General features: G+C 39.2%; 2 protein-coding genes across 4 annotated transcripts; one reads left to right on the top strand and one right to left on the bottom strand.

The window, feature by feature from the left end:
* Window positions 1-26,993: 26,993 nt before the first annotated feature.
* Window positions 26,994-31,716, bottom strand: LOC130181991 (putative fibroblast growth factor 1). 3 transcript variants are annotated; one of them, XM_056396491.1, is made up of 4 exons: window positions 31,456-31,716; window positions 29,746-29,962; window positions 29,080-29,183; window positions 26,994-28,486 (listed from the first exon to the last, which is right to left on the bottom strand). In XM_056396491.1, exons 2-4 carry the CDS (start codon window positions 29,912-29,914, stop codon window positions 28,301-28,303), a joined length of 459 nt encoding a protein of 152 aa, XP_056252466.1. In that variant the 5' UTR covers window positions 29,915-29,962; window positions 31,456-31,716; the 3' UTR covers window positions 26,994-28,300. The 3 variants fall into 3 exon arrangements, with proteins under 3 accessions (XP_056252466.1, XP_056252467.1, XP_056252468.1); XM_056396492.1 differs by lacking the exon at window positions 31,456-31,716 and adding an exon at window positions 31,029-31,347; XM_056396493.1 differs by lacking the exon at window positions 31,456-31,716 and adding an exon at window positions 30,638-30,912.
* A 5,663-nt stretch (window positions 31,717-37,379) lies between these two features.
* LOC130182243 (rho GTPase-activating protein 26-like) lies at window positions 37,380-127,862 on the top strand. Its single transcript, XM_056396994.1, has 24 exons — window positions 37,380-38,098; window positions 79,388-79,483; window positions 81,672-81,733; window positions 82,114-82,185; window positions 86,730-86,831; window positions 86,953-87,063; window positions 87,843-87,947; window positions 88,595-88,724; window positions 89,273-89,373; window positions 91,189-91,283; window positions 92,985-93,063; window positions 94,327-94,363; window positions 94,707-94,772; window positions 97,145-97,219; window positions 97,315-97,399; window positions 98,208-98,266; window positions 105,724-105,829; window positions 107,518-107,677; window positions 109,225-109,369; window positions 109,719-109,899; window positions 120,432-120,467; window positions 120,603-120,713; window positions 122,785-122,876; window positions 125,696-127,862. Exons 1-24 carry the CDS (start codon window positions 37,945-37,947, stop codon window positions 125,782-125,784), a joined length of 2,349 nt encoding a protein of 782 aa, XP_056252969.1. The 5' UTR covers window positions 37,380-37,944; the 3' UTR covers window positions 125,785-127,862.
* Window positions 127,863-144,179: the final 16,317 nt, after the last annotated feature.

Below are 144,179 nucleotides of genomic sequence, written 5' to 3'. Positions count from 1 at the left end.
TTTTTAGGGCACACACCTTCCAGCCACATGCGGGGGATTTCTTCAGAAGACAGGAAATGTCATTTTGTGATTTACACTGAGGTACTGATGGATAGTTAAAATAGGAACAATGGTCAGTGCTGATGGACTGCCCTTTTGTAAACCTATCCGCCATAGTGCAAAGATTTAAAGCCTCAGCCGAACGGTCTGGCACGAAGGCAGACACCTACTGTGTTTTTAATTAATGGGTGTAAATAAAAGCTGTCAAGGTCCATATTCTTTCCAAAATGCTTTCAATCCACCAATAATACATTAATAAAGTCCTAGATATTCTCATATGATAAACGATGAATATATCCTTTAAAATGTGATTCTTTTGTAAGCATCTAGGAAGCTGATTATCTTCAGCGCTGAAGTTATTTTCATGCTAGTAGCAATAATGCAAAAGCATTTGCTGCATGATCTCATTTTGGAGCAAAAGGCTTCATATTTATAGATTTTCTTGTACGTATCTGAGTTTCTATGTCTCTATATTTTTGTATGTTTTTGTTTCCTACAGGCTGTCTGTAGTGTTGTGTGTTTGGCAAGCCAAGTTTCGATAAAACAGGGGAAATTTGAAGCTATAACACACTCTTAATGTGCTGCAGACGAGTGGGTTTATACGTTGTCATTTTTGAAATACAATTGTACTGTACAGGATATATTTGGTATTTGACATTCAACACTTGCAGAAGTTAAATGGCGTTCAATGGTGTTCACCCGGTCTGGAGTTGACAATCTCACACATTCTCTCTCAGATAATTTGAAGTATAAACTAATTATTTTATTCACCCAAGCCCACATGGACTGACAAGACACTGACTGACATTATATAAGGAGGCAAAAGAAAGCGAAACACATGGTAATGTATCCCTATGTTATCGGATATCTCGCGTTAATGGTGAGCCTTTAAAATCTGAGCACACTGAGGCCGAAGTGTGTTTGTTCTCACAGTCAAACACATTTTATCAGCAGAGTGTGAAATACCCAACAAGTCATCCAAATTACATGACTGTAAATTGTCACCTGACTTTTGGGGAATCCCACTGAAATGACTGATTGAGGACACTCTCGACATATTTATGAAAACAGGGCCTACATCACCATCCTCTATTGATCCAAGCAGATAGACAACAACGTCACGCAATGAAAAATCCCGTATGCCATGAAAAACATGTTTTTACTTAGTAAGTTGAGAGCTGTTTTTTTTTTTTTATTGTTTGTTCCGCAGGAGAAATAAGGAATTATCTTTGCATATGGACTGGTTTACATTAGTTGGACTGCAGCTTTTCAAGCATGCCAAGGGGAGCAGGGCCACGGAGGTCTTGAGCACCTTGTTGCTTCAATGTGTACCCCTCATCCCCTCAGCACAAAGCCAACAGTTAGCGTCTCTGCACACAAAACATCCAAGCTATCCTCTGCTGACACCAAGCTGTTGTGCATCTACCATTCATGCATTTGTTCATTTGTTTTTGAGACCACAGTTGCCATGTCTGCTTTCCTCATTAAAACCTTTTTGCGTCCGGCATTAAGTTTGTCTCTGCAAACTGTTGTTTTGCATCTCATGTGGTAGTAAAATATATGAAACTGATCCAGAGGAAACTGTAGAAAGCGAAACTAATCTAAACAATGAAACAGAGACAGAGAGAGATTGGAGACAGACGGCAGGTAATGGCTCATTAATTATGGAGACAAATGTTCCCTTCCTTATTGAACCACAATGTTAAACGCAGATGGCCATCTTTCCCAGACGACGGTAGCAACATTGACTTTACATTGCCGTAATGTTTTTAAGACCTACTATCTTAAAGCTCACATCTATGCAGGCAGTTGGCATTTTTTTCCATTTTGTGTGTGTGTGTGTGTGTGTGTGTGTGTGTGTGTGTGTGTGTGTGTTGCACTGGTGGCGGTGATTAGAGGTGGTGGTGTAGGGGGTATGGTGTAGGAGGTGGCAACCCTACCCTCGCCTCCCTCGCTAATCCCCCAATAACAAAGGCCTGCTTCTCTGCTCTGTTGGACTCTGAGCCCTGCCGGACTATGCCTCAGCCTCCAGGCCCAAAAACCTGCTGTTTACAATTTCCCTATTCCTGCTTTAAATGTTGCTTCACTCCAAGAGAGAAAAAAGGGTGGGGTGGGAGGTTGAGGGGGTGTGGGGTTAGAGAAATGGAGAGAGAGAGAGGGGCAGAGAGGCCACAAAGGTGCTGTTTTGTCCGGCGGGAACAAGGGAGCTATTACACGAGAGATGGAGGAAGGAAGGAAGGAAGGAAGGAAGGGAGATCCAGGGATGGGGGGACGGGTGGAAGAGGAGGAGGAGGAGGAGGAGGAGGAGGAGGAGGAGGAGAAGGCCCCGTCGGGGATTAGCTGGCCAGCTGCTCCCTCAGGGACCAGACATGAGAGACACTTTTATTCTGACAGGAAGAGTGACTCCAGAGAGCAGTGAAGAAGAGACAGGAAGAATAACCGAAGAAGGACAAACATTGAAAAATAACAGAGGGACAAATTTAAAAAAAAAAAGAGAGGCAGAATAAAGGAACTATAGTAAAAGGACGGGATGAGACATCATTTAAAGAATCTGCTCTGTTAGAAGGCACGGCGAAGCACCACACCTGTACTAATTTTAAGTGACTTTTTGAATGTTTTATTTTTTTTTACAGTGACAACCTCATTGACCTTATATTCTACAGCATGGATCCTCAAATACAAGTCTTAAAGGCCCACTTCTCACAGTTCCACAGTGTCACAGGCCCGGAAAAGATGGGTTTAGCAACCAAGATTTAAGTTGAAGAAAACTCCACAACTATGAAAACAAAATGCATTTCAGTATTTATGGGAAAAAAATCGCACCTTTATTGTGAAACCATGTCTTTAAACTTGGGCGCAAAAAGTGTGACGGTCAGGCAGAGACACTGTTGTTTTTCCTCTATATTCATAGATGAAATGTGGTATTTCACCACAAATTGGGCCGCTGTTTGGTTGCGAATGAAGAAATCTAGCTTCCAAAGATGATAACACACTTAACTCTGGCTACTAGCGGCTAAAAGATGAACTGTATATGTGTTAGCTGACATTACAGGAGTGGGTCACTCCCATGTAATCTGAGTCAGATTGCTTTGAAAGTTTGCTTTGAGTGCAAATTAAATTGTATTTTAGTCCAGATATAGCCCTGACCTCTTTTTTACTCTATTCTTTTGTGAGGAAGCAAATACTGCTTTGATGTGACAGTTAAGTTACATCACATTTTAAATGGCGATATATTGGACCACGTTAATACCATGAAATAATGATTTGGTCAGCCAGGCCGTGTCTGTGCCACTCTTTACTGGATGTTGGGTGTGTTTTTGCTGTTTGCCAGTTGAAGAGAAAGAGATCTAGCTATCTTCTGTTGTTCAGGAGTTTTTCTCTGTGGGCAGACGTCTCCACAAACGTCTTGGAAAGACTTGAAACAACTTGGAAACGCTAGCTATGACGTAAATCGTTTTCATGTGGACACAGCCTTTTAAAAGTCAGGCAGCTCAGTGTGGATGTACTGTAGTCTCAGATGACTTTGCAGCTGACACTAAAATGCTGTCACCACTTGCTTGGAGACCAAATGATCAGCCAGACAAAATGATCAGCACCTAGTTACCATATGTTTGCAGGCTTTGCAGTGAGCTCATCCCCTTTGTTCTACTGTTCAGTTCTGTCTGGCAAAACCACCTGCAAGGTGGAGACTTGCAGGACTTCTAACATCTAATGCTGACATTTTAAAAGTGAGATGACTAAAGTGTGGTTAGAGTTAGCCAACTAAAACACATGGTTAAAGATGGCAAGGGATTATAGTTAATTGTTCATTGCAGACACAGACTCTGGTCACTTGCACTTCAAATCGTGAATGTGTGGAATCGTCCAACATGGCCATTATTCCTAGGGTGTTGTTTAGCCTGAATCCTTATCGGTGCATCAGTGCCACTGCTGATGATAATACCTCATCTCAAAAAATCTTAACTATCCCTTTAAAGTATGTTTGCACAGTATGTTTAGTGCAAGGCTTCACCTTTATATGGCATGAGAAATGCATCCCTGTGGACCGCAGACACAGTTAGAGTGTGGTCATGGTTTACGGCCCATAGAGGCTGTACATCTCCTTACAATGAGCCAGGATTGATATCTCCATCAGCTCGATGAGACAGCGGGCAGCTCACATGAAGCCGCCATCCGAGAGGAAATATTTTCTTTAAAAAAGCCTGCGTATAGCATTGTCAAAAACTGATCAAAATTTCAAAACCCCTGAAGAAAAACTCACAAGGCCAGAGAGAACGAGGATGCAGAGAGATTTTTTTTCTCCTTCCTTCCTTCTCCTCTGCTTTTCTGTCTTTCTTTCTCCATATGGCAGCCATTTGTCTGGAGGAGGTCTGTCAGACATAAATAATAGGTTATGAAAAAACAGAAGGAGGGAGGGGGACGCTTGCTTTCTTCCTGAGGGACAGGATCTCCAGAGGCCTGGTGTCCTTCACGGCAAAAACGGGGAGAGAGCGAGACGGAAGGAGAGAGAAAGAAAGAGATGGACTGAAGGAGAGATTGAAGGAGGGACAGCGAGGAAATATAAACTGCTAGAGAGCGAAGTGGTCAGTGTGTTGTGTGTGGAGAACTCGTGCGTATTGATGAAAATGCATGGCAGTGAGACAGCACCGCTTTTCACGGTCTATCTGAACTGTTCCATTTTTTTCTGGAGCTTTGACCTCCATGACACTTATAGTCACTGCACTAAAACAAGATGAAGTCTGATTAAGTGGCAGATCAGGTCGGCAGGAAGACAACAAGTCGACAAGAAAGTGAAATAAAGACAAAGGGGAGGAGGAGGTTGGTTTATGAAAGGGAGATGGAGTGCAAGGCCTTCTCAAGTTTTGTGCGCGCTGATTTACATCTGAAACCAATTAGTTCCAAACCACGAAGACAACACCAAGCCTAGTTTTTAAAAACATCCTCTCCCTCTGCCCATCTTTGACCCCCCCCACCCCCACCCCACCTCCCCCCTCCTATCCCATCCACTCATGTGTCAGGCTCTGCAGCTTTCTGCTCGGTCTAGACTCCTGTGTGTGCATGCATGCAAGCATGTGTGTGTGTGTGTGTGTGTGTTTGTGTGTGTGTGTGTGTGTGTGTGTGTGTGTGTGTGTGTGTGTGTGTGTGTGTGTGTGTAAGCGCGTGCACTTAAAGGCATCGTGATTAACATTCGCCCCAATTCGCTGAGGGACACACATTCTAAGCCCTTCCTTCCTGCTCCAAGTGGAATTCTCATTAGCTGATAACTACTTTTCAAGAGACTGCTGCATTCCTCTGCTGGATACCAGGGGCCTTGCAGGACTCCAGAACACACACACACACGCATGCACGCATGCACACACACATACACACATGCACGTACACACACACACATATACACACACACACACACACACACGCACACTCATGCATGCACAAGCAAAGCCACAGATACAAACAAGCACTGGCACACCGACAGGCAGAGACGCAAATGGATACACTTGTCCAGCTTGTAAATCTGATTTTGAACTTTTCATGGACGTTTTGTGCACTAACAACCCTCATAAACTCAGTCGCAACCCCAAAAGTTTCCACAAACACCGACAGGTTTAGAGAGGCAATAATAACGTCTGATACTTTCCTGCATAATTCCGCCTCCCTGAGCTATAGAGGAAGAGCGCACACTTCCCTTATTAGATTCTCAACAGAAGTTTATGCTATCTGTTAGCATTGAAACCAAATGCTCCCCCAACATCTCTCACTCACCTCCCAGGACTGTGAGGCTGCCAAGGAGGTGAGTGTGTCTGTTTTTAAGTGGGGGCAGACAGAGGAGAGACGGGGACACCTGGTGCTTAGTTTTCTCATCATCATCATCATCACACCCCATTTGGTTTCATCTGAGTTTGAAGTGTTCTAAAAGATATCGACCAAGTTCAAAGGAATCGGGGGCATGAAACCTGTTGATGGTATAAAGTAATGTGGTTATATGCTTTGACATGGAATAGAAAAACATATTAAAAGAGATTTGGGGAACCACATTCATGTAAAAAAAAAAAAAAAAAAAAGAGGAAGAAAAGTTAGTTAGCCATGTCTTGCCAAAGTGTAAATGTGCAAAAGGTGCTCGGTGAGAGATTAGTCAACAAATGACCATCTGTCTCATATACTTCTTGCTCTGCATATGCAAACTCACCTCCTTTGCCTCGCCATCTGCCTTTCTGCTTACAGTAACCTCTGCATGGGTCGTTTTGTTTTACAACATTGGATTCTCCAACAAACCCTCAGATTTCTCTTGCGCTCAAACTGCACCGCACGCTCGATGTTTCACGTCAACACATGGGGCTATTCGTTTATAATGTGGAATGCAAAGTTGCTTGGTTGTTACAGAGAGTGAATGGGGGGGGGGTATATCTGTAATAATAGAGAAACAGAGACTTATGGGAAAGAGGGTGACAGTGGAGGAGGCAAGCAGGATCTTGTTCCTTCAGACAAATCCAATTCAGAAACGGCATAAATCAACATGGAGGATCATTGTAACACACTCTTGTAATGTATTTTCGACAGGGTGTAGACTGATGTACTTTGCAGAAATACAGTGGGAGAAACTTAAATACAATACATTTGGTCAGAATGTCTTCCCGAGAAAACTGAAAGCATCAGCCGATAAAAACAACATTTCTCAATGTTCAAGTGAGACAGCCCTCCTGGGGCCAGAGTAATTATGACTCTTGTCCGTCAGCAGCAGAGGAAGGGAGTTGTGCGACGTTTTTATAGAGCCAAAAAGTCTGCATAAAGAGGAGGTCGGAGTGGATGGATGGATCAACAAAAAACAGGGTTTTAACATGGAAGACAGTGGTTTGTTTTCCGTTTCCAACAGTCAGTGCTGGTTTGTTTTAACCGCAACCTTTCCCTAACCTTATGGTTAAGGAAAGGTCCCCTAACCTTAACCGAGTAGTTATTTCAAATCAAACCAAATTGTTTTTGTGCCTCAACCTAACCAAACCTCAACCAAAGCAGTGTAAGATCCGTTAATGGTTTTATTTTTTTTTCAAATGTCAGTGTTGCCCTGGTGTGGCCTCGGATTAGAACACGTGTCCTTCAGGATGACGCAGACCAATGAGTGTTTATACTGTATGTCTGTTTGCCTGTGGACAGAGTTTGCTAGCGTGATAGCATCACAAGTGTGCAAGATACAGTCACAAAACTTTACAGGTGGGTAGTTGAGATCAAAATGAAGGCAGAGTGTGGTTTGACCCATGATTACTGATTTAACAATGTGGTACTGAGAACTCATGGACTAGTTTTGTCATCTGATTTGTTTCTCTATCATTTTGTCTCCGGTGAATTGAAGACAGGAATATGTATATTTTGCATCTAAAAAGATTATTATATTATATATTCTCTATATACAATTCACCTCTGTGACTCCTGTTGTCTACCTGTAGGACTGATGAAGGCCAGTAGCTTTGTAATAGGCCGGTGTTGCCACCCACTTAGCTCTCATTCAGTCATTTGTCTGGCTCCTTCCCCTCTCCAGGAACACTTCCCCTCAGCCTGTAAAATGATCACCGGATGGCTACTTGATTTCCCTCTCTTTTTCTCTGTCTACTCTCCTTTCCTCCCTTCCTCTCATCTCCTCTCTTATTTTCACTTTCTCAACCCCCTCTGCTGTTCTCCCGCTCACACCACCCCTTCCCACCCTGACATAACCTCTCTCAGTCCTCCCTCTCCTGTTCTCCTCCTCCATCATATTGCCTTTCTTCCATTGCTCTTTTCCTCCCTAAAATGGATGCTGTTCCCCTGGGAGTGGTCAGCGGAGAGCAGAGGAAGGAGGAGGCACTTACTGTAGAGCCTCTGGTGCCTAAACACTGATGCTCCTGTTAAAGACTGCTGTTAATTCATGGAGGTATTAGGTGATGGCAGTTAAGGATGATGAGAGAGGCGCTGGAATGATTTCCTGTCTCTTATAGAAAAAAAAAAACTGATTAACAGTTTGTTGTATTCAGCTTCCTGTGAACTCTATATCATGACACAGCAAAACTATGAAAGCTGCATGTTTAGCTTTTTCATATTTAGCTATGCCCTTTCAAAACAAAACCCATTTTTGCATTATTATTTATTTTTTTGTTTGTTTTTTTTTTTTAATCACAATGATTTTCCTGCAGCTTCTTTTTCATTAAGCTTTTGGTCTGTTCTTGGTTAAATATGGAGGAGCATCTACTGTTTATATTACACATATTTGAGTATTTATAGTTAATATACTTGATATTGTCTCTATCAGAACTCACTCATTATGTAACATTTACATCATCTCAGTATCTATTGGTGGGATACTTTTCAATGGAAAGGTCATAAAACTGACCATCCATCCATCCATCCATCCATCCATCCATACCAAGTCATCCTGTACATGGTCATGGAGGCCTTGGATGTATCCCAATGTTCCCAAATTAACCACCAAGTGATACCTGAAAAATCGCAGTGGTCTGTGACTGGCCAAATTGTAAAGAGTGCAAGAATTTTGGCAGTTCCTCTCATCGGGTAAATCTTGTATGGAAGCTGGATTGTGGTTTTTGCCAACACTCAGGTGGAGGTTTAAGGAAGGAAGTGTGCTTCCCTAATTTATGCTCTAAACTAAATTACAATTTTTCCAGTATAAAATTGAGGATTGAGAAGGAGATAAAATACTCATAATATATTAAAAGACTCATACATACAACCGCATTCATGTGCGCTCTCCTTTTTCTAATCGGTCCTTTACACTACATTGGTATCCACAGATGTCCATTCATAAATTTTAGGCTGCCCACAGACTCTCGCAGACGTGGGCGGATGACAAAATTTACATCACATGGATCCTTGCAGCTATGCTTAAAGTATCATTTGAGCTTCAGATGCATAAATCTGAAAGTGGAAAATGTTTTTCTTGCAAATTTCCCACATCCAAACACTGAGCTCTTCAAGAAAACTCTCCAGTGGGCATAAATAAATGAAAAAATATTGCAAACAAATCACTATTTTATACTCATTCACTCCACTCGTGTCATTTATCTGACGATAGAAACAGAAAAATACGTCAATGAGAAAAAATAAAGTATGAGTTTGTCAACTTTTAAACCCTGTAGATGATGAAGGAGAGAAGGAGGGAACAGAATGTGTTTTTAACCTGCAGAGATGAAAGCCTTGGTGAAAAATTTTACTGAAAAAGGAGAAAGGAGAGTTTTAGCCATTTTCCTACTCCTTAGCCCATCCAAGTTTTCTATCCAAGAAAACAGGCAGTTAATAGCTTTTTACTCAAAACACAACAGGCCTTCTGGCGGCATTATGTTTTAGGATATTCAGGCTACTGTCAGTGGAGAAATTAGTGCCTGTGTTTTCCAGTCAGAGTAACATGATCCAAGAACTGCCCTTTGATTTTGGACTTAATGTTGATTAAAGCTACAAGATGACTTTCTGCCCCAAACTTCATGCTGACCCACCTGGTCCAGCCAGCTGAGCCTGGTGCCCCTGTTGTTGCGTGATCAGACAGGCTCAGGGGCCCCCGGTCGCAGTGGCTGACTCCACTTCTTTTCAATGGGGTCTTCCGCTGTCACAGTCACAGCCATGGCCCTGAATTCCCATGCACGCACGCGCGCGCACACACACACACGCGCGCGCGCGCTCGTGGTCCCTATGCATCCACCCGCACGTGTACACACTCACAGAAATCTGGCGGTGGTAGAGGCTGGAGCTGGGGGAATGGGGTGGGGTGGGTGGGGGCGCACATGGGGATAGCCCCGACCGGAGGCACGCTTCTAGACTTGTGGATGAGGCAGAAAAGCCATTATGGATTGTTATGGTTGGCTGATCGCCCCCCTTTCAGCTGTTGAGCTGCACACAAAAGCAGCAGGCAGAAGCTAAAATAATGGATCTCTTTTCCACCCCTCCACCCCCCTTCACCCCTCCTCTCCGGAGCGTATCTGACTTTATGTGATCACAAATGGATATTGGGAGGTGAAGGTGGAGTATGTTTGCGTTTATGTATGTGCATGTGTGTATGTGTGTTTAAGTGTGTTAGCTGAGATGAGAAGATGAGCGTTCGCTGAATGAGTTCAGAAATATGACATATCCATTGACAAAAACATTGCATGGGAGCTGATGCACTGAAGGCATTAGTGTGATCCTCAGGTGTTACCAGGGAAACAAAGCTATATTTAGGAAAGCACACACATACACACGCATAAATGCATGCATGAGTGTGGACACAAACTCCCGCGCAAACATGAAAAAAAAAAAGAAAAAAAAAGAACCACATCCTATTGAATGAGATGTTGTACTGACCTGCTCGCTTAGTTTAAACTGTGATATGATCGGCAGTGAGAGAGTGCCCATGAAGACAAGCACGGACCGGATCAGCGGATCAGCGATCAGGCTGAGTTTATGCAAAAAAACAAAAAAAACAATGTGTGATTTACGTGCAAATCCTCAAAATATGTCGTGATACGTTTACGATTTCCCTTTTACAAGCAACCTGTCCTGCTATTTTGACGATGTTATCCTTGGCCGCTAACATGGCACAAAGGCAGCAGCACATCGGCTCTTGTTATGTCATCGGGCTTCAGTGACATTGAGGGGAGTTGCAGCCATCCATCCATTAGTCTATAAATAGACCTGGAGCTATTTATAGACCAGTGCAACAGTATGATGCCTGACTGCTGCTTTGATGACATGTCTCAGTCAGTATGAGAGCTGGACAATAGGATTATGTCTCAGTGATGGCCTCTCCTTACCGTGTCCAAATGGAATAGTGGTTTCTGTTACTTTTTTTTTTTTTTTTAATTTACATAAAAATGTTACAGTATATGATTTTAATGTTCGCGTATTTTAATCTCACCCTTGGAAATGAACCTTCAGGAACATCAGAAAAGCCAGAGTGATAGCAGGGTTGAATCCTGAGTTTTCAGTTACTCTGTTTTCTATGTCTATTGATTGTGCCTTCAGGTTCATAAAGTTTTATGATGCTGCTTCTATATTGCAACAGTCAGGCTGACACATGCTGGGATTTCACTTTGTGCAAATTTCTTAAATGTGTTTAAAACACTTCATCACTCATTACCATAAGATACATGAGCTTACATTTGACTTATTAATTCAAGGGAGACACTAGATGTATTAAAGTAGCCTATTAAGGGGGCCCACTGAGATTTGCATATGTGCAGGGTGCAGATTTTTGTGCTATGCCACTGACCATAGGGCTCCGTGGGGTGTTTTTTTCAAAGAGGAGTACATTTTTTATTTCATGTTGTTGGTGAAGAAAAGCCCGTCTGTGGCCACTGTCAGTGCCAAACAAAGGCAACACATGCAGAGGAAAAATTGTTGTGGTTGTTCTTCTGTCTACATGATGTATCCGGTGTGTGTCAGCCTCGCTTTGACCTTTAAATTACGTGTGTGTTGTACTTTCACAAACATTTACGTAACACAAATATCTGCTTACTCATTGAGCTTTGAACCAAAACATTCACCAACATCATTTACTTTTATCAATATAGATCAGATGTTTGCAGCCGGAAAACGCCAATCTGTAGGGGTTGTGATTCAAGTGGGCAATCGAGCGTTGACTAAGCTACCTCTTACAAAAGGAAAAACTCTATTACCCTAGTTTGCTTAATGCAGATATTCACCGACATAAAACTGGCTAGATAAGAGCTGTAAACGTTCCATCCAACATCAAATGTCTCACCTCATTTTTTTTTTCCAGGGCAGTTTCCTTATAAGAAGAGTCATTTCCTCCTCCTCTTTGAAAAAAAAGTTGAACTTCCTGTAGCTCATGGGTTAAAAAAATACCACATATTGCAATAGAAATAATGACAAAGATAATGTTATAAGTAAAGTCAAAGATATCTCATAAACTATTAGTTAATGAAAGAGAAAAAAGAGGAGATTCAGTTGCATAGTTAGAAATATTCGTTTTTATTGTGAAGAGTTGATTTTTGTAAAGGGAAGGGGTATTGGAGAATATGAGCTTTACTAGTCAGTCATTGGTCGAGGCAGGTGGATCACAGGGATGCGCAGGTAGAGAGAGTGTGTTTGTTTTGGTCACCTGACTGACCAAGCCGCAACCCATTACTTGTGCGAAGTTGGTGCAAATAAGTATGTAGTCTGTGTCGCAGATTATCTACTCGACAGTCTTCCCCAGGACATTTTGTTCTAGATATTTACTTCCGTGAGCAACTTGAGATATGTGTACTCAAAGTTCGGCAGACAGTTGTTTACCTGTGTGTAATAGCTCCACGGGTTAATGTTAGCTCGTTAGCCTACTGAGTGTATTCTGTTAGCATAACAAAGTGAATGGACTTTTAGCCACTGCATAGCCAAACAGGCTCACACCGTAGGCTCTAGCCCAGTGATTCCGACGTGGAAACCTGGAAGATTTGTCGGGATATCAAGTTAACTTTTAACGTTAAGTGGAGTCCGCGGGAGAGACTACGCCATCATTGAATATCTGCCGGTCACTTGGATCTTCACTGGAGAGAGAAAAAAAAAATGGCTGGAAAAAGCTGTAGAGACCACGCCATCTTTGCACACCTGCCGATCATCCGGACCTTCACCGGAGGAAGTGAGACTGGTAAAAGTTGCAGACTGGACTCAGAACTCCAAATTAAGGTGCCACACTTTTGTTTTATTGCTCTTTTGAGTAAAAGGGCCTCTCAGCTCCTGAGCGTCGTATCAGGCCTGCAACAGGGACTCTATTTTATTTTAGGAGATGCCGGCTTATGTGTGCTTGGTAAATGTGAGCCCAATGAGTTTTGGTGTTAAACTGATTTAGACAACTGTTAAGTTACTAAAGTGGTAATTTGAAACCGAAATAATTATATATTTAATTTCCTGTTGTTCAAAAAAAGATGTTCAAAAGATATTCATTTCCCTACTGCTAAACTGATTCCATTGTGATGTCTTTTCTTTTGGTTAGAAGTATCTAAGCTTAAGAAAATATGAATAGGCCTACAAGTTTGTTTAAGAGGTGATAAGTTTATTACAGTATGCTCAACTCAACAGTTTATTTCATTGTGTAGATTTGGTACAAGGGTTAAGTAAACAAACGTAATAATTAGTGTGTTACAGCTCATTAGAGGTGATTAAATGGACTCAAGACACTTTAAAGTGTATATGCATTTGTCTAACTGGATTAAAGAACTCAGGGCCATTACCTGATATAGTCACAGGTGGGCCCTGCTTGGTTTTGATGATGATCTTCAACGTCTCTCTAAATGGAAACGTCAGATGTGCTACCGTTGACGACAAGGTTCTTGTGATTGATGTCACTCTATTTACTCTGTGGTTTCATGTACTGCTCTTGCCAAAATCACAGACCTGGGTGGCATCTGAAACTACAGTGTCTGTGTTATGTTGTACTTTCCATTCTGTTGAATTTCTCTTGCACCCACATGGGAGGCAGGCAGACTAAGAAGAAGATAGACTAAAATAAAGACAAATCACAACGGTGGTGGAGAAAAAACAATCGTGTCTGAAGAGAAGTGAACTACATTTAACAGGCAGATTTTCATGTAGGCTACAGTTGACAGAGAACATTTATTGTCTGGGACTGTGGGACTACATTGGTATTATAGTGTGGACCAGTCTCTTTAGTGCTTTCCTTCCCATTTTGATAAGAAAGCTGGACTGACTCAGTGTTCAAACAGTTATTTCCTTTCATTGTGTGTGATTCAAACACACTGGCTCGCACACAATTGCCTGTAGGTGATGAATTTTCCAATGAACTTGTGTTTTTATGTCTATTTCCACCCAAATGACGTTAATCAAAGATATTTTTATACTGTTAATGTGTTGTAAACTGAGTTAAAAATGGATAAATGCAACAGTTGTTGAGCCTTTTACATTCATAGCAGCACATCTGTAAGCAAGTAGCTTATTCATTGATGTGAAACTATGACAATTAAAATAAAAATAAATGTTGTTCCATTTCCCCCATTCTCCCTTTTTATTTTTCCTCCTCCTATTTCAAAGAAAACCTTTTTTTAAAAGACATTTTACCTGGATGTTCACAGCAATTAAAAAAAAATGCTTAAAGTTTTTTTTTCCACAATAAAATAAAATCTGACTTGTCTAAAAAAAATTCATTATCAGGTTCAAGTGAAAGGGAAGTACTAGAAATCAGACTTTTAAGGACTTGAAAAAATATCTTGTAATCTCGATCTCATTGAGACTTCCTGGTTAAATAATGTATAAATCACAATCTGAGAGTCATGGCAGTTTGGAAATTTAATGCAGTGTTTTTTGATTGTTTGCCAAGCAATGTAATGACGTGCCATACCATCTGGAGGTATGAGATATTCTACATCTTGTGGAACAGTCATATTGTGCTTTATTCCAACGTCACTGAAAGCCCTCATGGATGCATCATCCTTCATTGCGTACTCAATTGTAAACAGATACTTTGAAATAGCTTGAAATAGCTGCAGTTAAGTATCAGCGGTTTGAGCCAGGAAGAGGAGCCAAATGATGTCAATATTTATGGTTTACTGGTTTTCATAAAGGGTGTTTGTAAGTTTTCTCTGACGCCGAATGTGGTTTCTTGTCAGGAACGGCTGGTGATGATTGTAGCTCGACAGGAGCTTTGGCTATCAGTGTGTTTACAAGACAAGGTTATAATACTCACTCTGAGCAGCGCTACATCTTCAGGGCAGATTGGAGGCTACAGTGAGTCGCTATCAGAAAGTGATGAGATGGGCCAGGGCTAGCTAGTTAGCATGCTAACTTCAGTAGAAGAAAAGAAGTGATAGAGACGAGTTAACACTGATGTTTTTCTTTCTGCCCCTGGAGAAAACACTTGGCGTGTAAAGGAATGAAGTTTGATGCAGAACTTGACTGATAAGTATGGTCTATGTAGCAATAGCAAAACTTACAAATAGCTTATTTTATCGAATAAGAACAAAATCAATACTAAACAAATGTTGCGATACATGTGAGTGTTGAGAGCATGTGCAAGATTTCAGGTTCATTCTCGGTTTCCAGAAGTTGTTTCCTCTTTGCCTGTGATTAACACCAGTTGCGCTACAGCTCTGTTACGTCTCCATTCTGATTCAAGTTTCAGAGTCATCAAAGCAGACGGTTCAATACCATCTGCATTTCCAACAGCGCTTTTCATCACCAGTGAGAGGAGCTCCAGTGCGAAAAGTAACTGATTCAGTCAGGGACAATGGTGATTCAGTCAGTTCACTTTGATGATATGTTAATATAGATTTGTTTGTACCTGCACGGAACAGTGCTAAGCGGCAGTGAATCGACTCCAGCAGCCACAACGGAGCCAGAATGTGACACAGCTGTGTCCAGTGGAGACTGAGGTTAAGATTCTATGCTGTGCAATAACTTAGTGGTAATTTTCACCTGCATTATACCCCTTATGATGTATGGGATGTGGCTCCCAAAATAGTGAGAAAAGGTACACAATTACACAGGAGGGGTAAAAACTCATCCAGTTCCCACCAGCAGTACCCTGGATTTGCTTTAGTCTAACCATGTTTATTGGATGAAGCAGATAGCTGTCTAAACCCATCTATACCCTCTACAAGGACTGCAGTACAGGACTGCACTTAACATTATGTAACATTATTACATTATGAATGCATTCACTCAAGATATGGGTATGTTCATCTCACTCTCTATAAGTGGAGGTTTGAAGAAAACAGTATCACTGGGGTCCATACTAATCGACTGATGGATGAACAACATCCCCATATGAGCAACATTTCTTCTCCAAGAGGCGAGTTCTGGATCCCAGCGCACTGTCAGTCCTGATAATGAGTGATTCTTGGTCATGTGTGAGTAATAAAACCCAGCACACTGTTTATTTCCTCAACCTGACCTCTTTTCAGAGCATGCATAACTAGGATTATTACACCGACCGCAGTGATTGTTTTTCGGGGTCTCTGTTTTTAATGCATACCATATAAAGCAAGTCTTGTGTTCTCATGTGTTTGTGTGTGATTGACAGTAACAGCTTTCATGTTGCAATTGCGAAAGCGAAAACACAGTCCACTCGTCACATTTTGCTGTGACGCAGAATCACTTGACACATCTGGAAACATCTCACCTCATTTTGCCTCCCTTCTACCGCTCTCTCTCTTTTCTTTTCTCTTGTCTCTCTTGCTGTGTCTTTCCTTCTTGGACTTCATTCTATCGTTTCTTCTTCTCTTTCTCCCCCTCCCTCCCTCCCTCCCTCCCTCCCTCAGTCTCTCGCCCCTCCGGTCTTCCCATGGGCCCACAGGAGATAATAAGGTGATGTCATACCTCCGTTTCCTGGGGATGTGAGTAACTGTACACTGTGTGCCTTGGGCCATGGCAGGGAGAGAGAGAGACCCTGTGTGTGTGTGTGTGTGTGTGTGTGTGTGTGTGTGTGTGTGTGTGTGTGTGTGTGTGTGTGTGTGTGTGTGTGTGTGTGTGTGTGTGTGTGTGTGTGTGTGTGTGTGTGTGTGGGTGTGTGTGTGTGTGTGTGTGTGTGTGTGTGTGTGTGTGTGTGTGTGTGTGTGTGTGTGTGTGTGTGTGTGTGTGTGAGAGAGTGAGAGAGTGAGTGAGGAGTACTTTGTGTTGTGTTTTTGAATAAGAGAAGAGAAGAGGAGGAGGAGAGCCAGTGGAGGAATGATTGCAAAAGCTGCTTGGACAAGATGTTTTCAAATGATTGCTAAAAGCCTTCTGTGACACACACACACACACACACACACACTCACACACACAGTAACAACTACTAATATATTCACATAATCATGAATTTGATTGCGACTACATGCACTTTCAAATGTGTGTGTTCATCGCTGTGTAACCCCAGTCTCCTACAGTAAAAACTATGTTAATATACAATGCCACTTTCTAATTAACATGCTTCTTTCAATATAATCAGGAAACTTGCATTCAAAGTATCCGCAAACTATTTCCACCAACAGCATGATAAACTTTTTTTTTATGGTAACGTAAAGTTAAGTGTCACGGCACTTGATGTGACCTTGACCTTATGTTATGCATCACTTTTTTCAAAGGCATACTGTTTGTTTTTCAGATTTACTACTTGCAAGAAGGACTTGAAGCTTCCTTAATCACAGTGAACATACTTATTTTTTTTAAATCAAGGTTATGCGGCCTAGCTTGATGCACTCAAGTAGACACTGGTATCTAACATTTGATAGCCAACTACTGAGAAGCATTGACAAGAAGAAGAACAAACCTAGAGGACAGACATGTTGTGAACATGATCTTGTGAATTTGTTAGTTTTTTGTGTTGATGTGTAGTGGCTGACTAGGGACAGGGATGTTGGGATGAATTTTTTTAGACTGGCTTCTGGGTGGTATCAAATCTATCTATAAATATACTGTATGCTTTGAAAAATGGTTAAACGTGTTAAAGGAGCTATTTCTAAGTTTAACTATTGCTATATAGCCAGAGTTAGCATTAACAGCTGTTTACTTACCAATCTAGAAGAAACATTGTGAATTCAGCATAAAACTTCATTCCTTTACTCACCAAGAGCTGTCCAGTGGTGTAAAGCAACACTAGTGTTAACTCTTGTCTCCATCACTTCCTTTTCTTCTACCGAGGTTAGCACGCTAACCAGCTTGCCCTGGCCTGTCTCGTCACGTACCGATTGCGACTCACTATAGCCTCCAAACTGCCCTGAAGATGTAGCGCTGCTGAGAGGATGCATTATAACCTCTTGTCTTGTAAACGCAACGATGGCCGAGGCTCTTGTAAAGCAACAATCCCCACCACCCGCTCCTGGCATGCAAACAACATTCAGCAGCAGAGAAAACTGCCCCTATAATTCACCATGTCATTGAATTAACATCAAGTTATCACTGAGCTACATGTATTATTGTTCTGCTTTCAGATGGCACACATGTAAGTGTAACTGAAACTTTGTTTTTCTTCTCTATTTTAAAACTACTATGGGTAACATTTAGCACTGGACCAGCAACATGCAGTTAGGAAACAAGGGACACAATGTACCGTCACTTTTGAAGAAAATGATATAAAGGCAGCTGTGTGTTCTTGACTGCTTCAAATAAAATGCAGCTTGGTCGTGTTCACTGCTTGCTGTTGGATAGCTGACTAACCCTCCCACTGTTATGTTACAGTAACTGACGCACCATTTCAAGCGAGAAGTTCTTGGCATTCATTTTTAGTAAAATTATACAGACAAAATCTCTGGGAGGGAAGTGAAGAGACCAGGCCAAAACAGAGGGAGTCTGAAAATGACTGAAGGACTGGAAAAAGGAGATTCCACTCTCCTGTTGTCCCTGTAAGACTTGCCTGAGCCTGGGGCAGGTACGCTGGACGGCGGCATGAAGCTGTAAAACAACAACAACGCTGAGAGTGTGCTTGAAGCAGTTCCCTTTATAAATCAAACATAAAACCATGCTGGCGCTGCAGCGCATCTGGGCCCTGGAGCAGCACTTTGGACCATGATCACGTGGTCTCGCCTCAAAGGAAAGCAGGGTTGCAGTCAGATTTGCACTTAAAAGGATAAGGTTTTTTTAAGCTCGTACCAGTCATCTTTATTTCTGCTATTGCCTCACATGTTCAGCGGAGATGAGGGACGTATTTGTGTCATTTATTACCAGCTTCCACTATTTGAAAAAAGCACAAAGAGAAAATTGATAAATTCTTAACGTGTGCTAGTCAGATTTCCCTCGTTTCTTTGTGTCTTGTAGTTGTTTTAATTGTGGTTATCTGTAGAACTACCCCTTTGTAATTGCAGAGATACTTTATGTACATATGATAGATAGATGCACCACATTTAAAAAATGAGTTCCCATATTCAACTCATTTCCAACAGCAAAAATTATTTTTTTTAATTTTTTTTACCAGCTCATTGAGGAAATATTTTATTTACCGTATCTGCAAAGCTGCAAAGAGTTCATACCAGATCTGCAAAATATTCAGTGGCAACATATTTCAATTGTTTTGCCTACATTGCCCAACTTAAGTTTGTATGGTCATGTTTAGGCAACTCGATGCACTTGGATAAGGTTATTTGTTTAATTTGTTTTGTTTTTCAATACTTCTCACCCCGATATTTCCCTGACCAAACTGAAATCTGAAAGTGCTGATGTACAAAGACAACACCTAAAATGTGATCTTCATTCACAAGGACACACGTAACCCCTCTAGTCTTAATGTGCAATAGCATCATTTGTTCATTTTTTGAACACAACTTTAACTGGTCTATCATCATTTCTCTCTCCGTGCCTCCCTCTTTTGTCCTATTTGCCACCTTTCCATTAGTCCCCACGTCTCCACCCCTCCCTCTCTTCCCCCTCCGTCACCTCCTCACCTACGGAGGTCAACAGACAATGGGCCACTTCAAAAGGCCAATATGCTTTAGACATTCCTTCTGTAGAACTAGAGAACAATTATAGCTACTCCTCTGGTTTGGGTACACACACGAAAGAGGATGTTGCTTAAAAACAGAAAGGAAAGGAAGCGGGGACAAAATAAAACGGGGGAGTGAGTAAGATTGAAAAGAAAGAGAGAGGAAGCCACAGCATCCTGCAATGACATGGTCACAGCCACAACTAAACAGTACGAGATTTCTGAGGTGTGTGGAATGTGAGGTATTTGCCATAAATAGACCTGACCCGTTTGTTCAGAAATCTATTTTTCCCTCAGTTGGACAAGTTTTTTTATTTTATTTTCATGTTCTGAATGACAGGAAGGGAAGAAGGAAGAGGAAGAGATAAGAGGTTAAACTTGGACGTTTCTTTCCCAGAAAGGCGACCGGGCAGCAGTGCAGAGAAGAGTGGGTGTAATGGCTTACGCATTCACTGCCAGAATAGCCAGAATAAGAATTATTCCATGACGACTTCCAGGGAAATGAAAAGAGGATACTGTAATGCCTTTTGCATCATGTCCTTGACACATTTGCAGTCATGCCTTCCTTTTTTCGTAGGAAGAGTGGTCTTTATGCTCCTGTTTGCACCTAAAAAAAAAACAAAAAAAAAACACATTTAAATGTTGTCTGTGTCACACCACTTTCATTTATTCATAGAAGTAGGAGTGTGAGACTGAATGGAAATTCATTAAAATAGTGAAATTATAGTTGCATTTTCAATCAGATTTTGAGCCATGAAGAGATATAAAGATATTAAAATACACAAATATCAGAGTGAACAAGAATGAGAGCCAACAAATAAAAAAACATCTCCATATTTGAATATATTTGTGATCAGACAGGTGCAGCCATTTGAATCTTCCCATGCAATTTCATTTTCCCATTCTCAGCTGAAATCCTGGCCCCATGCTGCTGAGATGATGTCCTTTTTTATTTTCTTATTTGTAACCACCACCATCATCATCATCATCATCATCATTATCATCATTTATTTCACAGCCACGAAAATCGGTAGTCTTCTTCCAGTGGACCTCATGTAGTTGTGCCTTAAGTTCTGTTTTTTTATTTCGATGTTATAATGGGATGCAAGTTAATAATACTTCAACAATTGAACAGTAGTCTCTTTCCTTCATTCTGAACGTCATCAGGAAGTTGGCGACGTCACAGATACTTTGAAAGACGAACTAATAAAAGGTGTTTTCAGCGGGAGGAACCAGAGGTCAGTTTCCCATAGGATGCTGAGTAATATGGGACTTGTAAAGACATCTGTCGCCAAAGTATCCACAAAGCATTGTAGAAACTGATACCTTGATTTGAATCAGATCAGAGTGTGTTTTAAATAATCTCTGGTGATAGGCTGTAGCATAAATGTCAGTTGTGTAAATTTTCCAGGATGTTAAAAGCATGAAAGGGGAAAAAAGGTATGACTTCATCACTAACTATTCCATTCAGGATATTTTTGACCATCACAGGCGTCATCGCTGCAGTTGGTCTGTGTGTGAGAGTGTATTTGTGTATGTGAGACATCACAGCTGAGAAGACATGCCAGTTTCCGGTCTCAACAAGGTGTGTGTGTGTGTGTGTGTGTACTCAACTAAAACAATGGATGACAGCTCTCCCATATCTGCGGAAGCACAAGCAGTGATTTAGAGTCACACTCAAAATGTGTGAGACTCTCGGGCGAAGTGTATGTGTGTCAGAGAGTGTTGAGTGCAGGTGCGACATGGGGAACAATCACCCCATCTCTTATCCTCCATCTCACAGTTTTTAGAACAATTGTAGGATCCGTCAAAAATCTTTGAAAGGCTGAGTCTGACGATGAAGGTCCATCTGGGGACACTTTCCTGTCTCTCAGCTGCCCAACCATTTGCATTCTACTTCTCCAAATAAGAACATCAATTTTGTACAGTTCAACACACATTCAACAACAACATCTTTTTTTATTCTTTAATGTCTAATGTCTGTATTTTTAAAATCCCCATGCAATATTTGCACATGGTAAGATTAGGGAAACCTAACAATCCTGGTTATGGCAAATAAAATATAATCAAGGTATGGTTGGAGCCAAAAACAACAGGTTAAGGTTAGGGGAAGACCCTGGTTATGGTAAGAAAAAAAAAATTAATTACAGGTCTGGGACATGAAGCAAACTCCTGTATGACCACATGTTCATCCATCACCTGGGCCTTCAGCCCCTTACTTTATACCATAGCACTGGCTCTGGGGATAAATCCTGAGGTGCAAAATCATATGATATTGAAGTATTACTGAGCCGCTCCCACAAAAATGACCTAAAAGCTCACTATATGATTTCTTCATTGGGGTTACGGTTAGTTCGATTCATGTTCAGAGGTTCATTCAAGTATCAAGGTCCAGCTACACTTGTAGTATTGCAAATAACGAGAACTGATTACATTCGAGAATTAACATAAGACTCAAGCAGAAAAAAAACTGCGGAGGCTGTGAATGACCCTGCTCACTAGCTAATATATTTAGATGCCCTTGTGCCATTTCGACACATTTTGCGTTACTTTGCCGCTAATAATATAGTTGGAGTGACTGTAATCCAGAAACTTGTGTCATCGGCCATATAAATATATCTTAACATTTGACGCATTGAAGATTAAGATTCAGGTTAAATGTCGGGCAGCTGGGGAGAAAGATGAGGAAAGTCAAATGTTTACTATGACCATTTGCAGCTATGGCAGAAAGCTAGTCAATAAACCTTGCATTGTGTTGGCTCCTTCTTATTCATTCCCTATGTTTTCTGGTTTCTGGCCTGCACATACTCACATACTTAAAAAAAAAAAAAAAAAAAGAAAAAAAAGTAAGGCTTTGATCAAATCATTCAGGACAAGTACTAAAAAATTACCCCGACCACATCACTGGCATACCCACTACTTCAGTTACAAGTGCACCACTGCCTGTTAGTAAATGGATAAAAGATCTAATGTGGCTGCTTTGATGAATTCAACCTCGAAGCACATTGCAGACAAGCGTTCATTCACTTTTGGCTCACTGTTTTTTTGTTGGTTTTTTTTTTTCTTCTTCTTTGCTTTGTTATGCCAAAACAGTGCAGCAACTCTCCTCTTACATACTTGCAAGCCGGTCATATGCCACCGTGAAATGGCAGAGAGATGATCTAAATGAGAGCCATATGAAGAAAGTCAAACGTAGAACACCAAAGAGACGCACACATTTCTCTCAGGATTTTTTTTTTTTTTTTTTTTTTTTACAGTTTCATATTTTATCAGCAAGGGAACAACTGCGTCTGTACTCAGCTTCTCTTCTGCTAATTTCTGTGGCTCACTCCTAAAGGGTCCATTGCATTGGTCGACAATTGCCGTTCGCTCTCACCCAGAGGGAAAGTTGCATGTTTGGAGCCCCCTGAGAATGTGTCTATCCAGCACAAATCATCTATTAGGAAAACAGTTGCTGCAGGGCCAACCACAAGCATCCGGGCAAATCTCTGGGTTGTCAAAATGCTCCCTCTTGCTGTCTCTGTCCCCCTATTTTCTCTCCCTCTCACTCTCATTCTCTCTCTCTCTCTCTCCCCCTCCCTGCCTTCCTCCCCCTTGTCTCAGAGAGCAGTAGCAGATGGGGAGACCAGTGTCAGCATTTCCAGTTGGATCAGCTGACGGATATGCATCCCCTGTTTCCGTTCCTGTCTGTGTGTGTGTATGTGTGTGTGTGTGTGCGTGCGTGAGTGGTTGCCTGTGTAGGGGAGAAAGGTGAAGGGAATAGCATGCATACAGTAACGTTGACAAAGCATCTCTTGTTTTCATGATGAGGCCACCAGAACAGGATGAGAAGCGATGGAGGAGTGCTGAGGGGCAGAAGAGAACAACCGCAGGATTTCAGTGACTTCTCTAATCCTAAGAAATTGATCATTATTTGGTAAGATTTAGCCCACTGGATCTCTTATTGGAGATTTTTTATGGCGTGGTATGCTTTAAACAAGCTTTGCACTGTTTGTTGGTACAAATAATGAAGACTGAGTTCAAAAATAAACTTTAAACTTGAACTTTTGTCCGTCTAATGGTGCATTTCCAAAACCTTTCGGAAGTTGTTAAAGTTTCACAACAATGGTTCAGGAGCCACAAATTTGGAAACTACTCTGATGAAAGTATTGCAAGGAAGACTTGGAAACAGAAAGAAAATAGCTTAGGAAAATAAGTATTGAAAATATATCCAGGGAGATATGTGAATGCATTTATAAAATAAAAAAAGAAGTAAAATACTGGAGGATAAGGTGGTAAAAAAAAAAATATGGAAGGATACTGGCAGAGAGGAACAAAAAGAGAGGGGTGGAAGGGAGAAAATGATGAGGAGAAAGCAATAAGACAGAGACAGAGGTTAAAGGAGGCTGGAAATTGAGAGACGGGCAGGAAGGGGGAGTGAAGAAAGATGGAATTGAGGAAAGAGAGACGAGTAACAGATGAGAGAATGTGTCCCAGTTCCAGGGTGTGTACACGTTGATCTCTCTCTCTCTCTCTCTCTCTCTCTCTCTCTCTCTCTCTCTCTCTCTCTCTCTCTCTCTCTCTCTCTCTCTCTCCCCCTGTGTGTGTGTGTGTGTGTGTGTGTGTGTGTGTGTGTCTGCTAGAGTGGTTTGTGTTGCATGGATCTTGGCTGCTGTCAGGCTAGGGGACTCCCAGAGGAAGCCAGTCCTTGTTCAGTTTACAGTGAATGATTCCCTTCCTGCCCTGTACAGCCCTGCAGGCCAATGGCCAAGCAGGTTTGTGTGTGTGCGAATGTGAATGTGTGTGTGTGTTGTGCTGGTTCATAGGGTGGCCTGGTGGAAAGAAGGAGAGAGAATGTCCTGTAAATGAGAGGTCACAGGTTGGGTAATAGCCAAATACTCAATGTTTTTCCACCAACAGCTGTATGTCCAGTCAGCGTCCTCAAAGACTACCTGTTGTTTGTGTGTGTGTTTGTTAATTTTTCTTATTTTTTCGGACTAAATGCTTTTGGGAAAGATGACAGATGGTGGTAACAATTAATTGAACTAATTTTATTCAATTACTCTCAAACCTGAGTTTTATTGCTTTTCTGTTTCTTCTAGTGGGTCAAACTTGTTGGTTTGGTGGCCAATGGAGATAGAAGTACCCAGAGTAACCCTAAACCTTTACTTAAGCACATGTATCAATACTGCACTGTAAAAATACTTCATTGCAGGTCCTGCAGTCAAATCTGTACTTGACTACAGTGAAAAAGAAATATCATAAAAACATACAGAAACTATCAAAAGCAAAACTCATCATGCAGAATGTCAGTAGTTTAATATCGTAGCCAGTTAAAGTGAAAGTAACGACTTTATATACTGTTTAATCTGTAACAATGCATAATAAAAAAATAAAAAAGGATTATATGTTTGTTTTGTATGTAATAGCAAGGCTTACTATAGCTCTCAAATAAATGCAGTGGAGTAAAAAGTACAACCGAGAATGTAAAATCTTGTTCCTCAGTCGAGAAGGCGAGGATATATTATCAGAAAAACAAACCAGGGGATGGAAAGTAGGATTAATAGTCGGATAATTAGGCTCTGATCTGACATTTACAAAGGGTCATCAGAAAGTAATTTTTAAATGGGAAAATGTAGAACTATTGCTCAATTTGAAATAGTAATTTGTCACACATTTGGTATTTGGAAAAGTAGTAATCCTACTGTTATGTTCCCTGCCAATTCTGTTTAAATCCCACAATAATATGGAACTTATTGGAGCCATGAATCAGCTCCACTCCTCCCAAACATCTTAAACCACGTTCCAGTGTTTTTTCCAGGATCTTTTTCCTGGCAAAGCAGCCTCTGAAACAGCGTTTCAGGCGATGTTCTGTTTCAGCCGTTAGACATTAAGTGTGGATTAAACGAAGAATGCCATTGCTTCCAAAAATGTGGTGAAAATACTTCATCGGGGTCAATGGAGTTCTTTCACTGCATTGCGCTGGTATCATCTGTCACAACTTTACAGTCACAGTAAAAAGTCTTCACTGAAACCGGTGCGCAAGGCTGGAGGACCAAACCACGCGAAGTGGGCATCTGCCCAGGGGCCCCAGACCATCAGGGGCCCAAACAATCCTGTGTGGCAGTAGCTTGTTGTGATTTGATACTTGTTTGATACTAGTTTTAATACTTTAACATTTAAGTACCTCAAAATACCTCAAAATTGTACTTAAGTAAAGTAGAGAGTAAATGGATTTAGTTCCTGTCAATTATTGTGTGTTAGAAATTTGCGCCACTGAAGTACAACATGATGTATGATGGGTCCTCCATTCCTCATCTCGTGGCCTGTGCCCGAAGAGGAACTCTGTGCTAAGATTAAGTTTTAAGACCTCAGTTGTTTGCAAGCAACACCAATGTTAACTCTTGTCTCCATCATGTCTCATGGCAATTTGTCTTAGTATGGGGACAATAACCCAGAGGAACACACTTCATGCATGAAGATCAAAGAAAGAAATGCTGAATATGAGATTACACTGATTTACTGAAAGGAGTGGAACAGAAGCTAGCCTGGACATGACATGACTTTGACTCTCTGTAGGGGCCCAACAACAAATTTATACCCCGGGGCCCACTAAGAGGTTAATCTGGTCATGCCACTGCAAACAGGGTTTTCTTAAAGGATATTAGATTCTTTCACTTGACTGACATCTTCACAGAAAGGATCCTTAAGGATGCATAATACTTTTCAAGTGGTGGACAAATTGTGTGTCAGTATTGAAATAGGATAAGTACAGGAAATTGTCACTGAATTGGTCACACATCTGGCATAGTTTACCTTTCTTTGTTCAGATATTTTCAGATTTTAATCACAATTTCTTTCTGTTACACCGTATTTTAATTATGCAAAGATATTGTACTCTTTGACTGCCCAGGTTAAGACAAAATTAAACCATTGTATTTGTTCATTTAAAGATTCAATTTTCTTTAATTGAATGAAAAGCTGGTTGAAAAAAGAAAAATTTACTAAGCAAAGTAAAGATTGAAGTTAACTGATATTTTAAAAAATACTGAAAGAAAATTTGAGATTGTGATTTTCCTCTCCCTGAAATAATGTACGTCTTTGGCATTGTTTTTATTTATTTATTCTTTTAACATATTTTAATTTTCATGACATTTACTTCCCTATTCCATACTATAGGATAGCCATGTGTGTCTTGTATCACAGGCCATATACAGTACCTACAGCTGGCTAGACACATGCTATTGATGGCAGCTGTGTGGTTTCTTAGATTACCTACTTTACTCATGATTTATTTTTACTGGGATTTGGGGAGACCTAAACATGTAATGATAGTAAACCGGGGCCAAAACACTGAAGCTGTTGATGCCCTTAGTGCCAGCCTGAGTGAAAACACTACTCAACCTAAAGCAATGCTGCCATCTTGTGGCCAAGCATTATTGTTTGTCACGGTTGTGTCACATGGAGGAATGTGTCTCTGGTAAACACCTGTGAGAGAGTGTTGGTCTATTATCAGAAACACAGATGTCCACATGCAATGCCAGACACACACACACACACACACACACACACACACACACACACACACACAGAGCTGATTAGCAACAGCCATGTACACATATACAGTAATAAACCTTTATTTAAATGCACAGTTTTTTGAAAGAACAATGATCATACGGACAAATCAAACATACAATTTATTTGTTCATGGGTAATAATGCAGATTTTAATTCATACATTTAAATACACTGAATACAATATGTATTACTTTGTGAAAAGTTGATCACATGAACTTTTTGCTTCACCATTATATAACATTATATATGTATAAATTATTTTGAAAATGTCCATTACAATGTCCAGTGAAGTTAATAGCAATAAAAGGTTATAAATAAATATTCACAATAGTAATTTAACCTAGTGAAATGTAACAGTAACATGTGTTCCAACAAAAAGAGAAAGGAATAGGTTTGCAGAAATCTCTGTTGGACTGTGAGGCCTAGTGAAAGGAAGTTTGTGTAACCTCTGTGGACTAGGACAGGAAAGGTCAATGTTTGGTCAGTCTCTGACTCCTCATAACTAAAGTCAAATAATCCACACTGGAGCATTTGGTCTCACCGTTATGTTAAATCTGGTTGGTTCCTCCTTTGCTTCAACATACAACTCAATAATAACTTCACTGATAACTCAAACAAAGTTTTCACATTTGACTTGAAAAAGACTGTCAGCTGACCCAGGCTCATAATAACAATATGATTACACATTAAACAGGCTTTAGCAAATTAAAAGTAGTCACTAGTAAAGTTGTCAAATCATCCACCCTACTGACATACTGTTAGGCAACTGGAATAATTGTAGTATTCCTCTTATTCCATCTACTGTAGATGTTAAAAACCTTTGTTTATTTGAATTTGTATTCAAATCCAGATGGTCGACATTTTTATATTCTCTTCTTCATTGGTTTTCTTTGTTCCAGACATGATCAATTATAAAACTATGTCTTTGTAAAAGCCGTCCATTGCTGTCTCCCAGCAGTGGTATTTCATACCAGGGTTCGAAGTGAAGACTCATTTATCAAGACGGTTATGCACTGATACATTTTCTGTCTGCTGTGAGAGGCTGTACTTGTGCTTATATGCAGAAAGTATTCTGGATCTTACTTCATATCCATGTGATAATCATGTATAAGCTGGTTACATGAGCTTAAATAGCCTGATCACATATTCCCTGCATAAAAAGGGATAAACAAACACTTTGAAACAGAGCTTGAACTAACTGTAAAAAACAGCATTATGTGTTCGCCTCAGGCTAGTCTATTCATTTTAAGTGAACTTTAAATAGGATACTTTGCCCGGCGTAACATTTTGCTATTAATGCGCATTTAAAGACTTCAGTGAGCATGTCCATGTTTCCTGGTGCCGTCTTGCTTTACATGTTGCCTGCAGGCCTTGGCAGGAAAAAGATGGCCTTCTGACCCTGGTGGGTGTCTGGTCCTGCTTTGGGTTGGCCGTTCCTCTTCAGGGCAACATACCACTTGTACTTCTGAGAGCAATATGTGTTGTAGTGGTTTTCTTCATACTTCTCTAGGAAGTAACACTCATCATTCAGTGCTTGCTGAGACAAGAAAACAAAAAGGAGGGTGTGGTGGGGGTGGGGTGTGGGGGGGTTGTTTTATTGACATCTTCTAATCCTTCCTGTAGATTGATTTTAAAAGTTGTGTTTGTACACACACACACAGCTACAGAACATTATAGTGCTGAATACTAGAATTAAGAATCTACATGACAAATTTGTTATTCGTTAAAGGCGCATCTGTTTTTTTATGTGTCCTAATGACAAATTATTACTCATAGTGATTTTTATTATACAAAAAAATCCGTCAACCTCTGGTACTGTGATTTTCCAGTGTTTTGCAGTCGTGGAAAATAACCCTAGGCTATTACAAATGTGTAGGAATTATTGAGTTTGAACTCACAGTGACAAAGTAATGCCGTAAGTATTATGTGATCAGATGAAAATAGCTTTGGATAAAAAAACTTAAGGTAATTAGGGAATGGTTACAAAGAGACATAGGGATTTATTTCATCATGTCTGGCAACCTTAATGCCATGGTTTGATACTATAAGAGTTCAATCTTTTGATCCAAAAAGAGGTTTTACTTCATGGCGGCAGTCAATTCTTTCAAACTACAAAATTGAAACACTCACTGATCCGTAGAGGTGTCCATTTTTGTTCATAGCCAGGTACCTTCCTGTCATCTCACCTTTGATGACCACCACGCCCACACTCACAGCCTTCAGACTGAGGGTGTCTGCAGAACAAAACATATGTCACTGTGTATTGCACTTTGTCCATTCACTTAAACACATTGTAACCGTCATTGTTCTCCCCAAAATAAATATTTGCCACACATTTTTCAGCGAATATTATCCCTGTCTTCTAAATGTGTACTCAGAATAAGTATTTATGATTACAAACCCAACTGTTTAGTTCAAATACTTTGCTCAAGAGGACTTAAACAGTTCTTAATATTCTTCCATATTTGTAAGTACCATTTTCTGTTTCCCAAGATACCTTCCAACCAAAACATCTTAAGTTTACTTATTCTCTTTTGTTTGTCATTATTTTAACAACCATGAAGACTTTTAACCATAAATAAAGTTCTTTCTTCTTTCAATTAAATTTTTGAGAGTCAAAATAATGAACAGCAGTTATGATTGAGGATAAATTATGTATACAGAATTTGCTCAGCTTCTTGTTAATCTCTTCTAAGACTCCCCTATAAAGCTTGTATCTTCCATCCTGCCTCTTGACTCTGAAACACAGCAGCCAATCACACATTAGAAAGACAGAAAAAATGATTCCTTCCTCACCGTAGGGGTCGTTGTCCTTCCTCCCACCACTCACGGTTCCATCAGGTAAAATCCTCAGGTGATATCCTCCGTTCCGGCTGTACAGCCTGGTCAGTTTCCGGTGCTCCTGCCTGGACAGATCCAGAGACGCAGGTCCGAATGGCAGCACTGTAATGTCTCCCTCAGACATCCTTCAGAGGCTTTGAGGCTTGGACAGAGCAGAGTGATGCGCCTGTGCCTGCAATGACAGAAATCCACCGTGTTCGCTGTTCACATCACCTGGACTGCGTCTGAGACGCGAGAGAACACAGGAAGGGGAGGACAACGCCGCCTTCATGATATAATTACGGGAAAAGCTTCCCTCCCCAGCCTCCCTCAATTAGTTTCCTTTTCTGCCTGTCTCTGCTTTTCTCTGTCACCCTTTTAAGGCATTCTTTTTTCTTTTTCTTTTTTTAGTGGAGTGGTGAAACCATCTGGGGAATCAGATCGGGACAGATGCCAGGCAGAGCGTCCACATGACCAAACTTGTTTTCTGACTGAACATCTCTTAGATTCTTTCCTTGTGAAAATGATTTCCAGATGTCTGTGAATGATGTAACTCTCACCTGAAGTCAGTGCAAGGCCACACCACCAAATAAAACAATGTGTGGACACAGCGAAAGATAGAGAGGATCTGCTGTAATGGTTTTACTCCTTGCTGAAAATGTTGCAAGTGCCAGCGCAAGACCTGCAAAAGCCTAAGAAGTACAGTATATGCAGCAGTTTACCACATGATATCCACAAGAGCCACTTTCCCCGTATTGTTTGAGGTGAAGCTGTTTTGTATTAACACCCTTCATTCTGTTGGCTTTAACGCGACTATATTTTACTAACAGTCAAACAAATCTTCGGCAGGCGGCCCTGGCTTTCTTACCCGTGGACTTTGTGCTTCCTCAAAAGCTCTTCCAAAAAACAAACAAACCCAACGCTAAAGCCACAATGTCAATGTAATGTCTATATCCTGGAGGGTAGTGATCCCAGAGCAGCAGCAGTAGCTGTCATGAAATTGAAAAGGAGCAGGGAAGCGGTGAAGGACCCCGCCAGAGGTGGTACTCTTACAACTCTGCTCTTTGTTTTTTTCTCTTTTCATCATATGTAGCCAGAGGTAGAGAATAGCTGCTGTATAGCCAAGCTGGCCCACATCTGGAATGTCTTGGAGAGGCATTAGAAACAGAGGGAGGAAGAGGGGAAAGCGAGAGGGAGAAGGAAAGTGAAAGACAGAGCAGTGCAAAGCCACAAGAGGAATGTTAGGCCTACCCACTCACAGCTTGTTTTCCCAAGAGCAGGACCTGGAGAAGAATGTTGTATTACGGGATATGAGCGGTTAGTTAAAGCCAGAGTGGTCCACGGGGACCTTCGGACAGAGGTGCCGGTTGGAATGACGTCAAAAGTCCGATGACTGAGTACAGATGCGTGGGAAGAGAGATGAACCTATGTGTGTGTTTCGACATTGTTGATTAATGGGATGCGTCATTAGAGTTAATGGACACTAAACAGATGCTTGGCTGTCTTTGACCCTAAGATTCATAAACACACACACATGCAAAAGCCAAATTTCTTAAATGAATTCCTCATTAAAAAGAAAAAAGAAAAAAAAGGAAGATCAGTATCAATGTGCATTCCTGATTACTGGCCAACTGGATTCCCGCACAAACAGCAAGGCTCCTCTAATCTAGTCGGTCAGTCACCTACCTGTGAGAAAGTCCTTGGATAGTGCCCCTGTTGAGCCAGCATGTCCTCCTCTTTTCCTCTTTTTTGGGTTTGAGTGAAACCAGCTTATGGTGCCTTCTGCGCTGGACGTTCTTCCTCTTTTCTCCGCCAGAGAGGTGGCAGGACCTTAGGGACTTAAGTATGTGTGTCTTTATTTGTACTCCATCTACCTCTCTCCTCACCTCACCACCCCCTTAACAACGTCAGAGGACTCATTTTAACAGGCCAACGTCAGGACTAAAATTACCACACTGGAATAGAGAGAGAGAGAGAGAGAGAGAGACAGGGACCGAGACAGGGTGACGCAAGTGTCCGTGCAATGGGACCCGGCCAGAGCCTGGAAATGAGCAGGGCTGCCTGTCTGACTGAGCACTGATACATTCTTATACTGGTGTCCTCCTGGAGACACTGGTGAGCAACATGATATAAACATTTAAAACAGACACAAAGAGAATGACCTCAGCTCCCAGAATGAATCTTACATAAAGCCAGTGCTGCTGCAATCCAAGCCAGGTCTCCGCGTAGCTGCACAAAAGGTACAGTGGGTCGCATTGCAAGATTGCAGGTGTTCCTATTCTTCACATTCCTGCAAACTTGAAATGCTTACTGATCAAGAATAAATACGCATTTGAGTGCAGAAATCCAGGTACAGTCATAAGGATCATGAGGTCAGGGGGAAGATGGTGTTTGATTTCAGTTGAAATTCTTTATAACCAAAAGGTCGCGTCAGTTTCCTCGTTTTAAAATAGGAACTGGATTGGCAGTAAAGTGTCTCTCTGCCTCTCAGATTCCTGCTTTGTAACCAGAACACCGACAGGAGTGAGCAAACAGCAGTGGTGGCACTCTCTCTGGATGGCTGCCGTCTGTAAACATAGTTACCAGACAGGCTTCAGACTTTAGGAACGTGTCGGAATCTGAAGGGTGCGATGGTGGTTTAAATTTGCAGGACACACCAAATAAGTGAAGGCACTGAGTTGAAATATATATATTTAGATATGTACTGTTGACTTCTTTCTCAGAATGGCTTCTAAGAACACAGCAATCTCGGCATCTATTTTCACACACTTTCACTGTCTGTCTCACACTTGAATGACAATACACAGCCGTAGTGCGCAGGCCGGGTGAATTATTCACAGTGGTCGGCTCGTCTCTGCCTTGTTCTGATGATCCTTCAAGCTCTTCTCTGTATAATTTACCTTCTTTGCAGGATATCTGCATTTTAAAATCACACTGCCTTTGTAAGTTTTAATATTTGGGAGACATAAGACTTTTAATGTAGAGAATGTGCAGCAGTGACAAGGCCTCCAAAAAGCGGTCTGACCTACTTTTCTCTCACCTGGTCAGCACTGGGCTACTTGGGTTGTTTGGAAATAGCTGTTTTACCTCGATATACCAGGAGATGGTAGAATAGGTCAACTATCTGAATAAAAACTGTCGTGACTGCCTTTGTGATATTACGCTGTATCAAATCTCACCACAAACCCACACAAAAAAAGTGTGAAATGCATGTGATACTGTAAGTTGGATAAAGTTCCCATTGCACAATATGTGAAAAAAAGATCTGTTGTTCTTTTGTTAAGGAGCTGTGAGACACCCACTCACTAATCAAACTGAGTTAGAATGTAACACACACACACACAATAATTTGTCTTTCACTTCTTACCAAGATTAATAGATTTTTTTAACCATAGTGACATAGTATTACCTTTAAAAAAAAAAAAAAAAAAAAAAAAAAAAAAAGAAACAAAAAAAAACATACATTGAAAGTGTTAGCAAATAGTTGCCTATTGTATTTACATCCAGCGTGTGTGGAGTAACATTAGGATTCATTTTGGGATAGTGTTAGGGTCCACCTGATGAATTAATTTCACTCGCCTTTAGGTCACAAGTCCTGGGGGAAATATCCGTCTCTTTAACCTCTAAATGCTCCACTGATCCGAGCTAACTGCAGAGTCTGGTGATAAAACTCTCTCTGGGTTCATCACTATGAATGTGACCCCTTTCACATACACATAGTCCTTTGGTCCATTGTTATTATTGAATTTTTGATTGTAGCAGCTTTAATAATCGTGGCCTATTAAAAAAAAATACAGCCTGGCAACTAATAATCATTTCTGTTTGGGGAGTGTTTGTGTTATCATTGAAGCCCCACATATAAGGCTTTCCCAGTGCATTCAGTCATCTTAATTGGGCTCAACCAAGTTAAACTGAGGAGAGGGGTTGCTTAGTGTGTTGTGATTGATTTATTTGATTGTTTTCTGGTATTGTAAGTTGTTTTGTCTTTGAGGTTTGTTGTATATTAATGATAGTTAACTACACTGTATATTCAAATATTGTAGAGTTGTAAATACTCTGTGGACTACGTATGTGCACCACCTCTGCTGTAAATACGATGGGTGGACGGTAGGCGTACATATTTTCCACCAACTTTGCTGCTTCCTGCTTTGTAAGTATTTTGGTGATTGCCAACATACAATGACTGTATATTGTGCTCAGAAATTTGCATCAGCTACACAGTATCAGTGTCCTGTTTATATCACTGGTGCTGATGCGTCAGCCGACTCTGCTTAGATGCTTTGGGCAGAAAGAGCCTCTGACTCCCCATGGTGGAAAAAAAAAGAAAGCAGGCCTATGGCTACACTGTCCTCCTGTGGGAAGAGAAGGATAGAGAAAGTAATGAAATATTGGATGGATGTGACAGAGCACTTGAGAAACAACAAGGCACGACAAGATGAGACGACAAGTGGAAAGGGGATTGGTGTGACTGGTTCGTTGTAGCAGTAAAATCTCTTGATCAGACCACCAGCAGTTGCTTTAAAGCTACTGATTTATATTTTAGATTCTTGTCAAGTTACCAAGCTTTTCTAAATGCCACTCTGAATTCCAAGTAAATGTGCATAAAACACAGGAACATGCAGGCATATGTTTTTCGTTTTGATGTAATGATGGATACACAAATACTGTAGCTTTGATGGTGGAATGAAACAGGCATAGAAGAAAGCTTGCTTCGGTAAATGTAAGCTTGTTTGTCTAACTATAGGATGACTTAAAGTGAAACTTGAGGGGGATATTGGAGTTGTGAAGAAATGAAGAGCTCTTAGTCAAGCAGTAATCTGTTTCATGTAAACAGGAGATGGAAGTATGCATGCACATATTTTTAGCTGTCCAGTTGATAATTACATTACTGTTTTCTCTGGGAGAGGTTAATGCAATGGATGAAATTAGAGAGCAGCAAGAAAATGTAATTAACAACGTCTTGATGGCACATAAAGCATCCTAGTGCTGGTACTGATTAAAAACACCATCTTTAAATACATACAGTGATACTGTATGAAAGCACATTGAGTTTACGCCTGCCGTATGAAATGTGTTATATAAATAAAACTGACTTGACGTGACTAATGTGAATGGAATTTTATTTTTCTTTAACCCCTTTGAGGCCATTCCAGAAAAGCAATTTTATTTTTGAAATTTTCTGCCGACTAGTCGGCTCACTGCGCCGAAATACTAGCTTCACTATGGACTTGGAGGAGGCAATCTTTTCAGCATACTGTAAATCAGCTACAGGACATGAGCTCATACAGGGAGTGGTTGTGTGTGATGGCTAAACATGAGTTTGACGTGTATTTTGAAGTAAAACAGATTTGCCCTGCACTCACAACATGTTATTCTGTTTCAGGTAGATGGTTACTCGATGAAACTTTGGGCTTAACCATTTAATTTAGGCTGCTAGTCTTTGAAATGAAATATTGTAATATTTTAGTGTTATCAATGACTTTGTAAGACCAACAATCACATTTCAACACTGGGTTTTGTCATTTAAAATGGGAGCCAATGTTAAAACTCACTGCGCCTAATCATGCAGCAGACTGTGTCGCCCATATGAATTGATTAACTCTGGTTGCTCAACTAGCCTCCCACAATCTTTGACTTCACACACCAACAACATGCTATGACTTCCTGTACATCTTTGTACACCACGCTGTGGCAGATGGAGAAACGAGTGAGCGGCCAGACGCTGTGCTCCGCTTTGGCAGAGGAAGTAGCATGTCTATATCCGAGCTGTTTTCACACAATAACCACAAACACAAACTGTGCATGAGTTGGTGATATTTGTGCAGTGTTAAGAGAAAACGGAAGTGTCACCATCTTAACAGCAGTGACCCCGGAATCACTAAAAACCAATAGAATATACAGTCACTACTACTTAGGCCAACTGAATCTGTTCCTTTTGTGGTAAATGACTCTCTTGTCATTTTGGATAATTTCACATTTGATGGAAAATAAGCTGAGTCTCTCCTATCTGATCAAAATAAAAATCTGTGCAGTATCTTGCCAACAGAGGGCGCCAGAGAGTGGAGGAGCCTTTAATCCACAGCAGATAAAGCTCTGCAGAAATTCCCCGCTTTGGCTGAAATGACATCAGCGTCTCCTCCCACCAACCAGGCTGCAGGCGCGCTGCATACGAAGATTGTCAATGCTAGGGAAGATGCAACACTCTGCACACACTTGTAGTGTTATACCCATATACATTACAGTTGTGGGCCCTATAGTTACTTACACCTCTTTCATTCTCTTTCATTCACACAAACAGCTGCATACAAATTTGTGACCTAAATACACACACACACATATGCATATGCATATATATATATATATATATATATATATGTTACACACTCTGCTAACATAGCTGCAGTAGGTGTTGTGCTGGTTCTAGCCCAATTTCCACTTTACCTTGTTACATTAATTTGCTGTTTCCTTTTTGAGGGGGCTACATCCTCAGCCCATAAAATGACTTAGTGGACTTAAATATCAGGCAGAATGTAGACTTAAATGAAAATAGTCCAGCCTTTAGGTAACCCAGAAATCCAAAGCAAACTATAAGGTCAAATGTCCAGGATTATCCACAGTATGTTGCTCTCGATTATTCTACATAGTGACAAGCAAATGAAGCATCTGTGACTGACAACATATGCAGACAGTTCAGATATGGCTAACTTATTAACACGGTGTAGTGGCTCTTTATTGGTCAAGGTCACGTGCATATAGCAGTGGCAGGCGATCGTCTGAATGCAAACACTTGGCCATATTGTTGGTGATATCTCATGAATTTATACATTGATTAGGGTTGCCTGAAGGCCCCAGGCGTGTTCACAATAGAATCTTGGAGATACTGAGAGCTGCAAAGGACAGATTGTCCTATATATCTGATGGCAGCGTACCATATAAAGGCCTCCATTGTTACATGTCCTACCCGTTTTTTTTTCCTTGTCACACTTGCGATGTGGCTATAGGGATGCCAATGTCATTCCGTTGGTCAGTTTATCCATGATTGTGGTCCAAAAAGAAAAAATGATATCAAATATGAGATTGATTGGTAACAAATGTTGCACAGACATTTATGCTCCTGGCAGGATGAATCCTACTGACTTTGGTGATCCCCTGTCTTTCCCTGCAGTGCCACTGTGAGACTGGCATTTTTTGTTTTGAGTGAGATATCTTGACATCTATTGGATGACTTGTTGTCAATCTGCAACAGACACTCAAGGACCCTAATGACTTTGTTGATTCCTCGTCTTTTTTTCTAGTGCCGTCATCATTTCTATCTAGAAAATTCTCAAAAACAATTATCAAAAAATGGGGCAAATGATGAGACAGGCCTTGTTGGGCCTCTTCGGTCCTGAAATGCAAACCTAAAAAGATGCAGGAATCCAGCCCAAACTCTTTGCTGCAACGGAGTGAACCCTCTTCGCTTTTTTCTTATCTTTGCTCTAGAGTAGCTCACCGCAAACCCGCCCCCGGACGGTCAGCTCTCCAGTCCGCTCACTTCATTGGTCGACAGAGACGTCCATCGGGGGATTATCCGTGTCGGGGTAGGTTGATTACGGTCTGCAGCGCTGAGATGAGCGGGGCCGTGGAGAAAGCAGTGCATTTAAAACCGCCCAGGGAAGACACCGCATTTACGAGCCTATAGTTTTGTTTTTTTTTGCGGACTCCCTCCCTCCCTCCTCGCCCCTGGTTGACTCTGTCCGGTCCAGAATGACTTGGTCGAGAGGAATGCAGCACCGGTTTACCTGAGCAAGTGGACACTTTTTCTCTTAACCCCACCAAACATGCTCTGAGTTTTTTAAAAATTTAATTTAATTGGATGCCGTGTCGGACTGCTACTGCTGCTGCCTTTCTGGAAGAAACAGGAGGACTCTTGCTTGTGGCAACTTGAGTGTTTACCTTTAAAAGAAATTGAAGAGCAAGGTTATGTAGATCGGCATTTCTCTTGCATACATCTCCGCTCTATTGTTTACATGTTGTAATTGGATTTTCCATCATTTCCAGCAGCAGCAGCAGCAGCAGTAGTAGCTCAGGTTTTCTCCCTCCTCCTCCTCCTCTTTTTCCTCCTCCTCCTCCTGTTCGGAAGCTTTTTGCCGGGTCGTGCAGGTTGTGTCGAAGCCGGCGGTGGTGGAGAAGAAGATGGGACTACCTGCCCTGGAGTTCAGTGACTGCTACCTGGACAGCCCGCAGTTCAGGGAGAGACTCAAGTCCCACGAGCTGGAGCTGGACAAGACCAACAAGTTCATCAAAGAGCTGATTAAAGACGGCAAAGCTCTCATCCAGGCTTTGAAATGTAAGTGGAAGTGTGCGTGTGCGCGCGCGCGTGTGTGTAAGAGAGAGAACGAAAGAGAAGGAGTGAGGTCTCTAGGTGCACTTACCTCATTGACATTCATCTATACTGTCCATACTGACACACAAAATCTGTTTTGGTGCATGTGCTTTTGACAGAAGGAGTCACAGGAGTCTCTGACCATGCTGAGATGCAGGTTGTGTGTGTGTGTGTGTGTGTGTGTGTGTGTGTGTGTGTGTTGTGTTCATTTCTGATAAGGCCAACAGAAGTTAAGAAGCAAAGGCGGGTGATTAGAGTGAGCAGTGTATAGTGTTGCCTGAAGCTGTCAGCACATTTGTTCCCATCAGCTTACAGTGTGTGTGTGTGTGTGTGTGTGTGTGTGTGTGTGTGTGGTTTGCTGACTTTTGATGAGCTCAAGTTGTTTAATGCTGATAAAGCGTCTGACTACCAGAAGGTCTATGCTGAAAAATAACTGTTGTAAATGACTTGGGGAGGTGACTTGAATGTGTGAAACTTTTCACTTGAATCTCAGAATCAGAATAAACTTTATTGGCTGTATGTATTTTACTTGATTGTTTCCTAGTAGCTCTTAACTTACCTCCACACAGTTCCAAGAATAACATTCAGAGAGAAGCAAACAAGCCTATAACTTGTGCACAACCAAACATAAGTGTAATATACATTCCACACCAGGGTTTGCAGCTTGCTTTCTTTAGGTTCATCATTTACGGACTATTCTCATGGAAATTTTGCGAAAACAAAAGGCCAATATTAAAATGGTGATCTTGTCAACTGATATCCTACGAAGCTCTGAGTATACGATGACACTTCCTCCAGTGTGCAGGGCTCCAGGTATCAGGAACTATATTGCGATTTAAATGTTCATTCCTGATCTTGGAAACAGCAGTTTACAAAATAGTCTCACCGCAAGGTCCATTTAATAGCTGTGCGGTTCTTGGAGATTGTATCACGCAATCTTTCCCAGCAAAAAAAAAAGTTTAGATTTATTATTACTTTTTTTTTTCTCAGCAAATATCTCTTAGAAGTTGTTATTTCCATGAGACATGCTCAGAAGAAGATGGGATTTGGACCTCCATCTGCTGAGGACGGTTATATGATATGATAAGATTAAAAACAGCTACTGAGTCGACCTTGTGGTGAGATTGTTTGTCAGAAGAAATTACCTAATATTAGATATTATCATCAGCTCGATATTTGATATCAGCTGAATGTGGATATGTTTTTGTTATTATCAGTACCCGGGTAGGAATTATCAGTAGTGGATTTTATGCTGATATGGTCTAAATGCTAGTTCTAATAATTTTATCGTGTTAAGTGTAAAATCTCTTTATGGAATTTGTCTTGACAGATATTGAATTTGTGATAACAGCATTGAAATAAACTAAATCTAAATCTTTTCACTTTTGTGGAAACAAAACTGGCAGCTGTGTTAAATGTGTGTGTACTTTGCGTGTTGCAACGCTGTATATACACCACCCTGATACTGTAGATAGTATTGTGTTTTGGAAGCTAGTGTATTACATGCATATAGGACAAATCCTGCAAAGTCCACGGCAGACCAGCCTGCCAGTTAACCTGAACTTTCCAACCTCCCTTGCGTTATCGTCTGCACCTTTTAAAAACAAACGAGCTCAGTCCTCTGTCACCACAAAGCTCTGTCAGCTGATGTCTAGCTATAAAGACAAGTCTGCTTTTGTCTGTTGGTGAGATCTAGAAATCAAACGGCATGAGCATTTCAGCGAGGTCGGTAGGACAGAGAGAGCGAGAGAGAGAGAGAGTCATTTGCTTGTTTTGTGCCATTGTAGCAGGGCGCGGCCTGACAAAGAGCAAATCAGCAAATTTTCCCGGTTAATCTTTTTATGCCTGTACTACACTGTGTCGTTGGCTTTTGCTGGCACACGCGGTGAATCAGTTGCAACAGGTTTTGAAAGGATGTGAGACTGTCCTGGGAAACCTCTGTAGCTCTGTAAGCTGCTAATTGCTGCTGGATAAGGTTCCCCAAAGTCTCCTGACAGCTTTCACATGTGTGTTTGTTGTAATGACTACATGCATGGCACCACAGAAGGAGAAAGTGGAAAATTTACATACACCGTGTGCCATGCTACTCAAAACTTACACTGCTATTGTGGACTTACTAAAGCCTTACATATCTCTATCTTCTCCGGATTTTAAGTACGGTTCAAAGACAGTCTTACGGTTCGCTGATGATATAGACTGCTGGGACACTATAAATATAGCTGTTGCTAGAGATTTTTGTTTTACCCTATACCAGGGCATCTGTGCCTTTTAATGTCTCTGGTTGTAACAGGCCATCGCAATGTAGCAAATCAATGAGCAGAACTGCTCTATGTCAATCCGGGATTTACAGTATAATTACATCAGTGCGATAAAGTATGTGGATTTGTCAGGTATTTAACTTATAACCCCAGGTTCCTCTGGTGGTCCGGGGTTCACCAGGGGTCCTTGAGGGGGTTCCTGGTGGTTCCCAGCAAAAAGGAGAATAATTTATTTTCACTATAATTCCATCCATAACTAACACAATGACAGAATGTATGACTATTTTGGTCATGGGTTTCAAACACTTTCTGTAATAAAACATTTAAAATCAAAAAGCTCTATCAGTTAGAGGATCCTGGGATAAAATCTTATCTAATTTGGGTCCATGGTGTAATATGTGTCAGTTTAGGAATCCTTGTTGTGAAAAAGTTTAAGATCCACTGATTTATACTATCATATCATATATTAATATGCAGTTACCCATATTGACAACCCCTAGACTGTACTGTACATTTCTCACTCCTGCAGTGTGAAGCCAGCACCATTGTCGCTGATGTTGGTTCCTATAAATAATTTCTGCGGCAGTCAACATGGAGTAACATGTAGTGAATTGCACTGCCATGTATAGTAATTAGATGACACTAATGCGAGTCTAACAGTAATTTTTTACAAAAAGAATGAATTATCATGAATGAAATCCTATAAATAAATAAAGATACAGATACAACTTTTATTTTGCGTGGATAAAAAATCTTTTGTGTATCTTTTGTGAGCCAACATCAGAGGAGAATATTAACTGTGTTACTTTTGCTTGAGTGGAAAAGCCTTGTCACATCTGAACTGGCAATCTGCAACAATCCTGCTTTATTTGATTTTGATGACATTTGTATTTTTTGCACTAAACAAAAATGATTATCATCATCTCTTCTTCTTAACTTATAAGTATGAGTAAGAAGTTTGTCATTGCTCATGAGTGCAATTTTTCAAACAGAAGATTTCACACATTCACCAGCCACTTACAGGCGCTCCATTCTGTTTGTGGGTGTCAGACTAGTTTATGTAGCAATTAAACATGTAGACACAGTCAGACACGCACACCCCAACTATTTCAGTATAGACTTTGAAAACCACAAAGTCACCATTGAATATGTAGCTGTGAGAGAGACACAAACTTAGGTGGCAAACGCATATGCATGCACAGATACACATATACGCATAGATGTGTGTGTGTGTGTGTGTGTGTGTGTATGTATGTGTGTGTTAGCCAGATGTCATTTCAGGGCAGATCTAGCTTGTTATTAAGGAGCCTGTAGAAATGTTCGGTTCTCTGCTCCACCTCTAACATGACACGGCGCAATCAGCCAAACAAACCCTAATTACAAGCCGTGCATTTACTGCTGCTGTGAGGGAAACAAGACACCGTGTTTAGACAGTTTATATGACACTGACAAATGACGGTGCCATGTTGTCAGTGGAAAGTGTGGAGTTATTTATTTATTTATTTATTTTAAAAGTTCAAGTCACTTAGCCCAGCGTGACTCCTAACGATGTGTCATCATTCTCGCTATGTAATGTTACAGAGATGTTACAAAGCAATGTGTAAAATTGTCATTCAGGTCTGTTTTGATGTGACTCAAACACCCTCATTGGTTTCCAAAAATGTAATTTAGTAACATAATTCGGTGGATAAGAGATAACTATATATATTAGATGTTTTTATGACTTTGACAAAGGATATATTCTGGATATTCACTGAATATTTGTAATTTGTGGGAACTTTTTGGACATGGAAATGTCCAAAAATGTCTAAAAATACCACAGTTAGCTTTCAAAAACTCTAAGTAGTTCATCATAAGTCAAAAAGACAAAAATAATTTGTCAGAAGATCTTTTATTCATTCGAATCAATTGAGTAACCCATGACTGCAGTAATAAAACAATGCTATAACCTGTAACTATATATACATTATACTGTATCTGATAACGACTGTATAGTTTGAAGTCCCAGGGCTCAGCTGTCATGGAGTAGTTTTTCACAATGAGGTCATCGTCCGCTGCGCTGAAGGTGCTGCTTCCTGGAGTTAGGAATGTTTTAGTCTGACAGTCATCTACTTTACCATTAAGACATCTAATAATTGCATTGTCGTGCACAATTGCACACATATGTGTTACAGTGAAAGCACGACATATCATTCTTACATACTGATCATTTCCTCTTTCTATTAAATTGTAGTTTTAGGGCTTGAAAACATGAGAAATGAGAGAGCACAGCAGCTGGTTAGTGAAGAGTAGTAGTACATTATATGTAATTTTTACACACTTGTGCATGTACGTTGTGAGTATGGATGTTGTACATTCTTTAACAAGTATTTATTTGGCCTGTGTGTGTGTGTGTGTGTGTTTGTCTGTGTGTATCTTGACCTTGAATGAGATGATGCTACCAGATGGAGCATTAACCTGTCAAGAGGACAGATACAAAGACACATGGAGAAAGAAAGAAAAGAAAAAGGGGAAAATACAGACAAAGAGGCAAATAGCGGATGACCCAAAAAAATAATGTCATATAATTAGTCAAAATCAGTAATCATCATCGATTCATGAGTCATTTTCGAAACACTCGAAGCCAAGGAACTGGGATTTATGTAAGATGGAAACGCTTAAGAGAACTTAAGTTAACTTTTTTTTTTTTTTTTGAGGATTTTGAATTTATTTGACAGCTGACAGTGTAGAGCGTGATAGAAAATAAGGTCAGAGAGAGAGAGAGAGATTGCGTATGACATGCAAGAGGAGTAACAGGAACTGAAGCATGGACGTTGTGGTTACGTGGTAAGCCTTACCCATTAGGCCACCGGATGAGCTGAAGTTGTTTAAAATAGTCTGGGTTTATTGATAGCTAGAGCCTGAAGAGGAAGTCTGTCTCTGGTTTAGTTTGGACAAAAATGGCTGAACAGTAAAATCTTCGCTGACTATTTTAGCTCTATGTAATGGTCGTGATGGACGGACCAGATTTAGCCAATAAAACACTGCCTGTAGACGTTGGCCCTTTTGGAGTAATAGTCGATGCCTGAACTTTTATAAACATAGCCCCGAAACTAAAATTACTCTGCAAGAACTACAGCTACGTTAAAATGACATGGTAAACCTGAAAATGCTGGCGGGCCTAAAAAGTACAGTACATATATCAAAGGCTTTGACCCTCAAAACACACACATTGTTCAGGCATGTGTGCTTCCCTGTGCGCGGCCTGTTGCTGGTTAAAAACACCCCTCCGCCCATTAGCGCTGTCTTGATAATGGCTTCGTTTTTAGGCGTTTACCCTGACTTCAAATTGAACCTTTGACTGCCCCTAGCAACCTCACAAACACGCTGCTGGCAAACTGAGAGGCCTGTGTGTAAATGTCCCAGAGAAGAGGTGGGAATTCCCTGTGACGGACCACGCAGTGTCTCTCTCTCTCCCTCTCTCTCTCTCTCGCTCTCTTCCTTCCTTCCTTTCCTCTTTACCTTCTGTCTTTGTTTTTCTGCAGCCACCCTCTGTGCTGTTGGGGAGTAATAAGGGAGATAATGGCAGTCATTCAGTGGCTCAACTGTCAACTGTGCTGATAGATGAGGGTCACACACACACACAAATGCACACCACACCATAACTAATTCTCAATTATAGCTGATGGAGAGAGTGAACCGTCTTTTTAAAAGGTCCAGAGCAAAAGGAGAGTAGTTGCCGAGGGGCAAAGAGAAAGAGTGTGTGTGTGTGTGAGTGTGTGAAGATGTGGGGGTGGGGGTGGTGTTGTCTTTGACAATTGTGTTTTAAAAGCCGACATGGCCTTATTTTCGACCCGCCTATAGAGGAGCTTGGAGCAGAGCGATCTAGGTTGTGGAGAGAAGAGGAGGGAAGGGGAGGAAGTCGGTGGAAGTGGAAAGAGAAGCAAGGCGGGGTGTCACACTCTCTGAAGGCATTCCTCTACATGCATCACATAGGAAGAAAGATGAGAGAAAGGTGTATGCATGTGTGTTTTAATGCATGCAGCATATTGTCGGCAGCGATGAATACTTTGGGTGTAAACAGGCATCATACATCATGCATGTTTCCCATTATACCAATATATTTCTGCTCATGAGAAGATGGGTGTGTGTGTGTGTGTGTGTGTGTGTGTGTGTGTGTGTGTGTGTGTGTGTGTGTGTGTTTGTGTGTGTGTGTGTGTGTGTGTTGCCACTGCAGTACAGCACAATGGGGGTCCGTGGTCTTCCTCTAGCTGTGACGTAGTGTGGAGGAGAAGGAAAATTAGGGCACGACTCAGCCCGGCTCTGGTGCTATTGTTGCTTCGCCTTCATCAGTGCAGGCTGTCTGTCACACACACACACACACACGCACATGCACTGGCCGACTTAAAAACACAGAAGGAGCACTCACACCCACGGTCAGAATTTTCGTAATATTTGAATATGTTTTTCTCTCTTGTGTAACTCGATGATTTGTTGCAAAATACTGGAATTTTTGTAAGAATAAAAACTAGAAGTTTGAGAAGCTTCAACGCATCTTGACATTTTCACACGATATCCTTGAAAGTGTTAAATTAAATTAGAGAAAAAGAAATACAAATACACACGGGTCATTGAAAGTGTTATAGTTAGTTATTTTAAAAATTCTTAGTTGTATCAGCAATTAACCTCGATCCATGGGTCCTTGAATTTGAGGGCATTGGGCCTGGAAAGCCTTTGAACAGTCCTTGAATTTAATATTGAAGAAGGTATGGAAACCCTGTTTTAAGTGCTGCTACACACTTTTGCTCTTTATACATCAGAACAGTGCTTCAGATTAGAGAAAACAGATTTGTTGCAGAAATGGTATGTATGAAAACTGGCACATTTCATGACAATAACCACAGAGATGCTACTCCGGCCTGCTGCTTCACGTCATTAGTTGAATCTTTGATGTGGATTATTGGACCTGGACTCTGGCTGGATTGAGGCTGGTAAATATTTTAGCTTGGGGACTTCAGTTACTCTTCCCGGCAATAAGGCAGTGAGTCAGTCCCTGGATACACTGTGGTATTACTTACTTGCGTGTTTTCTCTTAAGACAATATGGGACTTATTTTGCTGGTATGCTACCTCCACTATAGGCCCCAAAGATGCACGCACACGTGGATCTTACAAGATGACGTACTTCCTTTTTTCTGTGCTTTTGCAGCCGTTCAAAAGTGTTAATGTTCACACATGCAACACCTTGGCAGCGAGTGCTTGCCTATAGGCTGCTATTCAGGCAGTCTTCAAATAGTGTGAAATTCATATTAAATGTACAAAGGCAAGAAGAGGAATGTAGATATACTGTGACTGAATATAAACAGATTAAGGAAGGTGACAATTTTTTCTTACAGATTTACAGATTTAGATAGAAAAGTGTCACAAGAGGAACTGAAAGAGGAACCGCAGAAGAGACATGTTTGTGTTCTCATGGCATAGTTAAAAAAAAACTAAAGACATAAATTAATTCTGACTCGGTGTCATGTCATTTAGCAACGTATGAAACTGTAAAGAAGGAAGTGGGATCAACACTTATCAATCTCCAACAACCAACTGATGGAAATACTCCGCTGACACTTATAGTAAGTCAATTGCAGAACCGTGAGTGGTGTCTGTGGTTGTACCTTTGCATGTCAATGCAAGCATACGTGCAAATGACTCATGCTGTATACCTGCATGGCCATGAACGTCGAGTTCTTCTTAAGGAGAACACTATAACAAATTGAATATATCTAGTGCTGGTCATTATTGAAACGGGAGAACCTGGGGTTTCTTGTTAAGTGAAGTTTCTACAGAACAGACCGGCTTAAACCAAAATCCATCTACAGTACAACAGAGGTTCAAGTTGCTGTGTCTCTGCCACAATAAAATTGATACTGATTAAGTTTAATTACCCGAAAATTACGTCTACTCCAATTTCACTTAAGTCCATTTTCACTGTATTTCTATTGGAGGTTTCAAGTTTCTACATCAAGTTAAGTTGAGTTGCATACTGGACCACGATTGGCTACCTAATTTATGATGGCACAAAATCATGTCATCTCTTAAACTTGAATACCAGCTTTGCTAAACAAATTGTTTCAATATGTTAATAAGAGTACATATTTATAAATCTAAAGAGCAAGAAAGGAAATGTGTGTAACATAAGGTCTCCTTCATCTTTATCCCGACGGCTTGTCTCACCTGACTGTGTGTGCTTTTTGGCCTTTTTAGGCCTGACGTTCTTAAAAGATATGAAGCTCTCTGACCTTAGGATCGGATAATGTCACCCGTTATCCAATGAAAACCAACTCGATTCAAGAATGTTCTTGAATCGAGCTTCAGTTTATTCTTACGATCACAAAACACCGGGAATGGGGCAGGAAAGAGAGGAAGGAGAGTGAACTCTGAGGAATGCTCTTAAACTCACTGCACACAGCTACCTGATCGCTGCCGTTCGGGGCATGAAAGAGACAGCTGCGCTTTTCACAGCTGTTTTTAAAAAAAAAAAAAAAAAACCCTGCTTTCACTGCAGGTGGTTATGGGAGCAAATTGTTTAATTAGGATGGTTTTAACAGCAGATGGGAGGGTGGTGTATTACTGTACTTGACACAAACTTAGACACAAAGAAGCAGGATTTTACGGCTTGGATTGGCTCAACTTGAGTGATGGCTTTTCCCTTCCACTTACCTCTCTTGCCTCCCGGCTCTCCTTCTGCTCTTGAGTTGGTTTTTAATTTGACTGCCAGTAGGCCCCCAGGAAGGGTCAAAGGTTTCATACATACTATGTGCAGGTGTGTGTGTACACATATGAGTATATCCTTGTCTTTGTGTGTGTGTGTGTGTGTTTGTGTGTTTGTGTGTGTGTCTGTGTGTATGTGTGTTGTCTCTTTATATCCGACCTGACAACAAAGGCACTTCTTTTTCTTATTGATTTAGTGGCAATGAGCCTTATTGTCAGCGTCACGCCTGGCAGCTGGAAGTTGTTACCGTCCATAAAGTGTCACAAGATCTGAATGACTTTGTTTGCTGCGTTTTTATGATGGTTGAGGGGGGGAAATATGTTTCATTGCACTAATGCCCATGATTATCCAAACAGGAAGCTACAGGCTGATGTTAGTCATGGAATACGATGGGAATGAAATGCTGATTTTTGCTATCCTACAAAGAGAAGATTTATATAACCCCCCAGCTCCAGGTTATTATTCACTCCTTATTCACTCGTCAGTCTCAAATTCAAGAAGTGTGTGATAATGAACTAGAAACTCTCAGCCTGCAGTAAAGAAAAGGCGTGGCTCATAGTTGCTACCCTCTAACACAAAACCGTAGGCCACTGTAGAACTCGCTGCCCAGACTTGCAGCAGGTGTCATATGCAGCAGGAAGATTTTTACTCTCCGGTATCTTGAAATGTTACCAAAACACTTAAAGAAGTAGGTGGATTAGCCTGGCAGGTGTGGTTTAAATCAGGCAGAAGTACACATACATTCACACACACATACTCCCCCACACTAACGCACACACACACACACACACACACACGCGCACACATGCTGACACATGCTGTTGATAAAATAGCTGCTTTCCTTTCACATCAAAGCTCTTGAAGTGAGTCAGAGCAAGAGGAGTGGAGCCAGTGTTGCAGTTTCAAAGCTGGCATGGTGTTGGGAGTCTACCCTCCTTTCCGGGAACTGTGAGTCTGGAGGTTGTAAGGTGAAGGCAGGTTGTTGTGTCCAGGAGGGACGATACTGTTTTTGACACAGGAGAGAACAATCCCTCTTTGTTGTGTTCTAAAAGCAACTTGGACTTTATTTCCAGCTGGAGGGTTTCAGGGCTTTGGAAGCTCGCTTCTTTGCGGGCACAAGTGAGAAAACAAGTTGAAGTGTCCTGTGGCCACATTATGCTGAGATCAATAGTTGAATGAGTACATTTAGCAAGTATTGCACTGAAGCACACATTTGAAGTACTTGCACTTTACTTTAGTATTTTGTTCCGTACATGACACTTTATGCCTCTAATTAATATTTGCTTTTTTCATATAAAAGATGATGCATTCAACAGTTTTGTGTAATACTACTTCCACATGAATGCACTGGTAAAAATAATCAAATTGTATATAATAGTACAACACTCACAGGGGTCATTTTTTGGCGTTGAGTACTTTTTACCTAAAGGTACTATAAGTAAGTTTTTGCTAACCAACGTTAGCATTAACAGCTGTTTACTTATCAGTCTAAGAAACAGCATCAAACTTCATTCCTTTACACTTACACTCTTTATATTCACCAGTAACTTTTCTGCAGCTTTGGAAAGTAACCCAATGTTAACTCTTGTTCTGTTTCTTTTTCTTTCACTTTTTCTCTTCTACTAAAGGTAGCGTGCTAACCAGCTAGCCCCAGCCCATCCTATCTCAGAATACTCAGAACAGAGTTCAATGCCAGGCCCTGGAATCAAAGAGAAGGACCTTTCTCTCATACACACGTGTTACACCAGTGTTCAGCACTATTTTGAATTACAAATATTTGCAATTTTGAAATCCAATATTTTCCTCAAACCTGAATACAACTTACTACAGCCATAGAAAATAATGTTTTCTCAACTAAAATAACTGTCGCTCCCTTGGGCTTTCTGTCTTAATTGCTGTTAACACTCCTGTTTAGCTGAATGGGTCCAGCTCAGGCATGTTCCTCTGAAGTTGCAGAAGAATTATGGGAAATGTAGGAACTCACTAAATGATGCAGAAGTATACAGAGAAGCTTGACGGCTACACCTAAAAGATAAGCTGCTAAGTAATTTAAGTAAACAAACTTAAACTTTCCCTTCACCGCACTCAAATGAAAAGGAGAGAATGTTTGGACACAGGTCATGTGCTACATTTGATCTCAATGAGTTGTGAGATTGCGGTCAGTGCTTATAACATGCCAAGCTAAGGGGACACGTTAAAACACAGTTCTTCTTTGTTGGGTTCCTCCTTATCAGTATCTTGGTGTTTTTCATTTTGAACTATTTTCCATGAACAACAAGTCTGAGGTTTTCTTTTCTGTGCCTAGCATGAAAAAGGCAAGTTTTGTGTCCATAGAGGAAGACTGCCTAAAAATCTACCACCCATACAATAAACTGTCTGATTGTGTTTCAGACTCCATATCAAGATGGTAACTCTTTGTGGTGTCCCCATGGCAAGGTGAACCCGTGATCTTCCTTTCCATGACTGTCAAGGACAATCAAGAGTTTGTTTCAGGATGAGAAATGATGCGTGTGAGAATATTTCTCACATTTTATGTGGTTTTAGGAGCTTGATGTACGACTGTACCCATCAGGAAGCTTGATGTTCAGTTTTTTGCCTTGTTTTTAGGCAACAGGTAATTTGAGAGGCCAGTCTTCTGATCAAAATTTAAACCTTATCACTTCAACTTAATGTCCTCAGTGTATTGTACGTCCTTTACTGGCACAGATATCACATCCTTCTACCCTTTTGCAACCCTTTTGTACCAGGATGAAATCATATTGCCTGACTAGTTTCCTTCACCAGCCCTCTTTTTTTTTTTTTTTTTTTTTTTACACATAAATGTTTTTGTTAAGGGAAATGAGGCGTGGTGTTGAAGAAGGTAATCATCAACTTTTAAAATGTTATGTCAACTTCCTGCTGTTGACCTTGAATTGATCTTTATCACAGCTTAATTTGCTATCAGGGTACTTTAAACAAGTCCTTAAGGTTCTCATTGTCAGGCTGGTATTGAAGGAGACAGCTGACCTTCCAAGACAATGATTCTGCTTTACCCTTCTCCTCCTCTTCCTCTTGCTTCCCCCTTACTCTTTCCTTTTAGCTGTGGTTGTGCATATTTTATTATAAACACATTAATCTCATCCTCTTTCACCTTCTTATCCCCATCCCCCTGTCCCTCCTCATTTCCTTTTGTCAATCTGACATGGAAATGCCTTCTTTCCTCCGGTCTTGTTCATCCCGCTTCCCCATCTGAAGTAACTCTGTTTTGTGTTAATAAAATAGAATAAGTGCTTGCAGAGAAACCTGGCTTGGCCAATATTGGAAATGGCGTGGCGGATGAGTGAAGGAGTGCGTATTAAATGAAATGCAGGAGGCTCTAACTCTCTCCATCACTCCCCATTGTTTCATTTTGTACCACAGTAAGCATGAGCGCTGGCCTGGCCAGGCCTTATAATACCTCTTGCCAGTGGTTGTGTTATATTTATAACAACGAGACATGAGCAAACCCCCACTGTGGTGAAGTAATCATACTGGACATCAATCTGAAGCAGTTGGTTAGTGTAATGCAGTCTTTCAGTCGGTAGATAGCTTTCTCCTCCTCAGACACACGCTCGAAAGTAAACGGTAGAAGCTGATGTGTGATCACACCCAGCTAGACATTTTCTATTTATGTTATAGTGATATACTGTATTGGACGCGGCGCTGGAGGTGAACGTGAGACGGTCCCAAAAAAGAAACGGATGCACTGAATTATTGAACACAATTGCAGTGACCCGAGCTGAGGCGAGCTCGCTGTGTAACCATTGTTGTCCTGTCTAGTGGAGAGTCAGCGGCCTTAGAGATGGAGCTGCAAGCACAAAGGAGAGCAAACAAAGAAAAGACCGTTTTCAAGGCTCATCACCCATTTCATGGTGACAGAGACACTATGGTTGTCCTGTCCTATCCTACTTCATGTTCATGACAGGGAACAAAGCTTGGAGGTGGTGCAATTTCATGCAAAGTCAGTGGAAGAAGGCAAAGTTTCATGTGTCAGGTTTCAAGTTTCAAGGCAGTAAAATGGACCCAACTTAACTCATGGTAGTCACAGTGGCAGGTGATGTACAGATGTGCTTACTCCAGTTTAAAAATTGGGCCTGTTTTATTATTTAGCTGCAGGGAAGTTATCTTTTGGTTCTATGGACCAAATAAAACATCATTTTGTTGCTGGATAGACAGTAATGTTTAAAAAATGTTTTGTTTTTGTTTTTAGCCTCTTTTGTATCACCTTTTTCTGTTTTGCAGCCTTCACATTTAGTGTTTCTTGGTTCAGTTGCACCGTCCTCACCAGCCCCATTTCCAGAAGCAGTAGCAGGCGGCTGTTACATAAGACGCACTCTGATAAACTTGATGAACATTACCTGCCCAGCACCAGATGGCAGACAGATAAACTGGAGAACACAGTGGAATATCTAGCAACTAAAGAGAGATTTCTCACCGGACATGACGGACGCCAAACTAGGGTTTAAGTCCAATTGTTGTTTGTCAGGTAGACAGAACCGCAACTGCAAATGAATGCCAGTGTTGCTCCATGTCTGCTTGATGTTGATAGGAACATAATAAGGTGATAAGAGGTTATGGCACCGAATCAGACAACCTTATTAAAGCGGCTTTGAATAACTTTTAACAACAATATCCTGTTTTTACATGAGCTGTTTTTTTTTTTTAAAACACCAGAACTTTTATGGAACAGGACATACTCCTGCTCTTTCCATCTATAGCGCCGGAGCACTTCAGCAGTGTTTGCTGGGGGAAGGAAGCGTGCTACTGTTCAGCTTCCACCACCTAGACTTTCCCAGCTGGTTGAGGGATTTGAACTGGCAGCCCTCCAGTCACAACCTATTATATATGTAACGCAACAGTTTAATACATTAGCTCATTGATATATTGATGCAGTGTGCAGTATGCTTTCACTGTCGGACAGAAACACGTAGTTAAAATTCAATCCGTGTCAGTGTGTTTGAGTGTAAGCGACGCTGCACGTGCAGGGGTGGGCTGAGGGGAAGACTCGTCTCCATCGCTGCCCAGAGCCAACCCAAACAAACCACAGTCCACTGGCATGGAGAGCGAGGGTGTGTGTGTGTGTGTGTGCGCGCCTGTGTGTGTATTTAACAGGGTGCGTGTCTGCGTTCAGCTTCCATCCGTTTTGTCCCGCCTGCTCCAAAAATAACCCCCTGCTAAGAATATTTAATCCCCAGGTTACCGCTCTCTTTTCTCTCTGTCTTGCTCTTTATCACACACCCACACATTTCATGTGCATATTGTACATGCACACACACGTACAGGGGTAGCGGGGAGGGGTGAGGGGTTCTCCTGATGTCAAGCCAGCCAAAACTCAGGCTTAGTGGGGGTAGTCTGGTAGGTGTGTGTTTGCTTTATTATCTGTTTTCATGTGTCTGGTGTCATTGTCGGGGGTAAAGTGGTATTGGCTTGGCCTGGTGTCTGGCTCTGGCTTTGGCTCGTGGACTGGAGATTACAGAAGGACGGAGGAATCTCAGTGTATTCATTTAGAGTTTTTTTTTTTTTTGTCCTCCACAGGATTTGAAAAGGAGATTTTTTTTTAAATTTGTAGTAACATTTTGAATCTTCCTACTCTGCTTTTTGGTCCTGAACACATCATGCAGGGTCAGACTGTTGCTGATGGGACTTGGGGTCAGGAGGGCAAGCCTGGATTAATGCTAGAACACCGGGGGGGGGGGGGGGGCGGTTAGGGGTGGTGTAGGTGGGAGAGGATTGAGTTTGGGGGGGGGGGGCAGGGATTTACTGTATGTCTATCTCTGCTGGAAATTTTCGCAAACAGACAGTTTGTGGTGAAGCTTGTGGTTGATACTGGTGGCAGAGGGTGGGGCCCTCCTCTGGGCCAACTGTGTTTTTGAAGTAGTTTTGTAGTTTAACCACTTCACTCATTTCAGGGTGTAATTTTGTTTAATAAAGAAAACACATACTGTCAAATAAAGGGCCGTGTACTGCAGTGTGCCTCCCACTGTCCCTCTCATATTAAACTTTGTTTGAACACTTGCAAAGACTTGCACACATTTTTCCATCTCTGTGAGATTTATGGAAGACATGTTCACGAGCCAGCAGGAGATCAGGGATTCTGCAAACTGTTAGTTGAGGTGGTGATGTGGTGAGGTCTGATAATGCTTAGCACAAGCTCCACTCAAGGCCAGGCCCTCAGCTGGGCGATGTGGACTGGTTGGTGTGGTGCCGTTTCTGCAGTGTTCAAGGTCATCTCTGACTTGTTAGTTGAAGCTGTGATCACAAAGCATCCATTTACTCCAGGCAGTTCTGTTAGACTCTGTACTGTTAACCTGAATCAGGAAGGCAGCCACAGCAGGATGTCTTGAACAGACAAACAAACGTAGGAGTGTATTTTGTAGTAAATAATTAAATTATTTTTAATCAGCAACTTTCTGTGAGTTTACATTTGTGCATTAGTTTTACAGCACCAGTTTCATGTTGGTGTTAGTGACAGATGAAGCAACGAGTTATATGGATTTTCACTCACTTTCATTATGTAAAACAAAGTGACTGAATATCTATTTTCCCTTTCCACAAGCTGTTAAGACTACAGAGAACTTACATTACTTTCCATCTTAAACTACTTTCCAGCTAATCTTTATTGTCTTTTAATCTTCAGCTATAAACTCTCCTGACTAGCAAGTTAAAATTGAGGTCAAAGCAGCCTCACTAGTCTAGATAGATAGCTGAGTTTAGTCTGTCTGCTGAGCTGGCTCAGTCTGTCCCCAGCTTTGTGTTTGCCTGAGCGATAATAGCTCATTGCGCTGAATAAGCAGCATCTCCCTTATCCCCAATAAGCATAAATGATGCAGCAATTGTGCTTTTTTTTTCTGCCTGATCACTAACAGACATTGAATACTGGCAAATATGCACATTTGTCTTGCTTTAATTTATTATTGTTGTCATATTTGTTGATGTGTTCTGTGTTTTCTTCTTAGAGACAATAAGACATCAAAGTGAACATTCTCTATATTCTTCTGGGACGCAGGGCAGCAGAGGCACGGGGACTCAGGGACCCGGGGACTTTTGGTAGCGTTTGAAACTGAACACTGAAAACGTTCTCCTCTTACCCCGGTGGTAGAAGCGGCTGCGTGCACGCTGCTTCCCTGAATGAATTGATCGGGCTGTGTTCAAGAACAGCACTGGCTTTAAAAAGTAAACTTTCAGTGCTTTCCGGATCATTAAGTGAATTTTAGTGACAGTATTTCCATTTGGGGATGAAAAGTAGTCTTCCAGAATATGAAAATATGCAGTACAAGCAGTATTTTGCAGCTGCATTTGACGATGAATGGTTCATTTTCTTTTCAGACTGACAAATTTTCCATTTTCTTTCTTTTTTTGTTTCAAGTCAATCATTTTTCAAAAGTTAGAATGTTTAAGTTCGTTTAAATGTTTTATGCTGGAATTTTCCTTCAATTTTCTCACTGTCAGAGATGTTGTAGTCTCACAGTCTCTTCTGCTGAAAACTGAATTTACTAGTCTGTTTCTCAATGTGATGACAGAGGACTCTCCTCATCCAGAAAGACACTAAAATCTAATTCTGTGTGCACAAAGAAACTTTCAGCTCTAAAGTTAGACCCTTACATAACCCGAACATAGAAGCTTTCCAATTTGTTTTGTTGCATGTGGCTTCTTTTCTGAAGAGGAAAATGAGGGCACATGCCAGGCAAGGCTGTGACAAAATGTAAATAAGTAGAGTTGGGTGAGTAAACAGCAAAAATTAAAATGAATGGAAGCTGTCATGGCACATTTCTTCTAAAGTTGCATTTCAAGTTGTTTTTATACTAACATTCACTTAAAAACTGCATAATTTAAACATTCTCTTTATGATTTTTAAGATGCTGCAGTCTGTCATATCATGACATGCTAATTTTCATTTGGAAATATCATTTGTGAATGAAATCTAATAATGCAGTAAAACTCCTGGCAAAAAAACTCCCAAAACAGCTAAAAATTTCATCTTTCAAATTGAGGATGACGCATTGAGGAGACGTTCAGTGAAAAGCAAAATCCTGACCGCAGGATCGCTGTTGAGGATCATATGGCGATAAAAGCAAATTTTCTGGCCCAGAACTGAATTACAGAAAAACCACAATAATGTAAAGCTCATTTGTCTCACTGTACGCTGTAGGTCCCACAAAGTTAGTTTCCCATCCACTGTCAGCAGACCATCACACGTTGGACTCTTTATCTGATTTCCAGCTAACCGGAGTTATTCACGTCTCTTTAAGTGGCTATTGATTAGAATGTTCAAAACCAAAACGAATAGCATGTTCAAATGGTAAATTGAGTGGAATTCCCCCTCTCAGCTTTTCTGTAAACCAGCTCTCTGTCTTATTTGTAGGCTGTCCGGTTTCATTCCTGAGATTGACATTGAAGTCCTAAACTGAGATGTTTCCTCCTCTCAGCTTCTATTTAAAACACTGAATTCTCTTCCTGCTGAATGGATTTTGAGATAAATCTTTGTGGTTTCACTGTAATGGGTTACTGCCTCTCTATATGTATTTTATTCATGCAGTTTACAGGACTTTACGTAGGTAATTGAATAAATATGATGGGGGACAGATTGCCCACAACTTCAGAATTTGTGCTTTAGTCGATTTAAGTTTCAGTATTCAACTTTTGCAAGTTAACAAATCTGTAAATACCTTGTCTGTTAGCCTGTCTGTTAGCCTGAAATACACCGTGTCAGCTCCACTATGTGAAATCGGAGTTTCTCATAGTGGTTTGTGGTCTGCAGCAGCATTTCAACATTCAACGACATTCAGAACCATTAAGCAATGAACATGTATTCATGGCTGCTGTGGGACAAATATATAATGTTCTGTAGGATTTGAGTTATTTGACAGAATAATAGCTACGCTTGTGTTGATGCTAATTTTTCATTAATTGTGATCCACTAGCATTTTGCTATTAAATGTAATGTGGCACCACTATCACTGGAAGTTTCATCTCCCCGGCCAATCATTGTATTAGCTTTTTAGTGATGTTAAGTTGACAGTATTTTGGAATATAGCATGTTTTGTGGTAAACTTAATGAGTCAATTGTGGCTAAAATGCTAAATAGTTAGGGTAGCTGTTTTGCTGTCAGCTCATAAAGACAAGGCAGATATTTGCAGGGCATGAACCTGCCCAAACAACATAAAGGATGGGTGGAATTTGTTGTACAATACTTTACTGCCTCAAGGCTAAAAGCTGTACATCATGCCTTCAAATTGGACTTCCACTTTGTTCCTTCCAGCATCTGTGGTAGTGCATTAGGAGGGAGCTATTTCATTTGTTGTCGTTCTCTTTTTTGAACCTCAAACCACATTTGTATCTCTCTCATCTCGGTCTCTGTTTGTGTCACGCTGGTCTCAGAGGACGGACTTAAACTGACAAACCACCGAGCAGCAGCCACTCGGCCGCACATCCCTCAGGCTGCTGTGATGCATCCTGACGGAAAGAGAGACATGGAGAGAAAGAGGGAGAGAGCAAGAGAAATGGGGTGGAGGGGGGAGGGGGGGCAGAGAGATGGAGTAATGGCTACACTAACAAAAGACTGTGACAGACTCAGAGGACAGATTATGTACTCACTGTCTTATCTGTGCTGTCTGTGCACACTATAATAGCCAATGAACAGAAAATGAGACTGTGTGTGTGTGTCTGTGTGTCTGTGTGTGTGTGTGTGTGTGGTTGGATGCTAATAAAGCGTATAATGGTGCCTTCAGGCTGCTTTTAGTCTCTTACTGGGAGAAAAGAATGAAGTTGAGAGGAGGGAGAACTAAGGGTTAGCTTCTGTACATGCTGTAATAAATGCGCTGTATATATGAGACAAGCTCATCAGTGATGCTTTTATTAGCATAAATGCAAAGTGCTTTAATCTTTTCTTCTGTAGTTTCAGTGTTTTTTCTCTATTCAGTCCATCAGACTCAGCTTTGTACAACATTTTGTCCTGTGTTTCTTCCTGAATCTTTTCAGTTTTTCTCTTTGTTTTACTGATTATAAATATATTCTACTGTCTTAAAATTGGTCTGTGGATGCTGCCATTCCTATTGATGAAAGTTTATTTCACCCAAACCTACCCTAAACGTGCCTGCAGATTTATGACTTAAATGTGTGGACCATTGTGGTTTTTTGAAAGTGCACCGTTTTGCATTTCCTTGTAAAGTTCCTGTTAACCAGACCATGTGACCAAAAATGAAGCAGAATTACAGCTAATTACTGACTCCTATTAATACTTAACAGTTGCCTTAAGGGCACAACAGCTCTAAGAAGTCAGAATATAATCCACTGCTTCGTTAAATGCGCCTTTAGAGAACCTTTTGAAGAATGGCCAGGCGAACGTGGTCTGAAATTTAAGATTTTGATCGAAGGTGGAGGGATTGTCACTGTGGTTATGGAATTAAAAGGTTACATACAATCATGATAAAGAAAACAGAAACCCTGCAACGTTGTTAAGTAATATTTTGCACCGACTTGCCACCTTTCCTTCTCAATTCAGTGGTCTGACTCTCTGTGGCCCAGTTAAAGAAACACAGAACGTGTAAAAACGCGTTGATAGGTATTGAAGGGGTATTGAAGGGTGGCACCGGAGGGTATGAGTTGCGTGTGTTTCAGAGGTGTGAAACTGTGAAGAAAAGAAAGAAATACAGTCTGGTTTTCACTTGGAGAACGTGTATTTGAGTTGATCCTTCTGTGCTTTGACACAGTATCATCCGGCTTGCAGAGATTGATCCACCCATATAAGAATGGGTGGAAATCCTCAAAATTGATGCAGCCGTGGAGCCACATGACAACAGTGACATGTTAAGTGCTATGTGTGTGTGTGTGTGTGTGTGTGTGTGTGTGTGTGTGTGTGTGTGTGTGTGTGTGTGTGTGTGTGTGTGTGTGTGTGTGTGTGTGTGTGTGTGTGTGTACAGGGAAAAGCCCAACTCTGCACACTATCTCTTCCCACTCTCCCCTAATCCCCCAAATCTTCTGTCCTCCTTTTGGCCAGATCACAAGTCTTCCCTAAACATTTAAATCCTGCAGGATCAGGTTAACTGTAGGTATACAGTTGGTGACACTAAGCACTCCTGATACCTGGTTGTGAATTTTCTCTCTTTGGCTGTAAAAAAAACAAAAAAAAAAACTATTTTTGTTAATACAGAAAAATGCAGGTCAGTTTTCATGCATTTACAGCTAATGGAACATTACCTGACCATTATGTTGTTACTTGGCTCTTGGCCTCTCTTTAACCCCACAGCAGCTTGCCCAAGGCTGCAGCAGGTGTCAGTGACAGCTTGCTCACACATGCATGCGTGTGCACAGCAGCATGAGCACATGCGTGCTGAGACATACACACGCACGCTTTCCCCATTAGCTGTGCCTTGTAGCTATGGTCACGCAATATTCAGCACATTTCCCAAATTTGCAAATGGCCCTGGGTTTTCTTCTCGCTTATGTACGGATGCATTTTGGGAAGCGAGTGCGCAAGGGGATAGATTTTACACATAGGACTTGGTGAATTAATAGGATTGCCCTGAGAACCTGGTAGCATCCTGGCAGGAAAGGGAGAACGAAGGATTAATGAAGCAAGAAGCAGAGACGGAGACAGAAAGGAGATTACAGCTTGGAGGTGCTCGGCCTGCTCGGGGTTTGGCTCGCCGAAGGTTGAGGTTTCATTGCTGGTGATGGCGGGGGGTCGGCTGGGGGTTGGGTGTTGATGGGGAATGACATTTGAGGCTCATTCATGGAGCCGAACGAATATTAATTCAAATGCATATTTCTCTGCCTCTGGGTAGAAGGAGAGAGAGGGAGGTAGAATAATCCAGCGCGTGAGAGAGAGAGAGAGAGACAGAGACAGAGAGAGAGAGAGAGGTTTATAAAGAGATGTTCAGAGGCAGACTAGTAGGCTAGACTCCATGCCCAGAGACAGATCAAAGTAGAATTTCTTATTCCTTCTCCTGGATTCTGTTTGAAGCTGGATTTCTCAGAATTCCTCCAATACCTTCAGCAAAATTCTCTGCTGCCACAGCACAAAAAAAAATATAAAAATAAAAAAAATAAAAGGCAGCGAGATGCGAGGAGGGGGGTAGGGTTGCTAGGCTGGCTGGCGAATGTCAGATGGGATTGAGTACACAAGGAGATGATTTCTCTGTACCTGCTCAGTGGATAACTGGTCCCTGGCTAAGTTAAAGGTTGCCATGAGGTGGCCATACAGACTGTGTGTGTGTTCACTGACTCAGATAAATAAAATGGGATCACACTGCGTTTTTTTTTGGGGGGGGGGGGGGTTTTCTTGGGGGGGGTTAAGCAAACTACTAAGGTTACATTTCCAGCCCATGTTCCCTTAGTGTGTTGAATCAGATCCAAGCTTTTGTATTCTAAGCCTATTTATGTTACATAGAGAAAAAGCTAATAGTAGATATTCTCAGTTTTAATTCTTTTGTTGATCAGTTCACGTTCTATGTAAAATTAAACATTACTGCAATTGAATAAACTGTAAAAGGTCTTTTATGATGCAACCCTTAATGGTGAGTATATATTATTTAGAAACAGGCAGTCATATTCTCGAATGTGTCTGTCTGTTGGATAAAGCGATATCATGACATAAACATTTGACATTTGCAGTTAAGTTGTTAAAATGAGTTAATAAATCTTGAGGAATCCACGTGATAACTTATAAGTAAATGTTTTGATGCCACAGTACGTGACAGTATGTCCTGTGCTGTAATATAACAGAATGTTCCCATGGCAGCGTTTTGGGTTCAGTTATTTTGGCTGGAAAACAGTGTGGATAGAGAACCTACTTCCTCTTCCTGTTCTTGTTTGGCACTTCCTGTTTCAAACGACAAAAAAGAAAGTAGGGAGGGTGGCCACTGAAAGCCTGGGAAGACTTTACACATACATTGTTCATACTGTGTCTATGATGTGTATGAATATTTTGACAGAATATTCACGGCTGACAGAGAAAAAACAATTTGAATTGATTAAGTTTCTGTCGATCGAGCAATCAATTGACTTATTCTTTCAGCTTTAAAAATAATTTTAACTTCAGGTCCTCTCACTAGCTTTCTCTGGAGCTTTCGACTGCATCTCATTGTCTTCCTCAGTAAATGGATTTTTCTCAGTTGTCCTGGAAATGGCCCAGTTGCCTAAGTATGAAACCTTTGTCATCACATCTGCTGCTGTAGTCATTGGTTAAAGGCTCAATTCAAAAAAAAAAAAAAAAAGCTAGTTAGTGGACCTTGAGGTAAGTTGTGTCAAAGAGTTTGCAGATTAATTTTCTGTTGATCAAGTAATCGATGAGGTGTGTCCACTCTAAAAAATAATCGCAACTCCACGTCCACTTACTGGGTTTTTTTTTTGGCAGCTTTCAACCACATCTCACAATGTTCCTCAGTAAATGAAAAATTGCTCAGTTGTCATGGAAATGGCTTAGGTGTCAACAGTCATGTGACCTACGTGTGGAACTTTGGTCACTCCATCCATTGATGAAGACTGTGAGATATGATTAAAATCCCAGTTAAAAAACAACAACAGCAACAAAAAAAAGCTACTGTAGTAAAACCTTGCTTTAATATTATTGGTTCTTAGACTGATACATTTTTTCTTTGTTCCCACTGCTGTTTCCCTTCTCAGCACATTGATGTAGCCTTACTTATTCACAGTAGCAAACTCAAGTTTTATGAGCACTGGCCACATTGTAAATTCAGTTCACTACCAATTTTCACAATTTTACAAGCCATTATATTTTGGAATATAAAAAAAAAAGAGAACAACAGTAAAACAGGACAGAACTCGAAGTGATCTACCTGCCACGGCCCCAATTTAGCAAAAGTCGAAATACAATTTTTTTCATCCATGAGTCAAAGGTGGGTAATCTCAGTCTCTCATTTTTGCTCCATTTATGACTTTCACTCTTTTTTTTGGGCTTCTCCTGTAATCCTTTTTTCCATCTGTCTCACAAGAGTTGATGGAATGAGGTCAGGGAGGATTTTGGCCAATCCTGTTAGAGACTGCTGATTTATTTCCTGGTTAATGTCTCATAGAGACCGTGCTTAAGAGCTGCTGTCCTGTGTCGTCTTAGATGGGGGAGACTGGCATTCGTACAAACATCTTTAGTACAGCCAGCACTGGCACTCGGACAGCTTGTTGGCAGCTAATTCGCTGGCTTTTTATCCAAGCATTCAGTTGGAATTGAAGTTGGCATCCGTAGAAGGCAAGTTGCCACGCTGTAGAACTGGCATCTAACGGATACGTCATTAGCCATGTAATGTGTTTCAGACTGGCATGGCAGACATAATAGTTGTCATAAATTCCACTCATGCAGGACTTGTCCGTATCAAATATATATGACAACAATGTCTCCTGGGTACTTGCTCTGATTTTAGTCACTTGAGGCCTTTATTAAAACTTCATTGACTGATACAGGCGCAAACTGGGAGGTCAGATGGTGTGATTGTTGTTGTTAAGGTTAAACACAGAGGAACGCTTGTAACACATTCATGTACCCGAGCCACTTTAACTTCTGAATGACCTGAAATTCCAGGTCAAATCCAGAGGAATAATAAATTGTTGATATACAGATATTTAAAGGCATCAGTAATACAAAGCTGGACTCCCCACCTACCATTAAACTGCTTTACCGTTTCGGTTTACCAACATGAAATGATAAATCATGCAAAATGACACAGATCCCAGTCAAAAGTGTGAATTTGGAACATTACAGCGAAATAAAGAATATCAGTTTCTGTCCAGATCTCTTTCACTTTGTTATCCAGTGAGTAGCTTCTGATTACCACGCTCAAAAAATCAAGCCATTTCAGCTTGCATGCTAGCTTTTTTTAAGTTCACTTTATTGTGTAATTGTGCCACTCAACTTTTGCAGCTTAAAAGTAAGCAGCAGTAAACAATGCCTTGAGTATAACAGATTTCTCGAGGTCACACTTTTGGCTTTCAGAGAGTTGCCGGCAGCGTCTTCGCTGTATGTTTGTGTTGTTGTCTGGAACAGAGGTCACAGGTTTGTGTCGAGCGTAGGGGAGGAAGTGGATGAAGGCTATTTGGAGACTGGCACTAATCTGGTTAGTGTGGTTTCCACCCGCTCTCTTTTTTTCTCCTAACAACACTCTCACCATACTGGTCTGATCCGTCATGTGCCCAACAGGCCTTTTTATTCTGCCGACTGCAGCTTAGACGGTTGCATAGTTCAAGTGGAATTGGCTTTCAAAGGATATAAGTGTTTGCTCGTGTTTGTGTAGTAACACTGGTTCATTATTTGAGAGCGCTGCATTATGAAAGTTTTTGGGCAAAGCCGACGGAAAATGTGTGAACAAAGTTGCCTGAGCATTGTTGCTTTAATATGATTTATTAACAACCGTTTGACATAATGATAAAGACTAAATGGTCTTTTTCCATTGTTTGTGTTGGAATGGCATTTAGTTTGTCTTGTACCAGCAATGACCTCAAGTGGGACAACAGAGTCTCCCAGGCAGCTCAGAAAACACTACAACAAGCCACAACTACTCTGTCATCCTCTGGCTCTTGTTTCCTTCTCTGTGTCTCCCACCTTGTTTATGAGAGGCCTGTTTTTCCCCTCCTCCGTCTGCACGTCACTTCGTGTTTGTGTCTGCGTCCGTGGATGTACCTCGGTGTGTTTCTATCATCCCGTGTAACTCACTGTCAGCTCTCTGTGAAGGCAAGGTCATATATTCTCTTACTGTTTCCTGTTTTGAAGAGGACACCTGGGCTCAGAGTTTAGTCATGGTCGTCATATCAGGGAATGCTATTAGATGGGTTGTTTTTTTTCTGTTTTTGGGGGAGTATTGGTCATCCTTGGGGCAATTGCAGTTTATCTACCATTCAATTTCTAGGAGTATTTGATAGTAGGTTAGTATATAAAATGTCAGAATAAAGGGGAAAAAATGCCCATGAAAATTTTCGATGACCCAAAGTGACATATTCAGTTTTCTTGGTCCAAAACTCAAAGATATTCAGTTTTACTATCACAAAAGCAGCAAACACTCACAAATGAGAAGCTACAATTAACATCTGGAAAATCAAGAGTTGCTGCAACTAATGATTATTTTTTATTTTGTCTATTTTTTTTTTTCATTCCCCTGATTATTTTATCCTTATATATTGGTTGAAAATTGTGAAAAATTGCTATCACAAGTACTCGGAGCAGTTGGCAGAAGTTGTATTTGTCTTTCAGTCCAAGCATATGCTATTTACAATGAAAGAACATGAAGAAAGGCTGCAAATCTCGAAGCTTGAACCAGTGAATGTTAGAGTCATTTATAGAACAGAAATGCTAACCATTGTGTGTCAAACTGTCCACGGGTAATTTTCATGTTTACGGTTGAAACACAAGCGACGTAGTACTTAAAGTGGTGGCTAACACAGTGGCTAACACAGTGGCTAACACAGTGGGTGATAATGTGGTTGCTCATCTTAGAATAAATGGATAATATATACAGTTAATAATCTGAATGTCTGCCTCTTTTTCTAATGGGGTCTATCTCAACATCATGAATAGCGCTGTAAAGTGAATGACACTGGGGACACATGTCTAATTATGGCATATGTGTTTTCCTCACTTCGCAAGAATGTTGTAAAACTGGACGAAAACTTGGTGTTCTCCTTTTTAAATTACGAGGTCAGTTTTAGCCAGAGCAGGGCATTTCTGGCCTTGTGTCCTCCGCGCGGATTCCAAGTCAGATTGTCCCACATTCCTGCTGTGGATTTTTCCAGCGGCAGCCGGCGGTCCGCAGGATGATTTCACCCCACAGACGCTCTTTAAAAAAAAAAAAAAAAAAAAAAAACGGAGGAAAACCTCCCCGGTTGTCTCTCTGTTCGCTGTGTCAGCAACAGGCGTGGCAGTGCCAAAATGAGAGCGGGAGAGAGAGCGAGAGAGAGGTTGAAAGAGGGTTATACCGTAGAGTGAGTGAGTGAGGTGGGTGGGGGGGTTTGAGAGAACATAAAAGTGAGGAACGCTTTCTGGCACTAAACAGAAACAAGAACAGAAAAAATAACTAATGAGGGAAAAGAGACACTGAAACAGAGGAATAAAGATGAAAGACGAAAGAGGTGGAAATACTGGACCAAACAAACCAGAGACACAGAAACTGAACTTCTTGCTCCTTATGGTGACCTGGCTTCTTTGTGCCTGTTGCTAGGATACGATAGCTATGTGGCCTGAGACAAGAGGAGGGAGAACGTGAAGGCCTCAATGATGTACAGTGTTTCCCTCTTCCTCCTAAAGCTGCACAGATCCTTTCCAACTATAAGAGTCAATTATACAGTGAGTGATAAAACTTACCGCGGGCGATGGTTTGATGTTTTCATGTTTGTTAGATCATGACCTGTTTAAAACCATTAATTGATCAGAGGCATTCAGTGCAAAAGGCAATCAATCGAAAATGTCAAACATTTACTGGTTCGCTTTCTGAAATATGAGAAGTGAGAACTTCTCTATTTTTATATCATTGTACATGATGTAGAACTTTATTATTTTTGGGTTTTGGACTGTTTGTGGGCCAAACAACAAATATGAAGATGTGAAATTATGGAAGGCACACTTTTTTTAGACTAAATGATTTATCAGTTAAAAGAAAAAAACAATCAGCAGATAATGTGAAAATAAACACAAGTTGCAGCCCTAATGTACTTGAGATTAGCAATCTATCATCTGATATATTCAACATAAACACATCACACAAACAAACATTCTTGATAAGGATTTGACTGTTGTCTGACACTCCATATAAATCAAACAATTGTTGTGATTATTGGCATTAAAACTAGCATGCAATAGCAAAGTATTTTAGTATATAAACATTAATATGTCAGAGTAAAGTTGAAATGTATTCAAAAGACATTAAACATGGTAAAAAAAAAAGAAAAAGTTTTTAAATGAATGTTTGTGTTTGTATGCATGTGTCTAATTTTTTTAATTAAATCATTTTAAATGATTGATTTTCCCTCTTCTCTCCAGGTTTCTTTCCTTAATATGCCCTCACCCCTCTTTTAAATACCTCTTTTCCTCCTCCTCTACGAGTCCTTAAATCTAGCCTGCAACAGCTCACGTTTCCTTCTCTTACAGCTGTTTCTCAGCTCAGTTCCCTCCTTCCTCTCCTCTAAAACTATATGACTTTCTTCCTCTTGCTTCTCCCTGTTTCCTCAGTCTCTTCCTGCCCCCTCTCCACCAGCTTACTCTTAACAGTTCATTCTAGTTGGGACTGTGTGTGTGTGTGTGTCATTGTTGGATTCTTTTTTGTTCTCAGGCTTTATTTAGCCATTGTTAATCACTTTGTTGGCCTCTGACCGCCATTCACCCAGTTTCTGATGAGCAAAGTACTATTACAGGGCAAAGAAAAGCCACCATAAACCAACACAGTGCTTCATTGACTTTATAATCTCTGAGATTTGGAAGGATTTGAGAAGCTTGTTTCTCTATCATTTTCTCCTTCTTTCTCTTGCTCCTTCCTTAAATTCCTTCCCTGGGATTCCTCCCTGGGATGGGCAGTTTGACACTCATTAAACAGGAATGAAGATGCAAGAGGGGCGTGTGCACTGTCTTTGTGTGTGTGTGTGTGTGTGTGTGTGTGTGTGTGTATATGTTTTTAGATTGTTTAGCTTGATGAAAGATTGGCTGTTCTGTATGTGGGCAATGAATAGGTTTTGACTGTTTCCAGCTAATTACAGTGAACTTTTACAATACACACACATATACACACACACACACAATCTCTCACAAACAAACACTTGCCCCCTCAGTCACTGCACGGACACAATCAGATGTGATGAAAGCCATCTGCTGAGATAGACACTGGGAGAGAGTGTTTCCATTGTGTGTGTGTGTGCGTGTGTGTGTGCGTGTGTGTGTGTGTGTGTTTGCTTTGTCAACTCCAGTGCTGTGTCATGTGTTGGCCCATGTTTGCTTTTATAAGTGGTTCCAAATGTGGGCAAGTGAGTGCCCCTGTAAGGTCCTCTGTGTGTGTGTGTGTGTGTGTGTGTGTTTACTGTCATGACTCCCATATGCGAGGGAGTTCCATCACAGCTTAGTGGTGTTTATGGTGCACGGAGCTGCTGCTGGCAAACACACAAAGGTTTTCACTAAATTATCCTCGTAAAATTTGAAAACAAATGTTCGTCATGTGTTCATGAACAGATCCCTGTCCTGGACTGATGCACAGACGTACAGTATTTGTCACCACATTACAGATGTGTTGGGATTTATAAGATTGCTTGTTTTGAGTCTTTGAGTCTTATGCGAATTAAAGTTGTAAACTGAAGAATCATAAATCAGGAATCTTGTTTTAACCCTGTTTACAATGACACACACAGTATATTACCTATTATGCTGCACAGTCAGTTTCATTCACTGTTTTAAAATGTGGAATGTGTTTTTAAACCAGTCTCAAACTTTAGTACTATATTGTAGCTTTAATATTACCTCACTTCCTTTTTCGTCGCTTTCTGTGGTTAAACAAGTATTGAATATGAAATTGACAGTGAATGGCTGGCGTTGCTGGTTGGTGGGGGGTGTGACTGAAGTATTGGACCTCGGGTCTGTGTGTCAGCCTGTAGTAAAACCACCAGCAGGAGTATTTATACAAGTGGCAGCAGTTAGTGTGTGATTGAGAGGTATGTAGAAACTCTGTGTTTGTGTGTGTGTGTGTGTGTGTGTGTGTGTGTGTGTGTGTGTGTGTGTGTTTTTTAAGTTTTTGTCTGTTGCAACAGCTGTAGTTGATATGGTAAGTACATTTTGGATTGCCCTGGAGCGCACACACAGTACATGGTCTCCATGCTAGTAATAGAAAGCGGAGCTATGTGGCCAATAAAATGTTCTATATCTTAAATCACTTTGAACTTCTGATAGATTTCAGTATTGTGCAAAAAAGATGCCATAAAGTTAAAAGAAAATTTTGCAGAAAAACAAAATCACATATGTTAGCATATTAACGGTCCAAAGTTTTTTTGTTTTTTTTTTCTTTTGTGAATTGGAAACTGGAAACAGTTGGGCCATTTTTGTTTCATAAATAAGTTTATAGAATGTATTCTATACCTGTAAAACATGTGTAGATGTCTGGAATAGAATTGAGAGAAAATGAAGTAGAGCCCGACCGATGTTGGACTTTTGGGACTGATGCCTATACCGATATTAGGGAGTTAAAAAATCTCGATAACGATGTATCGGCCGATATATATATATATATATATATGGGGGGGGGGGGTTCACAAGTGTTTTTATATATATATATATATATATATATATATATATATATAAACACTTGTGAAAAAGATATGTAATGAAAGCAGAATATTTTACAGTTTAACAATAAACTTTATTATCCAAAATGACATCAAGTGCACTGAAACGGTAAATTTCATTGGGAATTAAATAAAATAAATATATATATATATATATATATATATTATATATCTGTTGGCCAATAAATTGCTCTAAAAGGATGTAGACCCCTGCACATTATCAGCACAACATTTCAAATTATGGCCAAAGATCTCAAATGCTTTAAATTCCTAATGAAGGTCTATGAGCAAAATATCTCTTCTATAACAGATATTGTGCTCACAGTGTGTGTGTGACCACCAGTTTATAATAATATATAATATTCAGTTTTCAGACATGCAATAGATTATTTTCATTACTTAGTAGACTGACCAGTCAGAGACTCCACTCCACGGTTTCAGCACTATTTCTAGCAGTGTTATTTGTCAAAATTAAAAAAAAAAAAAAAAAAAAAGAATCACATTTCATTCAGAGATTTCAGTCAGCCATTTTGACTTGCATCTAGGAATTTTTTTTGTATTTTTAGCAATGCTAGTGTCACAGTTCTATGACAGTGTTGGTTGGTTGGTGGACAACTGTAATCCAGACTGAAATATTATAAACTATTAAATGGATGGTTGTGAAATTTTGCACAGACATTCATGGTCTCCAGAGGATGTATTCCAGTGACTCTGGCGATCCATGTACACAGCTTATTAATATAAAGTGACATGTAGTATCAGTATTAAGAAGAAAATCAAATTTAGCCCTATATGCAGTATATTCATGTGCATGCATGTGTGTCATGCATGTGTGCAAGGATGTGTGAAGAGTTAGCCACGGCCTGGAGGTTGTCCAGGCAGCTTGGCAGCAGTTTGTCCTGATGACACATTTACTGTACAGGCAGCCAGGTTAGCCTTTAGTTGGTGATGAGATAAAATACAACTCTGATCTGTTTTCTCTCTCTTTCTCCCCATTTCTCTGCCAGTCTCTCACTGTTTCCTTCTATCTCCAAAATGACGTTAGTGCCGTTTCGTCCAACAGAAACTTAAACAGCGCTGAAATGATCTTGGATACGAATTCCCTTGCGCTATAACAAAACACTTAAATTGACTTTTCTTGCTCTTGCTCAGCTGGAATACACACTGTCGTACTATTTTTCAAGTGGAACATAAAATTAACAACATCCATGGCACAATGTAGTCCATTGGCTGAAGGCACTGAATGTGATTCCGCTGCGATTAGTAATCCACCTTTAGCCTCCAAACGTTAACCCACTTTTGCACCGCCCTCGGGGACTGTATGACAAGGCAGTAGATAGTATTGACTTAATATTAGTGGACAGTTTTGAGCCTTTTTTCTACTGTTCTCCAGCTGTGTTGGTAGATCGTATTACAGGCGGATGATGGACCTGAAATGTAGGTCTGTAACGGGATCTACGTTCATGGCCAGATTTGACCTTAATCACCCATATCTGCTCTGCTGTGGTCAGAAGAAGAGTGATGAGATGGTTCATGTTGTCCATCAATGTGCTCCGAGCCCGTCTGCTTCCCATAAAGCTGACTAAGCAGAATGGACAGACGAAAGGTGACCTTTGACTCCTGCTTACCCCCAACCTGAACTCACCATGGCAACGCCTGAAAGAAGCCATCTCCACTTCCTCGTCTTCTTTCTCTCTCTCTCAAACACACACTTTCCCTCGCTTCTGTGACTTATTGTTGCCATGGAAGAAGTGTTTCCTCCCCGCTAAATGTCAAGGTGACCTTGTGTTCTCTGCCAACAGCAAAGCCCGGCCATGTACTGTAGGGTCATGCTCAATGTTTGACAATCTTCTCACACGTTGAGTAGTCTTTGTGTTTTTTTATTGTTGAGGAAGGAAAGACACTGGACAGATATTACCTTACTTTCCAACTCACACAGTTTCATTGCCACCGCCATGATGTTTGACAATATTAACTTTTCCAGTTCACACATTCCCACTCACACATATACATACATACAGAGCTTGCCATACAAGAAAGCAAGCACATTTCGCCAAGGGACAGTCGGGTAGGTGTCAGTTTTTGCAGGCTTGTGCCAAGAGAGGTGAGGGGATTTGGCAGCAGTATGATTTTAACATGGAGTAGCCCATAATTTAGCCCATAATTGAGGTAATCTAGAAACAATGTCCCACCCAGTACATTATGGTCACAATTCTTTAATGATTAGATTCTAATTGAAAATGTTGTATGTGAATTTGTAACAACACATTTACTAATATATACATATATATGTATATGTATGTATATCAGGTTTTTTAAATCTTTAATATGAATATCTGCCTCAAACATCCGGTATCAGTCACTGTCTCCACTGTAGACCTGAATATTAATGAGAGAACTTTATTTGTTTATACAGTGTAATTTCAATTCAAAAATGTAGCTGTCAACGTTTCATTGTGACATATTTAAGAAACACGATGGACAACATAACTTTTCGTAATACTGCTTCAAAAAGGCTGTTAAACAGTCAATATTCTGCCTGAAGGAAATAGTTTTTGTGCATGACATAATACAGGTTTTTTAAAAGTTAAATAACTTTATTATAGTTTCTTCTCACCAACAGGGCTGGCACTCAGCCAACATGAAATATTCTTTTTGCCGGAAGAGCTGTTGCCAGATGTTACATCTATGTAGAGAAAGAGGCCACATGTGGAAGTTTAAGTTCAAAGTTTATTGAATTAAAACTCCACATTTTTCTGGTTGGTCAGTATCAACCAAAGCAATGCCATTATTAGAAAAAAAAAACCCTTTTTCTAATATGTACTGTCGTGTGATTTTATATTACTTTCACTTCATGATTGAGTCTGTTGAGTCCTCTCCTTGCTTGGCTGCTGGGTCATGTAAAGAATTAGATGGAGAGCCTGAAATCTGTCTTTGTCTCCACAGATGAATAGTATGTGGTGTGTGTGTGTGTGTGTGTGTGTGTGTGTGTGTGTGTGTGTGTGTGTGTGTGTGTGTGTGCGCGTGTGTGTGAGTGTGTGTGTTTGTCCCACTTCATGAATAGAGTTTCTATTCACATGCTTGTGGAACAAAGCTACTGCAGAGTTCAAGCTACTGCTGGATATCCTGTTGATATCACACAGACCCATTCTTTTTGCACTGTGTGTGTGTGTGTGTGTTTGTGAGTTTGTGAGTTAATACACATAGCAGGCGTTGTAGAGTGCTGCTGCATGGTTGTGGTTAATTACAGATTCCTTTTGTGTAGCTTACAGTGCTCTGTGTGTGTGTGTGTGTGTGTGTGTGTGTGTGTTGTGTGTGTGTGTATGTGTGCGCTGCCTTTTGTGAGCAGGGTGCCTCATTCTAGCAGTATCCAAACCACTGTCCTTCAAATGTCATTGTTGAGCTCATGTGACTGGCATATTTAGTACTGGCAGGGTTGCCACACCAGTATAATCACACATTGCAAGCAAACCCGTTATGTGGAATATCTGTGTGACAAGTCAGAAAGAAGAAGCGTGTTATTTTGCCTCACGCTGACAGCCTTTCACCCACACATGTCCACATGTCATGGCAGTAACCAAGCACCTGTGTTAACCCCATGTTACAGCTGATCATGCGCACATCACTGTTCAGTGGGTTCAATGGACTTTAGTGGACAGGTCATCATTTTTCTTAAATTATCCCTCAGACCATCTCTGGGCACTTCTTGCATTATGACTGGGAGCATTGTTTTGTTCAGAGTTAGTTACATGATGGTCCAACTAATGATTATTCTCATTATCAGTTTCTAGCAATTATTTTTCAATGCCGTTGTTCCATTGTAATTGAATAATTGTTTCACCTCTAAATAAGCAATTGACATTTTTCCCAAGGAGCACATGTGTTCTATAAAAAATTTAGGAGCGCATAAAGAATTTTAGGGTCGCAATGAGAATTTATCAAATAATGTGTTTCTCCTTAAGGGGACATGAGGAGACATTTACAAGCAAAATGCTTCATTCCAGCTGTATCCAAAACCGCTTGTCCTTCAAATGTCATTGTTGAACTGCAAACAGAGCATGGTACTGTTTAGTACTGACAGAATTGCCGCACCAGCACAATCACACATAACAACCAAACCGTCTGTATGAAATATCTATGTGACGAGCCAGAGAGATTAAACATCTGCTTTGCCTCATGCTGATTCTTTTGAATACAAAAAGTACAAAAAGTGAACTTGTTTCTGCTTCAAACTGCATTTATTCGATAATTATGTAATTATTACTGCTGATTCAAACAGTATGAACAGTGTGAACACTTCTATAACAGAGTAGTTCTACTCGGGTCTAAGCGCCAAAAAGAGTGAGCTCAGTCCATTTACACACAAAGGACAGCACTGGTCCAGCAGCTCTTGTAAGCAGGTGGCCTTGCGTGCTTTGAGCTCAGCCAGCGGTCCACAGCAGGACTGGGATCAAATTGCTCTACCGAAAGGCCGCGCCAAGCTGATCCCCATCATTGTGGACACTGAGGACTCAGCCTCTTGTTGAATTCTTGATACAGTTTTGGCCCTTTGCGTGATTTTTTTTTTTTTTTTTTCTATCAGTGGACAACATTGGTTTCCACGCTGTCACTGTGTCATCGATGTTGTGTTATAAACCTTTTTGTTGAACATTTTTATGAGTAAAACGCTCGTGACTGTTGAGTCCTGTAAATTGATATAGCTGGTCTACAGTGTGGAAGGATACAATGGATATCTTTTCCATATGTTATGATTTCACTTTAAATCTGCCTATGTGTTGCGCTGCTGAGTCTGAAACTGTGTGTCGAATGTTTTTTTTTACCGCGTAGTGCTAAAAACAAATTGAAGTGAAGTTAGGTGAAATACTTGTGGGAACACATCAACACATCCACCATGTACTTCAGTTATCTAAACCGGCTTATTCGCAGTGAGCACACCTGAAATGTCGGTATTAATCCCTCATTGAACGTTTACAATAGATCACTTGAGTGATAATTTTTACTGTGCACCTTCATTTTCTCTTCCGATACCTTCAGCTAAACACGGGGGCTTACAATTCTTTTTAGCATAGGTGCCGCATTCACACTCCTCTGTTTATTCTTAGGTCTACGGACACAAATTATAGCTGAAATAATACCCACCCAGAAGGAAAAGGGAATTATCTGCTAAGTTATGGCATGAATTCATTCATCTCCAGGTTTCCATGGTAATTGAATACGCCCAGAACAACTACTTGTTCTGTCGTGTATGTGTGTAAGTAGTGGATTTTAATGCAGATACTGTAGTCAAAGTCCCAAGTTCATGTGTATTGGTTACGTGGCGCTGTTTGTCTGTGCATTCGCTTGTGTGTGCCTCCATCGGATGGTGTCGTGAGCTCAGGGGGAAGTGAAAGAGAGAAGAATGGGGGGAATTCTGTCAAACAAGTGCGAGAGAAGAGGGGAAGAGGACAGAGAGGCGAGTGTCAACAGGGTCACTTATTTTTAGCTGTCACTGTCCTCCGCTGTCCTTCCTGCCTGGACATGCGCACACACACACACACACACACACACACACACACACACACACACACACACACACACACACACACACACACACACACACACATACATACACAAACACTAAACATCAGTGACAGTAGAGCATCAGCTACAATCATCTGGAAGTCACCAACAATGGGGCTTTTTCCCGCTTCAAGCTGCAAATCTGATATGGCATATTCAAAATATTTCAGAGTTTTTCCCAACCAATGCTTCATTTTTATCTCATTGACTACAGACCCACGCAGAGGAACCAATGACATACCCTTGCTGCTGTTGTAGCAGGGTAAAAGTTGTAGCAGCAGGGGAAGCATAACGTGTAATTCAATCCTGTTTGGTGGTTTATTCACATGGATTTCGTGCATTTATTGTGCATGTCTAAATGTTGCCAGTGTTCAATAGAAATGCCCATCGTCGTTGGCAGGCCAAAGTCAGATACTGTATTAATGCTTCTCCTGTAATGCAGATAGTTTCACTTTTACTCGCAGAGTGTTTGTGTTGTGTGACACTTGCTGCGAAAACCAAGTGCAGTGAAGGTGAATTCAGTTTGCTTTGTTGTGTTGAGTGTCTAGGTTACTCTGAATAATTCACTGACCTCACTGTCAACAGTTTTCTGCTGATGGTAGACATTACTGACAACTTTACATATCAAAGTCTGCGCATGATGCCAAGTAACTTGGCAGTAAGAAGTCCAAACATCTGGAAACCCTCATTTCATAAATCCTAACTATCTGCTTGGCTAAATACCACTAAGTGTAATTTCATTTTTGTTCAGATTAATTGTTACTTCTATTCATCACACACATCAGTTCAATATCTCTTAACCAAGAGCTTGAGCTTGTGCATCAGTGCAATGAAACAGCTACCATAAATGGTAAGGCATCACTGCTCCCTACATCTGTAAGCAGATATTTCTTACACAAAAGCCTCTCTGGACAATGTACTTGTTGTGGGATGTAATTTTTTCTATGTTTTGTAGTAATTCATTTGTGTTGGCAAGATTTTGCAGCCAAGCAATGTGGTTTTGATTTGAAAACATGGTTTGAGTGTGTGGCTTGTGTGTGTGTGTGTGTGTGTGTGTGTGTGTGTGTGTGTGTGTGTGTGTGTGTGTGTGTGTGTGTGTGTGTGTGTGTGTGTGTGTGTGTGTGTGTGCGTGTGCGTGTGTGTGTGCGCCTGTGTGTGTGTGAGTAAGTCGTTGTTGCCAGCATCTCTCGAGAACATGGTGTTGGGAGTGATATGACATGGCGTGATTTATCTGACACGCATGATGTATTTACATATAGAAGCCAGAAAAAAAAAATAAAAATCTTATGTTACCTCATCATAGCGTTTGCCAAAATGTACACTGAGACCTCCTCCAAGGGCGAGTAAGCCAAACACAGTTGCACACTTATGAGCTTTACATCGCTGTTTCGGGGGTGATGCAACCTGAAGTCATTGTTTCCGAAGTAGAATACTGAAGTCATACTTCACAGTCATCAGGGAGCCAACACAAATAGAGAGAACATTGCTCTTGGTATGTAAATACAACATGGACCTTGTCAAAATCGAATTTTTTCGTTAGTAACACTGTCAAATAACTGGCAGACAATAATACAGTAACAGTAATGGCATGATAATAGTTTCAGCACACACTGCAACAGATGACAATTTCTGTATCAAATTATTGCAAGGAACTGAACACATCTGGATAGCCTTTCATATAATATTAGCCACTGTGTTGAATGTTCTGCCTTTATAATGTGACATAACACCACAAATGAATATAAACCACATTCGGAATGAAGTGCCATTATAAAATGATCATGATAGAAAAAAGTCCAACAATGAAGAAGCAATTGACATCATTTACATAATCAGATTTTCACATCTGTCCACAGCTAAAGGTTTTAATGACCAATATATTTGTAACCTATTAGACAAACTAGAAAATGTGCTAAGTAGAGCGCTTGCTAGTGTGGAACAACATACACCAGACTTCAGAGGAAAAAAATTCTAATTCATAGTAAATGATCCAGATCCATTTTAATGGGTTTTTTTTTCCCTGGCCCACATCCCGGCCCTCCACCAAGTTTGGTTAAAATCAGTTCTGTTCTTTTAGCGTAATCCTGCTAACAAACAAGGAAACCAACAAACAAACGGAGATAATTAAAGTGAACGGTCCATCTTGAAGGTAAAATAGTTTCAAGCTTTTGAGTTGGTTAACTTTTAGACATGACAATTTTTGATCACCACACCTGAGTATTTTTTATTTTTTTAGCCATATCAAGTCTCTGGGTTACGTACAGTACAGAGGGCGACTCCCTTTCCCCAATCATACAGTAGCGATCCTTCATCTACATAAAAATCTATTGTATTGAGGGTTTTTAAGCATCTTCTTTTCTGAATCATTGTTAACCATTGGATGCTTATTTTACTGATGAATAAGCTGTGTTGAGTGCTGTACTTTTTTTTTTTTTTGAAATGCCCCTATAAAATATAATGATCTAACCTAACGTGCCTCTGCCAGCCTTCATCATTGAGGGGTTAGGGAACACTCACACCAGGCGAAGTCTATTAAAAATGTTTTTCGTATTGTTTTTACGCTCTGCCTGAGATGTACTTAAGTTTATGACGGTTTGAACGTCATGCTAAATTAAAAATATCTCTTTGATTAAGTTCAAACTTTGACTCAGCTCTTCGACTGTGAACTGAAAATACACACGTGTGCGTTTTTAAGGGGATTTCACGTGTGCTGCTTTTAGTGAGAACACTTTGTTGCTCTAAATTTTCAAAGTAGAAGTTTAAAAACCCAATGGAAATTCTGTCTCTCTAAGTTTATCAAAGATTTATGAAAATGATTTCCTGGTCCTGTAACATGAATTTTCAAAAGGTGTTTTCCAGAAATGTGTAATAAGTAACTCTGGTAACATATTTGCAGAAGTGGGGAAAGTTTAAAAAATTGTAGTCAGTTTTATGTTCACCGCAACCAACTGTTCAACAGTTAAGATACTTTCTAGGCTAATGATGAAACATTAAAAATCAGGAAGGAATAAAGTTTTCCGTTAATGGAGACAGTTTGAATTCAGGCAGTTGAAGGTCTATCTAAGACGAACTCACTATTTTGCATGAATGTTCAAAAGTCATACAGGAAGAAATTAATCGCCGACCAATCTCTGCATGCTCAGTCATGCAGCAGCTTTCATGTCTAAATGTTGGAGCTACTATGGAATTTCCTTTTAAAATGAAGATACTGAAACGGGCCCAAGATCCTGGTTCCCCTAAAACACAATACACAAACATTTTCTTTGTTTCTTTTCTATTACTATATCTACTGTCTTGGATTTGAAAATAATAATTCCATTGGCTTTTAATACCTGTCCCGAGAAATGGGTGTTATCACCGGTGCTTTGTAAAGCCATTATGCTGCTTGCAGTAGTCTCAGAAATCAATGGCACACGTTTTATGCAAGTGACATATCTCTTCATGAAATGAAGATAGTCTCAGCATCTGCATCTGATAGTTGTCACTGTTCCTGTATCATCAAAAGGCAAGCTGGAAAATGCACAAAGCGATAAGAGTGATTGATAAGAGGGAGTGGATGACGCGCAATAACTATTAGAAAACATAAACATAAAAAGATGATATGCAAGAGCGTAAGTGTATCTGAGGATGTATTCTTTTTTTTCTTTTTTTTTTTTTTGTCTTACGGCCTACAGTTTTCCTACCCCTCAGTCTGCGGGTTGGTTTTGATGTTTATGAAGGTGAGCACGTGGAGTGTGGCTTCATCCAGAGCAGAAGAAATGATCTACGACAGGCACGTCTCACTCACAAGCCGCTGAGAGGAACTGTCGGAACAGAGAGGGAAGAGAGATGGAGGCCAAAAATAAGAGAGGAGAGACATTTGTGTAGCCTGGTGACGTCAGTGTTGCCATAGCTGGATTTGGTTCCCACTGAGGCCACCCATGCTTTAAAAAAAAAAAAAAAAAAATTATAAATATACTTTATTTTGAAATACCACGACAATTAAGGAGTGACATAGATGACACGGTGACTTAGAAACCATAAAACATACTAGACAGACAGTTATCATAACACAGGACAGTTACAGGGTGTGTATGAAATAAGATCGAGGGGTGGAGATTTTGGATTGTGTTAGGATAGGGTGGGTGGTTGTGGGTGGTGTGTGTTTGTGCAGCCACCCGTGCTGAAAATTACGCACTTGCGCTACCAGAGAGAACAAATGAAAAACTACAAAAAAAAAAAAAAAGGTCAGTGAACAATGTGTGATAGAGAACAGGAACATCAGCCGTGTCGCATCTGAAAAAATAGATCCTGTCAGTAATGCATTTTTAATATGGTTTACACCCAAGGCTGTTGTCAGTGTAGCCTCCCTTATTTGACAATATGTAATGTTGCTGATTTTGATCGTACAGATGCTGCAGATGTTTAATCTCAAGTGTGACAACATTCAAAATAACGGTTCTGGTCTTTTTAATAAATGTTTTTCCCTCTAACCAAACCATCAGTTCCAATTAATTATAATGTAAGATGTTGCTGTCTTACTGCACCCTGACGTGTCTGCAGAGCTTTCACTCGTTGAGGTTGTTGAGTCACTGTAGTCTCCCATAGATGACTTTGCCAGGTGCTGAGATTTCTGGCTTTTGAAGCTAGGGATGCACACGCAGCAGTTTCAAAGAGGAGGCCGTATTCTGCTTTTTGAAACGGAACCTCCATGCTGTCTCAAACCTGAACACAACTTCTTTTGCTCAACAGTGAAAAATGGCACCAAGAATAAATTGTACCATTTACTGTTTACTGTCACATTTTACATTTATGCAAAACTTTTTGTAAATCAGCTGCTTAGATGTCGTATTTCTTTTTCGGTCTTTTTTCAATCTAGTAGAAAGAATGGAAGATCCACATTGATTGTATCCTGCTAGATTTTTTTTTTTTTTTGCCCTCCAGCTTATTGCTGTAGTTTTCATTTCATTATAGTTTGTCACCACGTGAGAAATCGAGCTGAATGAGTTTTTTTTTTTCCTTTACTGGACACTGGCACTGTAAAACCGCAGTTTATCCTTCAAGGTTGGAGTGTGGTCTCATTTTGGTCATACTTTAGTTATTTTGAGGCTACGGAGCCACTGTGACTCACAGCTAACTGACATCCTGCTATGTTTTCATGAGTCAGTCACAAGAGAGAGAGGGGTGTGTGTGTGTGTGTGTGTGTCTGTGTGTGTGTGTGTGTGTGTGTCTTGGTGCCAGCGTGTGTGTGTGTGTGTTCGTGTGTCTCTGGCAGCACATGCAGGAGCTGCTAGGCCTGCGATTCATTTCTGCGACTGGCAAGCTATGACAGATGACACACATGCACACACACACACGCACACACAGATCTGCATGGAGGACTTGTGGTATTTACATGAACATGGCCAATTACGCTCTGTCTGTCTCCTCTCTCCACACTCACTGTCCTTTCCCTGACTCCCATCTGTCTTTCCATGAGACTCTTGATCTCTCCTCTCCTCTCCGTCTCTTTCTCTGCACCCTTGTCTGGATTTCATTTTATTTCACCCACATTTTTTTAAAAACTTCCACTGACATACATCTTTGGTCGCGAACGCTTTGTGTAAATTTCTGTCCTCGTCTCTCTGGAATAGTGGGATGTCCCACATTATATTGTTACTCTTATTGTAAGGCATTCTCTGTCTTACTTGAAAAGTAAAATTCCTTTTAATTCATTGTGTCTCATGGCCTGCAAGGTCCTGTTTGCAGTGTGTTGTTCCTCAATTTCAGTAGTTTCTAAGAAGTTATAAATGGTTGCTCTCTCTGGGTGTCTTCCCCTGTTTCACACCGATTCTGTGTATGTGGCTGACCTCGGTCGGCCCGCCCAGCAACAGGAAATATTGTATCGGAGGTGACCCTGCGATGAGTTTAAGTGGATGGGAAGCCAAACTCGCTGTGAGTGTCTGTCTCCTAGGAGCTCTTAGCGCCTCATGTATTATTTGAAAGTCATCCATCTGTCCGAGGCTTTTCACTGCCTCACTTGGCTAATGTGAGTTAAGTTAAATGGAACTTTTTTGTACTTTTCAGCGCGCACGTGCACACACACACACACACACACACACACACAAACGCACACACACACATGCACACACACAAATCTCCACATAAATGTCAGCCTTCATCACTAACGCCACTGGGGATCCACGCACACTATCCGACTGTCTGTATTTAGGTTTTTCCCACTCACTCTCACTTTCAGTAAAGAAGAGTAACAAAGAATGGGTTTCTCCTACACCGTAGTAAGAGTATGTAGTAATAGTAAGAATGTGATATGATGAAGCTTCCTTACAATGAGCTGTTGAATGATGATAATATTTCAGAATAATGCATTAACCATGAAATATGAAACTTCTACCCCTAACAGCTTCTCTTTTTTTTTCTCCCCCCCCCCCCCTTATCTCAGGTCTGTCAACAGCCAAAAGGAAGTTTGCTGACTCTCTCAACGAGTTTAAATTCCAGTGCATCGGAGATGCCGAGACAGATGATGAGATATGCATAGGTGAGCTTGCTGATGTGAAATCCAATACATTCACTGTACCTTCAGAGGAAAGCTTGGAAATAGACGCTTAGACGATGCTTTGCCATTTTTAGTCCCTGAAATAGAACAGTCATATCAGCTCTGATGGAAAGACCAGCTTGTTGATCAGACAGTCTCAAACTGTTCCTCTGCTCTAAATCTGTCCTGTGTTGTTTTTAGTGTTAAATCTTGGTCTTTGATGAATCCCATCAATTAATTGACAAATTGTAAAAATTGAATGAAAGCGATGTCATTTTTACTGCCAGGCCATTCCCTGATGAGAAAGACTCGCTTCACATTTAAATCCTCTTCAGCAGCTAACATACAGTTTAGTGGTAGTAGTTCAGTAGATTATTGTACACTGGCCACAAACTCAAATACCAAATTTGAACACTGTGATCATTCGTCCTGTGATCGTTATGTCGAATCACTATTCATCCGTCTTTTCTCTAAATCACATTATTTCATGCCAGAAGGAATCTTTAAAGCATAATATCATTTATGATGGTCTAAAGTATCTCATTGAACTGATGATGAACTTTTCGTGGCATTCTGGCAGAACACAGAGGGTGAAGCCGGTCACATTGTGCAGAGGCCTAATCCTCTTCGTGTTCGTTTGTCTGTTGTGATCAAAAGACGTGCTGAGAATCAATAAGTGTATTTATCCAGCGGCATCAGGAGCATTTGTTACACATATAACATGAGATCTACAGTCCACTTTACAGTGTAGATTTTCTAGTAATTCCCAATAATAAAAGCGTCATTTACATAAGATCTAGAGTGACGATTGACTCTGCCCTCTCCAACCAGCGCTTGACCCCAACACATATTGACGTACATGAGAATATTGTGTAATGTTGTTGTACACGACAATATCCGTAACGCTTAATTCCGTGATCTCATCCAGGCTTTGTAGTGCTCTCTGTGTGTCCAAACAGACCTGCTGTGAAACACGCAGCGGCCACCACACCCTCTCATGCTGCCTGGCTCCGTCCGTGCAGGCCGCAGCTCCTCACTGGGCCTGACTCAACCTCCACTGTTGTTTAACTGTCTTTAACTATCTTTCCTGAACAGCTTGCTGCTCAGCTGGGCGGCACTGTTGTTTTAAAGGTAGTCAGGCCAAAACTCTGTGATACAGTTGTTTCACACCGAGCCGATCGACAGCGATATCAGTTTAAAAAAATTACACTTTTTAAAAAAAATAAATAAATAATGGTTGCTCCCAACCCAATGTCGTAATACTGTAGCCTTAAAATAGCCTCTGTTACTCTCGCCAGTTCAGTATTCCATTGTAATTCGCTCAGTATCACATTTGGATCATTCAGTGGGATTGATTTGGAAACTGTTTGGCTGCATTTTATAGGCTTTATTAAAGGTTGTGTTGTTTTTTTTAATACATTCCTTGCATAGTCATGTGGTCCCTCTCTTTTATAGTTGGTTCTAACAACCAAATCCTGTAGCTTGAAGTCTAGGAACAGAGTGTGTGTGTGTGTGTGTGTGTGTGTGTGTGTGTGTGTGTGTGTGTGTGTGTGTGTGTGTGTGTGTGTGTGTGTGTGTGTGTGTGTGTGTGTGTGTGTGTGTGTGAGTGTGAGTGTGAGTGTGTGTTCTGTCATGTAATGATTAAGAAATAAACTTGGGCTGCACTGTATTTGCATGTGCATGTGTAATGTTTTTTTTGTTTTTTTTTTTGTTTTACATTCCAGTGCACATGCAGCACATGTTCAATATGTATGTGCACTCACTGAGTCTAAAGAATGAAGTGTGTGTTTGTGTGTGTGAAGTGTTGTACAGGGAGACAGAGGCAGTTGAAGTGGAAAGTCTGGCCCAAAACAATGTGGCTGTGCTTCACTTGCCAGCGAGCGAGGGAACAAGCACTGAGCTGTGCTCTAAACCTCTAAATTGCAGTTTCATTTCCAGTTAATTACTCTGCTGTGTCATGACTTTAGAAAAATTTGTAAGAGGCCCAAGAACAGACACAAAGCACCTTCATCATCGCCACCTTTCGCCAACTTTCTTTAAACACTATGTTTCTGTCTGCCTGTACTTGTGTGTGTCTCACCATCACTGTTTGAAATACTGACTTTTTCTCCCTCTCTCTTTCCAATTGTCTCTTGTCTTCTTATGTCTCTTTCTCTTTTTTCCCCCTGTCTGCCAACATATCTGTCCTCAGCCAAGTCTCTTCAGGAGTTTGCAGCCGTCCTGCAGAACCTGGAGGATGAGAGGACACGGATGGTGAGTAATCTGGTTGATAGGAGGGAGTATTGTCGTTACTTTGCAGATACTATGACACTGAGTCACTGCCCCTGAGTCAGTTAGTCAAAATGACTCAGAGGTCAAGTAATTCATTTTTAGCATATGGTAAATAATTTAGTCTTTTCATTATATAATATTAACAGATAGCCTTTAGCTTTGGTTTGCATCTTTATGTTTTTACAGAAAAGGATATGAGTAACCGTTTTAATTTCAAAAGATGTCAGTAATGCAGTAATAAACTGTGTCTGTGTCTGTGTGTGTCTGTGTCTGTGTGTGTGTGTGTGTGTGTGTGTGTGTGTGTGTGTGTGTGTGTGTGTGTGTGTGTGCGTGCGTGCGTGTGCATGTGCGCGTGCCACCAGATCGAGAACGCCAATGACGTGCTGATTATGCCTCTGGAGCGGTTCAGGAAAGAACAGATCAGCGCAGCCAAGGTAAGGGAGAGTGACACTGCACAGCCACAGGACTGTTGACAGAGCTGAGTCGACTCTCCCCACACGTGCACAGTGCACTGGTATTGATACACGTGTACTGGCAGTGAAAATCACTAAATCAATAAAATCCTTTTAGCGCTTCCGCAGCTCTTACATGAGCACTGCCTTGCATAACATCCACCCACAACATAGCGTTAATAACACTATACAGTATTTCTTCAAACTTTCATATTTATTTGTACATTGAACTATCAGGCAGTTTTCAGTTATCAGCAGTTTTACCAAAACTTGAAATGTGATTCATCAGATTTTGGAACTTTGCTTTATGATGACGACCGTTAAACTTCAGGAACCACCTCAGCTCACTGGAGCTCCTGTAATTGATGTGCGACCTTTGACACTTTAATGGAGGTGAAATGATTTGCAGTCGCAGCAACATTAGCACCTCCGCATCCCGACCACTCGGAAGACGTTGCCTCGGTTTATCTGATTTTCAATCACCGGAGAGTGTCTTTATTTCTATCTGCTCAGTACGTCTGGACAGGATTAACCACAGTATAATTTGTCGTCACTCTATTCTTATGTAATTTTCCTTGAAAAAGACTTGATCATTCCAGCTCCACAGAAAAATGTGCTCATATGACCTTTTTAAAACTATTGGCACAAATAAAATTTCCACTGAGGTCTATTGCAGGATAATTACAGTATTACAGTATCACAGCATTACAGTTATTCCCTGGAGTGTCTGTAGTGATGTTCAATATACAGTAGAGATTTAAATTACATCCTAGTCATTTTATAATACTTCTGAATTTCCAGCTTCGCTATGAGCCACGACTTTAGAATTTGATAGACGAACAAGCCAAATACCCATCAAGTACAGTATCTTGGAAACCGAAAGCAATGCCATGATATGGCATTTTGTCCTTTTAAGACCAGCTTGAAATAAAATATACTATAAACAATATGTGCATGTGTCGCTCCCATACCGAGTGTCTATGTGTCAAGGTCTGTGCGGTCGCTACATGACCTGGATAGGAGATTAGAGGAATACATAATCCCGCCATAAATCACTGCTCACCACTGGGGGGTCTCAGAGGCCAACAGGGCTCCCTCACGACGCAGCCGGTGTTTTTTTAGTGTTTCAGTGAGTATAAATCTTTTGTACCTCCACTGAGTGTACAGGAAGGTATGGAAACGTTGAACATAAAAAAGTAAGCAACTAGGTAAACAGGGACGATGATTACCTTTTTTAATCGCTCTATCTTGGACCAACTCTGTTGAATCACTGCAAAAATATTCAATACTAAATGACTCCATTGGACAGGGCGTCACAGAGAGTCTCACATATGCAGTTTCATTCAGATTCAGTTTTTGTTTTCTGACAAAATAAGTGCTGCAACACTGTTAAATTAAAACATAAGTACTATACTGTACTTTTTCTGGGTAATCCCTTGCCCCGTTTAGTGAATATGCCATGTTTGAGTTTTTTTTAATCTCCTTACAGTAGGTCATGGTACACTTACCCTGCGCTGTCATTAGCTATAGGACCTAGATGAGTAGCCACGGGGGGATTCCGCTGATACGTGCGGTATTAAACATGTTATCAGCGCGTACCCGGCTAATCCATCCCTTTATAACAGGTCACCGTTTGATTGTGACATGGTGGCCAGATTAAGAAGTGAGCGTATAATCTGTACAGTCAGGTCACCATGAGCGATGTACTAATCCCAGTTTAGCCCTAAAAGAACCAACAACATCTTCTTCGCCCAACGCAGTTTCACCTTGTCCCAAAGGCTCCAGAGCTGGCAAACCTCTAACAACCAGAGGAGTTTTAGGAATTCACACTAATCAAAAGAAGCTTTGCAGAGAGAAGGTCTCAAACAAGGGTTATCTTAAAATTCAACATTCACTGTAAGCACAATCGGCACACTTAGAATAAACTCTCTGAGATGATCTAATGCTGCAGTGATTTTTTTTTTTTTTTTTTTTTTAGAGGAATTGGTGTTGTGATGTAAGTTTCGCTCAGTCGTGAAACATTGTCACATAAATGAACACAGATGTACGAATGTGCAAAAGTAATGATTTTTATCAGTGAAATTCATCTGATCTCTGCTTTCAATTTTCAGGCTTAGAGCGTAGCGCGGTATTTTCATTTGACCATTTAGCTGGTAAAGTTTGTGTGTCTGTAATTTCCCCATGGATTTGTGTTACAGTAACAAGTTGTTAAGGTTCAAACATTAAAGGTTGATGGCTGGGTGAGGTCATTCCTGCGTCAGTGTTAAGGCACAGTCGGTACTGCCTCTGTTGAGGACATGGTTAATAATACAGTAGAGTATATTCCTTTGACGGTTAGTGAACCATGGTACTATATATAAAAACAAACACACACACAAAAAAAAAAATGCATGAAGTGTTTCATGCCATCTGCTGTATGCAGAATCAGGCAGGGGGATGGTGATGTGTTGGTGGGCTTCATGTTTCAGTGGCACTTCCTGGTAATTGTTGACATGACAGTGAAGTGGAGTGTGGAGTCAAACTTGACTGTGGTTGACATGAGTAAGTCAAGGACATGGCGCTGTATCAGAACATTTCATTTACTTTAGCATCAGTCAGTTAACATACTGTGAAGACATTGCCACCTGCTGGCTGAGGATAGAAGTGACTTTAAAGTGACTTTTTTTTTTAAGTCATTGGTGATTGGAGATTTGGTGAAAAAGGGAACAGTTATTGACATTTATACTGACTGTGTAATTTGTGTCATATATATATATATATATATATATATATATATATATATATATATATATATATATTTATATACGGACACACACACAAATCAGACACACATACACATACACCTTTCATAAAAGAGGTCAGACAATCAAGCTTCTTTCAGTTGATTTCTTTTCATGTGTTTTCAGTCAGAATTATGTCATGAACCCCACGACGTGGGAGACACACAGAGAGTTGCAGCAGTTGTCACTTCAGGCATGATTTCCATAGTGAATTGACAAAGTCAAAGAGGCAGCAGACTTTAAACAGAGGCCTTGTTGTTTAGAAGAATGTTCATCATCTCTGATGCGTTCTGCAGCTGCTGTCTGTTCCTCCTCTGGCCCTGAAGGACTCTACTTGTTGTTGAAACTGGCTTGGCAGTGCAACACCTGGGTCATGTGACGGCAAAAGGGGTTGACATCATGGATTTGTCTGAGCGCAGACTGATGAGACATTATTTCCGAATTTTCACTGATCTGGGAATTTTATTTCCTCGGCAAATATCTTCCCAATGAGAGTGGGAAATTACCAGACAGGAAGATTGGTGAAATTGAATTAAATACATGACAGACGAAGACAGATCATCGCCGTTGCAAAGCATTCTCTAAATTCAGTATTTCCTCAGTGCTGCTCACTGATTTGCAGCTTTGCCCACAATAGGGCTTTTTCACAGCAGACACATTTTTTTTGTTTTTTTTGCTTATGATAGGAATTCAGCCATCAGTAATTTTATTGTTTCCACTTGCACTTTCATCACATTGCCCATTCCAGCATCAGTAAAATCTAAATGAAAATAAAATGTAATTGATCAACAGATGTTTGGCTCACTGATTTCAGGCGTTGCAAACTTAGAGCTCTTTGCTTCCCAAAAAACAGATTAAGGGGCTGGACCAGCAATTTATAGCAATGTGGATACTGGTTTAACTGGCAATTCAAACTATTATTTTCATTATCATCATCATTAAGTGTCAGAAAATCCCGTCTCGCACTGCTTTTTACCCATTTTTGAGCTTCTTTCTGAAGCTGCAGTCTGGTTGTGTTATGAGTTTTGGATATAGAAATGCAATAACATTAACAGGACGGGGCAGATGTACTGTTAATATTACCCAAGGGCCTCCCTGACACAGGGAGACCCACCCTGATCTGCCCCTCCTTTGTTTATGTGTTCACTTCTCTCCTCTTGTTTCCCCTCACTGTCTCTTTGTACTGGTATCTATATCTTTTCCTTCCATCGGTTTGAATTAGGTTAGAGTTTAATGGTCCTAACGTGACTGATAATTACTCTGCAACTAATAGAACATGTTCGGAGGAGGAACATCTGCTTCCTTTGTTCTTTCCTCTTGGACACTTTTCAGTTTTTCTCTGTATTTTTAAATGCAGCGATCTGAAGAAATACACACCCGGCTGTATCTGTCCCCGGTTTATCATCCATCCATCTGTCTGTCTGTCTCTAATGTTGGTGACCTCAGCTCTGATGAAGCAGTCTGTTGTTTTATAAGCAGCTGTGCTCCCCAGACGAACAGATTCAAACTGGACTCACTGACAAATGGAAAATATCATGCAAAAGCCGAAAGAAAAATGAAGGTTACCTCGCTCTCTGCTCTGTTTTTTTCCAGCTACTACTAGAGGGTTATGGTTGATTGCAGATGGCAGTCACTGATCAAATTAGTTCACATTAGATTAGATATTTGGTTTATTAATGATCCTCAGCAAGTCCCACAGGAGTTGAATTCACTGAGATAAAGCTTCTTTTTTTTTATCTCTTACAGGAAGCCAAGAAGAAATATGACAAAGAGACAGAGAAGTATTGTGCAGTGCTGGAGAAGCATCTTAGCCTTTCAGCAAGGAAGAAAGAGTCGCATCTACATGAAGTAAGATGTTGTGTCTGAGTTTACATCTGTCTTCTTTCTCCCTCCCGGGTTGGTCATATGTTTCATATTTTGCCATGAATATCAGTCCCTCAAGTATTCTCACTATCCTTCCCCGTTGCAGGCAGACAACCAGGTCGACAACGTACGGCAGCATTTCTACGAGGTCTCTCTGGAGTACGTCTTCAAGGTGCAGGAGGTCCAAGAGAGGAAGATGTTTGACTTTGTGGAGCCTGTAAGATGACACTTTTTTTTTTTCATTTCCTTTTTATGTAACATGCCTATTTTTTTTTTTTTTTTGTGGTCTGTATTACATTCTCTCACTTTGACATATCCACACCCAGCAGCTGCTTTTTTAACATCAGCCTTCAGTTAATGGCGAACAGCGGTTTGGAGGGTTTGGTGCCTTGCTTGAGGGCACCTCAGTGGTAGCTGCGGCGGAAATAAAGACAATTTGTTGCACACACACACACCACACAAACCTGACTTTTAGCTCTGCAGGAAAATACAAAGTAGGTCTAATTCACTTCTTTTGTTTGAGTTTTGTCTTTTTAAGATATTTAATTTTCTCGTTGTCGCTTGGCAACATTATATCTCATTGTTTTTCAACACAAACATAGCTGCAAATTCCCCAACTTCTTGATCTATGAATCTGCTGAACGAAATGTATTGGTTCACTTCTTCTCCTCCTCCTTCTGTTTCTTTCCATTTTCCTCTTTTTTAAATTTCTCCACTCGACCTTTGACCTCTTGTTCTTCATCTTCCACATCCTTGTCTTTCTCCTCCACCCCACCAACCCACCTGTGTTTTCTCCACTGTGTCCTCCTCCTGCACTTTCTCTCTCCCAGTTCCTCCCAATTCTCAACCTCTTCCTCCTCCTACACATTCTTATACTTTTCCCTTTTCTCACACATCTGCATTGGTTCCCCATCTTCCCTATCTACCTTCTTCTCTTCCTCCTTTTCGTCCTCTTCCCTCACGGCCTTCACCTTCTTGCCATTTTGTTTCCCTCAGCTGTTGGCGTTTCTCCAAGGCCTGTTCACCTACTATCACCACGGCTATGAGCTGGCAAAGGACTTCAATCACTTCAAGACTGATCTCACCATCAGCATACAGAATGTAAGGTCACGCACACAAAACAAAAGGTCACACCATAACCTTAAGCACAGCACATAAATATACATTTATGCTATTCAAGCAACATGTTTTAGTCCCTACAGATACTGTGTTTGTCCATCAATGCACGCTTTTATTAACTTCTAGCTTAGAGGAAGCAGTTTTTGTAGAGTAACAGTGATCTGTACACCTCAATAGAAGGGTGCTTTGCCTGAAATGTGACTTCCATGTTGAAAGGTGAATGGCCACACAGATTTGAGGTCAGTTGGGTCAGCTTCATTAGTACAGCGGAAACTGTTTTTGAAAGAATGTAGAAAATAATAATGCAGATGTGAAGCAGCTGCAGGCTGACAGGAGTTCAAACCGTCAAAGAGTCATATGGGAAGAGTATTTGACACCAAAAGGGCATACAGGATGTCATTACACAAAAGGAGCTTGTATAGTTACACTGCTATTTGTAGGAAAATTTGAGAATTAAAAAAAAATATATATATATTTAGGGTTTATAGCGATGAGCTTTTTTTATATTCTGGTTAGAAACCGGTTAAGTGTCAAGTTCTGCTGTTGTTGGAAGTTGAGCTTTTCGCGGGACCAGAATGTTCGATCAAAGACCTGAGGGCGTGTTTTCCCCTGTGCTTGTGTCCGGACAGACGAGGAACCGTTTTGAGAGCACGCGGTCGGAGGTGGAGAGTCTGATGAGGAAGATGAAGGAGAATCCGCACGATCACAAGAGTGTCAGTCAGCACACCATGGAAGGATACCTGTTTGTACAGGAGAAGCGTATGTATCAGCCCACTTCTGTGTGTGTTTGTGTGTAGGTGTGTAGGTGTGTGCATGTTACAATGAGGACACAATTCGGCAACAATGTACAGTGTTGCAGAACAATGGAAACATGAATGAGTGTGTGAGCGGGTCTGTGTGTATATTTAGGTACAGCACATTCATGTAAGTGGTGTGCTGTTTATCTCTCACACATCACACATTTACACACACACATACACACACACACACACACACACACACACACACACAAACACACACACACACACTCACCCACACACGCGCTGCCAGAGCTGCAGAACAAACAAACTGTAATGAACCCACAGCTGATGAAGTCAATTCTGATCTGCTGGAGCCGTGACAGCAGCTCCGAGCAGGTACCATGGTAACATGTCTAGCACGAAAGCAGGCCTCTTTGTTTAACCCTGTTTCCTCCTACTGCCTCTGCTTTCTGACCATTTGACATAACTTTTTTCTCTTTATTCCTTTCTTCTGCTGTTTTTGGTTTAAACCATCTCTCACTGCATTTCTTTCTCTCCTCCCCTCAGGTTCATTTGTATCTACCTGGGTGAAGTACTACTGTACATACCATCGCGAGCCCAAGAGGGTGACCATGGTACTGTTTGACCCTAAATCAGGAGGGAAAATGGTGAGTAGCTCCGGCCCTTTAAAAATACACATATAAGGTCACAATGTCACTAAACACTCAGGCTATCGATCTGCCTGACTTTCTATGTCTATATGTTTGAGACTTGCACACAAGTTCGGCACATGTAGCCACAGACACCCTCATGCTCAGACAGAAACACTCACACCTGTTTCGGCCTACCATCATGTTGTCTGATTTGCAGTTGGTTCTCACCCAGTTCATCCCACTGGGCCACTCTCCAACACTCATTTACACACTCTGCTCACTGCTGAGCCCTCGCTCTGTGGGTGTATTTTTATTATTCTTAACACATTAAATTCTGTCGTGAGAGATTTCCAGGACAGCTGCGATTAGGTTTTTTTTCTTTTCTTTTTTTTTTTTTTGACAGCAGGAAAGTGTTCCACTGCTTTAAAGTAAAGTTTTACGTCAGTGCTTCAGTATGAAATCAAAGGGCATTTTTTGAGACACGGTACCATTTTCACACCAGTGCACAGTCATACAGGGAGATACTGGTTTTAGCAGCCAGAGATAACAAATTTCTCCCACAGCAGCAGCCTTAATAGATGAGGGTGCAGTGTTGCCAAACGATATTTGAGTAAGCAGCATGACTTCATCTGCCATCTCTCTTCACTCCACCTACATACTAAACAATGCTGATGCAAGTTCGGGCCTGTTTTCTGACAGTTGTCACAGCATTCTGCGTCGATACAGTAACGAGGGGTTAAAGTAAAAGCAGAAAAACGTGAACATCACCGAAAGCTTTCCACTTCCAACATGGTAAGAAAGGTATTAACACAACAAAATAGGTCAGAGGGAACGGTGCAAAAAATAATGGACCCAGAGCAGCTGCAGTGGATTAGACTAAAAGAAAAAGAAGTCAGGGATTATAAAGAGTAAAGATGATGAGGGGGGCTTTAGTGTTTTTATAGGAAGAGAATCGAAACTGCACGAAAATGCTTTGCATGCATGCTAAATGTGTATGAGGTGGGAGTGTAAGCATGGTTCTTTATCACGTCACAAAATAAAAGTGCGTCTGAGAATTTCCACCCTTTTATGTGAAGGATGAAAATACTGTGTTATATACTGTGTGCTGAGTTGTCAAAAGTGAAGTTCAGAAGTTCAGATCAGCTGTTGCCAACATGCTTTCAGTCTATGGCTTCTTCATCTTACTACAATTGTTTTATACATTGGCTTCTTCTCTCTTCTTAGAATTTTATGAAGTATTTCCTGCTTCACATATAAAACTCAATAAATACAAACCAGAGGCACTACCTGAATCGTCCATGTGGATGTGTTGAAGTTAACATAACATTACAACACAACTTGATTATACCCCTTTTATATTGCTGTTACAAACCTACAATTGACACATAAATAAAGAAAAGATTAAAGTGCATCTCTCTTTTGTACCTGAACTTAACAAGCTGAGCGTCTGATGAACAGTGTGTGTGTGTTTGTGATGAGGTTCAGTCTGTTCTGAACCTCTTCTTAGTTCCTATTTATACATATTTTCTTGTTCTCTAGTCCCTGCAGAAATATGCGTTGTTGCCCATCTCACACTGCAAGTGTTCGTCCAAAATTATCTTAATGTGGTTCCAATTGGAAGTGAAGCAAATACTGTCTGTAGCTTCAGTTGATCTTTTTGTCCTTATTATGAAAAACACAGTTCACTTTAAAAACTTCTGAGTTCTTCGACTAGAAAAACCGTGATTGTCATTTCAAATGTCGTCCATGATGTTCGGGTTCAGGATTCTGTATGTATCAAACTGCTACTAATATACCCTCTTCCTTTCTACCTCTCTAATTCTTTGTCAGGGAGAAGAGGACAGCTTCATGCTCAAGTCGTGCACCAGGAGGAAGACGGACTCGATAGAAAAGAGGTTCTGTTTCGATGTGGAGGCTGTGGACAGGTCAGTGAGTGTGCGGTTTGACTGCATACATCTGTTTATATGGACTTGCCACACAATCTTCCTTTGACCCACCTCCAACTGGTTCCGTCTCACGTTTTCTTACTTTATCTCTCATCAAGATGACACATCATATTGTGTCTTTATCTGCCCAAATTAGTGTAATGCAGGAGCCATGCTTTCCTCTAGTTTTAAGGATATATAGTAACTTCAAAAATAGGGTATTTAGCACGAATGAATATTTTCCTAGCTTTTGCCACACATATAGTACATTGGATAGTGGTTTTCAGGAGATTTTGTCCTAACAACCAAACAACTATAATGGCAACAAAGACAAAAGTAAGCCAGGAGTTTGTTATAGAAAATCATTGAAGCATCATGGAATTCCACACCAGTGTGAACGCTGTCTTCCTCATGTAACAAATGACAGCAATATTGACTGGCATGAGGTATTTTACATTGTGTAATTACAGGTAAGATACACATGAGGGTGCTGCTCCGTTGACTTGAACCTGAAGACAGGAGATTGTGGCAGTTTGTCCTCTCAGGCTTGGCCACCTGCGGTGCTCTGCTTCCAACACTCCTCCTACTCCTCCTCCTCCTCCTCCTCCTCCTCCTCCTCCCCTATCTCCCCCCTCCATCTCTGCCTGCTCTCCCTCAACTTCAACCTCTCCCGATCAAATCAGCTCACTTTGTCATCATCTCAGCCTTTTGTTTCCTTTTATCCATATTAAGAGTGTGTGTGTGTGTGTGTGTGTGTGTGTGTGTGTGTGTGTGTGTGTGCGCGCGCACGTGCGTGCGTGCATGCATTTGTTGGTGTGTGTTTCTTTGTCGAAGACACTTCCTCTAAAGGCGGGTTAAACACATGTGATCGAGCCATTTATCTGTAAACATTTGTGTTGCTTTGCATGTGTGCGTGTGTACAGAGTGTGTACCTGTACACATGCATCTGAGTGTGTCCTCTACGAGTGCGGTTGCCTGCTGATGGTATTCCATGATTGAAAGACACTGTGTAGTCAGGTGTGTGCGGAGGGGGTTGTGGTGCTGTGGCGGTGACAGCTGAAGGTGAGTGTTGTGCCGTCGACAAACCGTACAAGGACCGATTGAAAACCAATAGCAGGACATGACTAATGAGGCTGTGTGTGTATGTATGTTTGTGCGTGTGTGTCTGTGGTTACCTCTATGTGTGTGCGCTTGGAAGACTGGATCTTAGTCTCAGTTGCTTACATGAACAAATCCTTATTAGATTCTTTGTGAATTTATAGTTAAAGTTCTTTGTCCTCTTTACATCCTTTTATGGAGAAAAAACTGTTGATCTTTTTTTTTTTTTTTTTTTTTAAACAGGAAAGTGATACTGTAGTCATACCTCAGGCACCCATAAATGAATATGCTTTGCACTTGAATAAGTGTGAGATTTGCATGCTGAGTTCCTTTCACACAACTCTGTGCGTCTGAGGAAGGACAACGAGATTTTTAAATGACATCTTTTCTATCAAGTTTTTACTTTTGATACTGGGCAGATTAAACTCCAGAAGTAGTAGCTCTTTGTTTAAAGTGTGATGTTATGATTACAGCTGAATGTATTTGCATTTTAACGGACAGTGTTTGCCACTGGCCTTGATATTTGATAAGCCTATGTTGCTTTTGTGTGCGTGTGCGTGTGTGTGCGTGTGTGTGTGCGCGTGTGTGTGTGTGGGTGTGAAGGCCGGGAGTGATCACCATGCAGGCTCTGTCGGAAGAAGACCGCAGGTTGTGGATGGAAGCCATGGATGGGAGAGAACCGGTAGGTTACCACGGTTACCGCTTCGCTCTGATATGACAAAAACAACGAGAGTGAATGACAGAGATGGAAAACCTGTCCGCTAAGCAAAACATTAAAAAATAATTTTGTAGCATTTGGTCGTACCTCAGCAGCTTTCCCTCAGTACATGCTTTCAGTACATACAGTATGTCACCTGCTAACATAGAGCAGCGGTTTCCAATCAGGGGCTCCTTAAAGGAGTCTCAAGATAAATCCCAGGAGACACAACATGATGAATGGGATTGGGAAAGGAGGATAAACACAACCGTTTTTTCCTAATGTCTTTCTTGTGAAACACTGGGTAATTTAGCTACTTTAAGCCTCTAACAATGAAGCAATCTTAGAGGGTTAGAAGGGAAAATCAATGTCAGGCGGAGCTGCTCACAACCTGTTGACACACACTACACAATCAGCAGTGAGGGGGGTCACAGACAGACATAGTGTCATGTAGAGGAGGAGGAGGATGAGGGTCATAAGCCGAAAATGTTTTTGAGGCACTCGTATAGAGCCTTCATCCCATAGATAATTTCAGTGTTTATGTTCCTAATTGGACAGTTGACTGACAGCCAGTCTCCCCAGCACTTCTTAATCTACAGCTCTTTCACCCTGAGGATGCAAGTGTATGTTAGAGCTGCTTTCCACCCTCTCATTTACCTGCGTTCATGTCCAGACACCTCCCTCATCCTCATGTCTACGTTCAAACATGCAAAGGTAATCGGTGTCCATAAACCCACCGCAGGCTCGGACAAGCAGCGGCTCCTCCGACGATCCGTAATAAAAGCAAGAGATGCTGATGCTCCTTTTTCAACTCTTCGGATCTTGCCCACCTCGCGTTGTTTCTGTGTTCTGTGGGCTGGACTCTCCACCTTTGCACGGATAGTCAATGAAAACTCCCCACTCACCGCAGCCACACAATGCAGCCTTTCAGAAGAACAGGGCGGATCTGAGCGCGAACACACGCAGTCGCACACCGTCACGTTCATATCGACTGTATTTTCTGCAGTATGTTATATTCTGTTTAGTTTTGCTTTCATGTGAAAAACGTGTGGAAGTGGAACAAGCAGCATTTAACAGCAAGCATTCAAAGCCTAATAGGCAGATGTAGAAGAAATAGCACAAGCGGCATAAAATGCGTGTATTGTTTTAGGTGTAATTTAATGTATGAGTAATTCCTATCCTGTCTTGTCCTGCCATTAGGCTTAGTTGTAAACATGCTGAAGGAGTTTGTGTGTTTTCTATTTGCAGGTGTACAATCTGAACAAAGACAACCAGGCAGAAGGCAGTAAGTAGCTTTAAGTGAGATTCATTAACTGTTCAGATAAATGTGCAGTATTATTCATCATTTCTATCAGACTCTCTGTATTGGCAGCGTTAGGGTTAGATTTATATAAAGAGAATTCTGAATGCTCTGTGTGTCTATCTATTTGTGGCCCAGGGAACAATTCAGTATCTCTAAAAGATGTGTGTGCGCATTATTTCAATTTTGTCGTGTTACCATTTTCAAATACATGGTCATCCTGTTATGCGTTCTGTTTTATGTAAATTGAAAATCATTTTTCTTCTGACCGTGACTCATTTCACTGTGATGGCTCACACTCATTCTGCTCGTCTCCCTCTCCCCTCAGTGGCCCAGCTGGATGTCATTGGGTTCAACGTGATGAAAAAATTCATCTATGCTGTGGAGACTCGAGGTACGATGTTAACTCAGACTCTGTGGATTTCTTGCTTCATTAGTTTGATACGCTGTAATGTAGACAGAATCTGTAAGCACAGGAAGTCAAGAGCAAAGTTTTTCCACCAGAAGCCCAACCTTAAGAAAAGGTCTGATTTTGGAGCACTGTGTCGTAGTAAGTACAATATATAAACAAACATAAAATTCAGTCATTCATGTCACGCAAATGTATGTCCCATTAAAGACTCGTGAAGAAGCCAAATTCCATAATTTACTTTAATAAAACTCTCCATCTAAAATGGTTCTTTTTGGTCCTTCAAAGTTCACACAGAATTTACAAAAACATCTTGGCTCCTGCATCTACAACCTGCAACCAGAAATCTGGGTGTAATATTTGACAGTGACCTCAAGTGTGAAAAGCAAGTTATTCGGTCATATTTTCATTACAATGAGCAGCATCTCAAAAATCATCTTCTTGCCTCTCTCGTCTTGATCTCGGGAAGGGGACATATGCTTTCGTGTCGTCTCGGTTAGATTATTGTACTTTGTTGTATTCACGGTTTAGCCGAAAAAACAAACCCGATGCCTTCAGCACGCACAAAACGCAGCTGCTCGGCTTTCAGCGAATACTAAAACACAAGATCGTCTCACTCCTGTTGAGCCTCTCTGCACCAGTCAGTTTTAGAATTTTAAAACTTAACTGATTACCATTTAAGCAGTTTATGGTTTAGCTCCCACTTATATTGGTGAGTTATTGCTCCCCTACAAGCCAGAGCACTGCCTCGGATCCTCATGCTGGGCCCCTCTGGCTGTTCCTAAGTTCTGATTTAAGACTTCAGAGGACTGGTCTTTTGCAGTCAAGGCTCCTCAGCTCTGGAACTTATAAAACATAACTAATCTAAATCCTTCATAACTGAAAAACAGAGTTTATATTAATACCAACCATGAGTTATGTCGACAGAAATACAGTGCAATGACATGGATTCATTGTCAAATTAAATCATATTTTCATGATTGTAGTGATCTCATTAAGGGAGCATAGGGAGACATAAAGCATGATAAGCTAGCATAAAATCACATCACATTATATACAGTACACAGTAGACTTAAAAAAAATGTTTATGTAATGCTACCATAGATACAGTATGTATACAGTATATGTTATGTGTGTAGGTACACAGTCACGCAGCGAGCTAAACACACTTCCAATAATGGCTGAAGGATTGCCTTTGAGGTTTCTACTGGAGGCAGATGTGAAATGTGTGAGAACAGCACTGGACAAAATCAGTAGTAGAGAACGTTGAGATTCCATAAATAGTTGTTTGACAAAAAGATGATTAAGTACGGTAACAAGGGAACTGGACTCACAATATTATCGAATAATTATCTGTCACATTATTCACATTGAGTTTCGGGAGGATACGAAGCTTAAACACAAAGTTCTCATCGAAAGTACGACAAAATAATTCATCAAGTAAATGTAAAAAGGCTAAAATACGCAGCAGTTCTCTCAGTAAGTAACGTTATCTGCAGCTAGTAGCCTACAGTGGCTAGCTTGGTTAGCAGTGAGCTGATTAAAGAAAAAAAAAATTCTACTCAATCACAAAACTGCTGTAATGAAAAAAAAAAGAACCTAGAGATAATGCCCCAACAGGAGCATGTTGGGAGTGAATAAAAGATACACATCAGACACAATGTTGACTGTAACAATGTCAGTTAAACAGCTATGGAGATTATAGTATGTACAGTTTGTATTTATTTCTGATAAAAGAGATAACGTATTATATCACCAGAGTCTTTTAAAGGGTGAATAATTAAATATATAACGCATGATACAAGCTCACTTCCATGTTCCACACAAACAGCTGGTAGAGGGTGGTTTGAAATGACAGGCGTCAAAGGTCGTCTGCAGGATCTGAAGCCTCCGCCTTCTGAGCGTGTTGTCTTCTGATGCATCTAAAATGTCACAGTAATTGTCCACATGGGCGATAACATTACCTTTTCCCCTTCATCGGCTGCACCAAGAAGGGTTCATTACTACACACTCTTGTTTGGCATACACATTTACATTTAAATTGTATGTAATGATGGCCTCGTGTTTCTCAGCTGCCCGGATTATTATTTACATGAGGGGCATGTATGGAAAGAAAAGTGGCTCCAAAACAATGAGTGGTGATAAATGAAATATTAAAGCAAATGTAAATGCTAAAATGACCCGAATTGTATTAAACTAATTTGGCATTACAGTAAACCTGCTGACCGGCTCTTGGCCCTTATAAAAAGCATCATTTAGATTCTATGTAAGTGGATGAATTCACTCTCCTCTGCTCTCCTCTCCTCTCCTCTCCTCTCCTCTTCCTCTTCCCCTTCCTCTTCCCCTTCATCTTCCAGGTATTAATGAACAGGGATTGTACAGAATTGTTGGCGTCAACTCCAGAGTACAAAAACTACTGAGCCAGGCTATGGGTAAAGATGCACGGAACACACACATTTAGGCAAAACTGCAAATAAAATCTGTTTTCTCTTCTTTAATTTTATTATCTTCATTTTCCGTTCATCAGATCCTAAGACGTGTGCTGACGTGGAGCTGGAAAACCCAGAGTGGGAAATAAAGACGATCACGAGCGCTATCAAGCATTATCTCAGGTTTGTGTGAAAAGGCTCAAACAAAAGAAAACACTGTGAAACAGCTGTGCTCTACATAGTTCTGTAGTTCTAAAAACAGCCAAACTGTCATTAAATTGTTTCATTATTCAAATATTAAGAGTGTTTGTGCAGTATAAAGCACATCTCTGGTGTGGATTGTTAATTTTCCCATTTATTCCATACAGTATTTAATGTATTTGCTTGTTTAAAAAAAAATATATATATTTTTTTAAACTTTCATTTACCCATACAGGAGTTGTTCTCCGCAGAGATGTATTGCTTCAGCAGTGTTGCACTTATGATCAATGACACAATCACTTCTCTTACCTGCTTGGCCACTGTATAGCAGCTGACATTTAAATTACTTCCTCAAGAGCATCTCAACAGTTGGTAATGAGGGAAGGAGGATTGCGGGAGGCCGGGAACAGGCGGCTCAGTGGAATTGAGAAACGCATGAAGGGAGGAAAGAGGGGGAGTGTGGGTGTTCAAGCTGTGCTCAGTCCGCTGTAACTGAATGAATCTACACTACTCACAGGTTCACAAACGTGCACATGTTGACACATTCACGCGCGTACTGTACACACACAATGCCACTTCTTTGGCACATAAATGGACAGATTGACGTCCGCAAACAGCACACAAACACTCTCACAGCATGAGGACCTCAGGTCACCTGGAGGGAGAAAAAAGTGCTCCTTCAGAACCATTCAGATCGATTCACTTCTGCAAAGCAGCCAAATCCAAACTCTTGTTCCGACTTCTAACCCGACTTTCTCCACCCTTATGTCTCCGTCTCCTGTGTTTGCAGAGTGCTGCCCGCCCCTCTCATGACATACCAGTACCAGAGGAGCTTCATCAAAGCTGCCAGTGAGTATTCTGCTTTCATGTGTCTTATTTGCCTCTTCAATGTGAGTCTAGTTGGCAGAACACAAGGCGAACTCTCTCCTGCAGTTTGAGGTTTGTTTGATTCCCACTGAGATTACCCACATAAAAACAGGGCAAACAGCTATTCTAATGCCACCTTGGACTGAATAAACAGTCTGTACTAAATAGAAGATCATATGGTTTAATGGTTTATATATTCTTACAACAAACTGTTAAGCAGCAGAATCCTTGGGTACCTTGTGGTTTGCTGCTGATTTCAGATGAAACCCTCATGGGTTGTGTCATGTTGACATATACACTTTATAAATGGATTAAATATGATTTCTGTAATACTTAAACCAAAGATTCTGTCTCCTCTGACAGTGAATCTGTTTCAAGACATCTCTTAAGCCTTCCTCCAGCTCAGTTTGGAAAATGAAAGCATCAAATGAATCATCATGTGAATGAGGTCATGACTTGCTGTTAAACCAACTGCCGCTTGCAAATAGACGGTTCACCTGCTGAGATACCAGCAGACCCACTGTACCACTGGGTCTGTTTGGTCTGGCAAACGAGCCCCCCGACTGTGCTTCTTTATGTTGTGCGAGGCGCACAGTACGTTACCGACCTGCTGTGTCTGTACAGTTTTCATACGATATATAGATTCAAATTCCACATGAAGAGGAAAAGCCTGGGGAGCTGATCTAAAAGTGGCAGCCTAGTAAAAGCTTAGCGTTTTGTGGTTTGCTGGGTCAGAAAGCAGCTGCAGAAATGTTTCCCTTATGTTGCACCAGTACCTGATGGGTGGGGCGTATTGATTCGGGATAAATAATTTCATAATAATTCACATTCAGCTGACTTCAAGATGGATTGCCTAAACTGTCCAACTGCAATAATCTCAGTGTATTAGATTCCTCTCATGTGGCTCCTAGGCAACAAAATAAACTTTTGCAAGCACTAGCTGTTTTTTTTGTTTTTTTTTAAGCAGTAAAGACTTTGCATGAATAGTTTTTCTACATCTTGGTGTTTTTGTCTGGCCTGGTTTGATCTACACAGGTTTAGTTGAGTTTTGTCCATGTCTGTGTTGCTACTGTATCTTCTTTTTTACGAAATGTTTGAAGATTCGGTTTATTCTGACAAGTTCAGGTGCAGTTTAGTTCAATCCAGTCCAGTCTAGTCTGACAGGATGTGTCAGTGACCTGTTTTCTTTGTTTGCCAGTAGCTAAGCCTCTATGAAGGCTGAGCTGACAGGGGAAGGAACTGCAGGAAATGACCGCGTGTCTCTGGCAACACTACCAAGAAAAATGGCTCCATAGTGAGGCCAACTGGACAGAAAAAAGGAGAAAATGTGTGTGTGTGTGTGTGTGTGTGTGTGTGTGTGTGTTGTGTGTGTGTGTGTGTGTGTGTGTGTGTGTGTGTGTGTGTGTGTGTGTGTGTTTGTCAGTTAAGAGTGCCAAGGTAGCTGGTTTGATACCAACTTGGACAACCCATGCTATAATGGTTTTGTAATAATCATAAAATATAACGCATGCTTGCCAGCCATTTGTGTAATTTTACAAATTTCTATGTCTCATCTCTCCTCGGCTCTGTCCTTCTGTTAAACTTATACTCTCTCTTTTCCCCCTGCCATTCATCAGTGTCTGATTATGTGGGTGTCTTTGCATGTCATGAACTTGTGCGAGAACGCATATGTGCAAGAATGCGTGTCTGCGTGTGAGAGTGCGCTTTAGTATTTTTTTTAATTTTATTTTACAAGGCAGAATTTTACAGAGGCAGTGAGGTGTTTTGAGGACAGTGTCCTCACTTGAACTCCCTCTTTCAGCTCCTCCTCTCTCTCCTCCTCCTCTCTTTCACGTATCCTTTCCAGCTCCTCCCATCACTCCCCTTAAATATCTCATCTTCCTGCTCCTCCTCCAGTTTCATCTCGGCTTACTCTCTCCCGTCCCGTGCTGCTCTGGTTTTTTTTAAATAGCTGGTTTTAACAGAGAGCAGAGGCGGAGGAAGTAGAAAAAAGGAGGAAATGGAGTGGAAAAACGGGGAGGGTAAGAGAGGGAAAGATGAGAAAGGGTAGTAGGAGGAGGGAGGGAGGCAGGGAAAATGGTGCCACCTGGATTCGAGATACCTGCTTTAGGCATGTGGCAACAAGAAAGCAAACATACAGTAATTACTCTGTCTTAAGTCATTAGTTTTGCTTTCAATATCCCCTCATGAATCCATTTTTTACCTCATACTTCCCCATTGATTCTCTCTCTTTCTTACTCTTATCTCCTATCCAACTTTACTCACCTTCACCCTTTTTTTTTTTCTTCAGTTTTTGCTTTATCACCTAGCACATTAAAGAAAGAGTTAAAAAGATGAGAGATGATATTGCGGTGAAAACAAATTGAGCTTAATCAAAAGTTAATATACACTTTAACAGAGTCTAACCTGAGTGGCACATATTTCACCAGACAGGATGCTGCCCCTCTTTTGAAGCAGACGAGTTGTCAAGGGTCGTCCTATAATTCCCAATGGAGTGATTTTTTTTTTGCTGCTTGCTCCATAGACGATACAGATATCACAATCGCAAGTTGAACAGCAGAAACAATTGCACAAGGTGGGACTCAGCACTTTAGTGTGTGAGGTCAAACTTTAAGATGGCGACATGGCCCTCCCGTGTCTCTCCTCTGAAGGAAAAGTGATCAGATGGAAGATTTCAGGATAAATATCCCGCTTGCTCTTCAAAGTGAAGATGGATCAGGAGAGCTCTTTTCCAAATTTTATCCTCTTGCTGTTTTCACTGACGCGAGGTTTATGAAACCGATAATCTGCCAAGAAATCCACTTCATTCAGTGACTGGGTTAGTAATGCGTAACTGAGAAAGTATGTAGGATTTTAAGGCTTTTTTTTTTTTCTTTTTCTTTTTCTTTTTTTTTTTCATATTGTCTAATAGAGTGCAGACCGTCTGATAGTTTGCAGCGTTATCCCCATTTGTATGATTCACTTTGCCCTGCCTTTCTCTACGATGGCAGGTTTTCAACCTTCCTTTGAGTTTGAACATATGGAACAGGTATAAGGACGTTTGCCTTGACACCGGTTAGTTTCAAGTAGACTCTGGCCTTACGCAAAGTAGCACAGATGCCCTTCTCACTAATCGTCACCCAGGGTCTCCTACCGGTCGGATTCGTGTGGAATATCTCCGCAGACATGCCTGCAGGCAGCATCCTAATCAGGGGCCTGAACCACCTCAGCCGATGTCTCTGTAACACAAAGAAGCAGTGGTTCGACTGCCAGAGCTTTCAGACGTGTGAATTCTTCACCCTGTTCTTAATGTTACACCCCTTGTAAGGAAACTTTTTTTTTTGTGTATCTTGTAAACACAATCTCATTCTTTCAGTCGCTATCCAAAGCTGAGGACCTTGGATGAGGGTTGGTATGCAGACAAACCGGTAAATCGAAAGCGTCGCCTTCATGCTTAGCTCTGTTTTGACCACAGTCGTCTGCTGCTACACCCACATCGCTGCTGATACTGCGGTGACCTGCCTGTTGGTCTCACGCTCCATCTCGCCTCTTGCTGTGTTTTTCTTGTGATGATGACAATTGTTTTCCTTCGTGCATCATGACGTTGTCCTTCTTGTAACCTGCTCTGGATCTTCTCTGCTTCAGCTGTAACGACTGACAGAACTTTCCAGACAAAGAGGAGAAGTGTTGTCGGCGTTGGTCAGGTGCAAAGGGTCAACGGACATCAACCTCTTAAAACAAAACGTTTACCAGTACATGTACCGTGGCACACAGAACACAGGAGATTGCAAGCAACAGAACATTAAGAGTTCAAAGCTTCGCCAAAAGTAACATCCCTCCACTTAACACCAAACCTGTTGGCATCGCGCCTATCAATGGGAAACACTGTAGTCAATAATTTAGAGCGCTTTGTGTGCATGAGTGAACGCAGGCAGTGTCATATTGTTTGCGAGCCAGGCGGTGTAATTTCAGCCCGCGTCTAAAACAACGCTCATACAAGAGCTTTCTCATTTGAATAATAATTCTGATCATTTCGGCAAGTGATGGTTCGGCAGCTCCCAACGCGTCTTTCGGCTTCACGTGAACGAGAACGCACGAAACAGGAAAGTGGAGATTTTACTTGTCGTCCGTGGTTTTGTTCTGGGAAAAAAAATAGAAACGAAGGCAAAGACGGATACACGTTGTTTGTTTATTTCTGACACTCAACCCATAAACTGCAAATGCCTGTGACTGAAATAAATGGCGTGGACAATAAACATTCACCGTGACACCCCTAAAACCAAAATGGAAGGGCTGAAAGATGCTAAAACGCCCTTCAGAGCAGAGGAGTATTGTAAAATTGGGTGATTCCGTCACTACCAGACAGCCCTTCAAGACCACACCAAAAAAAAAGTTGCCTTGTTAAAACTGTAGATGTTTCGTATTTGTACAGTTTGTTCTGTCTTGTGTATCCCGCCACAATATGAATCCAGGCAGCGTTGAAATATAGGATACACTGCACGCACTGCACAGGCCAGGAGATGTCAAGTATAAATAATGAATGGCAAGAAAGTAGAACAGGTGGTGGTTGCTGGAGTTTGTTGAGGATCAGCCGATGGCCAGCAGATGTGGCGAGCATGCTTCATTTACTATATATGGGTGTGTATGTGTTTGCTTTCCCGACTTTGATTGTAAAAGTATGTACTCCATACATAATCAAAATCCCTTCTCACTTAAGAGATGCACAAATTAAATTTTTGATGAAGTCGGACACAGACTTGTTTTCTCAGTCTTAACTCTGTCAGCAGGAGCTGTAAAAAAGGTGGTATCTTTTACATCTGAATTCAAGTCAACGGTCAGATGTTTTGTGTAAAACTGGCAACACTCTTAGCCCAATTAACTTCATAACAAGAGAGCTGGCAAAAGTCATTATGGAGCTTCAACCTGGGTTAGGTAGTGCTAGGTGAATATTAACCCGAAGAACAGCTCTGAAATCATCACCAAAAACATGCTTGTATGACAAGGAGGGAGGATGTGCATGAATTCTAATGCGATATTGTTGTGTGCAGTAGTGATGCGCGGATCGGCTCTGATGTCATCCGAATCCTCATGTATGCATAAAGAATCCACTCGCCGCCCACCCGAACGAATAATTTTCCACGATTTAAGGCAGGACTGTATTCAGATGCATATACCCCAATGTTGAAAGATGAAAAAAATAAAATAAAAAATAAATAAATAAATAAAAAAGAATCTTGGGAATATTGTTCATTTATTTATTTATTTATTTAGTCAAAAGGGCCACATTTCAAGGTTAAAAAAAGGTTTTCGTCTGTGATGTGTTGGGTGAGGCGGACGCTGTGATGATAAATGCCTTCTGCTTGTTGTAATCACTTGTGACTCAGCACCAAAGCTACTGACCACAGCATTACACTGCCTCTCAGAATGTGATTTGTGCATGTGTGTTTTCTTTGGTTTGTGACTCATCACAGTGGCTGGTGTGTATTAACAGTATTTGCATGTGTGTGTGCCCGTAGTAAATTAAGTCTAGTAAAATAGAACAAACGTTCTTGTTTTTTTCATCGCGAATGATTTAAAATGATTTCTTTTTATCATTAGATGAAATTAGATGTGATGTGCAGTTGAGGCATAGTCGTAAAGAAAGCCAAACAATAAAACAAAGACCAGGACCTTGCCAAAGTATGTGACTGGCTTCTCTCGGTCTGTAATTCTGGTTATCTGTCAGTCATATCAACTCTTCTGCTTTAAAATTGCTCTTGGATCGAATTAATACATTTTCAATAGTAATAAATTTTGTCTTCTGGAAGCTTGGTAATTTTTCATACATTGCACGCACATCCTGTGGGTGTTTGCACCTCAGTTTTCAGTTGCAGTCTGAAGGAAGAGAAGAGCATGTGCTTCAGCATAATGTGTGTGAAGCGGTGGACACCGGAGAATGCATTAAAGGGGATGATGCGGGGAAGAATGAATGGAGCTGTTTTCATGCGCTGGCATCTTTTTGGAGACGTGTGGGTGTAGTGTATGTGCACATGCATGTGTATGTTAAAGATGTTTGACTTTTTGATTTCAGCGTTTGTAATGCACTTGTGTCCACTAAATGTTTGGTGAATATCATTTGGTCTGTATTTACTATATGTATGTATATGTATGTTTTGGTATGTGTATGTTGGAGCTTGTCAGCCCTGTTACTTGGTAAGAACGTGTGTGTGTGTGTGTGTGTGTGTGTGCACGTGTGCCTATGCCTGTGTTTAAGATGCTCTGCTAGTTGTGAGAGAATTGCCCGGCGCTGACAGCCAGACCCCGAGGGTTGATCTAGTGTGAGTCTGCTGTCATCTCTCTATCGACTGGCTCTGCGGTCGTGACTTATTATAGTCATTCATCAACAACAGGTCTCTCTGCTTGCCTGTCTGTCTACCCCCCCTGCCTGTCTACCTGTTCATCACCAAGACACAGAGCTTCTCCACTCTGCAGCAGATTTAAACACTCAGTGACTAAGCAAGCCACTTGTTTATTTGTCTCAGACTCCATCACTCTGACTATCTTTTGTGCGTTATGCATCCCTCTCTGTATCAAAATAAATACTCCTGAAGTCTGTATTAGGAGTGTTTTAAAATGACTTTGTAGTGGTATTCACATCCACGCACAAAGCTGATGTTATATTTTTCTGACCACAAGAAAGAATGCCTTATTCTGTCTCTGAACCTTCACACTTCCTGTCTATGTTAATCAGCCAAGAGGTCATTGGTTCCTGCTGAAGACTAAAACAGTTCACAAACAAATAGTTTCATTAAAAAAAAAAAAAAAAAAAAAACATTTTCGTTTTTAACAAATTCCATTTAAACAGGTGTGTAAATATTTGTTGGGGACTATTTTCAGTCGTGGATTAATACACATTTAGAACTCTAGTGAGTATTTTTGGGGAGCAGGATGGTCTTTGCGGAACTGACTCAAAATAAAATACAGTGTCCACAGGAATAAGCTCCATCAGGCTTCAGCTACGCTGACAATACACACGTTAGCAGCATCAATTCCTTCCTGGTTTTCAGGAGATTTCATGGCAATGAGAAAAATGTAGAATCATACCAACCTTTATGCTTTTAGTAATGAGTCTAATGTATTTACTACAGCTATGGAGATCTCTGCATAATAGATCCACTCAATGTGAGAAAATCTGGACGAAGCTGTCCTTGTACACTATTCTTTGCTCATTCTAACAAAGTATGAAATATGTCTCTGCACCAAGGTCTGACAAATGTCTGGCTGTACAATGATAACTTGCTGCAATATGTAACATCTTTAGTAACAACAAGAATAAAAGCAGAATAAATAGACATTTCAGTTTACCTGTCCATGTATATGTAAAAAAAAAAAAAAAAAAAAAAATCAACTGTGATTTGCTCAAGTCTTTACTTCTTCAATGACGGTCTCACTTCCTGTCTTTTCTGTCTGTCTGTGAACAGAACTGGACAACCCAGAGGCCAGGGTGACAGAGATTCATGCTCTGGTGCATCGACTACCTGAGAAGAACAGACAGATGCTGGAGCTGCTGATGAAACATCTGGCCAAGTAGGTGGCGATATCACACACACTTGGACACAGATACCTAAGTGCGGCCATTGTTATTTTTGCTGTATCAAACACTGTGCACTCTCCTCTCCTCTCCTCTCCTCTCCTCTCCTCTCCTCTCCTCTCCTCTCCTCTCCTCTCCTCTCCTCTCCTCTCCTCCTCTCCTCTCCTCTCCTCCTCTCACACTGCTGTAAAATGCTCCTTAGCTTGATTTCTGTTGTTGTCCTTCTGCAGAAAGGATTAGTGCTCTGTGTAATCTCTTGACCACATGCATTAAGTCAGTGTGTACCGGAAATAGAAGCAGCCACTAGATCAAATCTATTTTCTCCACTTTTCCCTTGAAGAGAAAGAGAGGTTAGTGGTGGTCAGGTGCAGGTCTTTGTCTGGAGGCCAGGAAATGTAGGAGCTGCCATGATTACAGGCCTAGTGAGGGAGGACTAGCTTGGTGATTTGCAGGTGAAAAAAAAGATGTCTTGGGTAAAGCTAGCTGAAAGTCAGCGTTTTTCATAGATCTACTTTACTTATGAATTTTGTTTTAACAGGAGTTAAGTGACTATACATCAATCTGATGCATTTTGACCTAGGTTTTACATAGCTTTCTAGATATTCACTGACCTGCAAATCACAAAATCACTGCTTCTCTAGGAGATAATAGGATGCTGCTTACCCTTTGAGCTGATTGGAATTCACTGTTTTGCTCAAGGACCTTTCAGCAGGGTAGATGCTGATGAGCACTCCAGACGATTAGGTTCAAGAAATCTGTTGTAAGGCCACAGGAGCAATCTCTATTTTCTCACACAGTCCATTCCCTAACAACGGACTCCTCCTTTTCTTTCTTTCCCCCGGGGCTTCAAATCCCACCTCTGCCTCTGTTTTTTGGCATCAAAATATTGCACAGAATCAAACAGGTTGACTCTATGTATATTAGATAGCCACAAGCTGCAGCAGCCCTTAAGTTTAAAAAAAAAAAAAGCAGAGCATGACACTGTTGGCTTATGTGTAATAATTCCTCTAATGCAGCCAACTGGCATTGTGCTTTCACTCTAAACCCATATCTAAGCCCTCTGGCTTTATCAGGCTTTTCTTCAACAGCAGCAGCATGATATAATGTGTGACGAATGAGCCGTCGGCCATGTTTATACAACATGTAGGCGAATACAAATGCAGGTACTTTGAGAACCTTTACCTGGGCTTAGTGGATTACACCTGCCTACGGTCATCATCATCATCATCACTGGATTATAGGTTTGATGACTTGGGGGGGTTGTCTCTCTCTCCATGGAGACATTGGTAGCATTGCTCTTGGTTGTAAATATGAGGAGTGGCACAGATAGTTGAGTAGTAAATGAAAAAGGAGACCTAGCTGTAAACACACCGCTGATATATTATTAGCTCTGCTACATATGGCAGAGCAACATTAGCATTCTTTTAAAGGCTTGTTTGGGGCGACTCCATTGAGTGTTCAACTCCTCTGATAAATACTTTTGCTGATAAATGCTTGACTGTGTTCACCAGCTAGTTTATTAGCGCTTTTTCCTCCCTGCTGCTTGACAAGAGCAGTAAAACTAATTTTCAAACGTTAAAGATGCAGCGGGTTTTTGGATTTAATGTGCTGCCACCAACTCTCTCACTCTCTGTCTCTCTCTCTCTCTCTCTGTCTCTCTCTCTCCGTCTAACCCCCTCAACAGTGTGGCCAGTCACCACCAGCACAACCTTATGACCATCGCTAATCTGGGTGTGGTCTTCGGGCCGACTCTGCTGCGCCCCCAGGAGGAGACGGTGGCGGCCATCATGGACATCAAGTTCCAGAACATAGTCGTGGAGATCCTCATAGAGCACCATGAAAGGGTAAGAGTGTGTGAGTGTGCACGTATACAAATGAATAACACAAACAGTGGCATTTGGTGACGTGGTACCGACTTATATGAATCCCACAGCATTTTCAAGGGGATTAACTTTGTGTAAATGCGCATTAAACCAACAATTAATGCACCTAATGCTTTATATCTGAACACCTGCTACACACACACATACACACTCTATGTATGCACCGCATATATGCGCTTTAAAGCCACTTTCCCCCTTTAGATCCAAGCAGCTTATTGGCCAGTCAAGCTGCTTACATATGTCGCCATGGCAACAGATAGATCAGCGTTACTGTTGGAGACTTCAGGGATGCACACACACACACACACATACACACACACACACACACACACACACACACACACACACACACACACACACACACACACACACACACACACACACACACACATAGGAGATGTGTTAGCCCCCTCCATCCTCCAGACTTCCCGGGCAACCGCTGTGTCTGTGCATGTGATAGAACGCTCCTGCATCCTTGAAGAGATCTTGCATGCTCATGTGCTGCAATGAAACATTTGTGTGTTTCATGTGATCCTGCTTTTTAATTTTTATTTTGCTTTCGCTGTAACCAAAACAACAAATCCAGTGTGTCTAAAATGGGATCTCAAGCACTCCAGTCTTTTATTGCTCCTCATTTCCTTCTTGAGTGGAGCTATGGGTGTGAGACAGAAAAAAAAAAAAAATCAGATGACAGATGATGACGTTTGACGTGAGATGAAATAACGGACTAAATACCAGCAGATTAGCATTAGTTGAGGAAAAAATATCAATTTTGAAAAATGTTGAGATACATAATGAATGAGGGGGAAAACACTTGGAACACAGTACATGTGCATTTTCATCACAGCATGAGATTTTAAGCATTTTTGCCTGATCATGCATCAAAGAGTTGAAATAAATTTTGCCAATGTTGCAATCAGTGCCACCTTACTGCGGACTAAAGCCCAAAATGTCCCCTGTTGTTAAGGCTTTGCAAATGTGATTATTCCCAGTTAAAAGACGTTTTATGCACAGCAGTGAGCAGCTTGGTCTGCAAAGAGCCTGAGCTGCAGAGGTTGCAATTCTGCTGTATAAAACCAGGAATTAATATTAGTATGAATACTGTATCAGCTCACATATTATACCTTCTTGCTTTTCAGAGAGCAAGAAGGCAAGAATTTTTAACTAGGCATTTAGTGACTCATACTGTAGGACAACTGGTGGTTTAGCATGTCAGGTTGCTTTTTTTAGTACTGTTTCTGTATCAAATCACAATCTGGCATATTGTTGGATGGGTGTGCATGTTTTAACGTTTAAGCACAACACTGCGATCACTGACTTTGCCCTGCATGTGTTAAGATAAGGGAAGCTACACTGCCCTGCAGTTACATATGAGAAAATAAATTGCTTGACATGCTGTACACATGTTGTTTATGTTGTTGTTTTTTTACAATTCATATATTGTTGCTTTATACATATATATATATATATATATATATATGTCTTTGCTACTGTCTGTGTTTGCTCAGATATTCAGAGAGGTGCCGAGTTCTGCCGGAGGTTCAACCAACCTGCAGCCCAACCTGTCCAGGAGAAAAAGCACTGAGAACAAAGCCCCGTCCTGCAGCGAGAGGCCTCTCACACTCTTCCACACACCAACACATTCCCAGAAAGGTGAGCTGAACCGCTTATAATTTGTTTTTCCTATTTTTTTTCTTCCACTTAGTTTTTTCTTATTCCGTTAGAGTTGAGTTACACCTGCTATGTATTGCCATATGGTCGGCTTAGAGAGAAAAGCAAGTGTCTAAAACCATTTCTTTATGTCGGAAAGCATAAACAACACACTGTGTGTCAGTGGTTACTGTTAGCTCATGATCAGAGAGAGTTCACTGTGGCCAACAGATGGATGGTTTTAGAACAGGAAAAGGCATGTCTGTTCAAAAGTGGCTATTTGCAGAAAAATAGACAGGCTTTTTCTCAATCTAAAAAACACCAGGTAGTAAATGTTTCTTTATTCTTGCAGGTGAAAAGAGGAACAGTGTTGTCAACACCACAGTCAGCGAGCTACAGCAGCCGGTTTCCTCCTCTGCCAACTGTAACAGCAGCAGCAGCAGCAGCAGCAGCAGCCAGGGTCGAACCCCGAGACACAGCCTGACCAGCAACGACGGAGAGCAGGACAACCGGCAGATCCGACCCAGCTCACTGTGAGTGGCACAGAGCAGTGAGCACCTAATTTTAATGGTTTTCCCTTTTTATCTCCCCAAAAACATCTTCTGAGCTTTCCTTATTTACTGGAAGCAGGAGTGAAAACTTTCTAGGAGGAAATGTAAAAACCTTTGGATGCTTATGGAAATAAAGTCAATGAGAAAAATCTGTTTAAATTGATCATCATCTAGTTAAGAAAAATAAAATAAGAAATCTGTGCGTTTTCAAAGGAAATTCTTAAACAGAAAACGGTGGCCGTCACTTATAGAATGCAGCACAGGGAACTTTGTGCAAAAATAATTAAGACAGAACAGAGACAGAAACAATATTAAGACGTCAAGTAAACAGAAAATGAGCAGAAGCTTTACAGCTTAACAGATGTTTGGGAGTAAGGGGTGAAGGGGGGTTTGGACCCATTTGGATATACAAAGAGACATACTGTATATGCTCACGGGCAAACATAAACTTCAAAGGCACTAGCAAATATGGGTTCAAGAATGTCTAGCACATTTTTTTTTTTACCATGCACGCAGACACTCACAGGCACAGGAATGTTTGAGCACATAACGCACACATCAGCGCACACACGTGCATATGTGGCAGCTCAGAGCTTAAGCAGAAGTAGTCTTGTGACTGTCAGGTTGTCGGAGTGAATCCCAAAAGTATCTGGGAAGTATTTTCAGCAAGGAACTGAACTCCCAACTGCGCTGACTGTAGAAAAGTTGTTTTTACTTCCCCTGGATGCGAATGAAAGCAAGTACACAAAATCCCATACACACACACACACACACACACACACACACACACACACACACACATAAATGTATCGGGTAGCAGTTACATAATTTGCATATCTTTGATTTATCTTACACAGTGCGCCCGGTCTTCAGGCTTTCTCAGTGTCTGATGAGCAGTTTACATAACTAACAGGTCTGAACAAGTCCCTCTCCCTGTGTGAAGTACCATGAACATGAGAAAGGCCTATCTTGGTTATTAGGTTATTAAAAGGTGGCAACACACACATCTGCACATTGTGTCATGAGGCAAAGCATGCGCACGTAATGTACACGCACATACGCACACAGTTTCTTAATTTCTCTGTCTGTCAGCATCAGATTTTCTGCTTCCATGTTGTTGTTTCTACGAGACACTTTTGGCGTTGACACACACCTTGTCGGACCAAGATAAGATGGAGTACACACCACTAATCATCTCATTTACTGAGACAAGCCGAACAGACCTACAAGTACAAGCTGTCGCCGGGAGGCTGAATGCACGTTACCGCTGATTAGTTGCCTCCTTCCGGCTTCCCTCCGCCACCTCCACTTTCTTCTCCTTTTCTGTCGCAGATCTTCTTCATGTTCATTCTTTGATCTCTCATTCACAGCTTCTGATAATTTTCTCGCCTTTAGATGTGTGTTCTGTGTCACTGTTATTTATTCATTTTCTTTGGATACACCGCTCTGTGTGTCCGTCCACATCTCCTCTCCTCTCCTCTCAGCCACTGATGAGGACAACAAGTCGTTTGTATCAGTCAGATTACGACCTAATATCTCTCTTAACATGTGACTAACGTAGCGAGAGCTACTGTCTGTGTTGTGTATTACTGTCCCCTCACAACAGAATCACAATTAACATAAATACTGTATACAGAGCAATGGAATTATAGGTTCAATATTTTGGAGCCCCTAAAACAAATGCAGATACTCTCTCTAAATGGAACCTATAATCCTGCATTAACTGCAGAGATGAACAGTCTACTGTCTTGAGCAAGTCCTGCAGTGATACCAGCTGAGATGAAATAAGCTGGTATTTGACTTCGGTCTTCTCCCATATTACTTCTACTGCTGCTGCTGCTGCTGTGTCGTAACTCTGAAAAGTAGGGAAATGTTCATGTAAACCTCTTGACAAGCAGCTTCATCCTCTAAATGTTACAAAAAATGTTTGAAAAGTATGGTCCTTCAAAAATGAGACGCATGGTTTGCGTGAACTGTGTTTCACAAAATGTAAAATCTGAACTTGATGTAGAAAAAGGACACACTTTAAATGTATTTATTGTACCTTTATTTTACAAGAAGGGCCCTTCAGATAAAAAAAAAAAGAGTAGTAATACAACTATAACTATAAAGTTGTTAATAATTAGACTCCAATATATTATTTTGTTAATAAATAAATAAATCGCAGCAGAGAGATCAAGGTCGTGAGAGAGATGTTCAAGAGCAGAGAGAGAAAAAAGGAGACAGAAAAGCTCTCCATTATGAGTCACACATGGTCATGGCAGGGCACCTAATGGTGCATGAAATGATACGTTCACAAGGTTCTGTCCTTAATCTCTGGTTCTCTCCTCTTGAGGTCATGCTTGTATGGAATAGAGTGCGGTCAAGTGGTCTATATACACATGGCTCTTTATGTATGTATTATATGTATGCATGTGTGATCAAAAATTAATATATTCCCCTTCATTAACTCAGCGTCAGCTAATCTAGATTGAAAGCCCTGCGCTCTTTGCACTCGGTTTACGGCTGTGTTTTATTTTGCATGTATGAGAAAAAATGAGACGTTCGGCAGAGGATTTTATCTTCAAAGACAGATTTGATAACGACAATGAAAACACTACAGATTGGGAGCAGTGGGGAGAGAACGAGTGGTTCCAAAACTATCTGGCTGGAGTAGTCAGTGAAGTGTGAATCTCAGAGGAGCTGCCGTGGCCAGGATCGATAGGGCGAGCTTTTCAAAATTGTGGCACGTTGTCCTTTTAGAGCAGCAGTCCTGCATCGAGGGGGTTTTGACTCTGTCCCAGCCTGGTCAGATGCGTACATGAACTGATGAAGCCTCTTGGATGAGAGGTGAAACGTCTTCCCAGACAAATAATCAAGTCCAGTTGTTTTTTTTTCGATTTAAAACTCCTTTAGGAACAACAAGAGATGAAACCAAAGGGACTCGAGCTAATGCAACGGCAAAATAATGCACATCTGACAGTTACCAATGTTGGATGATTTAATTAAGCAAATTTTCCTATAAATAAATAGGTGTTTTGCTACTCATTTTTCAGTGATTAATAGGTGGTGATGAGACAATGATAAAAGGCTTCGGATTTGCCATCACAATACTGAATGATAGGTGTTTTTAAAGGAAAAAAAGAAAAGAAAGAACTGATTGCATCTCATCAAAAATGTTCACACAGAAAAATCACAACCTGGGAAATGCCTCTTTAGCTTAAATACATGCAGAGTCTTTTGGGTGCCAGTGTGTTCAGTGAAATGTTCTTGAAAAGGTTGACAATCCTTCAGACAGCTTGAGATAGTACATTTTTGCCTCTGTTAGGGCACCAAAACAGAAAATCAGATGAGGAATCATTCCAGCAGATATTTTGTATGTGCACAATGGCCATGTTGTCCTTGAAACCTGTAACTAAGGGATGAATCTAGGGCAAAGGATGGGATCATGTTGCATTTCATTGATTTGGATGTGGCTCTTTGAATTGCTGCACATTATGTAACTCCCTCTATTTTAAACTTTAACTCTAGCAAAACTAAGAAGAAGATGGGTTAAGGGGGGTTAAAAAGAAAAAAATATTTTTTGGGGGCCTTCTGGAATCTATATCTGATTTAAATCTACTCAGAGGTCGGGAGGTGATCTGGACCTGCTGGTCACAGATTACTGGAAACCGATTTAACCATATGTTTACAAGTGCTTTTAAAGACATGCAAACACTACCACGAGTAAGGCAAAAACCACAACTCTTATTCGTAGCTATAGCTGTGAAAATGAGAGAAAAATGACCACATATCAAATACAGTCAGTATTAGTTATACAAACATATTCTGATAAGGAAATAGAGCCTAAACATTAGTTCTGATGGAGGTTTAAGTTTAAGCATGAATTTAATCGAGGTCAAAAGCCAAAAATTTGAGTTTTTTTTAAAGATAGATACTAAACATTAGTTCCCACTACAGTTGTTCTAAACTGGAAGAAGTGAATCAGCGGCTTTAGTGAAATTATACAGTGGAAACTAACATCAGCTTAAGCAGTGACACTTGATTTGTAAAGTGATAAATTTTGAGTGTTGATGATTACCTGAAGTAATACTTAATCACGACAGCGTTAGTGATTGTGTGAGTGTTGACCAACACAGATGTTCAACAAAGAGTCCTTTGTCTACTTCAGGTTCCCCCATGACTACAATGGAAATTCCCTTTTACAGTGTTGTAGAGCCACATTAGTCTTGTTATAGTAAAAATGAATGCCAGTGTTTGCCTACTCATATTAACTGTGACCATTTTAAAGGTGAAATACATATGAAAAACAATTGTTTTGTGTTGTTAAAAGAAAACTTTCGATCCCAAACTGGGGATGTGAAATTTGAAAAGCATGGGTGTTACCAGGAAAGATTTAACAATAAGACGCTATTTAATAGCATTATGGGTAATGTGGTATCCAGTGTTTTTGGAGCTTCACACATACTTTGCCTCTGCTGCTTCAATTTTTGACTATTCTCACAAGTCCCCAAGCGTAATGGAAGTGAATTCTAACTTGCTGATGTGCCCCTCCATAGATCCCAGAGGGAAAAAAAGATTTATTAAAGCCCATTTACAGCATAAAATGCTGCTTAGCCCATGTTTTCTCAGACTTGCAGACTCAGACATGAGCCAAACATAGTTTTCCAAGAAAGGCCAGCCTGCACCCTGATCACAGACAGGAGAGAGGAGCAAAGTCCAGAGGTTAACAACTCTGTCTTTGAAAGCTCCACACTACCCTGAGGCAAATGTTATTTTCAGCTCCGGCACCTTTACTACTGGTCAGGGTTTTCTTTTTTTTTTCTTGTTGCGCGTTTGTTTTCAGGTGGAAAAAACAAAACAGAGAAGTGAAGAGCAAGTCTTGAATGCAGAGTAGAGATAAAGACATAAACAGAGGGCTGTTACTATCAACACAGAAAAAATCTCTATTGTGACTATAACGTTTTCTAGGAAACCTGTTCCTCCCGTCAGTATAACTCCCATGTACACACACACACACACACACACACACACACACACACACACACACACACTCCCTGTCACACATGCACATGCAGTGCCAGTCATCATTACATCTGTGTACTTCTGCTGCCTTTACTGCTTCTTGAAAACTTTTGCTCATTCCCATTTCATTTTTCCTTTTTTGTTTGCCTTCAGCAGAGTGCTCGCAAAGTACATCTCTCTCTTTCACGCTGGCAGTCGCTCATGAGGGAAGTTTTTAAATGGGTTTTAAAGCTGCAGCCATGACAACAATTGATTTTATTTTTTTTTATTTTGTTTTTATTTTTTTCACAGACTTTAAATTCAGAGAGTTTTCTGTGTAGTCTTCCTCTCTTTGACATTTTCTCTCCTCCGCCGTCCTCAGCTCTCTGCTGTAAATATCATCTCAATTATGAGTTCCTGTTACACTGACCACAGATCTCTCGCTGCACCGTCACGAGTGTGGCGGCATGTTTCAACTGGATCTGTTTGGATGATAATGATGATGATAATGAAAACTCCACATAAGCGTTCAGAATAATAATAATAAGCTGATTATTGTTCCAACAGAGTGAGTATAAAACAGCTGCTTTCTCACTCTCCCAGCTAATGTTTGCTGCAGTTTGCGTAAAGCCTGGCATAAAAGCCAGTTTTCAAATAGTAGCATTGATAATAGCATAAATAAATAAAGGTCAGTTGTTAATAGACGCCAGGTACAAAAAAACCCCAAAACAAAACACCGAAGCGGCTGAAATTACTAAAATAGGACACACTCACTATTATGCTGCTCTCACTCTCTTTTCTTCAATAGCAAATACCAGTTTCATCCACATCACATTATCTACCCACCAATAACAGGAAGAGAGAAAGACTTTTAATGTGAAAAATCTGCTGGAGCTGTTGAGTTGCATTAACAGTAGGTCAACATCGATCAGGAAGAACGGAAAGGGGAAAAAGGACTGGAGTTCATTTGTGAATGAAAATTGTGTGTGTGTGTGTGTGTTGTGTGTGTGTGTTTGTGTGTGTGTGTGTGTGTGTGTTGTGTGTGTGTGTGTGTGTGTGTCAGACAAGAGAAAGTGAGAGCAGCAGAGTGGTGAGTATGAGATGACTCTGCTGTTGCACTGAAGAGATTAGAGCTGTCGCTGAGACGATCAAGACAACAAGTAAACACTGAGGAAGTTTTAAGTTTTCGCTAACTGAGAAGCAGGGTAGAATAGGAATAAAAGGCCAAATAAAGACCTGGTTCTCTCTGCCATTGAGGTGAATTATTTTTTGAGAATGTATAGTAAAGCGTTCAGGTGTAAAGTAAAAAAAGATGACAAGTGTCAGCGCTTCATATATACTGTATGTCCTCATTTGTATAGAGAAGTGCAGAGTGCAGGGAGGAAGCAGGACGGTTCATTAACCAACCTAACTAGTGTAATCTCTTCCCTGTCCTTTGTATAACTTCAATCAGCAGCTGCCATTGTGAAAAACAAAGAAAATCTAGTGCGCAATGATACCTGCGTGACATTAGGAGCAATTACAATTAATGAGATGCTCATTCCTGCACTATTCCTGAGAGGTTTTTACACCCTTGTGTTTCTTCTGGTGCCTAAACTTGGTATGTGCAAGGTCATGCAGATTTACTGCTGCAAAGAGCCCTCTAGGCAGTGGATGGTACATTCCGACTCAAAGAAGCTCCACAAGGTCGTAAACTGGCATTTGTCACTGTAAAAACAGATGTGATCAACAGGAGATCTGTCACGCTGGCAAACATGAAGACAACAACTGTGCTGTGTTGTTGCTGTGCTGTGAACCTTTTTTTTTTTTTCCCTTGGAATTTGTCTCAACTGGTACAGTAAATACAGACATACGCCATATTGGTTACAAACACAATGATTTGTTTCCCCTTGATTTGAGATTGCTTTCAGTATTAAAGCTGATGTTGACTGTTGCCGATCTGTTAATTTTAGATACATGCTGCTGTTACTGGCAGCCTTCAAATGTGCCTTTGGATTCACTTTTAATGAGATGGACGGGTGTGTGCTTTTGCCTTCGTGTCTGTGTTGCGGTGAGTGTGTGGGTGTGTTATGACAAAGTGAATAAATGGCCTGTCAGGAGGAGAGGAGAGAGACAGGAGATCAGTTTAATTAAATCGGCTGTCAGATATGCTGCAAGTGTTATAGGAAGACTACGTTTACCTGAAACCAGCTGATTTGTATCCGTATTTGCTCGTGTACAGCATGGCTGGCAAACAGGAAGGGTAATCTGAGAAAGAGTCAAGTTCACTCTCTTTAAAGCTGGAGAAAGAAAGCACTGATTTATACCGAGTCCCACTCAAGTGAACGGGGGAAGTGGTCTCAGACTTTTGGATCCGCTGTAGTTAAAAATATATTCATTGTCAGCTGGAAATCGTCTTTTTCCAACAGCTCCACTGGAGGGAGGGAGAGAAGATGAATGGGTTAGAGGGAGGTAAATAGGATGAAAAGAAATTGGAACAGTGGAAGCAGATGAGAGAGAGCACATTGACAAGCAGTGAGTGACAAATGGAGAGAGATGGTGGATCGTTGAGGGCAGTCAGTCAAGCTGACAGTTTAATATATAAATAAGGCACATAACTGCAACCTTTTGCTGTATTTTCTTAAAGCACATTAATCCATTAAGGTGAAAGTCAGACAAGACCTATACGATGATAAAGCCACATTAATAAAATGTCTTGAATGTGCTTGATTGGGCCTGTTTATGTTGTCATATTTATACTTAATAGGAAATAAGGTCCTGCTAGTTATTTGCAGTGCAGCCCATGTAACGATATTGTGACCTCTCAAAAACAAAACAGTTCTTTTCAGTTAAGTTTCACAATGTGTCACTGTATTAAAAGTATTTCTGTTTCCAGTCTATTTTGGATGTCAGTCAGAGCTCCATCTGCGCAACACTCAGTTAAAAATATTAGAATTTCAAAGTCAAGTCAAAGTCAATTTATAAAGTTGATAGTCTTTCCAATATTCACAAAATCCTGTCAACTCAAACATCCATCATTCTACCCATGATTGATCGGGTCATACAATCAGAAGCAGCCATTGAATGGTCCACGTGGAGAGACTGCTGTTTTCAAGGTCAAAAATTAAATTTCCACCTTGAATCTATTTCACATCCATTCCTTATGTCTATACATGATTATATGATTCCACTGCAGAGTTAAAGCCAATATTATCTGCAGGAGTGCACTGTTGGAAACCGCGGTTGGACTCCTTATAGCAGGTGCAAAGAAAATAACATTTATTACTTCTTTCTGTTCTTTGTGTTTTTGAATGAGTGGCTTTATTAACTGTGGCTATTTAAGTGACCATCATTATCCCAAATCTCGTCCTAGGATATAGCAGCGTCACCATGGCAACCATATTTCACGTCATCACAACTGCCTGATATTGGCTGAAAAATTTGGTTATTTTCTTCCTTTGATAATCATGTGTATGCAGAGTATCTATTTATTTATTCAAGTCACAAACCTTAAAACTGATCAAATCAACATTTTTATATTAACAAAGAATTAAATGACTATGTGTACTATGAAATAACTATTTCTAACCTGGCTCTGCAGTTCCCCCTCAACTCACTGGAGCTTTTTTTTTTAGCATCTTTAAGCTCATTATTTTGGTTTTATGGAGCAAAGCTTTACTCTTTGGTTCAGTCTCTCAGCTCTCATTGTGGTCGTTTCCAGCTGCAACAGATATGAAAAGCTCTTATAAACTGACTTAATGCTGCCTTTCCAGCACAAACAGCTGCCAAATTTGGCAACTAGTTGGTGGACGCAGTGGAGCATTTAGCCACATATATTAGTCAGGAGTTGGTGGAGAACAAAACAGAGAATAAAAAGGGGTGAATGTTAGATTTGCATCAATCGGATGGTCAGAAACCCAACTGAATGCTAACATTGCTCAATATGTGTTTGTAAATTAGCAACTGATGCTTGAAGAAGAAAACATGTCAGTGTTGTGTTTACAGCTTGTTCTGTGGCAACCAAGTGGCTACTAGATACTTACATCAATTCAAACAAAGTGTTGGACCTTCTTCGGAGGCTTATACAGCATTTAAAGAAGTTTAGAAATATCTGAAATTTATACAAATTCAATTTTGTCATCGATTTGTGCTTTAGGGTACTTTGTGCTCATAGCTAGCATTGAGGTGTGGTTACATATATGCTGTTCTGGTGCTTTAATTGTATAAACCCCTCCTATGATTATAGGGGCATTATAGGAGCATTGTGGGTATTGTGTATAACTGAATAGGCTGACCAGTGACTTCTACTCAAATGTCAGATCCCTGTTGATTTTAAGTCTTAAATCCCCTCAGTGATCAGAAGGAAAATGCTTGAGAAGCAATTTTGAAGCCTTTAGAAATCGCAGAGAAATTGGAAGGTCTGCAGACAAGATTTCTCACAGAGAATTATGTGTGTAATTGTCCTCAATTAGAGGTATTTAATATCAGGCAAGTGGCTGCATGAAAAGACGTGCTGTATGTTGAACACTAAATGACGCCTCCCTTGTGTAATCCAGCCTTTTAAGACTTTCTCAGTATTATTTGAGTTCATGTCGGGCAGAACAATGACATAATAGAGAAGCAGAGGCAGCAGAAAATATCTCTGAGCCTGAAACACAAGTAGTCAGTCATGATGCACAAGATCCTGGCTGAGTTTTATCAGTGCTTCAGCATGAATGCAAAGTGGTGGGCGTTCTTCTTCCTCATGACTCTGTTGCTCTTGTTTATGTCACAATCTTCTGATTTTCTGTCATATTTATGTATATTTTAATCACTAAAAATACTGTTGTTCATTGCAAAGCTTGCAAGCACCATGTTGGATGACCATTTGGAAATTAGATGATATTACTATAGGTACACCCTCCCCCTAAATTGGAAAGAGTCTCACTACAACTATGTGTGATTGCAGTAGATGGATGAGCAAATTCTGAATATTCTTTTTGTCTATAAACATGTTAGTCCTGTTGATTTGGCATTACATGTCTTTCCCTGTCTACAGACCCGTAAAATACAGCATGTAGTTCATATATTGACCAGGTATCAGAACCAGAGTGGGGCAAAGTGTATACCTGGTGGAGTCATTTGTTTTGACTCACCAGAATGACCATCATGGCTATTAGCCTTCAGCTAAGGTTGTTATTTTAGTCAGAGGTGGAGCACATTAAGCCACATCACCCTTTGAGAGCTATTAAGGAGTTAGTTTCTCCTTGCAGCTAAATGTTTTGGGTTTTGTTTTATTTAAACTTTTTTTTTCTACTCTGCAAGCTTAGAGGTCTGCGGGCCTTACATTTGTGCCTTGTGTGCTGGAAAGCTAATGCAAGTAGACATCAGTGAGAAGGGAAAACCGTTTAGTAACATAATCACTCTTGAGGTATAATATCTAAATGAATATCAGTTTGGTTAAAATAGCTTTCCTTTGTTTTCACAAGTGCTGAACTGTTGAAGTACTTAACATCTTGGTTCATTGATTGGGACCAGTTATTTAATGTTGGTCTTTATTTCATTTTCTGTAGGCTCAACCCAAAGAGTCGTGGCAGCATCCCTATCAGGTAAACAAACGTGTTTTTAATTTAAGAGAGTCACATTATTCACAGCTGATTATGTCCAGAACTTTGTAGTATGCATGTGTGTTTTTTTCTGTATAATACTGCCAGTGTGTCATTTTGTGTGTATTTGTCCATCAGTGCAACATCCCCCAGCCCCACCTCACCACGGTCTCCTTCCTGGCCGATGTTCTCAGCCCCGTCAAGTCCTCAGCCGACGTCCTCCGCCTCCAGTGACTCCTCTCCTATCAGGTTGGTCAACATTGTCTGGTGATGATTAATAATAATAATAATAATAATAAGCTTTATTTGTAAAGTCACAAAGTGCTTCACAAAAGGATAAAACAACAATAACACAGTTAAATAAAATGAATTAAATTTAAATTCACACAGATGAAAGCCTTATTTTTTATTTTTAAAAAAAGTTTTAAGAAGGGATGCAAAAGCAGTGACAAATCTAGCAAATATTATCTCGGTAGGTAAGTCATTCCAGAGTTTCGGGCTCTGGGAACAACCAGAAGGCCACTATCAGCAGATCTAAAATGGTGACCAGGCTCATATGGAGTTAGTAAATCCTTGATATACATTTATACAGGGACCTGGTTCATTAAGCCTTAAAAGTCAACAATAACATTTTTAGATCAATACCAGAAGGCCAGAATTAGTGCTATATGATAATATTTTCTTGAACTAGTGATAGTCCTAGCAGCAGAAAGTTGGACCAATTGAAGGCAATGTGGGGAAGACTGCGTAATGCCTGTATAGAGGGCATTACCGAAATCTAGCCGTGAAAACATAAACACATGGACAGCACTGTGTAAATCCTAGGAGGATAGGAAAGATTATATTTTTGGAATGAACTTCAATTAGATGAAAAGTCAGAAGAGGTAGGACTGATTGACCCACACTGCTAAATATCTGACTGAAAGAATTTGGTGTGGCAAACGAGAGAATTTCATCGTTTTCATCGGAGATTTGGAAAGTCAGGCAATTTAAATCAGAGAGGCAGTCGGTAAGTTGGGTTAGGCTACTAGGATGTATAAATCATTAAACAGTTTTAACTTTAATAGCCTGAAATACTACAACAGATGAGTGTACTGTATCTGGACATATAAGTGTTCCTCATTAGCATAACACTGATACTGTACATCATTGTTACTAATGATCTGACCTAAGGGCAGCATACAAATGGAAAACTATAACAGACCCAAGGTTGACCCTTGAGGAACTCCATGAGTAAAATGGGAAAGATTGGAAGTTTCCAACAACAACAAATAAAGTTCTATTAGAGAGACAGAAGTGTTGTAAATTAAGAGCAGACCCATTTAGACCCTGGTGTGTTTGACTTTGCACAGATGACACAGTGAAATGAGAGGAGAAGAGGAAATAAGTGAAAGCACTATATTTGTTTATATCCTGTACAGAGCTGTTGTAGTGCCAGGAATTTGACTCAAGCATCTAGTACTATTCAGTAAATTACTGAATGCTGTTAGTGATATGCTAATGTGCTATTATTTACTTAAGTAGCTCTCATTAGGAATAGCAAGGTAATTCAAGAAAAGCTTTTTAACCAAGAAGCTGCAGTGTCCTTCAGCAAAGCACTTCCTCCCTACAAGATTCAAGGAGCTATCATGTAGTGGACCGTGACTTCTGACCTTCCCCATGAAAGGAGAGAATTTAAAAGCTGAATTGCTACTCGGGGGATCAATATACCATCTATTTTTACCCAGATTAGGCAGCAGTCATTCTTATATAAGCTTTTCTATTTAAATTGGAATAAAAATGTATCTTATTTGGGTGCAGTCATTTAACTCAGCCTTGGCAGACAAACTGTGTGTCTGTCACTACATTTCAGTGCTTCAAGTTTCAAGCTTCAAGTGTCCTGGTGCTGCCACAGAAGCTGTTAACAGCTGGTAATCCTTACCATTGCTTTGCACCCTCGAAGTACCAGCCGTTCATCCAACCACTAAACTTTACACGGCAGTTAGCAGGTTCTGTGGCCCAATTCAGTGTAAATTATAGGACTTGCAAGAGAAGAAAACTGTAGTTTAAATGTAAATTTTATAGTCATTATGTGTCCAATAAAAAAGAAAACAAAAGCTAGAACATGAAATCCATAACAGTCCAAGAGGATCACATCATTTAAGTTTGACAAAATCCATTATTGTGTGTGAAGTAGAGCCACTTGGTACTTATAAAACAGTCCATATAAAGTAATGACCTGTCTTTGGCATCTGTAACTTGAGGTGTTATTTTAGGTGTAGTTTGAGATGTCTAAATGAAGGATTGTTAAACATTTTTCTAATTTTCTTAATCTCTCCAGTATTGCGGGCAGGAAGGCTCGAGCGCTGTATGCCTGCAAGGCGGAGCATGACTCTGAGCTGTCCTTCATCGCTGGAACTGTCTTCGAGAATGGTGAGTCAGGCTCTAGACTTTGCCAGCAGAGAGGAGAAAGGAAAGAATGTGGGTTGGTGTTTGTATAAAAACAAACAATTACTGTCGAAACAAAAAAGAAGTACGCCTTGGGAATTTGCTGGACTTAATTTATTTAGCCTCGGTGCCAGATTTCATCGCCAGGGTTGAGTATGTTTGAGTTGTCCAAACGGTCAATGGTTTTGGCCCAAAAAATTATAATTGAAAGACTTTTAACACCATTTTCCCTTGGCTACCATTTCAGTACAGACATTTAATGGTTCCCTGTCATTTCTCCGTAAAGTTTTTCCTTCAGTGTTCATACTAGAGGAACGAGGAAGGTGCAGTGGAGTTGTATAAAAAAGCTTTTTAATTGGTATCATGCGTTTAATTACATGGAGCCTGAATTCGCAGCATGTGATATATTTTTCTGTTTGTTAAGTGTGTTTTTTATCCAGCACTTGTCCTCAAAATAAGCTTGGATATGCACTTGCTTTTATTGCATATTAGAGGTTGGCAAGCAGAATATCAGAGGTTGGCAAGCAGACCGGACTGTAACAGATGCAGTCAAGTGCAATGAATTGCTTTTTGCACGCAGGCAAGAACTTAATATCTTTCAGATGGAGGAGTCATTTGCTTTATACAGGAAAGTGTTGAAAATATTATTTCTATTTTTCAGTGGCTTCCTTTTTTCTTTAACTTTTATTTTCCTTTCCACCTCCCCTCAGTATATGAATCTCATCAGACTGTCTCTGTGGTCCTCTCTTGCCTAATTTCACTTTCTCTAACCGTGAGCTCCCAAAACTGTGAATCATGTTTATCTTTCCACAGTTGTCTTTTGCTCAACTCCTCCAAATGGGCACAAATGTCAGGATAGTAAAACTACTTAAGCAGTACTTGTGCCACTAACACTTGTAATCAGGCCAGAATAACCGTTGAACTGAATAACTGTCATGGTACATTGTAAATCCCTGCAGAAAAAATCAGTTTCCTTGAAGGGACACACACACTCACGCTGTCGGTTGGCACATGCCAGTGTCCCAGACTCCCAGACCCTAAATAGAGTTAGCACAGGGTAAAGCCTGTTGAGAGTTATGTAATGCAGAGCAGTGTCACCGGAGCCCTTTGGGTCAAAATGTGACCTTGGGGACACGTAATCCCTGCAGTGGCATCTCAACACCCCTGTCTGCTCATGGCTAGCCAAGGACAGAGCATCCCAGCTGTCCCCACAGAGCTTACACTGCAGCCTCACAGTCATAAGAACCTGTTACAGTACAATTTTTTTTTTTTACATTTAGGTCAGGCATATCAATGAAGTTCAGTTCAGTTCAGTTGTTCAGTTCACATTTGGTTTTGTTCTTTGATATGAGGTAGCATGGTTTGTGAATTAGATTCCCTGCGAGGGCAAAATGTGGTGAACACACTATTTACTCCTGCTGAGATGTTCATTTTAATTTCCTGCTGTTTTTGCCAGAGGACCTCTTGTTTAGTGAATCTGTACCACATAACAACATACTTTATGCCACAGCCTTTTTGTTGGATTACCTTTCATAACCTCAACTTCAGTTCCTGCCACATATTTATATCAAATCTTTGACTCAGCCAACAGAAAACAAACTCGCTGTCACCTCAATTATTTATTGTGTTTAATAATTACTTGATTTTTCTTCTCAAATTAATAATTTATTCTCTCCAAATTAATAATTAGTGCTCACAAATTCACACAATATTGTTAATGTTTTAACATTAAAGCTGTACTAATCAATATTATTTCTTATGTTGGGTTTATAATGGGTCAAATGAAAATGTGTGGTATATGTAAACTGAAAGAGGAGGCTCGTAGTGACAAACCCACAGAGGATTATCGCCTACCTCTGCAGGTCCCCTCAGCCATACTTAACTTTATTATTTTTATTTATCTTTTAGCTCATTGTCTTGGTTTTAAGGCCAGTGCCTTAACTGCTTTGTTTTCTCTCTCACCACAGAAGTAGGCAGCTGTCATATGCTGTGATAAATCCTAATTTTCACTACCTGTTACACCAACAACAACACACAAAGTTGCTGGCTGGGGAACACAGTGGAGCATTTAGCCGCTAAACAGGCAGATATTTCCTTCAGGAGGAGACCAAAACAAAGCTAATAAGACTTACATTCCTCAGGTGGCCATTATCATGTAGGTGATTATTTCCCAACACGTTTTCCATATCAACTTTATGACGCCATTAATACCGGTTTAAGGAATGTCAAAGATAACATGGCATTGTTAAATTCGTGGCTCATTTAGATTTGATTGTCCACAGCCTGACGCATTTCAGTGTTAGGCTACACAGTTGTTTATGTACCTTTCTGAACAGCCAAAGCTGAGCAGTACAGCTGAAACAACATTCGAAAGCAGCAATTGTATAAACAGAGTGTTTAGGTTAAAAGGATAATAATGATCATCTGACAATTTTAATATACACCCCTTAATACCAACCCAAGCCTGCTGTTAATATATGCCCATAATCATTAAACGTTTTTTTTGTTTTTTTTATACCTGTTACAAAATATAATTTAGGTACTTAGGTCGTTCTCAACATCATTTACATCTGGGGAAAACAGTAGGAAACACTCCTTTCTGGAGTTTGACGTCTTTCATCCTTGCACATATTTCATGCTGACTTATTAGCAGCTATTAATGTTCTCAGTTATTATTTACCCCCACTCTTTCTCTCTCTCACTATCTGCACATGTCCTGTTCAAGTGCCTCATATTCATGGACATTTTTGCCTCTATCTTGAGCTTTTTAGACAAATTCAATGTTTCCACCTCTCTCTTTTCAGTTCATGCCTCCAGGGAGCCGGGCTGGCTGGAAGGGACTCTGGACGGTCGAACAGGACTGATACCAGAAAACTATGTGGAGTTTTTATAGTCCAGGGCTGAGAAAAAGACCTGAACTGGACGATACTGGACTAGTGATGACCAAACTGGACTGGAGGGGGATTAGATTTGTCTGCACAAGACTGAACAGAATCTGTTAGACCATATACTATACTGGACTGGACTTGTCTAGGAGTAGAACTGAAACTGGACCAAGCAGAATCATATCAAACGGATATGATGCAGAAATGAAGAGGAGCAGAGCGGACTTGGGGAGAGACCCATGAATTGCACTGGAAAAAAAGGAGAAAAAAAAAAACTTATGAATCCTTGTGTGGTTCAGGCTGTTATTGGATTAGTGTGGATGGTTTCCCAAGTCCTGGTGAAGATGATGTGGTAATGAACCTGGAATGTGAGTGTGTGTGTAAGAGAAGAAAGGAAAGCTTGTGTGTGTGGGATCACTTGTATAAATGAGTTGATATTTCTGAGCTGTGAGGCTTGTGATTTTTCAGCCTTTGCTTCATTATTTTGAACTGCACTGCCCCACTGCTTCAGCATCTCCTCAGCTAGAAATAGAAAGCTCTGTGGAGATGAAGGGGATGATGACAGTGAACATAATAAAAAAGCAAGTGGCCTCTAAGTTTGGACTTGCTAGTTCACCACCTCTGTGCAGTGTTTGCATGATTGCTTATCCCATTGGGGAGAGAGTGGAGCTTTTAAACCAGATTTAAATGATTGGGTTTGGCTGAATGGCTCCAAATGTGTTTATGAGCACTTTCTGTGTCAGTCCAGTAATTCCCCAGGACAAGACTCAACCTGGCTAATGTTCCACAGCTCCAGTTTAACAGGAGCCCCAAGGCAGATCAGCACAGGAGAAGGTCGCCTGGAAAGCTTTTTGCCAAAAGGTCAGCATCGGGTTTCTCCTTTTTTATAACGCCTCTCCCTGCAGAGTCCTCAAATAATATGTGAAAAATGTTTAGCTCTACAAGCTGATGAGAGGTTTACAATGCATCATAGGAGTAACAACTGATTCCTGCTGGTTAAAACAAGCCCAGCGATGAGACATCACTCTGCTTCCACAGCTCAGATGTCTTTTGATTGTTGGATAATAACTGGACCCTGTATTGTATATAGTTGAGTAATTTTTTGCACTATTTCAGTCCATTTGGGGAATTCTCATGAAACAGGATGTTGTGTTTTCCACATCACAGAGCGCTGGTGTTCCAAACCATCAATGTTCCTCTTCAACTTCACTTCAGAAATACATATGATTGAGCATATATAGTTATTTTAAGTCAGGGTGTTGTTCTTCTTGTTGTAGCCATCATACGGATTCAATCAGCTCCTTTACAGTAGATGCTTTAATCTTCAAAAGCAGTGGAGTAAGCAAACAGCTGAAGTCATTTGGAAGTCAAGTTAACTTTTGTGTTGTTATTACGCACAACATAAGGATCTTTTTTTCTGTTATTATGTAGAATCACAATGTAACAGTGTGAAGTGGATAGACATTTACAGACAAGACATTAATTCATAAGAAAATGAAATGCAGATGTGTTTTTTTTTTTGCAGAGAAGCTCAGACATAATTTTTCAGAACTGTTCATATACATATGTGAAAGCTGGTCTGCTTTGGGGCTCCAATGAATGTCCTCATTTCATGAGTCAAAGCTCAACTTTTTCCTTTAACCACTTTGGTGAACGTCTGTATTAACTCTTCTAGGGAAAAAAAGGTTTTCGTTTAAATTTTTTCTTTTAGGACAGAATATTGAAAGAATATTATAGCATTTTAACAGGAAAATCAAATGGGAGAGAAAAAAATGTGAAATGAGACTACTTTGTTCATATCTAAACTTCTTATTTATGAGACTTTCTTAAAGGCGCAATCCTGAACTGTATTCTTTTTTGAAGTGTTTTATTGACATTGTAAATAAATACACAACATTTGATAAGGTATAATTTTTTTAAGTATGAAATTTTATATTTTGTATTTTTAGCATACTAACTTAATTCCTTCTTTGTTGCCCAGATTTTTGTATCATTTAATTCTATCTACAGCCTTAAATATTCCTTCAGATGTTTTGGTGAATTGATAAGCATGTGCAGAATTAAAGATAAATGTTGACTGGCTGCAGCTTTGATTCTTTTTTCTGATTTATTGCCTGGCCTGAATATTTATACTGTGGCAGTATTCACACATGTTGCAGTACTTACTTGGTATTTGATGACATAACTGCAGTGTTTTAAGGTGTCGCACCGGCATCTACAAAAGTGAAATTTTGGACCAAAATCAAGTAATTTTTACAGAAACAATGAATGGATAAGCTCATGGCTGCATGCCATTGACCAATTTTAACCCATCTTGATAATGGTGACCTAAACTTTCAAGCTATTGCACAACCTGAAAATAATCACTACATCACTAAGCTTCCGACACAGGCTATTGTGCCTGTTTCGGACGCGCCACAGTTGTGGTTCCACTGTGAGTAGAACTTTGTTAGTCTAAAATTGATTTTAAACCTCAAGAAGCATGAAGACAATAGATGTGTCATTTTATTCCTTTGTTCACAAACTAAACAAATGATAATGATGATGATAACATGTAATTTACTCACTTAGACTTGGTGAATGTAATTTTGAGCTTTGAACAAAACCATGCTAGTTGTTTCCCCCTGCCTTAATTCCTTCATGCTAACCTAAGCTAATTGCCCACCAATTAGCTTGGGCGCTCCAAGCTTAACACACAGGCTTAACACACAGGCACACATATGTCTGTGTGTTAAGCTTGGAGCTGGGAGGCAATTACTTTGTGTGTGTTTTAATGATATAACATACAGATAGCTGAAAACTCCGCATCTGCCCAAAAACCAGCAAGTTACCAACAACGACCGGAACCATTCTTGTGTCCAAACTTCAGTAGGCAGAAAAAATCAGTCAGTTAAGTCAAAGCAGATGCAATCCGGAATTGACAGAGTCAGCGTGCGGATTTTTTCCTCTGGAAGAATAGAAGCAGATGAACTGCGGATCGATGCGAATATTTGGATCTTAAAAGTTCACAAAGATAAGTCACACAATGTGGTCAAACCTAGGGTGAAGGTTTGGTCTCAACATTGGAAGGGACACAATAACCCCGCCTCCCGTCCAAAAGAAAGGAATTGACTTTTTAATGCTGTCAACCAAACAGTGTGTTAATGTATGAATTTACATTCAGAAATGCCCTGACGTAAATGTAATATATGTACATTTGTTGAATTTCCATATATGAAATGTACATATGAAGTAAAATCATATATGTATGTACAGTATAGCATATGAAGATATATATATATATATATATATATATATATATATATATATATTAGATATGAAACCTGAAATTGGAACAATATTATGTTGACATATATGTCTAGCTGCATGTATTTTAGTATGTGTGTTTTTATTATAGGTTTATACTATAGATACTGTATATGTTACATGAATAAATATCAATCCCAAAGTGTATGTTCATTGTATAAGTAAATATAAAAGGGACAAGTATGTCATGGATTAATCATAAGTCATAGTATATTAAGGAATAAAAAGTTCAAAAAATGTAATAGTATAATAAGGCCTAAAATGTCATAGTATAGTATGGCATAAAATGTCATAGTATAGTAAGACATAAAAGTTAAAAAACGTCATAGTATAGTAAGGCATAATAAATTCAAAAAAACGTCATGGTATAATAAGGCATAAAACGTCATAGTATAGTAATAAAATGTTCATGAACGGCATATTATAGTAAGGCATAAAAAGTTCAGAAAACATTATTGTGTGGTGAGGCACAAAACCTCATAGTATAGTATGGCATAAAACATCATAGTATAGTAAGGCATAAAAAGTTGACAAAAAGTCATAGTATAGTATGTCATAAAATGTTCATAAACGTCAATGTATAATAAGGCATAAAAAGTAAAAAAAAAAACGTCATTGTATAGTGAGGAATAGAATGTCATAGTATAGTATGGCATAAAAAGTCATACTAAAGTAAGGCATAAAAATTTCAAAAGTCGTCATAGTATAGAAAGGCATAAAAAGTTGAAAAAACGTCATAGTATAGTATGGCATAAAACGTCATAGTATAGTAAGGCCTAAAAAGTTCAAAAAACATTATTTTATGGTGAGGCATAAAACGTCAATGTATTGTAAGGTATAAAAAGTTCAAAAATCTTCATAGTATAGAAAGGCATAAAAAGTTCAAAAAACATCATGGTATAATAAGGTGAAAAACGTCAATGTATTGTAAGGTATAAAAAGTTCAAAAATCTTCATAGTATAGTAAGGCATATAAAGTTCAAAAACGTCATAGTATAGTATGGCATAAAAAGTTAAAAAAAACTTTATTGTATGGTGAGGCATAAAACATCATAATATAGTATGGCATAAAATGTCAAACTATAGTTAGGCATAAAAAGTTCAAAAAACGTCATAGTATAGTATGGCATAAAACGTCATAGTATAGTAAGGCATAAAAAGTTCAAAAATCGTCATAGTATAGTAAGGCATAATAAGGCATAAAACGTCATAAATACTAAGGCATAAAAAGTTCAAAAATCGTCATAGTATAATAAGGCTTAAAAAGTTCAAACAAAGTCAAAGTATAGTGAGGCATAAAACGTCATATTATACTAAGGCATAAGAATTTCAAAAATCGTCATACTATAGTATGGCATAAAACGTCATAGTATAGTGAGGCATAAAAAGTTAAAAAATGGTCACAGTATAGTAAGGCATAAAAAGTTCAAAAATCATCATAGTATAATAAGGCATAAAAAGTTTTAAAAAAGTCATAGTATAGTATGGCATAAAACGTCATAGTATAGTAAGGCATAAAAAGTTCAAAAATGGTCATAGTATAGTAAGGCATAAAAAGTTCAAAAAACGTCATAGTATAATAAGGCTAAAAACGTCATAGTATTGTAAGGTATAAAATGTTCAAAAAAAGGTCATTGTATAATGAGGCATAAAACGTCATAGTATAGTATGACATAAAATGTCATAAAATGGAAAGGCATAAAAAGTTCAAAAAACGTCATAGTATAATAAGGCATAAAACGTCATAGTATAGTAAGGCTTAAAAGGTTCAAAAAAATCATAGCACAGTGAGGCATAAAACGTTCAAAAATCGTCATAGTATAATAAGGCTTAAAAAGTTCAAAAAAAGTCATAGTATAGTGAGGCATAAAATGTCATAGTATAGTATGGAATAAAACGTCCTACGATAGTAAGGCATAAAAATTTCAAAAACCTCATAGTATAGAAACGCATAAAAATTAAAAAAATCGTCATAGTATAGTCAGGCATAAAAAGTTGAAAAAACGTCATAGTATAGTGAGGCATAAAACGTTCAAAAATCGTCATAGTATAGTAAGGCATAAAATGTCATACTATAATAAGGCAGTTAAAGTAAAAAAAACGTCATAGTATATTAAGGCATAAAACATCATAGTATAATAAGGTGAAAAACGTCAATGTATTGTAAGGTATAAAAAGTTCAAAAATCTTCATAGTATAGTAAGGCATAAAAAGTTCAAAAAACGTCATAGTATAGTATGGCATAAAACGTCATCGTATAGTAAGGCATAAAAAGTTCAAAAACGTCATAGTATAGTATGGCATAAAAAGTTAAAAAAAACTTTATTGTATGGTGAGGCATAAAACGTCATACTATAGTATGGCATAAAACGTCATAGTATAGTGAGGCATAAAAAGTTAAAAAATGGTCACAGTATAGTAAGGCATAAAAAGTTCAAAAATCATCATAGTATAATAAGGCATAAAAAGTTTTAAAAAAGTCATAGTATAGTATGGCATAAAACGTCATAGTATAGTAAGGCATAAAAAGTTCAAAAATGGTCATAGTATAGTAAGGCATAAAAAGTTCAAAAAACGTCATAGTATAATAAGGCTAAAAACGTCATAGTATTGTAAGGTATAAAATGTTCAAAAAAAGGTCATTGTATAATGAGGCATAAAACGTCATAGTATAGTATGACATAAAATGTCATAAAATGGAAAGGCATAAAAAGTTCAAAAAACGTCATAGTATAATAAGGCATAAAACGTCATAGTATAGTAAGGCTTAAAAGGTTCAAAAAAATCATAGCACAGTGAGGCATAAAACGTTCAAAAATCGTCATAGTATAATAAGGCTTAAAAAGTTCAAAAAAAGTCATAGTATAGTGAGGCATAAAATGTCATAGTATAGTATGGAATAAAACGTCCTACGATAGTAAGGCATAAAAATTTCAAAAACCTCATAGTATAGAAACGCATAAAAATTAAAAAAATCGTCATAGTATAGTCAGGCATAAAAAGTTGAAAAAACGTCATAGTATAGTATGGCATAAAACGTCATAGTATAGTAAGGCATAAAATGTCATACTATAATAAGGCAGTTAAAGTAAAAAAAACGTCATAGTATATTAAGGCATAAAACGTCATAGTATAATAAGGTGAAAAACGTCAATGTATTGTAAGGTATAAAAAGTTCAAAAATCTTCATAGTATAGTAAGGCATAAAAAGTTCAAAAAACGTCATAGTATAGTATGGCATAAAACGTCATCGTATAGTAAGGAATAAAAAGTTCAAAAACGTCATAGTATAGTATGGCATAAAAAGTTAAAAAAAACTTTATTGTATGGTGAGGCATAAAACGTCATAGTATAGTATGGCATAGAACGTCATAGTATAGTAAGGCTTAAAAAGTAAAAAAAAAAGTCATAGTATAGTATGGCATAAGACGTCATACTATAGTAAGGCATTAAAATTTGAAAAATCGTCATGGTATAGTAAGGCATAATAAGGCATAAAACGTCATAAATACTAAGGCATAGAAAGTTCAAAAATCGTCATAGTATAATAAGGCTTAAAAAGTTCAAACAAAGTCAAAGTATAGTGAGGCACAAAACGTCATATTATACTAAGGCATAAAAATTTCAAAAATCGTCATACTATAGTATGGCATAAAACGTCATAGTATAGTGGGGCATAAAAAGTAAAAAAATGGTCACAGTATAGTAGGGCATAAAAAGTTCAAAAATCATCATAGTATAATAAGTCATAAAACGTCATAAATAATAAGGAATAAAAAGTTCAAAAAAAGGTAATTGTATAATGAGGCATAAAACGTCATAGTATAGTATGGCATAAAATGTCATAAAATGGAAAGGCATAAAAAGTTCAAAAAACGTCATAGTATAATAAGTCATAAAACGTCATAGTATAGTAAGGCTTAAAAGGTTCAAAAAAATCATAGTATAGTGAGGCATAAAACGTTCAAAAATCGTCATAGTATAATAAGGCTTAAAAAGTTAAAAAAAAGTCATAGTATAGTGAGACATAAAATGTCATAGTATAGTATGGAATAAAACGTCGTACGATAGTAAGGCATAAAAATTTCAAAAACCTCATAGTATAGAAACGCATAAAAATTAAAAAAATCGTCATAGTATAGTCAGGCATAAAAAGTTGAAAATACGTCATAGTATAGTATGGCATAAAATGTCATAGTATAGTAAGGCATAAAATGTCATACTATAATAAGGCAGTTAAAGTAAAAAAAAAAGTCATAGTATAGTATGGCATAAGACGTCATACTATAGTAAGGCATTAAAATTTGAAAAATCGTCATGGTATAGTAAGGCATAATAAGGCATAAAACGTCATAAATACTAAGGCATAGAAAGTTCAAAAATCGTCATAGTATAATAAGGCTTAAAAAGTTCAAACAAAGTCAAAGTATAGTGAGGCACAAAACGTCATATTATACTAAGGCATAAAAATTTCAAAAATCGTCATACTATAGTATGGCATAAAACGTCATAGTATAGTGGGGCATAAAAAGTAAAAAAATGGTCACAGTATAGTAGGGCATAAAAAGTTCAAAAATCATCATAGTATAATAAGGCATAAAAAGTTCAAAAAAAGGTAATTGTATAATGAGGCATAAAACGTCATAGTATAGTATGGCATAAAATGTCATAAAATGGAAAGGCATAAAAAGTTCAAAAAACGTCATAGTATAATAAGTCATAAAACGTCATAGTATAGTAAGGCTTAAAAGGTTCAAAAAAATCATAGTATAGTGAGGCATAAAACGTTCAAAAATCGTCATAGTATAATAAGGCTTAAAAAGTTAAAAAAAAGTCATAGTATAGTGAGACATAAAATGTCATAGTATAGTATGGAATAAAACGTCGTACGATAGTAAGGCATAAAAATTTCAAAAACCTCATAGTATAGAAACGCATAAAAATTAAAAAAATCGTCATAGTATAGTCAGGCATAAAAAGTTGAAAATACGTCATAGTATAGTATGGCATAAAACGTCATAGTATAGTAAGGCATAAAATGTCATACTATAATAAGGCAGTTAAAGTAAAAAAAAAGTCATAGTATATTAAGGCATAAAACGTCATAGTATAATAAGTCATAAAAATTTCAAAAATCATCATAGTATAATAAGGCATAAAAAGTTCAAAAAGAGTCATAGTTTAGTATGGCATAAAACGTCATACTATAGTAAGGCATGAAAATTTGAAAAATCATCATAGTATAGTAAGGCATAATAAGGCATAAAACGTCATAAATAATAAGGAATAAAAAGTTCAAAAATCGTCATTGTATAATAATGCTTAAAAAGTTCAAAAAAAGTCATAGTATAGTATGGCATAAAACGTCATAGTATAGTAAGGCATAAAATGTCATACTATAATAAGGCAGTTAAAGTAAAAAAAACGTCATAGTATATTAAGGCATAAAACGTCATAGTATAATAAGGCATAAAAATTAAAAAAATCATCATAGTATAATAAGGCATAAAAAGTTCAAAAAGAGTCATAGTTTAGTATGGCATAAAACGTCATACTATAGTAAGGCATGAAAATTTGAAAAATCATCATAGTATAGTAAGGCATAATAAGGCATAAAACGTCATAAATAATAAGGAATAAAAAGTTCAAAAATCGTCATTGTATAATAATGCTTAAAAAGTTAAAAAAAAGTCATAGTATAGTATGGCATAAAACGTCATAGTATAGTAAGGCATAAAATGTCATACTATAATAAGGCAGTTAAAGTAAAAAAAAACGTCATAGTATATTAAGGCATAAAACGTCATAGTATAATAAGGCATAAAAATTAAAAAAATCATCATAGTATAATAAGGCATAAAAAGTTCAAAAAGAGTCATAGTTTAGTATGGCATAAAACGTCATACTATAGTAAGGCATGAAAATTTGAAAAATCATCATAGTATAGTAAGGCATAATAAGGCATAAAACGTCATAAATGATAAGGAATAAAAAGTTCAAAAATCGTCATAGTATAATAATGCTTAAAAAGTTCAAAAAAAGTCATAGTATAGTAAGGCATAAAAAGTTCAAAAATCGTCTTAGTATAGTAAGGCATAAAAAGTTCAAAAATCATCATAGTATAATAAGGCATAAAAAGTTCAAAAAACGTCATAGTATAATAAGGCTAAAAACGTCATAGTATTGTAAGGTATAAAATGTTCCAAAAACATCATTGTATAATGAGGCATAAAACGTCATAGTATAGTATGGCATAAAATGTCATAAAATGGAAAGGCATAAAAAGTTCAAAAAACGTCATAGTATAATAAGGCATAAAACGTCATAGAATAGTAAGGCTCAAAAAGTAAGAAAAAAATCATAGTATAGTGAGGCATAAAAGGTTCAAAAATCGTCATAGTATAGTCAGGCATAAAAAGTTGAAAAAATGTCATAGTATAATAAGGCGAAAAAACGTCATAGTATTGTAAGGTATAAAAAGTTCAAAAATCTTCATAGTATAGAAAGGCATAAAAAGTTAAAAAAACGTCATGGTATAATAAGGTGTAAAACGTCAATCTATTGTAAGGTATAAAAAGTTCAAAAATCTTCATAGTATAGTAAGGCATAAAAAGTTCAAAAAACGTCATAGTATAGTCTGGCATAAAACGTCATCGTATAGTAAGGCATGAAAAGTTCAAAAACGTCATAGTATAGTAAGGCATAAAAAGTTAAAAAAAACTTTATTGTATGGTGAGGCATAAAAAATCATAGTATAGTATGGCATAAAATGTCAAAATATAGTTAGGCATAAAAAGTTCAAAAAAAGTCATAGTATAGTAAGGCATAATAAGGCATAAAACGTCATACTATAGTAAGGCATAAAAAGTTCAAAAATCGTCATAGTATAATAAGGTTTAAAAAGTTCAAAAAAAGTCATAGTATAGTGAGGCATAAAAAGTTGAAAATACATCATAGTATAGTATGGCATAAAACGTTCAAAAATGGTCATAGTATAATAAGGCATAAAAAGTTTTAAAAAAGTCATAGTATAGTATGGCATAAAACGTCATAGTATAGTAAGGCATAAAAAGTTCAAAAATGGTCATAGTATAGTAAGGCATAAAAAGTTCAAAAAACGTCATAGTATAATAAGGCTAAAAACGTCATAGTATTGTAAGGTATAAAATGTTCCAAAAACGTCATTGTCTAATGAGGCATAAAACGTCATAGTATAGTATGGCATAAAATGTCATAAAATGGAAAGGCATAAAAAGTTCAAAAAACGTCATAGTATAATAAGGCATAAAACGTCATAGTATAGTAAGGCTTAAAAGGTTCAAAAAAATCATAGCACAGTGAGGCATAAAAATTTCAAAAATCGTCATACTATAGTATGGCATAAAACGTCAAAACGGCATAAAAAAGTTCAAAAATCATCATAGTATAATAAGACAGAAAAGTTCAAACAAAGTCAAAGTATAGTGAGGCATAAAACATCATATTATACTAAGGCATAAAAATTTAAAAAATTGTCATACTATAGTATGGCATAAAACGTCATAGTATAGTGAGGCATAAAAAGTTAAAAAATGGTCACAGTATAGTACGGCATAAAAAGTTCAAAAATCGTCATAGTATAATAAGGCATAAAAAGTTTTAAAAAAGTCATAGTATAGTATGGCATAAAACGTCATCGTATAGTAAGGCATAAAAAGTTCAAAAACGTCATAGTATAGTAAGGCATAAAAAGTTCAAAAAACGTCATAGTATAATAAGGCTAAAAACGTCATAGTATTGTGAGGTATAAAATGTTCCAAAAACGTCATTCTATAATGAGGCATAAAACGTCATAGTATAGTATGGCATAAAATGTCATAAAATGGAAAGGCATAAAAAGTTAAAAAAATGGTCACAGTATAGTAAGGCATAAAAAGTTCAAAAATGGTCATAGTATAATAAGGCATAAAAAGTTTTAAAAAAAGTCATAGTATAGTATGGCATAAAACGTCATAGTATAGTAAGGCATAAAAAGTTCAAAAATGGTCATAGTATAGTAAGGCATAAAAAGTTAAAAAAACGTCATAGTATTATAAGGCCTAAAACGTCATAGTATAGTATGGCATAAAATGTCATAAAATGGAAAGGCATAAAAAGTTCAAAAAACGTCATAGTATAATAAGGCATAAAACGTCATAGTATTGTAAGATATAAAAAGTTTAAAAAACGTCATGGTATAATAAGGTGTAAAACGTCAATCTATTGTAAGGTATAAAAAGTTCAAAAATCTTCATAGTATAGTAAGGCATAAAAAGTTCAAAAAACGTCATAGTATAGTCTGGCATAAAACGTCATCGTATAGTAAGGCATGAAAAGTTCAAAAACGTCATAGTATAGTAAGGCATAAAAAGTTAAAAAAAACTTTATTGTATGGTGAGGCATAAAAAATCATAGTATAGTATGGCATAAAATGTCAAAATATAGTTAGGCATAAAAAGTTCAAAAAAAGTCATAGTATAGTATGGCATAAAACGTCATACTATAGTAAGGCATAAAAAGTTCAAAAATCGTCATAGTATAATAAGGTTTAAAAAGTTCAAAAAAAGTCATAGTATAGTGAGGCATAAAAAGTTGAAAATACATCATAGTATAGTATGGCATAAAACGTTCAAAAATGGTCATAGTATAATAAGGCATAAAAAGTTTTAAAAAAGTCATAGTATAGAATGGCATAAAACGTCATAGTATAGTAAGGCATAAAAAGTTCAAAAATGGTCATAGTATAGTAAGGCATAAAAAGTTCAAAAAACGTCATAGTATAATAAGGCTAAAAACGTCATAGTATTGTGAGGTATAAAATGTTCCAAAAACGTCATTGTCTAATGAGGCATAAAACGTCATAGTATAGTATGGCATAAAATGTCATAAAATGGAAAGGCATAAAAAGTTCAAAAAACGTCATAGTATAATAAGGCATAAAACGTCATAGTATAGTAAGGCTTAAAAGGTTCAAAAAAATCATAGCACAGTGAGGCATAAAAATTTCAAAAATCGTCATACTATAGTATGGCATAAAACGTCAAAACGGCATAAAAAAGTTCAAAAATCATCATAGTATAATAAGACAGAAAAGTTCAAACAAAGTCAAAGTATAGTGAGGCATAAAACATCATATTATACTAAGGCATAAAAATTTAAAAAATTGTCATACTATAGTATGGCATAAAACGTCATAGTATAGTGAGGCATAAAAAGTTAAAAAATGGTCACAGTATAGTACGGCATAAAAAGTTCAAAAATCGTCATAGTATAATAAGGCATAAAAAGTTTTAAAAAAGTCATAGTATAGTATGGCATAAAACGTCATCGTATAGTAAGGCATAAAAAGTTCAAAAACGTCATAGTATAGTAAGGCATAAAAAGTTCAAAAAACGTCATAGTATAATAAGGCTAAAAACGTCATAGTATTGTGAGGTATAAAATGTTCCAAAAACGTCATTCTATAATGAGGCATAAAACGTCATAGTATAGTATGGCATAAAATGTCATAAAATGGAAAGGCATAAAAAGTTAAAAAATGGTCACAGTATAGTAAGGCATAAAAAGTTCAAAAATGTCATAGTATAATAAGGCATAAAAAGTTTTAAAAAAGTCATAGTATAGTATGGCATAAAACGTCATAGTATAGTAAGGCATAAAAAGTTCAAAAATGGTCATAGTATAGTAAGGCATAAAAAGTTAAAAAAACGTCATAGTATAATAAGGCATAAAACGTTCAAAAATGGTCATAGTATAGTATGGCATAAAATGTCATAAAATGGAAAGGCATAAAAAGTAAAAAAAAAAACGTCATAGTATAATAAGGCATAAAACGTCATAGTATTGTAAGATATAAAAAGTTTAAAAAACGTCATAGTATAATAAGGCATAAAAAGTTAAAAAATCATCATAGTATAATAAGGCTAAAAACTTCATAGTATTGTAAGGTATAAAATGTTCCAAAAACGTCATTGTATAATGTGGCATAAAACGTCATAAAATGGAAATGCATAAAAAGTTCAAAAAACGTCATAGTATAATAAGGCATAAAACGTCATAGTATAGTAAGGCTTAAAAGGTTCAAAAAAATCATAGCACAGTGAGGCATAAAAATTTCAAAAATCGTCATACTATAGTATGGCATAAAACGTCAAAACGGCATAAAAAAGTTCAAAAATCATCATAGTATAATAAGACAGAAAAGTTCAAACAAAGTCAAAGTATAGTGAGGCATAAAACATCATATTATAATAAGGCATAAAAATTAAAAAAATTGTCATACTATAGTATGGCATAAAACGTCATAGTATAGTGAGGCATAAAAAGTTCAAAAATGGTCACAGTATAGTACGGCATAAAAAGTTCAAAAATCGTCATAGTATAATAAGGCATAAAAAGTTTTTAAAAAGTCATAGTATAGTATGGCATAAAACGTCATCGTATAGGAAGGCATAAAAAGTTCAAAAACGTCATAGTATAGTAAGGCATAAAAAGTTCAAAAAACGTCATAGTATAATAAGGCTAAAAACGTCATAGTATTGTGAGGTATAAAATGTTCCAAAAACGTCATTCTATAATGAGGCATAAAACGTCATAGTATAGTAAGGCATAAAAAGTTCAAAAATCGTCATAGTATAATAAGGCTTAAAAAGTTCAAAAAAAGTCATAGTATAGTATGGCATAAAACGTCATACTATAGTAAGGCATAAAAATTTGAAAAATCGTCATAGTATAGTAAGGCATAATAAGGCATAAAATGTCATAAATAATTAGGCATAAAAAGTTCAAAAATCGTCATAGTATAATAAGGTTTAAAAAGTTCAAAAAAAGTCATAGTATAGTGAGGCATAAAAAGTTGAAAAAACGTCATAGTATAGTATGGCATAAAACGTCATAGTATAGTAAGGCATAAAATGTCATACTATAATAAGGCAGTTAAAGTAAAAAAAAACGTCATAGTATAATAAGGCATAAAACGTCATAAATAATAAGAAATAAAAAGTTCAAAAATCGTCATAGTATAATAAGGCATAAAAAGTTCAAAAAACGTCATAGTATAATAAGGCTAAAAACGTCATAGTATTGTAAGGTATAAAATGTTCCAAAAACGTCATTGTATAATGAGGCATAAAACGTCATAGTATAGTATGGCATAAAATGTCATAAAATGGAAAGGCATAAAAATTTCAAAAATCGTCATACTATAGTATGTCATAAAACGTCATAGTATAGTGAGGCATAAAAAGTTAAAAAATGGTCACAGTATAGTAAGGCATAAAAAGTTCAAAAATCGTCATAGTATAATAAGGCATAAAAAGTTTTAAAAAAGTCATAGTATAGTATGGCATAAAAAGTTCAAAAATCGTCATAGTATAATAAGGCATAAAAAGTTTTAAAAAAGTCATAGTATAGAATGGCATAAAACGTCATAGTATAGTAAGGCATAAAAAGTTCAAAAATGGTCATAGTATAGTAAGGCATAAAAAGTTCAAAAAACGTCATAGTATAATAAGGCTAAAAACGTCATAGTATTGTGAGGTATAAAATGTTCCAAAAACGTCATTCTATAATGAGGCATAAAACGTCATAGTATAGTATGGCATAAAATGTCATAAAATGGAAAGGCATAAAAAGTTCAAAAAACGTCATAGTATAATAAGGCATAAAACGTCATAGTATTGTAAGATATAAAAAGTTTAAAAAACGTCATAGTATAATAAGGCATAAAACGTCATAGTATAGTAAGGCTTAAAAAGTTCAAAAAAATCATAGTATAGTGAGGCATAAAACGTTCAAAAATCGTCATAGTATAATAAGGCTTAAAAAGTTAAAAAAAAGTCATAGTATAGTGAGGCATAAAATGTCATAGTATAGTATGGAATAAAACGTCGTACAATAGTGAGGCATAAAAATTTCAAAAAGCTCATAGTATAGAAACGCATAAAAATTTCAAAAATCGTCATAGTATAGTCAGGCATAAAAAGTTGAAAAAACGTCATAGTATAGTATGGCATAAAACGTCATAGTATAGTAAGGCATAAAATGTCATACTATAATAAGGCAGTTAAAGTAAAAAAAAACGTCATAGTATAATAAGGCATAAAACGTCATAAATAATAAGAAATAAAAAGTTAAAAAATCGTCATAGTATAATAATGCTTAAAAAGTTAAAAAAAAGTCATAGTATAGTATGGCATAAAACGTCATAGTATAGTAAGGCATAAAAAGTTCAAAAATCGTCTTAGTTTAGTAGGGCATAAGAAGTTCAAAAATCGTCATAGTATAATAAGGCTTAAAAAGTTCAAAAAAAGTCATAGTATAGTGAGGCATAAAACGTCATAGTATAGTAAGGTTTAAAAAGTTCAAAAAAAGTCATAGTATAGTGAGGCATAAAACGTCATAGTATAGTTAGGCATAAAAAGTTCAAAAAACGTCATAGTAGAATAAGGCTTAAAAAGTTCAAAAAAAGTCATAGTATAGCGAGGCATAAAACGTCATAGTATAGTATGGCATAAAATGTCATACTATAATAAGGCAGTTAAAGTAAAAAAAACATCATAGTATAATAAGGCATAAAACGCCATAGTATAATAAGGCATAAAAAGTTCAAAAATCGTCATAGTATAATAAGGTTTAAAAAGTTCAAAAAAAGTCATAGTATAGTGAGGCATAAAGCGTCATAGTATAGTTAGGCATAAAAAGTTCAAAAAACGTCATAGTATAGTATGGCATAAAACGTCATAGTATAGTAAGGCATAAAAAGTTCAAAAATCGTCATAGTATAATAAGGCTTAAAAAGTTAAAAAAAAATGCATAGTATAGTATGGCATAAAACGTCATACTATAGTAAGGCATAAAAATTTGAAAAATCGTCATACTATAGTATGGCATAAAACGTCATAGTATAGTGAGGCATAAAAAGTTAAAAAATGGTCACAGTATAGTACGGCATAAAAAGTTCAAAAATCGTCATAGTATAATAAGGCATAAAAAGTTTTAAAAAAGTCATAGTATAGTATGGCATAAAACGTCATAGTATAGTAAGGCATAAAAAGTTCAAAAATGGTCATAGTATAGTAAGGCATAAAAAGTTCAAAAAACGTCATAGTATAATAAGGCTAAAAACGGCATAGTATTGTAAGGTATAAAATGTTCCAAAAACGTCATTGTATAATGAGGCATAAAATGTCATAGTATAGTATGGCATAAAATGTCATAAAATGGAAAGGCATAAAAATTTTAAAAATCGTCATACTATAGTATGGCATAAAACGTCATAGTATAGTGAGGCATAAAAAGTTAAAAAATGGTCACAGTATAGTAAGGCATAAAAAGTTCAAAAATCGTCATAGTATAATAAGGCATAAAAAGTTTTAAAAAAGTCATAGTATAGTATGGCATAAAAAGTTCAAAAATCGTCATAGTATAATAAGGCATAAAAAGTTTTAAAAAAGTCATAGTATAGAATGGCATAAAACGTCATAGTATAGTAAGGCATAAAAAGTTCAAAAATGGTCATAGTATAGTAAGGCATAAAAAGTTCAAAAAACGTCATAGTATAATAAGGCTAAAAACGTCATAGTATTGTGAGGTATAAAATGTTCCAAAAACGTCATTCTATAATGAGGCATAAAACGTCATAGTATAGTATGGCATAAAATGTCATAAAATGGAAAGGCATAAAAATTTCAAAAATCGTCATACTATAGTATGGCATAAAACGTCATAGTATAGTGAGGCACAAAAAGTTAAAAAATGGTCACAGTATAGTAAGGCATAAAAAGTTCAAAAATCGTCATAGTATAATAAGGCATAAAAAGTTTTAAAAAAAGTCATAGTATAGTATGGCATAAAACGTCATAGTATAGTAAGGCATAAAAAGTTCAAAAATGGTCATAGTATAGTAAGGCATAAAAAGTTAAAAAAAACATCATAGTATAGTATGGCATAAAACGTCATACTATAGTAAGGCATAAAAATTTGAAAAATCGTCATACTATAGTATGGCATAAAACGTCATAGTATAGTGAGGCATAAAAAGTTAAAAAATGGTCACAGTATAGTACGGCATAAAAAGTTCAAAAATCGTCATAGTATAATAAGGCATAAAAAGTTTTAAAAAAGTCATAGTATAGTATGGCATAAAACGTCATAGTATAGTAAGGCATAAAAAGTTAAAAAATGGTCATAGTATAGTAAGGCATAAAAAGTTCAAAAAACGTCATAGTATAATAAGGCTAAAAACGGCATAGTATTGTAAGGTATAAAATGTTCCAAAAACGTCATTGTATAATGAGGCATAAAATGTCATAGTATAGTATGGCATAAAATGTCATAAAATGGAAAGGCATAAAAATTTTAAAAATCGTCATACTATAGTATGGCATAAAACGTCATAGTATAGTGAGGCATAAAAAGTTAAAAAATGGTCACAGTATAGTAAGGCATAAAAAGTTCAAAAATCGTCATAGTATAATAAGGCATAAAAAGTTTTAAAAAAGTCATAGTATAGTATGGCATAAAAAGTTCAAAAATCGTCATAGTATAATAAGGCATAAAAAGTTTTAAAAAAGTCATAGTATAGAATGGCATAAAACGTCATAGTATAGTAAGGCATAAAAAGTTCAAAAATGGTCATAGTATAGTAAGGCATAAAAAGTTCAAAAAACGTCATAGTATAATAAGGCTAAAAACGTCATAGTATTGTGAGGTATAAAATGTTCCAAAAACGTCATTCTATAATGAGGCATAAAACGTCATAGTATAGTATGGCATAAAATGTCATAAAATGGAAAGGCATAAAAAGTTAAAAAAAACATCATAGTATAATAAGGCATAAAACGTCATAGTATAGTAAGGCTTAAAAAGTTTAAAAAAATCATAGTATAGTGAGGCATAAAATGTTCAAAAATCGTCATAGTATAATAAGGCTTAAAAAGTTCAAAAAAAGTCATAGTATAGTGAGGCATAAAATGTCATAGTATAGTATGGAATAAGACGTCCTACGATAGTAACGCATAAAAATTTCAAAAAGCTCATAGTATAGAAACGCATAAAAATTTCAAAAATCGTCATAGTA

Source organism: Seriola aureovittata, chromosome 15 (assembly GCF_021018895.1).
Source record: "Seriola aureovittata isolate HTS-2021-v1 ecotype China chromosome 15, ASM2101889v1, whole genome shotgun sequence".
In the NCBI taxonomy this organism is placed as follows: Eukaryota; Metazoa; Chordata; class Actinopteri; order Carangiformes; family Carangidae; genus Seriola; species Seriola aureovittata.
Note: the sequence above shows the minus strand (reverse complement) of the source record. Positions and strands in the feature narration are given on the sequence as shown.

Excerpts from the sequence above, each read along its gene's own strand:
- LOC130181991 (XM_056396491.1), bottom strand. The coding sequence starts at position 29,914 with ATGTCTGAGGGAGACATTACAGTGCTGCCATTCGGACCTGCGTCTCTG. Across the intron at positions 29,184-29,745 it reads GAAGGACAACGACCCCTACG|ACACCCTCAGTCTGAAGGCT; the intron begins GTGAGGAAGGAA and ends TTTGTTCTGCAG. Across the intron at positions 28,487-29,079 it reads ATGGACACCTCTACGGATCA|CAAGCACTGAATGATGAGTG; the intron begins GTGAGTGTTTCA and ends TTCTTGTCTCAG.
- LOC130182243 (XM_056396994.1), top strand. The coding sequence starts at position 37,945 with ATGGGACTACCTGCCCTGGAGTTCAGTGACTGCTACCTGGACAGCCCG. Across the intron at positions 94,364-94,706 it reads AGACAACCAGGCAGAAGGCA|TGGCCCAGCTGGATGTCATT; the intron begins GTAAGTAGCTTT and ends CTCTCCCCTCAG. Across the intron at positions 109,900-120,431 it reads CAGATCCGACCCAGCTCACT|GCTCAACCCAAAGAGTCGTG; the intron begins GTGAGTGGCACA and ends CATTTTCTGTAG.